The 122,662-nt window shown below is 36.6% G+C and overlaps 11 protein-coding genes, 1 long non-coding RNA gene and 1 other non-coding gene across 20 annotated transcripts; 6 read left to right on the top strand and 7 right to left on the bottom strand.

Moving 5' to 3' along the window:
- The first annotated feature begins 1,715 nt into the window (after positions 1–1,715).
- On the top strand, positions 1,716–3,174 carry LOC133866549 (aspartyl protease family protein 2). Its single transcript, XM_062303108.1, has one exon. It carries the CDS (start codon positions 1,726–1,728, stop codon positions 3,079–3,081), a length of 1,356 nt encoding a protein of 451 aa, XP_062159092.1. The 5' UTR covers positions 1,716–1,725; the 3' UTR covers positions 3,082–3,174.
- Positions 3,175–19,162: 15,988 nt separating this feature from the next.
- LOC133865598 (uncharacterized) lies at positions 19,163–21,249 on the bottom strand. Its single transcript, XM_062302017.1, has 2 exons — positions 20,366–21,249; positions 19,163–20,129 (listed from the first exon to the last, which is right to left on the bottom strand). The coding sequence occupies exons 1-2, from the start codon at positions 21,247–21,249 to the stop codon at positions 19,163–19,165; spliced, it is 1,851 nt and encodes a 616-aa protein (XP_062158001.1).
- A 12,284-nt stretch (positions 21,250–33,533) lies between these two features.
- Positions 33,534–36,839, top strand: LOC133865844 (transcription factor bHLH30). Of its 2 annotated transcripts, XR_009899822.1 has the most exons (4): positions 33,534–33,780; positions 33,889–34,551; positions 35,312–36,287; positions 36,426–36,839. XR_009899822.1 is itself a non-coding variant. In XM_062302338.1 (3 exons), the coding sequence occupies exons 2-3, from the start codon at positions 33,982–33,984 to the stop codon at positions 35,774–35,776; spliced, it is 1,035 nt and encodes a 344-aa protein (XP_062158322.1). In that variant the 5' UTR covers positions 33,534–33,780; positions 33,889–33,981; the 3' UTR covers positions 35,777–36,839. The 2 variants fall into 2 exon arrangements, 1 of the variants encoding a protein (XP_062158322.1); XM_062302338.1 differs by having other exon boundaries at positions 35,312–36,839.
- Positions 36,840–37,987: 1,148 nt separating this feature from the next.
- TRNAI-AAU (transfer RNA isoleucine (anticodon AAU)) lies at positions 37,988–38,065 on the bottom strand. Its single transcript has one exon. It is a non-coding gene; the product is annotated as a tRNA-Ile (tRNA).
- A 3,371-nt stretch (positions 38,066–41,436) lies between these two features.
- On the top strand, positions 41,437–47,870 carry LOC133865843 (sulfite exporter TauE/SafE family protein 3-like). The gene is made up of 12 exons (XM_062302336.1): positions 41,437–41,955; positions 42,060–42,219; positions 43,116–43,316; positions 43,794–43,858; positions 43,949–43,988; positions 45,572–45,633; positions 45,733–45,819; positions 46,062–46,112; positions 46,567–46,788; positions 46,967–47,060; positions 47,182–47,322; positions 47,434–47,870. Exons 1-12 carry the CDS (start codon positions 41,728–41,730, stop codon positions 47,514–47,516), a joined length of 1,434 nt encoding a protein of 477 aa, XP_062158320.1. The 5' UTR covers positions 41,437–41,727; the 3' UTR covers positions 47,517–47,870.
- A 4,994-nt stretch (positions 47,871–52,864) lies between these two features.
- On the top strand, positions 52,865–64,515 carry LOC133866634 (uncharacterized). 3 transcript variants are annotated; one of them, XM_062303223.1, is made up of 15 exons: positions 52,873–53,245; positions 54,225–54,315; positions 54,465–54,549; positions 54,831–54,900; positions 55,369–55,438; positions 56,430–56,499; positions 58,678–58,723; positions 58,811–58,988; positions 59,076–59,281; positions 59,425–59,499; positions 60,418–60,478; positions 60,659–60,739; positions 61,751–61,830; positions 62,033–62,137; positions 63,338–64,515. In XM_062303223.1, the coding sequence occupies exons 1-14, from the start codon at positions 53,109–53,111 to the stop codon at positions 62,109–62,111; spliced, it is 1,329 nt and encodes a 442-aa protein (XP_062159207.1). In that variant the 5' UTR covers positions 52,873–53,108; the 3' UTR covers positions 62,112–62,137; positions 63,338–64,515. The 3 variants fall into 3 exon arrangements, 2 of the variants coding, with proteins under 2 accessions (XP_062159207.1, XP_062159206.1); XR_009899901.1 differs by lacking the exon at positions 63,338–64,515 and having other exon boundaries at positions 52,865–53,245; positions 60,659–60,811; positions 62,033–62,193; XM_062303222.1 differs by lacking the exon at positions 63,338–64,515 and having other exon boundaries at positions 52,876–53,245; positions 62,033–62,453.
- Positions 64,516–64,635: 120 nt separating this feature from the next.
- LOC133866636 (leucoanthocyanidin reductase-like) lies at positions 64,636–68,407 on the bottom strand. The gene is made up of 6 exons (XM_062303224.1): positions 68,059–68,407; positions 67,806–67,946; positions 67,268–67,505; positions 65,529–65,732; positions 65,049–65,338; positions 64,636–64,962 (listed from the first exon to the last, which is right to left on the bottom strand). The coding sequence occupies exons 1-5, from the start codon at positions 68,263–68,265 to the stop codon at positions 65,082–65,084; spliced, it is 1,047 nt and encodes a 348-aa protein (XP_062159208.1). The 5' UTR covers positions 68,266–68,407; the 3' UTR covers positions 64,636–64,962; positions 65,049–65,081.
- An 11,461-nt stretch (positions 68,408–79,868) lies between these two features.
- LOC133865811 (transcriptional repressor ILP1) lies at positions 79,869–90,155 on the bottom strand. 3 transcript variants are annotated; one of them, XM_062302293.1, is made up of 6 exons: positions 88,836–90,154; positions 87,259–87,426; positions 83,010–83,680; positions 82,458–82,740; positions 81,919–82,208; positions 79,869–80,513 (listed from the first exon to the last, which is right to left on the bottom strand). In XM_062302293.1, the coding sequence occupies exons 1-6, from the start codon at positions 89,994–89,996 to the stop codon at positions 80,327–80,329; spliced, it is 2,760 nt and encodes a 919-aa protein (XP_062158277.1). In that variant the 5' UTR covers positions 89,997–90,154; the 3' UTR covers positions 79,869–80,326. The 3 variants fall into 3 exon arrangements, with proteins under 3 accessions (XP_062158277.1, XP_062158276.1, XP_062158278.1); XM_062302292.1 differs by having other exon boundaries at positions 79,869–80,519; positions 88,836–90,153; XM_062302294.1 differs by lacking the exon at positions 87,259–87,426 and having other exon boundaries at positions 79,869–80,519; positions 88,836–90,155.
- A 1,790-nt stretch (positions 90,156–91,945) lies between these two features.
- LOC133866659 (uncharacterized) lies at positions 91,946–92,978 on the top strand. The gene is made up of 2 exons (XR_009899905.1): positions 91,946–92,206; positions 92,416–92,978. It is a non-coding gene; the product is annotated as an uncharacterized LOC133866659 (long non-coding RNA).
- Positions 92,979–95,683: 2,705 nt separating this feature from the next.
- On the top strand, positions 95,684–101,150 carry LOC133866976 (SUPPRESSOR OF GAMMA RESPONSE 1). The gene is made up of 6 exons (XM_062303649.1): positions 95,684–95,932; positions 97,098–97,239; positions 99,181–99,367; positions 99,447–99,952; positions 100,279–100,689; positions 100,849–101,150. Exons 1-6 carry the CDS (start codon positions 95,925–95,927, stop codon positions 100,903–100,905), a joined length of 1,311 nt encoding a protein of 436 aa, XP_062159633.1. The 5' UTR covers positions 95,684–95,924; the 3' UTR covers positions 100,906–101,150.
- A 4,347-nt stretch (positions 101,151–105,497) lies between these two features.
- LOC133866967 (small polypeptide DEVIL 4) lies at positions 105,498–105,996 on the bottom strand. The gene has a single exon (XM_062303634.1). It carries the CDS (start codon positions 105,861–105,863, stop codon positions 105,717–105,719), a length of 147 nt encoding a protein of 48 aa, XP_062159618.1. The 5' UTR covers positions 105,864–105,996; the 3' UTR covers positions 105,498–105,716.
- Positions 105,997–109,995: 3,999 nt separating this feature from the next.
- LOC133866706 (serine/threonine-protein kinase STN7, chloroplastic) lies at positions 109,996–115,607 on the bottom strand. 3 transcript variants are annotated; one of them, XM_062303326.1, is made up of 10 exons: positions 115,014–115,607; positions 114,837–114,923; positions 114,548–114,667; positions 114,295–114,393; positions 113,275–113,443; positions 113,078–113,171; positions 111,351–111,444; positions 111,188–111,244; positions 110,378–110,791; positions 109,996–110,283 (listed from the first exon to the last, which is right to left on the bottom strand). In XM_062303326.1, the coding sequence occupies exons 1-10, from the start codon at positions 115,461–115,463 to the stop codon at positions 110,122–110,124; spliced, it is 1,746 nt and encodes a 581-aa protein (XP_062159310.1). In that variant the 5' UTR covers positions 115,464–115,607; the 3' UTR covers positions 109,996–110,121. The 3 variants fall into 3 exon arrangements, with proteins under 3 accessions (XP_062159310.1, XP_062159309.1, XP_062159308.1); XM_062303325.1 differs by having other exon boundaries at positions 113,275–113,439; positions 114,291–114,393; positions 114,548–114,670; XM_062303324.1 differs by having other exon boundaries at positions 114,548–114,670; positions 115,014–115,606.
- A 350-nt stretch (positions 115,608–115,957) lies between these two features.
- On the bottom strand, positions 115,958–119,190 carry LOC133866479 (probable galacturonosyltransferase-like 3). The gene is made up of 2 exons (XM_062303019.1): positions 117,976–119,190; positions 115,958–116,567 (listed from the first exon to the last, which is right to left on the bottom strand). Exon 1 carries the CDS (start codon positions 119,152–119,154, stop codon positions 118,126–118,128), a length of 1,029 nt encoding a protein of 342 aa, XP_062159003.1. The 5' UTR covers positions 119,155–119,190; the 3' UTR covers positions 115,958–116,567; positions 117,976–118,125.
- Between the last annotated feature and the right edge of the window lie 3,472 nt (positions 119,191–122,662).

The raw sequence follows: 122,662 nt of genomic DNA on the forward strand, positions 1-122,662 counted from the left end.
GTCCAGTCGCAGTCGCCGGAGCCTAATGTCAATAATTCCGGTCAAGGCGATGAAACCCAGGTGGAAAATTCACAGTGTAGCGGCGGATCCGGTTTCCACTGGTCTACAAATTCCACGGTTTCCTCTTGAGAATTTATTTATCCTTCGCAAAAATAAATGCCCTGTTTCGCCTCACCCATTAATCCGGTCGGCGATGATCTCAAGCCAATCTCATCGCTTTCTACCCTATGGACGAAGTCAATCCATCCATTCCCGAATCGCCGGCAATTGTTCCTCACCCCAAACAACACAACAGCGTTCCCAAATTTTTCGAAACACCAGACTTTTCCCGAGAAAATCAAACAAGAAAGCCCAGATGAAAACGCAATTTCATGAAGGAGCAATAGATGATGACGATGAGCTGCGAAGATCCGACGACCACTTCTCCACGACGATGAGCAATAGATGACGAAGGACCCGGCGATCCAGCTCTTTAACTTCGCCCAAGCAATAAGCATAAGCCAGCGATCCCCCGAGAAGCTGTTCAAGATCCTCGGCCTCTACGACGAGTTGATGGATTTGATTCCGGACATCGACGTGGGGAGGTGATTCTGGGGCTTGGGGCTTTGCCGGGGTTGAAGAAATTTCAGATTTTGATTGAGTTTGAGCTGTGGAGACGTGGTCGGAAAATAGGTTTGTGGGGATTGAGAAGGGGTGAGCCGGTGAGGAAGGTGGAAGGTGAAATTGAGGTGAAGACGATGGAGGACGGGAGAAGGAGGAAGGAGAGAGGAGTAGGAGAGAGAGATGGTTTTTTTTTTGGATTATAAATTTATAATATCCTGTTGGGAAGCTATAATGGGTAAGGGTGACTATCCATTTTAGGGTAACTGTTGTGGTATGGTTTTTGATAACTTTTTTCACATTTTTTCTATTTTAGGGAAAAAAAATCATTTATAGGACATTTGCTACTAGTGCTCTAATAACTCTTCTCATTTTCATTTGGGGACTAATGCAAGTTCGTACCTAAAGCCTTTTGAATATCTAATTATCCATCATATGCGTTTGCACTTCGCAGAAAATGAAAGGGCACGTGAATTTTTGCATGGGAACATATGCATATTGCATAGATCCCTTTTTTTTTTTTTTTTCTGTCTTTTTTTTTTTTTTTTTTTTTTTTTTTTTGGCTAAAAAGGCTTTTTAGATTTATGAAAGAGTAATGCTAATAATGTTAGAGCATCTCCATGTGTTATAGCATTTTACTTTAAAAAAAATTAAAAAGAAAAAAAGAAAAGTTTTGAATGGGGGCACTACCACCTCATAAATGTAGCAAAACAGCTGGGCAAGATATGTGGCAAGGCATCATTGGGTACGAAGAGGGCGTCGGACATCATTGGATGCTTAAACCTAAAGGCCAGCTTTGAATTCATAAAAAGCCTCAATCTAATAACAACAAACAACACGCGAAACTATGCAAAAGGCATCTTTTATTAGCTTCTACAGTACACTACCCTCTACTCTATACTCTACTCCTGCTACCGCAACGCAAGAACAGGCTGAACAGCTAGTGAACAACAATTCCAAGCATGCGAATATAGTCATATACAATACAAATACAAATATACGTACACAAATACTCCCACGCCCGGCCCACAACATACGTCTTTTATAGTACGGCCATTCTAACTCAACTCTATAACCTTCACGCCCCTTCCTTTCTCTCTTCCCCCCCCCCCCCCCCCCACAACAATGGCGTCGCTGTCCCCACTCTCCCTCCTCCTCCTCCTCATTTTCGCCTTCGCAGATCAATGCACCTCGCAAAACACCACAACCACGGAATGCCTGAAGCTACCTTTGCTTCACAGGAGCCCTTTCCTATCCCCAGCCGAGGCTCTCTCACGGGACTACCACCGCCTCTCGGCCTTCCACAACCGCGCGGTCCCCAAATACCCCGTGGTCTCCGGCGCTTCCTCCGGCTCCGGCCAGTACTTCGTGTCCCTGCGCCTGGGCACCCCGCCCCAGAACCTCCTCCTCATCGCCGACACCGGCAGCGACCTCATCTGGGTCAAGTGCTCCGCCTGTAACACCAAATGCTCCGCCGCAACCCACGTCCCCGGATCCGCCTTCCTCGCCCGCCACTCCTCCACCTTCTCCCCCCACCACTGCTTCGACTCCCCGTGCCGGCTCGTCCCCCACCCGCCACGCTCCCGCTGCAACCACACCAGCCGGCTCCACACCCCTTGCCGCTACCAGTACTCCTACTCCGACGGCTCCGTTACCAGTGGCTTCTTCTCCAAGGAAACGACGACGTTGAACACCAGCGCCGGGAGAGAGGCCAGGTTGAAAAGTCTGGCATTCGGGTGCGGGTTTCGGGTATCGGGTCCGAGTGTTTCCGGCGCCAGCTTCAATGGGGCCCATGGAGTCATGGGTCTGGGCAGAGGGCCCATTTCGTTCTCGTCCCAGCTGGGTCGTCGATTCGGTAACAAGTTCTCCTACTGTCTCATGGACTACACAATATCTCCGCCCCCGACGAGCTTTCTGACGATCGGGCACAACGTATTTCCAAGAGTCTCTAGAATACGCTTCACACCCTTGCAGACCAATCCTCTGTCTCCCTCATTCTACTACATTGGCATCCAGAGCGTCTCTGTGAACGGTGCGAAATTACCGATCAACCCTTCCGTCTGGTCCGTCGACGAGCGTGGTAACGGCGGAACGGTCATAGACTCCGGCACCACGCTGACCTTCTTAGCCGAGCCGGCTTACCGTCAAGTTTTAGCGGCTTTTAAACGGCAAGTAAGAAGGCTGCCGAGTCTGCCTGAACCCACGCCAGGATTCGACCTCTGCGTGAACGTCTCGGGCGTGTCGAGACCGAGTCTTCCCAGGCTGAGTTTCAGACTCGTCGGAAATTCGGTGTTCTCGCCGCCTCCGAGGAATCATTTCATCGAAACGGCGGACCAAGTCATGTGCCTGGCGATTCAACCCGTCAACTCGGAGATCGGGTTCTCGGTGATAGGGAATCTGATGCAGCAAGGTTTTCTGTTGGAGTTTGACAGGGAAAGGTCGCGGCTCGGTTTTTCACGTCATGGCTGCGCTCTACCGTGAGTGAGTCGATGACTCGCTGAACTCGTTTTGATTTTTTTTTTTTTTTTTTTACAATTTTATTGCTGCAATATTATAAGCGTAATTATTTTGGGAGATTGTGTGAATTTTGTCTCTTAGGTTTGGATGCCGTTTTTGTACTGGCAAATGCAGAGGAAAGTGAAAGTTGTGTTGTTCTTTTGTTTCCTCTGTCCTCGATCTATCTGTTCTTGTCTTCGATCTCTCTTTTTTTTTCCTTTTTTTTTTTTTTTTTTTTTTTTTAAATATAAATTAAAGGAATAATTACACTTAACCCCCTTATTTATCCACGGTGTGGTGATTTACTCCCCCAAGTACATGACTCCCTCGAACTTGTCAACGTGTGGCAAAATCAACCTTTCGTCCAATCGAACGTTCGTTTGGACGGAAAGTCGGTCATGTGCAAGTCACGTGACTTGGGGAAGATCTCTGTCTTAAACGGTCACGTGACTTGCACGTGATCGATTTTCCGTCCAAACGAACGGTCGATTGGACGGAAGGTTGATTTTGCCACACGTTGGCAAGTTCGGGAAGGTCATGTACCAATTTTGGTACATTGGAGAGTAAATCGCCACACTGTGGATAAATCAAGGGAGTTAAGTGTAATTATTCCTAAATTAAAATTATTTCATTGGCCATTGCCATTCTTTGGTAAAAGTTGAGTGACCATAAAACTACTACTTTGTTGTATTCTTATATATCTTTAAATAATGGATTTAGCTTTGATTGAGATGCCCTGATTAATAACCCTCTCACTTCTTTTATTTTCACATCTCTCAAAATAATTAACTCAAAACATTCTTAATTTTTTTACTTTTTATATCACATCAATAATTTTTTATTAATATTTAAATAAAAAAATTCACTACAATATAAATTTTTTTTTTTTTTTTTTTTCCACTTTTTCATATAAATTATTTCTACTTTATATCACATCAATTACTTTTTACTTTTACTCAAACAAAAATTCTTCCCATAAGAGAAGGGGAGGGGGATTACTAAACGAGGCCATAGTTATAATTGGGCAAAAAAAGACAATGTTCCAATCTTAACAAAGTCTAATTTTAACTTAGAATTGGATTCAATCGAAATCCTTAAAACAAATAGTGTATCCATTTCGTTTCATGGTCATGGTCATGATGTCAAAATTTGTATATAACGATATACATGATTTTATATTATTTATTTATTTTTTTTTTAAAAAAAAGAAAACATGTTAACGTTGACGTCATGTACATTCTCATGGATCTGGCTTCAGTGCTGTAGTAAAAACTACAGCACATCTCCTATAAAAAAATTTGAAGGGTCCAGATTATTTTAGATTAAACACATTGTTTTACTACACTTGAAATGGTTGAACCATAAACAGACTTTAACGCCGTTTAAGTCTCTTTCAACCCCTATCCCCTTCACAGTTCACACACAGATGATGACTCATCTCGTTGGAAGAGCCATCTTTTACGCTCTTATCACAGTGTTCCTTATTTCAAGTATCAACTTCTTCTTTTCCCCAACCTTTCTCTCAGCCACTTCCTCTACTTCCCCTTTATTGTTCTTTCTCAGACTTGCTGGCCTTGAGCCTGTGCGTGTTGGGTGAGATTTTGCTGCCCAAGTAAATCTCCGAGGCAGAAGCTTTGGATGCTTGCTAGAGAACATATAGTCTTGGATTTAAAATTAGCACTTAAACCACGACATTTTGGGTTTTTAAGACTTGTGATCTGTATTGAGATTCGTCGGCCCCACTTTTGTCCGAGTGTTGAACTAGCTGGTTGGTATGTAAGGCAACCATCTAAACTGAATGTTGATGAAGAGTTGAACTAATTACAACTTTTCAACTTGATAACTAGTCTTGTCACTTATCAGACACAATTAATTTTTGCGGTTTGATAAGCTTCTCTAGCAAGATGACATCGTGAATAGAGCTTGAAGTGTGGAATTTTCTTCCACCGGTTTGCACGCATTAGATCCGGTTCAATCATCAACTCATCTTCTTCATCGTTCCTTCTGGAATGTGCATGAATAAAGGAATCGATTTGTAACTTGCTGCTACTATGAAGTATGAACATTTTCATTCTGTAACTTGCTGCTAATATCCCCGATCGACTGCTTCTCCGTGCTCCTATTGTCCACCTCAGACAAAGATTCCCCCAGGTGGTTTCCATGGACGGAAACCACGAGCAAGAGCTCGAGGACCTGGGGCTCCTCCAGAAGCATGTCGCCGACCGTTTTTCCGAGCTCCTCGTCCACCTCCAACGACGATTCCCTCCTCTCCATCGCCTGGCTTCGCAAGCTCCTCGACGTGTTTCTCTGCTGCGAGGCTGAGTTCAAGGCCGTTCTGCTGATCCTTCCCAGATTTCCAAGCCCCCACTGGACCGTCTCATCCTTATATTCCCCGATCGCATCGTGAAGGCGCTAAAAGTCTACAATGCAGTCTCGCAGGCGGTCGAGTCCCACTTCCACAAATGACGTCAAGTAGAAAACGTCTAATTTATTTTTCAGTTTTGTTTACATAATTAAAACGACTGTGTTTTGATAAACTAAATCTGGACCCTCAATTTTTCTACAGCAGATGTGCTGTAGTTTAAAATTACAGCACTCTCATACCAACAAACTTTAAATTCTAACATTAGTAAAGATAGGAGAGGGTCCTATTCTAGGGAAAGAAAAGAAAAAAACAAGATGACAGTAAATTTTTTAAGGGGTGATAGTAAATGAGTAATACTACTACTCTTGAAACACTCATTTTATACTGGCCGACATGTCCGTGTTTGAAGTGATTTTTCTTTTGTTCTTTTTTAAGCGTCTTGCATAAAAAAAAAAAATGATAGAAATTTCTTACAACCCACATATAAAATTGACATGTGTCCTTTAAATATGTGAAAAGTACATGTTTTTTTTATTAATGCTATTAAAAAAGCATGTGCTATTTAAATAACATGTGCTTCTCACATGCCAAAGAATACATGTCAATTTTACATAGAGATTGTATGAAGTTTCCTACAAATCGATTTGTAAGAAATTTATGTCCATAAAAAAACTAGTTAAAATATGTCATATCAAACCGTGTGAAGTAAATGCAATAATTGGACTTTTAGATTAACATTACTCAGGGTAAAATAATTACGAGGAAACAAGGACATGCGTGGGCGAACACATTCAAAGAATTTGCATGTTCGAAGTTATTCAAAGAGGCGCATTAACTTCAATGGTGAGACAAGTGAGGGTATGGATTCTTTAATGCCTATACATCCTGGAAATCATCCAGAACTTATGTTGGATTCTCCATAAATGGACTAAGCAAGATCTTTAATCGTAGGAAATGTATATGGAATAGGATCCATATATATAAACTATCTTTTAATGGTCAGCAGACAAAGGGTCAAAGCTTCCAGCCTTCCACCTCTAATCTCTATGGCTCTATCAATAGCTAAAATGTAGAGAGAGAGAGAGAGAGAGAGAGAGAGAGAGAGAGAAATTAGGGCCCCAAACCCATTTCTTGTATTTATTTGCATTTATACTTTTCTTCCTCCCGACCATAAATGCAGGAAATTTTCCTTGAGTGTTATATATCCTTGATTCCAGTAAAATAGAAAAAATTACTGGAGATCTCCAAGTCTACTATTTGATTCACATGAATCACATGATTTACAGTGGCCAGTGGATTAATTGGGTCTTCTAGAGCATGATTACGTGCAAATAAATTCCTTCTTTGTTTGGAACAGCAATGTGATCATTTTAATATATATATATATATATATATATATATTTGTGTTCATGAAATATGCATAACAAGAAGCTCTCATAGAAACAGTGCAAACGGAGAAAGGAACTATTGGAAACGGGCCAGGGGTGAGGGGCCTTGTCCAAAACACTGCCTCATAAATCAAGAAAAGCTGCTATTTTTTTCAAACTGTTCTAATACTTTTCAAAATATTAGGAGAAAAAAAAAAATTATTTAAAAATATTTTTATTTTTGTGTCACATTTCAACACCTTTCCCACCAAAAACTAAAAATTAAAAATGATCAAATAAACTCAATATATTTTATATGGAAACTTAGACCGTGTTTGGGGGCAATATACAAAAATTTCATATTGGGCTCATATGTCAAAATAGAACTAGACATGCAATTGTGATAGATTTCTAATAAAACCCATCTGGTCAGAATTGGTGTTTAAACGGTGGACTCCATAAGAACCTCTCATAATTATAAGACATTTCCTGTAATCTGATAGGGAGACTGTAGGAGATCTAGTTGGAGGGGGTGATAAAGGTAAGTAATTGGCCGGTGGTGGCAATAAAGATAAATTAGAAGAAGAAAGAAGAAAAAAACACTTAATGTGGGTTTGCTTGTCGTCACCGGAAAGCTTAAGTGGACGGTAGCTAGCCATATATTGACGGTGAACTCATGCCGTGGATGGTTGGCCCCGACACTAGATTGAGTGATCAATCTAGGGTATCCAACGTAGAAGCTACTTGCAGTTAACTTCAAGTATTTCCGACCAATAAAAATTGGCTTGTCTTTGTGGTCCGTGGTAACATGGCATCTCAAGTAGTCAAATCAAGAGCCTTTTACGTGACGGCCAACGACCTAATGTGACGGGCACCATGCCTTTCTTTCTCAGTCAATTATGAACTTTGTTTTGTCGGGTTAATTCCTTGATGTTTTGGGTCACCACCATATTCCTTCTTTTTCCCTGCTTGTCTTTTCCCGCATAATTCTCACCTTAATTATTTGAAGATTATACTTGTATACCTAATGTTAATATATATATATATATATATATATACTTCCTCTAATTCTCACATTATTTTGGTTATTTGTAATTTTTTTTACATAGCGGAAGACTAAAATAACTAATCAAAGAGCAGCGTCTTTGATTTTACAAGGAGAAGTATCTTTATCTTTTACAAAAAAAAAAAATAAAACAAGCATGCAGGCTAAAAGAAAGATAAGACTCTTCAGAGTATTTGAGAGAGAATTCTCTGATTTTATAATAATTCAATTGAGTTATGTTACATAGCAAGCAAGCCTATTTATAGACGAAAAATACTTGTAGAAAAAGTAATCATAATTCTAAAAGCAATAGTAAATCTTATTCTCGTAATAATAGTAAAACATTATTCTAGCAGTAAAAGTAAATCTAATCCTAATAAATAAAATAAATAAATAAAGAAAATCTAGTCCTAGTAAGTAAAGAAAATAAAGTTTTAATTCTAAATAAGGAAATAAAATAAAATGAAATCCTAACTTGACGATTAAGTCTTTCTTTTTATACTTCCATTGTCTGTGAACATGTAAACTTCTAATCAAACGGTGTTGCTTCAATATTATTTTTGACATCTTTTCTATTTTTCGTTTTCACTGAAAATATTAGTAAATTCTATCATACATCAGACAGCCCCACTTGAAAAAAACTCGTCATCAAGTTTTGTTTGTGATATGTCACACAAGGCTCTTCCGAATAAAGATACTTTGAGAAATCTATATAGATAGCGTGCGGCTCTTCCAAAGAAAAATACTTGGAGAAATCTATGTAGATAACACTAAGACACAACTTTTCCTTTTTGTCTCATTCCATAAAAATTTCTCCAAATATTTTTTTCTTGATGTTACCTTCAACTTTATTGTCTTCTTCAAAGAAATCATCATTGTTATTTATGTCTGTAGTGATTGTGATGAGCTGCGCTTGTGGTCATAGACCGATGGTCAGTTTATGGGTGCAAGTCTTTGGTGATGAGTAGGCCTCACTCGGATCCCATGGTCAACATGGGTATCATTGTACTTGTGATTACAATTATGACCTATGTGCATGCGCTCTATCATCTCCAGCATCTGGAACATCTCTTGTCTCATCGTCTATCAGAACTCTTGGAAATCGGCTCTCCAAAGAGCCTCCTTGTCACGAACAACGTCGTTATAAGAGTTGTTATTGTAGTATAAGTTGGCCATTGAATGTGGATAACGCTGGCTCGGATACCCCAAGGATTCGACTCTCAAAAGAGCCCCTCCCCTACAAGCAGTGTTGTTGGAGAAGTTCATCACCATTGTGCTGGTTGGTCATGATCAGGATAAAGCATGCTCTGATACCAACTGATGTAGTGGAAAACTAAGTTAACTAATCAAATAGCAATGTCTCTGATTCTGCAAGGAGAAGTGCCTTCTTCTTCTACCCAAAAAAAATAAAACAAGCTCGCATGCTAAAAGAAAGATAAAACTCCGCAGAGTACACTACAAAAAAACTCATTTATTGGTGGTTTTTTGAAAATATCCGTAAAATAATAAATTACGACGATTTCAATTAAACCGTCTGTAACTTTACAAACGGTTTGGAAAAACCGTCTCTAAATTTATAGACGGTTTTAAAAAACCGTCTGAAAATATAAATTTTCAGACGGTTTTGATTTTTTTCCCCTGTTTTTTTCGAGATTGTTTAAGGAAAACCGTCTGTAAATTTCCAGATGGTTTTCCTATAACCGTTTGTAAATTTAATGAAATCGCTTGAATTTCGTTTTTTCCTTTTTTTTCCCTGTTTTATTCTTTTTAAAAGAAAGACCTAGATCGATCTCTCTTCCTTCAAAAAAAAAAAATCTCTCTCAAGTCTAGACCTCATCTCTCCCTCTCCCTCTCGTTCTTCTTCTTCTCTCTCCGGCCAGGCGACTGAGACAGGTGACGGGATCTAGACACGAAGTTAGTGACGTCGCCGAGGGGCGAGGGGTTGGATCTGAAGCGGAAGGTCGGATCTCCGGCCGGATCTAGTTGAAACCCACCCCCGGTCGGATCTCTGGCGGGAAACAGAGACAGATCCGGCTGTAATACGTGGATTTCCGGCCTGTTCTCTCTTCCTCTCTCTTTCCCTCCCCCTCTGCTGCCTCCTCGACACCACTTTCTTCCAAACCACCGAACGAATCTTTGATTTTTTTTTTTTTTTTGGTACGTGAAATTCTTAGGTTTGATTTATATTTTCTGTTTGTTTTGGGTTTGGATGGTGATGATTATTGGGTTTGATTTGTAAAAATCATTGGGTTTGAAAGACGGGGTTTTGAAAATTTTTGGGTTTGATATGCGAATGATTTTTTGAATCCCGGTGACTGGATCTACCGTTGCTTTTCAGTGGAACCCGAAGGAGACTGGCAGTGACCTGTCGAACCCAAGAAGAATCGAAGAAGCCAGATTCTCCGATGGATTTCTAGTAGAACTGGAGCTGATTTACGGTGGAGCTTTGACCACACAAGACAAAAAAAAAATAAGAATAATAATTATATTAAAAAAAAATTATAATTTTTTTAAAAAAATAATAATAATAAATTCTGGACGGTTTGAGCCAAACCATCTGGAATTGTGGACAGTTTGAGCCAAACCGTCCATAACCCGAATTAGCGACCCATTATCCTAGACGGTTTGAAATCGTTCAGAAAAAAACCGTATGGACCGTTTTGCAGACGGATTTTCCCAATTTCTGGACGATTTGAAACCGTCGAGAATTCCTGATTTTTTTGTAGTGGTATTTGAGAGAGAATTCTCTGATTTTATAACAATTCAATTGAGTTATGTTACATAGCAATCAAGCCTATTTATAGAAGATAAATATTTGTAAAGAAAATAATTATAATCTTAAAAGCAATAGTAAATCTTTTTCTAGCAGTAAAAATAAATTTAATCCTAATAAAGAAAATAAATAAATAAAGCAAATATAGTCCTAGTAAGTAAAGAAAATAAAATCTTAATTATAAATAAAGAAATAAAATAAAATCTTAACTTGACGATCAAGTCTTTCATTTTGTATTTTTATTTTAACTACATCACATTTGCTTTAAAAAAAAAATGAAGGGTTCAGATTTACCCAAATCTTTTTTAATCCAAACGTTGTCGTTTTCTGGGCTACGTTGTGTAAGTTTTTGACGTCGTTTAAGCAGTCTTGGCAAAGAAAGTGATATGCCAATTTGTATAATCTGCTCTGCTTGGCTGAGACCTTGCTTGGACTGATAGAACGTGGATGAACTCGGACCTCCCACGTCCCAAGAGCAAGCAGCTTTACAGCCTTCCGTCCAGCTCCAATCCCGTTGCTTAGAGCATTCTTAAGCCTCATCAAATTTTATTAGTTAATTTTAGTCATTCACTTTTTTAAAATAGTTCTAGCATTCTCACTATTTTAGTTATTCACTATTACTATTCCATTTAAATAATATTTTTTAAAAGAAATGTTGTATGTGATGCATAAGAGAGAGAAGAAAAATAAAAAATAAAAAAGAGAGAAAATTGTAATAGTATTTTACTGACTTGGTGAGTGAACGATGCTCATTATTGTTGGTGATGACTGTTTACTCACTATTTTAATTTTTCACCAATTTGGTAAGGATGTTGAGAAGTCATTTTGAATAAATTCATGAAATTGAAAAGACAACTAAGAATGTTCTTAAACAGCGTTAAAAAAAAAAAAAAAAAAAAAAAACTCTTAAGAAAACGTCTGCTTGTAACCCAGAAAAACGACAATGTTTGGTTTAAAAGACTCGAGTAAATCTAGACCATTCATATTTTTTACAGCAAATGTGTTGTAGTTTGCACATTAGCCGGATCCCAATTTTTGTTAGGTTCCCTTCAATCTATTATTAGGGCTCTAATGTCTTCCTCCCTCCCTTCAATTTGTTGCTTCTGATTTTTTTTTTTTTTTCGCTTTTTTTTTTTAAATTTTTTTATTTTATTTTATACGGACAATATTTGTCATTTTTTGAATTATATAAGAGAGGCATTGCGACCCTAATTATAAATTGAGAAGAGATGTTGCAAAAATAGAAATATTGAGAGGACATTAAATAGGGTGGGAGGCAGTAGTATAATTGGGTTTGACTTGGGTCTAGGTCCGTTAGGATTGGGACAGACGGGATCCAATCAGAATCCGATATAATAATCATGGGACCCGTTTTAGGTTTCTGCTTCTTATGGTCCTCATGTATAAAGTCACAGAGTGATCAGCAGACATTAAAGAATCACAAAATTAAATATCACATCATCCAGTTTTGCTCACAAATTACTCCCAAATGATTATATTCAATCAATTTGTGAGTGTCGTGCACAACAATAGTAAGTAATATGAAATCAAAATAAGAGAGAGAAAAAAATTAAAACACAAATTTACTTGGTTCGATAATGTACTTGTGTTTATAAGAATGCGACTATATTTCAATATATAATTTAAGGTTATAGTATAATATATTTATATGAAAATCCTACAATACATATAGATGTGAAAAACCCTAAAATACTTGAACCGTATCATGGGGGCATTGTTCCTGCACCCTCGCAACTTAGTCATTCCTAATCGATGTTATGTCGATCGATCATTATATTGATATTTTAGTATTATTTTTTATACATAGGGAGAATATGAGCCATTCCAATACAATTGGATTTAATGGATTGGTTTTACTTTTTCATGAATTATTGAGAATCTCAACAAATTGGGTGAGTCACCCACTCGGGACAGCCCCACCCGCCGCACTGCCTAACATAGAGACGGCCTTAAATTGGCAGCCTAACATGCATGCCACAGTTATTGCATTTCAAGAGAAATGGGGGACTAATCAAGAGAAGGGACATAAAGGAGAGACTGAGAGAGAGAGAGAGAGAGAGAGCAGACAATAGACATGGCATGCAGCTACAATGCCTGTAGAGCCAGCTGTAGGGATGGGAGCAAAGCTTGGGCTTCACTAATTCCTCGCACATGATCTCTCTAGATCTCTTTGAAAATCCTTCTTTACAAGTACTTTTTTGTTTGTGGGGGTGTGTGTGTGAACTGAGGAGGAGGGTGGACGGACATAAAGGCTTTTCTTCTTTAGCCTACGAAGAAGGTCTCTTTTTACGGTCGCCATAGATACTAGTCATGTGGTGCACGTCAGGTCTAGCGTTCTCAATGGCCACTTCCCGGGGCCCCTCCAAGGCCTGCCTCTCGATCGTAAATGGAAATTCAAAACCCTCAAACATTCTCTTACTGGATTCCTTCAAAAGGTGCATACTTATCAGTAGATTTCATCGTAAAGCTACTCTTTTATGCTTATTTATAATACTTATTTTACATAAGCTAACGTGACATATTTTAGGAGATAGGCTTTTTACGTTGACCAGAGACTTTAAAAAAATATAAAATAAGAAATTTAAAACACACTACGTTAACAAGTGTGAAATATGTGTAAATAGTAACATTAATTACTCTAAAAGTTATTGCCCTGAGCAATTTATTTATTTATTTTGTGAAGTGTAATGCTATATATTATATTTTTAACTATCTTATAATACTGAAGTAGTAGTTTCAACTAAGTTTTAAATTATTATTATTATTATTTTTTTAATAATGGTTAATTCAAAAATAGATTTTAGGGTCAACATTATGAAATAATCGTCCAAAATAGAAATGTAGGATATAACATTACTTTTGTAAAATGTTATTCGGTCTCATTACCTTTTAAGGTGGAAGCAGCTTGGTCTTAATTAATTCAAAATTTCTCCATTGTCGATCGGTATAGGTGAGTTACATTACTACTGGGCCTTTTTGTGGCTTGGGCATAAAAAGGTGGGTTTTGTTTTCGTTGAAAGGCCCAAATGGGTTCTGAGATGGTTTTGGGATTCAATTTCGTCGAAAACTAGGCATTGAGCATAGGCCTCATGTATTTAGAGATAAGACTTGTCCAGCAATGGTATAGGCATGAGACTCCCTATACATGTGGCTGTGGCTGTGGCCCAAGATTTAATGAAGGGTCTGGTTTATAATTTGTTTCTCTTGCATGCTAGCAGGGGATGTATATGGGTCGCTCCAATTTGCCTGTTAGAGACAAAGTGAATCACTGAATCGTGTAAAATGTAAATCTACAATCAACATACTATTTTTGGGGATAAAACAACGTTGTTTTGGTGTTAAATGTTATGTTTTTATATTAAATATATATTTATATTATATATATATATATATATATATATATATATATATATATATATATATATATATATATATATATATATATATATATATATATATATATATATGGGTAGACATTTAACAGTTATATATTGACGACAGCCTACTCCTTAAACCACTATTCTGTTTTAGGCGGTTAGCAGTTACAAGGCAATTCCTATTTTTACAGGCATACCTGTTAGGTTGACTATCATGGTATCAAAGAATGACAATTTGCTCTCAACGTACGGAGAGGGAGATTTTGTGGATTGCGTCCTCCTACTCATGTTGGATTGACCCATTTTATCTCTAAAACAGTTGGTGGTCAAAAAAAGAGGTGGCAAATAGGGATGATTATGAAATGATGTCTCATTTGATGACAAAAATTCTGAATTGAAAGCTTTCATAATAAAAAGTCTCTCTTTCTTCCAAGTAACGTTAAACCCAACAAGAATCAATGTAATGCTCCTTTTTGTCTGGTGTATGATGTCTCATACATAGTTTCTTCTATTACGTGCCATGAAACACTGTGGTTTCTCACACTTACGCCAATACTGTAGCAGTAAAATCGTGGCTTAGAAGCTAATAATTGATTTTGATTATGTCCAGTTGAAGGCTATGTGGAGCACTAGTGCCGCAGCCTATTGTGATCACAATTGAAGAATTTGGATAACTTTCCAAGTAATTGGTGACTCAAAATGATGCGAACATGCGAATAGCAAGGCCTTCTGCTGATGCATCATTCTGCACCCAACAACCCACTACAAGAACCCCTTTTGGGCACTTGCATGCACTTGCTTAACTATCTTAAATTAATTGCAATAAAATTTATGTCCTGCATATTTATATATATGCATGTTTATGAACAACTAGGGTTATTCTTATACGCTAACATGCATACATTGAATCAGAATTCAGATCACATTATATTTGACCACATCTACAAGGAAATTAAGAACAATTCAATCATAATTGGGAACCAATTACACAAGGCAATTCCCATTAGTCAAATATTTGTAATCATTTTAATCCTATAATTTATGGGATCTCTATTCTTTTGTGTGTGTATATGTATTTGCCCGATTAAGTATGTCATATATGTCTAATTACCTTATTTGTATTATTTTCATCTACCATCTTTCCTTTATAAATACAGTTCATTTGTATTGTAAAGCATATATCAAGCAATAAACGCAAATGTACCCCTTATAACAATTACCTAGTGGTAGACATAAGTAATATAACGCTAAACCACCCGAAAATCATTTCTCTCAATTTTCTCTGTTAGAACAAGTGGTTCATATTCTGTTAGACATAGAAAGTACCAGTAAAGTGGCCAGTTGACGGAGCGGAACGGAGATCATATATGTTACCTGCGCATAAATCTTAAAAACAACGGTCACTCGGGTACCAACCACTGCCGGCATTGCATTGCTGCTAGGGAGCTACTCGTTTATAAACAGACATTAGAACAATATGAGGAAGGGAGGTGACGCAGGATGAGAAAAGAATAAATATGTCATTTAGTTTTAATTAAATTATTAGTTTTGTTTGTAATTTAATAATGAACTTGGCCCACAGTTAATCATGTTAGTTTAAGTTATTTATCATTTTAAAAGTGGGTTTGGCCCTTGGCCCAAAGTCAGTCACAGGGTTAGAGTGTCTATTTAAGCGTAATGTTCTCTTGTAATAAGATTATGATGGAATAAAACATATGTTGATTCTTCGAGGTGTGAGGCCTATGTTATCTTTTGGTGGTGAGACGCTGTCAAAGCCAGTGAGATGCTGGTTTCTTCTTCCCTATTGCTAGTTTGGTGAGACTCCAGGTTAGCAAATGTTTATCTCTTTAATTTTTTGTTTATTTTAATTTCTGCTGTGTCAGGAGGTCTTTTAGTTTGCATGTAGTGCATTCAATAAGCAATAGCGTGTTTTGCTATGAATGGTTAGTTTGTAATTTTCATATATTACGTATATGTTCACAGGGACAGAGCTGCGGGGTGGCAGGTAGGGGCCATGCCCTCCTAGTTCATTTAAAAAATAAAAAGAAAATTGGTCTGAAGGAAAAGTTGTATTTATACTTTGACCACATATTTTAATATATTTTTTTATTTGGCCCCCTCCCACCAAATGTCTGGCACCATTTGGTCTTAAAGAAAATTTCTATTTATACTTTGATCACATATTTTAATATATTTTTTGTTTGACCCCTCCCCTCCAAATGTCTGGCTCTGTCTTTGGGTGTTCATATTATAAATGTGGTGGTTCAAAGTCCATTGAAGACTTTACAAAGGAGTGTGTTTTACTTTCTTTATTTTTTCTTTCATATTTTGGAAAATAAAGATTTGATTCTAAGATATTGTTGATGATCCCTAACTAGTGGACAAACTTACATGTAGACCCTAACATACAATTTGGGAGTCAAACAAATTGCATGAGTAAATATCTCGTGTCACACCTACAAAAAATAAATTTTATATATATATATTTCGTTTTACATACAAGTCACTTAAGTGAAGTTCTAATTAATTCGTTTAACATGCAGGAAAATATTGAAGTTCAAACTTGAGTTTACTGTTCACTGCAGGTCATTAATGCAACAAGTGAAGAAATGCTTGTGAGCTCGAGACAAGGCGGTTCGATACATTTTGTAGCCTATGGTAAATTGGTTGCTACGAGTGAATTGAAATGTTACTTGAGAAATCCACGCTTATGAGAATGCAACGGACATATTGACGAAGCTTGTTACCGTAGACAAGTTCAGGGGCGGAGCTAGGATTTAGGAGTTGGGGGGCCAAATTGAAACAAAAAATTTGGAGGGGCCAAATTGAAACAAAAAATTTGGAGGGGCCAAAACTATAAAAATAATAAAATTTAGGTGTAAAATTAATTAATTATTTTTTTTTTTAGGAATTTTTTTTTTTTTGGGGGGGGAAACCCCTGGCAGGCCCCCCCAAGGCCAGGGGTAGCTCCGCCCCTGGACAAGTTCAAGCGTTGCTTGGACTTCACAAATGTCTCGAGGTGTTAGAGAGGAGAGGAGACAACATCCCCAACCTACTAGTTCTAGGTGGAGGTCTAATACTTGTTTATCTTTAAATAGGCGAATATTCGCGTAAAGTGGAGATTGTTGATTTGTTGGAACAAGTAGTTCATATTCTCTTGGTACAGTACACAGTATTTTGGGATTTTTTCATATTTGTCCGTATAATAGGGTTTTGTTATATATATATATATATATATTGAGAAAAGATGAATATCATTAAAAAGCTAGTCTTCTTGCTCAGCAAGTACACAACTCTGAATATAGGAAGGGCATTCCTCTATTCAGGAATTATTTAGCATTTGGGAAACAGTAGCTTTGGCCAATAAATGGGCCACCTTATTCGCTTCTCTCGGCACATGTTGCACCCTGACAGAGGGAATGTCCTGAAGCTTGGCTCTTATATCTTCAATAATATGACCAAAAGAGGACCAGCAAGGCTCTTCTTTGTTGAGTGCAGACACAACATTTAAAGAGTCCCCCTCCAAAACTACTAATGGAAATCTCATATCACAGCACATCACCACCGCCTACCAGGCCCCCATTGATTCAGCCACAGTTGGGTTGACGATACCTGAAACAAAACTAGCCTTGGCTGCTACAACTCTTCCCCTATCATCCTTTATCACCACTCCCACCCCCATGCATCTCTTCTTTGAATTTATGGCTTCATCCTAGTTACATTTCATTTCACCTTGAGTTGGCTTGATCCACTTTGGCATGCTTCGGACAGGTTCTTGACCCGCTTGTGTCCTTTGAGTAAGAGTGGTTGCAAAGGAGTCCCGTGCTTCACAAGCTTGCTTCAGCACCTGTTCCGGGGAGGTAAATTGGGCATAAAAAACCCACTTATTTCTTCTCATCCACAGCAACCGGGCAATCGTCATGGCTTCTACAAAGTCGTCCTCCTCCAATTTGCCCCATAAATCCTCCACAAGTTCCCAGCCATCTTTAGCTTCTGTTGAGAGTTTCTGTATCTTACGGTTTGCATCTTGCCAGACCGCCACAGCAGAGGGGCAACTCCATATACTATGACAGCTCGTTTCCACCTCTGTTGAACAAAAGGGACAAGAGGGTCAATGACAATTTTCTTGTGAAAGAGGTTTGCTTTTGTTGGAAGGATATTGTGGTACAGCCTCCAAATAAAATGCTTAAGCACCGGAGCTCTAGGGATGGACCAGATATTCTTCCACATCATACTCTCTGTAACTTTCCTTGAAGGCTCCCCCGCAGATGCTGTTCTTCTCAATATCTCCGCCTTATAAGCACTTTTCACAGAGAAACAACCATGACTAGTGCCTTGCCAGATCAGTTTGTCCGGATTGCCCAAAGGGCTTAGAGGGATGCTTCTAATAAGTTCCACCTCCAAAGGGGAAAAAATGGACCTGAGTAGGGGCAAATTCCACCCTCCTGACTCAGGAACAATTAGAGAACTCACCTTGGCCTCCACATCCAGACCACTCACCGGGGATAAGATCTGAGGTGTTGAGGAAGACGGAAGCCACTTATCTTTCCAAATTTTAATGCTCTCCCCATTTCCGACTCTCCACAAAAGACCTCCTTCCAGATTCTCCCTAGCGGAACAAAAACTTCTCCAAATATAGGAAGGTCGGTTTCCCACGCTGGCAGTACAGAAAGAGTCCGAGGGGAAGTATTTCTCTCTCAATATTGTAGCCACCAAAGAATCCGGATATTGGAGAATTCTCCAACCTTGCTTTGAGAGTAATGCAAGGTTGAAGGCTTCTATATCACGGAATCCCATTCCCCCTTGTTGCTTCGCTACCCCCATCCGTTTCCAGCTTATCCACTTCACCCCTTTGGACTCCCTATTATGATTCCACCAGAAATTGCTCATAAGGGAATTAAGTTGCTTACACAAGGTTTTTGGCAGTTTAAATACACTCATAGCAAAAGTGGGAATAGCTTGCACCACTGCTTTGAGCAGAATCTCCCTCCCAGCCTGAGACAAGAATCTCTCCTTCCATCCCTCCAACTTCTTTCTAACTCGGCTCACAAGGGAGGCAAAAGTTTTGGTTTTTGATCTTCCCACCATTGCAGGGAGCCCTAAATATTTCTCAAAACCCTAGACAACTGACAGACCAGCAGTAGATCTCACCCATTCTCTCAAATCATTCCTTGTGTTTTTGCTAAAAAACACCGAAGTCTTGGCGGCATTCAACTGTTGGCCCGATGCCCTTTCGTATACATTCAGTATCTCCATTATCGTGGACCATTCCATGGAATTTGCCCGACAAAAGAGGAGGTTGTCATTTGCAAAGAAGAGGTGGCTCAGCCTAGTCCCGCCCACTGCAATAGGCACACCCGAAATCCTACCTTCCCTCTCTGTTGTCCTTATAAGAGCACTAAGACCCTCTGCACAAAGCAAAAATAGATATGGAGAAAGTGGGTCGCCCTGCCGAAGTCCACGTGATGGAGAAAATTGTTCCATAGGTTGGCCATTAATCAGCATTGAATAAGAGACTGTAGAGACACAGTTCATTATCAGCTTAATCCATTGTTCCGCAAATCCCATCTTCCTCATCATCTTCTCCAGAAAAACCCACTCCACCCTATCATAAGCTTTACTCATATCCAACTTCACTGCCATGTATCCTTTCTTTTCCCTCATCCTTGTGTTCATGGTATGAAGAGCTTCATAGGCCACAATGATGTTGTCAGTGATCAATCTACCGGGAACAAAGGCACTTTGGTTTGGGGAAATGAGAGCCGGCAACACCTTCTTTAGCCGGTTGGCCAACACCTTTGTCACTATTTTGTACAGCACGTTGCACAGACTTATGGGACGATAATCGCCCACAGAAACAGGAACATGCAGCTTAGGGATTAGGACAATAAAAGTTGAATTGAATGAAGAGTCAAAAAAACCTTTGTTCAAAAAATCTAGAGCTACCTTTATAACTTCTTCACCAACTATGTCTGAGTGCTGCTGATAAAAGCATACCCCAAAACCATCTGGTCCAGGGGCTTTCAAGGGATGCATTTGTGCCAAGGCTTCATTAATCTCCTCCAGTGTGAAGCACTTGTGAGCCCTGCATTCATCTGAGGTGTAACCCGAGCTTGGACTCCTATGAGCACTTCCTCAATTCCGACCGGATTTGCTGTGGCAAACAGGGACTGAAAATGCTGATTGAAGGCTCTCCCCAAGTCCTCTGGATTCAACCACGAGAGTCCATTCTGGTCTGTAACCGATCGAATAAAATTAGTTCTCCTTCTTTGTGTGGCCCAAGCATGAAAATACTGGGTGTTACGGTCTCCATGTTTGTACCAATTCCTCTTAGCTCTTTGCCTCCATCTAATATCTTCCATCTCCATCAACTGGTGAATCTCTTGCTGTAGGAGTTTTATCTCCTCCAAATTACTCGGATTCTCCTTGTCTTGTAACCCCTCAAGTCTTCTAGTCAAGCCTTTAAGGGATCTTGTGAACGAGCCAAATTCGAAAGAGCTCCAGCAAGAAAGAGCCTGCTGACATTGTCGGAGCTTCTGGAGAATGTCTTGCATAGGTGACCCCGTACCTCCAACTTCGGACCAAGCCTTCTTTATGACCTCCGCACAATCTTCACTAACATTCCAGCTTGCTTCAAATCTGAAGATTCTGGGGATCCGGATTGGGGGAGAGGTGAAGGAAACCCAGAGAGGTCTATGATTAGAGCTACAAGAAGCCATCACCTGCACTTCAACTTCTGGGAATTTAGCACACCAACCAACCGTAGCTAGAACCCTATCCAGTCTTTCCTTTACAAACTCCCTTGAGTATCTATTGTTACTCCAACTGAATTTAGAGCCCCTGAACCCCAAATCATTAAGCAAACAATCTGATAGAGTAGCCCGGAAAGCTCTCATTTGTGCTTCATTTCGAACCCTTCCCCCCACCTTTTCAGTTTGGTCAGCAATTTCGTTAAAATCACCCAGACATAGCCAATCATCAGGGATTAACTGACTGAGTTGGGCTAATAAACTCCATGACTCACCCCGAAGCGCACAATCCGGATTCCCATAGAACCCCGTAAACTTCCACTGATGAACCGACCCCCTAAGGGTAACCATAGCATTGATATGTCTGAAGGAGAAGTTTTGGATAGTGACCTCCTCTGTGTCCATCCAAAATAAAGCTAACCCTCCACTGCGCCCCACAGGATCCACTGTGAACATTCCCGGAAAACCGAGCTTAAGCTTCACTTTCTACATGCTTTTATTCTTGAGCTTTGTTTCCATAAGAAACAATAGCTGGGGCTTCTTTTCCTTTCCCATTTGGTGAAGATCGTTAACTGTCTGAGGGAGCCCCAACCCTCGACAGTTCCAGCTTAGACAACTCATTGTTATCGGCGGGGCTGTTCAACAGCCTCCACCGATGTAGAAACGGAACTTGGAAAGTCATTGTCAAATCTCCTTTCCTTGTAACGTTGAAACTATGCATTTCCTTCCGCAAACTCTTCAGGAGCCCTTTTGAGAGGGAGGAGAAAAGCTTCTTTCTCCTTTCCCACTCTCGTATCATCCCCCCGCTCGGTTCTTATACCCAGGTTGGTTCCTTCCTGTTTCCCCTGTATGCTTCCTTGGTCTACCATTGGCTTAGACTCAAAGGCTTTCCCATGTCGTTGCTGGAGAGAGTTGGGATCTTGACGTGGGCCGTTATATTCTGAGGGACAAGTTGACAGATTGCCACATGGGCTTGTGCTCTTTTTGCCCCTTGTTCCCCTAGCTAACTTGTCCTCCTTCTTGGGCTTATAGGCCATGCTAGCCTGACTCTTATCGCCTTGGGCCTTAAAAGAAAACAAAGCCTTAGTCTTCCCCCCTTTAAGACAGCTGGACTGTGGTCCTAGCATATCTTTCTCCCTGAAATCCTCCATATTTTTCCTTTTCCCTCCTTTCCTTTCCCTCTCTTTATTTCCATAACAGTCATCCATCGTAACGGTCTCTTTCCTTCCCTGATTCTGCCTGGAATGGAAAGAATAATGGGATTTTGAATTCGCATCTGACACATCCGGACTGGGTGGCGCAGAATTCGCCCTCCTTCCTTTTGAGTTGGAATCCGCATTTATGGTGCCTTCCCTCGCCGTTTCCCATGCTTCCTCCTCCGAGTTAGTGGACGGCCGTCCACTCCGGTGGTCCTCAGATAACTTGGAGCCTTTGTACAGATCATCTGCTCTCAGCCAAGCGCTCCAGTCAATGGAGTCACTCTGGTGATTCTTCTGTTTTTGAACACGGGCAGGGCATCCTTTTGGCTCATGAAGAATCCGGCCACATTGAAAACAGAAAATAGGGAGCTTCTCATATTTGAACTTCACCCAGCATGTCTGTCCTCTCTGAATCAATGCTCTGCCTCTTTCCAATGGTTGGAATAATTCCACCTTCACCCGGACCCTCAGGTATCTCCCCCACCCCACGTCATCCTCTGCCACCGCAACTTCTTCCACCTCCCCCAAAGAACTTCCAATCTTACATCCCACTCTTTTGTTCATACAAGCCAGAGGCATGTCATGAATCTGAACCCAGATAGGAGTTTGGTTGAAACTCATCTGGGAGGGTGGAACACTTCCGTCAACTTCATTCAGGATCAGGAGTGTGCGATCATAAGTCCATGGCCTACCATCCAGAACTCGTCTTCTATCTGTGTCCTTTTCAAACTCAAATATCCACAGATTATCCAGGATCTCCTTGAAAAAAATCCCCCCTGTTGTCCTCCATATTCGCGTAAGGACTGATTTGAATGCTTCTTTGTTGATCTTTTTAGGTGTTCCGAAACGTCCGACTAAGCACTTCAACCCTTTTTCTCGTAGTTCCTCTGTATCTTCCTCATCAATCTCGATTCCCTTAGTTTCACCCCTGATAAGAGGAATTTTCCTGTTGAAAACACCCTGCTCCTCTTCCATGATCAATTCCCTCACTCCGGAGAAGAACAAAACAAGCAAGAGATGGGACTAAAACCTCCTACACCGGCCAGCCGGAAGGAGACAAGAAATTCTTAAACCATCCAGAATAAACTGTCTAGAATTGATTCCTCTAACCTCTCTGAGAGCGGTGATCGGCGTTTCGATTCGAGAGTGAAGCCCTCACCTCCCTGAGCGTTCTCTGTTTCACGGCGACTTTAGTATTTTAATTGAGTTTTGTTATAAATATGTTATGTCATAACCGTAAACCATATTATTGAATATAGCCGCATTCCTGTGGACATAGACAAATTATCGAACCACGTAAATTTGTGTCTTGATTTTATCTTACCCTTTATTTTCATTCCATATTATTCATCATTATTGTGTAAGATAACAAGATTTTTTTTTCTTCTACTTTTTTTTTTTAATCTTCTATTTCATTATGAAATTCTTCACAAACTCTTTCAATAAATTCAGACAGAAAAAGAGAGATTTGGGGCTGAGGTACTCTAATAGGTGGGTCCCACATCCCAGGTTACTCGGAACCAGCCTGGGCATTTCAGGCTAGCTCTGGAATATCCTCTCTCATTCTCTGCTAGAATTTCGTAAATTTAAGCTGAGAATAAATAGAGATCACGATCCACTAAACCTTGTCATTGTGTACCAACTAGAAGAAAAGCTGGAATTGAATTTGTGCCCTGGTGGGTGCACAATGCACTTTGCCACTTTCTTATCTGCTTGGCTTCCACCCCCCACTCCTCAAAGAAGAAATAATAATTATATCTGCCACTGTACTAATATATATATAAAAAAGTCTCATTAGTACCTTTAAGTTGAGATGAAAATGTCCAATTTCAGTTTATTTGATTTAGAGACAAAATTAGGATGTCTTAACTTTCAGGTGGGACAAATGAATATTCAGAGCATTTTAGTACTTACTGAAAGAGACGTCTAAGGTGGAGGATGTTATTATAAGCCAAAACGCACTGTCCCACTTTGGGGACACATTTCTTGGAAACTTGGGTGGGTTTGTTTTTGACTTTACAAATCAAAGCAGCCTACCTTTTTTTCTTCTTTCTTCTTCTTCTTCTTCTTCTTTATTTATTTCTTTCTTTTAAGACTAATCTTACTCTTCACACAGATTTTATACTAGCTGACATATCGTGTTTTAAATATCTTTCATGTCAATTTTTTTTTAAAAAAAAAAAAAAAAAAAATTACTTAAAGCATATCACATTAAATTATCTTAAATTTGTACGATAAGAAGCGTAAAAAGTATTCCTTTAATGCTTGGAACAAATGAAAGGCAGCAGGCCAGCACCACTACTGCTTTATTGGGAAGCTAATCTTGTGGAATTTGGGTGGAAGCTGAGATTAAATTAGGCCCCACTAGGAACCGACCAAATTTGTTGACATTATTGTAGTAAGGATTCTATTTTACTTTCTGAAGGATATACAGATAGGGTTGTCGATGTGCCATAAAATGATAAAATTGAGATGCTGATTCCTAGTCCTAGTCCACCCTTTCAACTGTTATATTTTACTTTAATTCTGGGCTGGTCAAAATTGGCTTTCTCAGAAACTGCCAAAGATTTAAGGCTTGGACGCCTAATAGGATCCTACAATCCTTCTACTTTTTTAGCAAAGGGACATTCCTTTAATTTGTTCAGCTTACTACACACAAACATAAATATGCATGCTATTACTTAATTATTGGCAATATATATATATATATATATATATATATATATATATATATATATATATATATATATATATATTGCGCTTCCCCTGCACTCGTGCTATATATGGCCGTTGCTTTACACTCTGGTTACTAGAAAACTTGGGTACATTTGAATTTAAATTGGGAAAAGGCAAATACTAGGAGTCTTTTAATAAGAGAAAAAGTATTTTCTTGCGGAAATAAAGTCGATATATATGGGCGAGCGACGGTATTGGAGAGATCGACGCCAGCTACACACACTTGCATATATCCCCAAACTTAGATTCGTTTGGTTAGTAAGATGATGACTCAAAAGGACTGCAGAAGGTAAGCCCAACAAATATAATTGATGGGACTCCAATGTTAAGGAAAGCAATCACAATTAAGGATACACCGCACCAAGCATATCGAAGAAGGAAATTGCAGAATCATCAAGCAACCAAGGAAGGAAACCCGCTGCGTCAATTCACCGAACACTTACCGTGTGTGTTGTGCAAGAATGATATCTTCCATATTTCTTGACATTTTTCCGTACTTACCTTCGATCGGTGTCCATACTTTAGGCCTCGTTTGGTTTGCGGAATGACTATTCTATTAGGAAAAGGAATAGCTATTCCTAGAAATAGAAGGTGGTAGAATGGAATGGTTATTCTTAATCTTTAGTTTGGTAACAACTCATATACATTAATTGGAATACAATCAAAATTATTAAAAAAAACCCCCACATTATATATATTTTAAAAATTAAAAATAAAATTAAAAATTAAAAACTTAAATTATAAAATTAAGAAAAAAATTAATTTTTTTTTTTGAAAACTGTAGGGTGGCCGACCACTACAATGGGTGGTCGGCCACCCACGAAATATCCAGGGGGTGGCCAATGAGAATCGGAGGTGGCCTGGCCACCCCCGAGTGAATCTGGGGGTGGTCACGGCCACCCCCGTGTGACTCTGGGTGTGACGTCCCACATCGCCTACGAATGAGGATGTGCTTATATGTATAAATGCATCATTTATGACACAACGCGTTTTAAAGCCATGATAACCATGAACCTATCAGAATTTCGCAGTTTTGCGTGCTTCTGCGAGAGCAATCCCATGATGGGTGACCTCCTGGGAAGTCTGGTTTGGGGAGTCAAAAGCGGACAATATTGTGTCATTGGAGGTGTGTCGTTACAAATGGTATCAGAGTCATTGCCCAGCCTGAGATGGTGGGAGCGTGCACAAGCCAATGAGGGACGCTGGGTCCAAAGAGAGTGTGATTGTGACGTCCCACATCGCCTAGGAATGAGGATGTGCTTATATAAATGCACAATTTATGACACAACGCGTTTTAAAGCCGTAATGGCCATGAATCTATCAGAACTCCGCAGTTAAGTGTGCTTCTGCAAGAGCAATTCCAGGATAGGTGACCTCCTGGGAAGTCTAGTTTGGGGAGTCAAAAGCGGACAATATTGTGTCATTGGGGGTGGGTCATTACACTAGGGGTGGTCGCCGCCACCCTCAAAGCCCATTCGGGGGTGGCCTGTGCCACCCCCAAATCGCCCCGAGAGTCCACCATGATGCGTTCTGGGGGTGGTGCGACCACCCCCAGAGCCATATGTGGCTAGCCGACCACCCCAATGGGTGGTCGACCAGCCATTGTTAAGAGGGGTGGGGTTTCAATTTTTTCCTTTTTTTTTTTAAAAAAAAAAAAAAAAATTGAAAGAAAAAAAAAATAGTAATTTTTCTGGAAAATCTAATCTATTCCCGTTAGAATAGCTATTCCTCTCATTTTTTTAGAGGAATAGATATTCATCTTCGTAAGGGAATAGCTATTCCATAGAATAGACCTTTACCAAATAAAAGAATGTTTATTCCGTAGGAATATTCATTCTATTTTAGGAGTTTATTCTGCAAACCAAACAAGGCCTTAGTGGTTATGGTGAAGTGTCAAGTGCTATCAAAACTAGCATGTTAGTTTGTAAGATATTGTTTTACAAATGAATTACCTTTCGCCAGCGCTTTTACTTACTAAGTAGTGAGTTTACCCCATTTTCCTTTTATATGTAAAACAATCTATTTTACAAATTAATTAGGTGCAGATAAAGTTCAGAGAGAAAGTCCGATGATGTCATGTAAATGTGAAAATAATAATTTTGTACTTTCGAATGAGAAAGGGAAATATGTAAATGATTATTATATTTAGAAGTTCTAGTAATGCACTAATGATAGTGTAACAACCCACCCCCAATGACACAATATTGTCCGCTTTTGGCTTCCCATACCAGACTTCCCAGGAGGTCACCCATCCTGGGATTGCTCTCGCAGAAGCACGCTTAACTGCGGAGTTCTGATAGGTTCATGACCATCACGGCTTTAAAACGCGTTGTGTCATAAAGGGTGCATTTATACATATAAGCACATCCTCATTCTCAGGCGATGTGGGACGTCACAGATAGTATCTCAAAAAGAGGGAAAAAAAAATCACATTTCCGCTGCTTGTATTTTGTTGTCCTAAATCTCTAGGTTATTTTTATGGTTAAATAATTTGGGAGCGTTATAGTTGGAGTGAAGTCGGCGGGAGACACTCTGATTCTCAAGTCAGTAGAAAATTTTGAGTAGAAAACTGAATAACGACAGAGTGGGAGTTCCAGATGTCATACCTCTTACTTAATGGGTTTTGGCCATATAGTGGGCCTCTTGTGGGGTGGGCCCTTTTACCAACTGGGCCATAGGTTAATATTTATATCTATATCATCTTCAAGTCCCAAATATTTTTTACTTCGAACTGAATAATAAGTTTGGGGAATCTTTTATATATCAACAAGGGCTTTATCATATGCAGAGAGAGTAACTTATATATTACTTGTATCTGGTTGAAGAAGAGGTCTAATTAAATAAGTTTATCTCTAAATTTGCTTTAAGTTTTCATAGTTAATTTATTATTAGAAACGTACTACTAGAGGATAGATAGAGCATGAATGCATAGTTTAAAGCTGGAAAGAATTTTCAAATCATTAAGGAAAGCCTTGTGAGAACCACTTCCATATAAGAGAATCAAATTTAGTAGGATCTTAGCTATCCCATGTAGATTATATAGTATTTGTGTCCATCACTGGATGGGACACATCTTGGATTAACAAATAGATTCTCGCATCATAGGCTCTGGATATGAACCAGATGATCAGCGTCCAATTTTTCTTGAGATTCTTTGACAGTACTCTCACACACACACACACACACACACACACACACACATATATATATATATATATACATGATTATAATTATGAGCAAAATTGGTCCACAGTTGATGTCATAGGTCACATAAGTGGTAGTATATAGATATATATGGGTAGATAGGGGATATTCATCCTTTTATTAATTACAGGGAAAGATCAGCAATGGAGACGCGCGTTGTGGTAATTATCTGCAGAAAGGTAGTGCGTGAAAGGCTGAAAGCTAGCTGAACAAAAGGAAACATGTAGGTCAAGGACTATATATGAAAGTGAAATATATATATATATATGCCTAGCTATTTAACTTGGATTTCTTTTCCCATGCAATGTGAGTGAAAATAAAAATATGTACCAAGGCAATCTGGAAATTAATCATAGAATTAATTAAATAAATTGCCCTATTGTTGTGGGTGAAAAGTGAAATACGTACGTACTCATCAACTATATATATATATCGATCACCCACAATATTAATTATATATACTTGCTTTTGACCTGCTCTGAACTTGGCTCGACCTTGCCAATGGACTTTGATTAGAAATCTATATATGACTTAGTTGGTATTTCAACCAAATTACTAAATTCTTACTTTTATGATCACATTAGGGATGCCATGCCAATTAGATTTGGTTGAACTGTAAAGTTGATGAGTAATCCAAAAGGCAAGAAATCTTAGCTAGTCTCTATAAAGGAAGTGTTAATGGATGATCTGCTTGAAATTATAGCTTATTGATAATGGCTTGGCATGCGATCGAAGCTTAATTACCACTTTTCAAAATAATAGATTTCTGACATTTGCTTAAGGCCAGGCTGCTTGTGTACGTTCTTCTTCTTGTTGTAGTGTTGTTATTTTCAATTAATAATGAGAATTTATTCTTAATTTTTTTTTTCTTCTTCTTTTATTATTATTATTATTATTATTATTATATAAAAATACTAAAAAATGATAATGGTACGTAATGTTTTATTATATATATATATATATAAATAATATTTTAATTGGGGAGGAGGAATGAAAGTTTAATACGTACCCAATGTGGAAAGAGTTCAAAGACTACTCATTAAAAGCCAAAAGCTCAGAAATTGCTTCAGAATGCTGGGGCAAGACGCAGGAGGAGCCGTAGGCACTAAATTTTGCTTAAGGGGGGAACAATCGTCATGACAGGGTGGGACTGATGTCATCATAAGCCCCACCCAATGGCTTCTTGTTGGCAATATTGCTAGTGGCATGCAGCTATCATCAAACGTTTGAATAGGATACTTAAAAAAAAGGACAAAAAAATGGAATTAAAAAAGATGAATATATATATATATATATATATATATATATATATATATATATATAGATAGATAGATAGATATCGATAAAAGAACGGGGGACCAAAGCGATCAGCTGCCATATTGCTCTCGTGACCACAAAGCTAAGCCTGGCCTCCATGCCCTAGATCGAGCAGAAGACGAAAAAATACATAAAGAGATGGCACGCCAAAAGAAATAGTATCAAAGCAAGCAGAGAGAAAAAAAAAACACAGTGCCTACCTACTGACTCACCCAATGAGAGAAAACAGAACTTCTCCGTACCAAAGATATAACGAAGCTAAGTGCCCCGGAGGAGACATCAGAATTGAGCTTCTTTCTACTTGTCATCTCAATGTACGTATTTACATATATTTATAGATTCAACATGCTTTTATATATATATATATCAAAACATTTAGCCAAAAGTGAATTCATCGAGACTGGGGGACCATTCAATGGCATGGGTGGCGTCAAACAATAAAAGAAAGGCTTTTCCAAGTCTCATTGTTAATTAAGCTTATGTTTGCTGCAATTGCTAATTATTGATCATGATACGAGAATTTTCAGAAGCAATATAATCTTAGGAGTATTGCAAATGTAGGCGCGTAATTATCTTTAACATTCATCTTCAAAAAAATTATCTTTAACATTTTGTTTGGGGTTAGTTTATGAATTGATAACCAATTACGTACGACAAACAATACAATGTCACATATACAATTGGGAGCCTTCTTTATCTAAACTAATTTATCCATGATTTGGTTAAAGCTTTTGCTAGTGATCCATGTGCCGTAAAATTTGCTTTCTCTTTTAGTATGACAAATCTACCAACTATGCATTATATTCAAATTAATTAAAGCTTCTTTAATATCGATCCTTCACTAGTTATTTATATGTTCTTCAATTTCGTTCGATAGCGGCCTTCACAACATTTACTATTTGAGTCGCATTAGGATGATTCTATGTAACCCTAAATCACGGTTGAATTCCGCTATATGCGAACATAATAATTAGATGGCTGGTTAAGACTTTGGGTTATGTTTTTATGATAATATGAGGTAGAGGTAGCTTAATTTAATTAATTAGTTGTTTGGGTTGGTTGTTAATATGCAGTCGTGGAGTTTTAATTTGTATCAGCTTCATCTTAATGAATTTCTTATTCACAAAAAATCAAAAGCTCTCAAATTTAGAATTTTCAAACCAAGAGAAAAATGAATTTAAGATCTAGGAATATCTTAGCTAGCTTTAGGCCGGTTAATTAATATTTTTTTGTTTAACATTTAAAAATACTAAAAAAAATAAATTGAATTAAATAAAATTATGAAATAGAATATTTCTTGTATTATACATCAACTTGTTGGTTAACCGCATATACGATGGTATATGCCGCGTACATTTAATACATGACCAAAACATGGTGGTTAATAGAAATAATAAAGGTTCTGAAAACTTTATTAATAATAGAGGGGATCCCAATCTAAACCCTTTAATCAAAAGGCTTGAGACCCAAAAAAAGAAAAAAAAAAAAAAGAAAAAAAAAAAAAAAAGAAGAAGACAAAACAATAAAGAAAGATTTCTCGGTCTCTCTTTCTCTCTATCTAGACAATTATTATGTTGAAAAGGGTAATAAAAGAAAGAAAGAGAAAAATAAAAAGAAAAAAGGATTTCTCGATCTGTCTTTTCTTTTTTTTTTTTTGAATGAATAAGATTTCTGTCTCTCTTTTCTGAGTTTTCTCTCAGTTTTTTTTTTTTTTTTTTCCTGGGTTTTTCTCTTTCTCTATAGACAATTATTATGTTGAAAAGGGTAATAAAAAGTAAGTAGGGTTAATGATTTTTGTTAACCATGCTGCTTATATAACTGTGTGATTGCCCAGACCTTGCCGGTGGAGGGGATCGGAGGGCTTTTGAGGATTTTATTTAATTATTTTTACCATAAAAACAGGACAAACTAAAAAGAAGATTAAACCTCTTTAGGCCCAAGCAGGCAGTAGATAAAAGTGGATAAAAGGCAGGAATAGAGATTCTGCTATATATATATATATATATATATATATATATATATATATATATATATGAAACTAGGAAGACAGTACTGATCGGAGGAGCTTTGAGTTCCGCGCCACATATTAAAAGTAATGGGATACATCTTTTATTCCGTTGGCTTTTTTCAGTTTCGATCGACCAATTTTGCCAACGACTATTTCATTTAGTTTTACACTACTACTCTTTAATTTCTTTCTCGATCAATGCTTCTTAACTGAGGCCTGCGGCCGGGGATATAAATTTAATGAAGAATCGAAACATATATATAGATTGTGGTTATTTGACTCTGCGTGATGATAAAGCAATAGCATATATCTCCATGGAGAAGAAGATAATTATTTTCTTTTATTTTTAAAAAGGTAGAGAAAACAGAAAAGTAGAAAAAGAAAGAAAGAGAGACGAGAAAAGAGTTGTGAATAATGTTATTTTTTTACGTTCATTTCACATTAATTGACGTAACATATTTTAAATGACTTCTTATGTTAACTATTTAAAAAATAAGCTTATTAAAAGCAATACTACTTAAAAAATACAAAAGTAAATTCATTTAAAACACATCATGTCAACAAGTATGAATAATAATATTACTCGTCTGTTGTTAATGTATTTTTTTAGTGTTTTAAGAGTTTTTTATTTGAGTAATGCTATATTTTTTACGACAATTATATTAGGCTGTCCTGTATGAGCTAGTAGTTCTTATTTTTTTAAACAAAATTTATCAATAGTTTATCCAAGAGCTATTAATCCATGTCACATCGGTATATAAAAATAGAATTTTTCTTTTTTATTTTTAATTTGAAAAAGTGTTTTGTCAAAAGAAAATTTCGATGTACGGAGAGCAATATAGCTTTATGTTGCCGTTGGGGTATATATATAGCCCAAAATGATATTTGTACCTGTGTAGTGTAGGAGTCAACTCTCATATATAGTGTGTTGGCCTGGTAGAAATTTGGTGAGGATTGGTGGAGATTGATACTTGTATTGTGTCGGTGTTAATTAAACTAAAGAGAGTTTTGTAGTGCATGCATGTTTTGGTTGCTTCTTTTTTTTTTTTTTTTTGTAAGGGGCATGTTTTGGTTGCTGATATAAAATTCACTCATTCATAAAAGAAAAAATAAAAATAAAATAAAAAATGTTTTTAAGAATATTTTGAGTTATTAAATTGTTAATCTATATATATTGATAGGAACATAAAACATAAAACAAAAACATTAACAAAAACGACGGCGCGCAATTCTCTTGTTTTTACCCTAATTAAGGATTGCAAGTATCAAATGAATAACAATTTTTTTCTACCTAGCTTGTAAAACATTAGTAGATTATGAACTTCGTTCATATATATGAAATAGCCTTCTGCAAATACTGCCACGTACGTGGTAATAACTATACAGATTCTATCGAGTACCTGGTTTCTTGACTAATTTAATTATTTTAGTGCTCTAATTTTCTTCTGAATTCGATACACGGCCATCCTTCTTATGAAAAGGCAAAAAGTTGCGCATGTAAAAAGAAGAAAAATAAAAAATGACAATGCTCTACCCTTCTTATTTCACTAAGAAATACAAAGGTACACAAATCTTTCATAGTTCCAAAAGACATAAATTCTAAAAGTACTGGTAAGAGCTATGAATACATATGTAACTGAAACCAAGAAACTTATGAGGAGAACCTAGAGAGAGAGAGAGAGAGAGAGAGAGAGAGAGAGAGAGAGAGTAGGAGGGGGTGGAGTGTGTTCCAAGACACAATGATTACATGGTCTTGGGGAAGCAGAAAGGGTGGCGTGGAGAGAGCGAGGAGTATGGAAGAACGTGGGGGCTTGACCGAGGTAGGAGAGGAAAGGCCTAAAAGATGATTTTATAAATAAATTAAAAATAGAAAGAAAGAAAAGGGTTAGCGAAGCCTTTTATCATGATGATACTCTCAGCCTTTTTGGTCTTTGGTCGGTCGACAATCTGTGTGTTGTGTGTTCACTCTGTTTGTGCTTGTGTTTCCCATCCCCCTCTCCCCACACTCTCTCTCTCTCTCTCCAACTGCGCTGAGAGAGAGAGAGACACAGAGAGAGAGAGAGAGAGAGAGAGAGAGAGAGAGAGAGAGTGTAATTATACACTTTGAACCAATTGCAAAGCAACAAACAGATGTTATTTTAATTTATAATATTGGGTATATTACTTTCTGCTAATGCCCCACCCTGAAAGCTACAGGGATGGATAGAGAATGCCGTATGAAGAAAGGAAAGGAGACTAGCAGTACTCAACAGCCTCTATATATTTAGAGTGGTGGAGGGTGGAGAAGAGCAAAAACAAAAACAAAGGAACCAAAAAGATACCAACAAAGCACAAAGGAAAAGGAAAGCTTGGTTGAGGCGCAAAGGATAAAAAGGCTCATCACCCCCACAAACCCAGTGGCAGGAAAAACCTACCCAAGTGATCAAAGAGATATAAGAGAGAGATTCAGAAACTCTATGCCCTTCTTCCCCTTTTCTTCTACAAAGACCAACATCATCCATCAAATATCAAATATCAACGAAGGTCTGTCCTATATTTTCTATTCTAAAATTTATTCCTTCATACCCTTTACCAATTTCCTCACCCTATTTTTTTTTTTCCTTTTGAATTCTCCTTTTCATATTCAATCAGAAAGCAAGTGATGAAATATACGTAACCAGCCAGAACGTACCCAGAAGCTCTAGATTTGTAACTTTTCCTATATTCTTAGTTACACATACAAAGATGTGCGGGAAGAAGGAAGAAGATGAAGGAGAATGTTCTCAAAGTCTCAATAATATTAACATACACGGCTTCCAAGAACAATTACTTCTTCATCAACAACAACAACAGATGCAACAAAACAGTGACATGTATGGAGGCGGTAGAGGATTGATTTTCCCTCATGAAGTTTCACCAATCTTACAGCCATGGTCTCTCCCTCCGATCCACGCCTTCAACCCGGCCCACTTCTCGGCAAACCCGGTCCAAGACCACGACCCATTTCTTGTCCCTCCCCCGCCATCATCATATGCCGGTTTGTTTAACAGGAGAGCTCCTTCTCTACAGTTTGCCTATGATGGATCGTCATCGGACCATCTCCGAATCATATCCGACACTCTCGGACCGGTGGTTCAACCCGGTTCCGCTCCGTTTGGGCTTCAAGCCGAGTTGGGTAAAATGACTGCCCAAGAAATCATGGATGCCAAGGCTCTTGCAGCTTCTAAGAGTCACAGTGAGGCTGAGAGGAGGAGAAGAGAGAGAATCAACAACCATCTTGCTAAGCTGCGTAGCTTATTACCCAGCACCACCAAAGTAAGTAAAGATAATCATCATATATTCGAAGGGAAAAAAAATATATATATACATATGTATCAACACGCGTACAACATGTTGTATTTTCTATGGGTGTCATACTTTTATACTTTTTCTTGTGTACACTTTTTGTCTTGTTTCATAACTACTTAATGAGCTTTTTCAATCAAAGATCTCTGTAGATCTTCCTAAGATTCTAGTTGCCTTCAAAACCTACCATTAGATATGAGGTGTAATCGCGTTTTTGCACCTAGCTAGCTTTTCTTTCTTTTTCTTTTTCTTTTTTTTTTTCGGTTATGATCCCTCTTTATTGCTGTTTTTCTTTTGGCTTCTTCTTTCTGAGTCTTGTGGTAGTTCCGAGGAGAGAAAAATCGAAAAGAGGGAATATGCGTTAATGTCGCTCGGTTGATATGATAAAGAGGAACCAAGGAGCAGTTGAAAAGCTTCCTATGGAAATTTCTTGCCGGATATCAGTCAAACCAAGTTAGAGAATGAAAAAGAATAAAGCAGACAAACTAGCATCCCTGTCAGTCACACTATACACCATGCCTTCCCTTCAAAAACCCCACCATTAAAATCCCACTTTCAATTCTGAATGATCAAAGTAGAAAAAACTTCAAACCGCACCTTGCGCTTTCCACACACTCAAACCACATCCATTTGTACGCGTACGTGTATATCGATCTTTTCTCTTTTGAGTTTGACGTTTAATGCAGAAATCACTAAAACTTTGATTATATGCGTTTTGTGTTATATGTAGACGGACAAAGCTTCATTGTTAGCAGAAGTAATACAACACGTTAAAGAGCTTAAGCGCCAGACTTCTTTGATAGCGGAAACCAGTCCAGTACCCACTGAAGTTGATGAGCTAACCGTTGATGCATCGGATGAGGACGGTAAGTTTGTGATCAAAGCCTCGCTTTGCTGTGAAGACAGGTCTGATCTCTTGCCTGACCTCATCAAGACCTTGAAAGCTTTACGTTTAAGAACCTTAAAAGCTGAGATTACAACACTGGGAGGACGTGTGAAGAACGTGCTTTTCATTACTGGGGAAGAGGATTCGAGTAGTAGCGGCGGCGAGCAAAACCAGCAACAACAACAGCAGCAGCAATATTGTATAAGTTCAATTCAAGAAGCGCTTAAGGCGGTGATGGAGAAGACTACTGGGGACGAGTCTTCTTCAGGGAATGTTAAGAGACAAAGGACTAATATCAATATCCTTTAATACAGGCCGCTTTAACTAAATTACTAAGGCCTTCACTTCTTGTGATCTTTTTTTTCTAATTCTTCGATCTTTTGCTTCTTCTTTTTTTTTTTCTTTCTTGTGGGAGTGGTTTTTTGGTGTGTTTTTTTATGTATTTGCACCAATGAAGAAATCGGTAATGATGGTATGTTTTGTGTGCCTGCATCAGTTCAAAAAATAGCAAGTGTGTGTGTAAGAGAGAGAGAGACAAAGAGAAAGACTGAAAGAGAGGATGCTTGTAGCTGATGCCTTCGAGGGATTTCCATTTTGCTGTATTTTTGTTTGGTTGTTCAGAAGATTGCACACGCAGACACTCACACAGAGAGAGGGAGAGAGAGAGAGAGAGAGAGAGATGTGCTTGGGTTGTTAGGAAGGGAAATAACAGTGAAGGATCTTTTTCGTAGGGAGAGAAACCTTATATTAAATCCTAACATAGAAAATGTGGACTTCATGGGCTCTCTGATCCGATTTGAACTCAAACATGCAGTCTGAGGTAATGTTTGTTTCTTACTCTCTCTCTCTCTCTCTCTCTCTCTCTCTCTCTCTCTCTTCAAGGCACTGGTGGAAGTATAATCATTCATGAGAATAGTGACGATTTAGTTCTCGTCATGTGCTCCGTCTCTCTCTTCAGGCCACTGGTGGAAGTATATATAATGATTCATGAGAATAGTGACGATCCAGTTCTCGTCATGTGCTCCGTCCCCACATGGCCACCACCACCACCACCACTGAACTCCTCCATCCATCCGTACAACAATCTTTCAGGCCGCCCAGCTCTTGTTTCAGTAAAGGAAAAAAAAAAAAAAAAAAACCCTAATGAGGCATGCACGTCTAGTGTCACGAGGGAGCTAGTGATGGCCTGATTTAGAGAATGTGCATAAGACAATATTGTATTCGACCTTTTGGCTTTCATGTCCTCTTTCTTGGGTTTTCTTTTTTGAAGCTTTTTTTGGTCTGTATTTAATATATTAATTTGCATTATGGAACCTGCATTTCATCTATATATTTTCTTCTCAAATATCAAATCTGTTTCTTTGTATGAGCCTCCAAATATGAGTTAGGCTCCCTGTGTCCTGCATGCATATTTCATTATTTTGACTGCTTTCATGCAACGTTGTGATTATAATACGAGCCAAAAAAACTAAAATCTTCATTAGTGAAAATGCATGGTCGCGAAACATGAAATTATTCTATGTGCACAAAGGCATGCATTCATGTCTTTTTCTTTCTTTTCTTTTTTTGAGATATATATATATGTATAGACTCCAGTCCTATACTCCTATAATATATATATATATGTGTGTGTGTGTGTATCTCTTTGGAATGCATATACAATGCACGATTACACCTCATATGGGAAAATAGAATGTGCATTAATTGTGTGCTTTCTTAGTTACACCATAAGAGAGTTGCATGCAATTCTTTATCATTAAAATTTTGACACAATTATATGAGAAAGGCTTCACAAGAGAGTAGTATTTGAAGCACTGTTATACCATATATATATATATGCCTTTTCCTTTTTCGATTTGGAAGCTTAATAATTAGGTAAACAGCCAGTAAAAAAATGAGTAATAAGATACTAAATCTTTTACTAGAAGACGGGTACTAAAATGATACAGGTATCAATAAATAAGTTTCGCATCATCTTAGTATCGATCAATCTTTTAGTAAAGGATTTCGTACTTCTAGCATTTCTAAAAAAAAAGGGATGAATTGTGTTGGATATGAAAAGATGAGTACTTTTAGGGAAGTGGAATACATATAACATTACATTTGATAAATCTAATTTGGACCGTGAAAAGATTTTATATTTATTTGATTTCATTTGAAATTGAAAATCCTTATAGTTGGTGTTCAAAAGAGTTTTTAGCCTTCTTTCCTACAGGTACAATTATTATCTAAACCACGCATTTGGGCCTCCAATAATAAGTTATAGAATAAATATTAAATGCAGAGCTAAATAGCCCAATCTCTTGAGCTAAATCCAATCGAATTCTTTATGTGCCTTGTCAGTTAATACATGGAAAAGTAAAAGCTTAGACAAGTTTTCGTCTCTAGGCCTCATATTTGCTATCTGGTCTTTGGGCCTTTTATTTGTAGTAAAAGTTAGGGGGTCATTGAATTTGGGCTTCGGCTAGTTAAAGCTAGGGCCGAAGAATTTTTATGTGGGCTGGGAAAAATTTATGTAAATGGCCCATGCAGGTCTCGAACCTGCGACCTTCGCGTTATTAGCACGACGCTCTAACCAACTGAGCTAATATATAGGCCACATGTTCGGAATTGTTACGAATAAGGCTTCCAACAAAAGAGCCTGTCTTCTGAAATTTCCCATGTTTCTACAACATGACAAGATAAACTTTATACCTTAAAATTTTCTGTTGTTTCCTGGTTCTTCTCTTCTCTTTTTTTTTCTTTTTTTTTCTTTTTTTTTTTTTTTTTTTTTTTTTTTTTTAAGTTATTGTTTCCTTGTTCTTATATCTTAATTCGGCAATCTTAGCCCCATTAGCTGGAAATATTTTTTTTGCGTTTGACTCTTTTGAAAAATCACCAAAATTTCTTATATTTTTTTATAATTTGAGGAGTTGCAAAAAAGAGAGATAGACAGTTAATAGAGTGTGTACGTGAGAATATAAAACTTTCGGAGTGAGATTGAGATGCAGTGAAATTGCCTGCCCATATTGCTTGTAATTTGGGCAGGCAATTGTGAGATGGCCGACCCTTCTGGAGCTCACTTGCCGGCGTAAAATATTGATTAATCTGAAAATATTTTCAATTGACAAAAGAAAATAATCTTTATGAAACGTAAAAATTTTTACGCTTATCATCTTTCACCACCCTTTTACACTTTTGGGTTGGTTATTGTGATTTGTGAGAGGATCATTATGATTTTTTTTATTTTATTTTTTTCCATTTTTTTTAGTTACTTACTGGTCAGTATTTTAAAGGATCATGCTAATTATAAAAAGTGATAAACTTAATAATGAATTTGAATAATTGAAATATGAAAGAATGGTAAAGGCGAGGAGTCATTCTAATTAAAAAGCAATAAATTTAGTTGTTTATAAGTGGTTGACGTGACAATTCACAAGTGTCCATCAGACTATCATATCAATTTATAAGAAGCTTATAATAAAATCTGTAATACCTTTAACAATATTTTTATGTCAATTATACTCTTTTTTTTTTTTTTTTACCTTGCCCTACCTGGCCATGGTGTATTTTCTTAAAGACATTAATTAAATTACTTGTCATTAATTAACTTGTCCAAGAGTTGGCCCTAAATTAAACTTCACCTTCATATATAGAAGAGATGCAAGGAATTAATTGACAGTATACTTCATTAATTATGAGGATGTTGATATTCTGACATTACATCATCAGATCGTGATTCGTGACAAACATTCTGTATATGATAAAATGTACTTTGCATTAATTCGCTTTGCCCTATTCTCGGTTTGTCATCGCTGAATCCGACATGACCTCTTCTAGCGGTAAGGAAGCTTCCTGCTGGGGTCATATATATTCATAATGGGCAACGGTAACTAGCCTCAGACGTGAATATATAATATTTTCTAGTGGTTAGGAAGCTTCCTGCTAGGTTCAGGTCATATTCATAATAGGCAAAGGTAACTAGCTTCGATCAGACGTGAATATATATGAATGGTGTAACTGTGGGAGTCTTTGACTCTTTATTGTTGTGAAGAAGAGGCCAAAAACCAAATGAAGCACCCATGAAGCTTCATGGCTTTGCTATAACGGGCGTTGCAGCAGTAGTATCTCGATCTCCTCACTCCTGACTCGTGTAATATACATTCATATCTGGGTGACCTTCTCTCACAGATAGCTATATAGGTTCGTACGTACTGCATTGTCCCAGAAATATTCATTGCCTTGCGTTTTAAGATTGGTCGAAACAACAAGAAAAAGAGTTTCTTGCTTTTGACATGAAATCACTAGCCAGTTATTGTAAATTAAAGTTATATAGAAGTTGACAGAGTTGAATAAAATATATGACAATCAAATGTAGAATTCATTGGTCATTTTTGTAAGGTCGACAAAGTTTATTTTCAATCATGGGTTGGAGAAAATTTCTTTAACCAATTTATTAATATACCATAAAAAAATGCATGTGATAATTATCGCATGCTCTAAAGACATATGTCAGTTTAATATATTAGTTTAGAAGAATTTCATTCAACTAGGCCAGTTTAAAGGAAAATTCTGTCCTTAATTAGTTTTTAAACAGCAAATTAATACTAGCCGGACAATTTTGATAACCTTGAATTGATTTGTTCAAAACTATGATTGGCATTCGTGAGAAATCACATTATTTTGACAAAAATGATGATGAAGATCGATCATAAGCATGGTTGGGAAAACTGTTAAAATTAAAGCAAAGGAGCATAGACAAAAATTGATTCTAAGCAACCAGTCGTTTTTGTAACGTTTTCAAAGTTAGCTGTAATTTTTGTAAAGCAGCTGGTTCATAAAGTGCCGTGCCTCCATGATTTCGTAGACTAATTGGAGAACAAATACATTAATCCTTGTCAATCATACCAGGAAAATTAGTCGTGCCAAAAATGGGGAAGCACCTATGAAGCTTCCATTCTAGCGGAAATTCATGCTAGATGCTCTAGTGCGACTATGATATTAACAAGTATCATTTATTTCTTTCAATACTTTTTTTAAAAAAAAAAGATAAATGAATAGATGAAATTCACAAGCTTATTATTATTTGAGTGGGATTTTACTCACATGTGCATATTCAATAAAAATATCATATAACTTATTATTAATTATACACAAAATTTTCAAAAAAAAAAAAAAAAAAATACGTTAAGTTTTGAAAATGTGAAAATTGAAAAGTGTTTTTGTGAGGGGTACATTTGAAAAAGTGTTGTGAGGCCCGCAAAAAAAAAAATTGTTTGGTAAACTGAAAGGTATTTTTGAAAATAAAAAATTAAGAAGTATTATTTAAAAAAAAAAATAGAAAAAGCCAAAAAAAAAAAAGAAAAATTAAAAGAAAAACCATAACAAAAGTATTTTGTCTATCGAAGGCAGGGGGCGGTCACCACCCATTGTCTGTGATTCTGTGAAGAATTGAGGCTGCCATGCAGAATCAGTGACCATCGTGAATGCCCTCTCAAATGAGACTGCTCATTGCATAACCTTATTGCATTTGATTTGAATTTGTAAATATGCAATCAGTGCATTGCCCAAGCCGTCGCTTAGAAATAAGTTGTGCTCCCTTAATAATCTTCTTGGCAAATCACCTAGAAATTTGACAACTATTTAGGAGGGTGCAGCTAAACCAATCCCCAATTAAACCCCAAATTGTTTATCTAAAACATGGTTAAAAAAGACTTGAAATGCATTCGAAATATTTTGAAAATTATTTACACTAGAGGAATTAAATATGCAAAGCTTAAGACAACTTAAAACACATCAAGAAAAGACGACATAGACTCATGACAAACAAAAGGGCCATTTGTCATTTCATGATGATGAAACTAAATATGAGTTTCCTTCATTTTCCCTTTCATCAATAAAAGTGATTTTCTTTTATCACTTTGTCTACCCCAAGGAAAACTATAAAGACCGAGGTACACAAGATCCGAAGCACCCAAAAGTTTTTCACAATTTTCTTACATTTTGGAAAAAAGAAAAGAAAAGAAAGAAAACAGAAGTCCAAATCACTGGGCCACAGAGAAAGAGAAAGAAGAGTGCGAGAGAAATATATATGTAGACAATAGGCTGGTACCGAAAGAGTGCACTCCTCGTTTATTGATTTCTTCATGCTTTCCCCAACCTAGTGTGACTATGCTCGTAGAAATACAAGAGGAATAGTCAGGCAAGGAAAAACATATAGCAATCTTCTCAAGTCGCAAAACTAGCTTGCCAAGCTTTTAGCTTTGCATATACTGTCTACAATGGCTCAGACTCATGTGAACCACAGAGCTTTAGCAATATCAACAGCAGCAGCTGCATGGTTTTTGTTTTGGAGCCTAGTCATGATGAGCAGTGTTGGTTCTGCAGAAAGAGTCTTGAAAGATAAAGCGACAGAAAATTTTGAGAAAGAAGTAAGCCACGGATTTCTACCTAGAATGGTTCATTTCCTCTGGCAGAGTGGGAAATCTTCTTATGAGCATGTTTGGCCGGTGAGTTTTCAACTCTCTTCAACTCAGTCTTAACTTTCTTCCTTCACTTACCATTTGAATATCTACATGCATTTTGATATATGATATATTAATGGGTTGAACAGGATATGGAATTCAGTTGGAAAATCGTAGTAGGATCAATAGTAGGATTCTTTGGCGCAGCATTGGGTAGCGTTGGAGGGGTCGGAGGTGGTGGAATTTTCGTTCCAATGCTCACCTTGATCATCGGTTTCGACCCCAAGTCTTCTACTGCCATCTCCAAGTGTCAGTGTTGCTCTACTTGATTTACATCCAAACATATAGCAGTCTCTTAGCAAAAACCACAGGACGACATTGACATCAATGGGTTTATGCAGACATGAATGCTTTCTTGCATGCATTTTTCTTACATATATATTAAGTAACAAAGAAAAGAAAAAGAGTATACATGCGTGTTTTACCTTTAAGGTACTATCTAGTTTATTAGGGCGTCTCTGAAATGTATATACCAAATTATAATTTATCTCCCTACGGTTAGGACTCATTATATTCTACCTCCCTAACTTTTGAAAAGTTACAATAAACCTCTGTAAAATTTGGATGAAATTGATTTATTTTGGTGAACCAATCAAATGATGCCACGTTATCATTTAGTTGAATCCCTAGTTAGAGATTTGAGAAACTTAACAAGAGTAGCAAAATATGCATGGAGAGTTGTAGTCTTGCAGATATGTATACTCCCTCCACAAGGACGTTACCAACTGTACTCTACCTTCCTAACTTTTGAAAAGTTACAATAAATTGTTGTATAATTTGGTTGAACAACTTGAACTGATACATTTTGGTGAACCAACCAAATAATGCAACATCATCATCATCATTTATTTGAATTCTTAATTAGAGATTTGGGAGATTTAAGAGTGGCAATTAAGTGTGCATGTATTCTTGCTGATATGTAACCATGGAACCATGCAAAATTTATGATAGTGTGATATAATCCATTAGTTCACAAAAGTGCTTAAATCTCCCAAACTGCAAGGAGATCTAATGTAATTTTTGAAATTCAAGAAGGTATAGTGTAATTGGACATAATTATAGAAAGATCAATTGTTATTTACCCAAAACATATACTGGATTTGATTTTACCGTCTATATTAACAGTTGTGATTTCCTGGCTGCAGGTATGATCATGGGTGCAGCAGGATCAACAGTATACTACAACATGAGACTTAGACACCCAACATTGGACATGCCCTTAATAGATTATGACCTGGCGTTGCTCTTTCAGCCCATGCTCATGCTAGGAATTAGCATTGGAGTTGCCTTCAATGTCATGTTTGCTGATTGGATGGTCACAGTTTTGCTTATCATCCTATTCGTTGGTAGTATTGATACTCTAATCAGCACCAACCTATTTCCATAATAGTTTAGGAATACATGCAGGAACACAACTCCATAATTGGATTTTTTTTTACTTTCATCTTTTCTTTCACTCGATTTTAGAATAATGTTTCTTTGGAGTTTAACAATCATATTTTAATTTCACATATCTTGATCATAGTGAAGATTTTTTTTTCCTGAGCATAGTGAAGAGTATTTACTTGAAACCATTTTAGCACAAAATGATCTCGAGATCAAAATTATTACATCCATATCTTTTGTCTTTCACAAGGCTCTCCCAGCCTACGCAACAAATGAATAATATTTCTTTTTACTTTTTATGTTTTGGGTAGTGCAACAGAGGAAAAATCATTTCAAGTTAAAAACAGAGTCTCCGCATGACTTCCATATCACTTGAATTAGAATTTCTTCTTATTTCAGAAACTAATGCAATTACCGTTGAAAATGATCGGTGCCAGGTACATCAACAAAAGCTTTATTTAAAGGCATAGACACATGGAAGAAAGAGACAATGATGAAAAAGGTAAATTTTTCCACTGGCTATTTCTTAAGCTTGAAATGTACGTATAGTTGTCGACTTACTAATGAAGAGACACATGCTACTTGAGTTCAGGAAGCAGCCAAGCTGTTGGAATCAGAGTCAAAACCCGGTGGTGAGTGCCTGTGGTCCTCTCCAAGCACAATTTTCAACTTTAAAATTTTATGAGTTTTTATAATAATAAATAATAATAATAAAAAAAAAAAATTATGACTCATACAGAAGAGTGAAAAATTAGTTCTATAACCTTCTTCTTCTTCTTTTTTTATTTTTTTTATTTTTTTATTTTGTGAATAAGTGAATGTTATTAATACCAACAAAACAACACCTTACAGATGAAAGGTTTCCAACAAAACCAGAACAAACAAACCAGAGCAATCAAAGCTCACAACCAACAAAAACAGAACAACAAGAACACCTAAACCAGAACAGAAAAAGTAATGTTAAAGTTTAAACAAAGAGCAATATTTTCCCTAGTCTTCGTGAATTTGCCCTTTCCAGAAATACGGGATCGAATTTCCCAGTAAATCAATCGAAGCAATTGCTCCTCAGTTTTTGGTCTACCATGATGCCTAATCTCATTTCTAGCTCTCCACATATGGTACACAGCAGAACTCAAAGCTAGCCTGCATAAAACACCCCACAATCTCTTATTTTTCCACTGCCCACACCCTGCAGCCAGCACACTAGACTAATCAAGATCAGGATTAGCAATATTAGATCTCTGCATGCAATTCTGCCAAATCCGGGAGCTAAAACTGCATCGGAAGAACAGATGATCTCGACTTTCTATCCCATGTCTGCAAAAAACACACCGAGTATCACCTGTATAACCCCAAGCCGTAAGTCTATCGATCTCCTGTAGTGAGCCTATTCCTCACAGCCAACCACATCAAGAAAGCTTGTTTAGGGATGGCATAAGGGAACCAAATGATAGGCCACCAAGCAACCTCTGATTTCTTCTTTCTCAAAGAATTCCAAGTATCGGAACTAACATAAATGCCGTAAGTCTGATTTCTATAACCTTTTTTATTACTTGCGTACTAACTAATAAGAGGAATTACGTCATAGGATATGATCATAAAAGGGATAAACATTAATTAGCATAATAGCAATAAACTGTAATGCCGACAGAGCTTTACTTTTGACAAGCATATGCTCCAGTACCAATTTGTTTGCTTCCAAGTCATAACATTCATCATTCAACTATGACACCCCTCATCATTTATCAAAATGAAAGATGAACTGGATTTAATTGTAACTATTTATTATTGAGCTAAGAATGAAACATTCCCTAGGGCCTGGTGAGAATCAAACTGACTCATATCACCAATCAGACACAGAATGTGATCAAATGTTCCCTAATGGGTGACTCAGTTTTTTCACATGCATACTCATGATATAAGAATTAATCAGCCCTGACACACAAATTGGCTTGTTTGCCCACTGTCTTGAATAAGTCCCACAATTGTCGTTCACATCAAAAGCTACCAAATCCACACAGAAATTTCAGCTGTCTACGTGTTTGCAAATGCGTGACAATCTCAACCAAACCAAGAGTGTGCCATTCTTTCATATCACTGAAATTAAGGAAACAAATATTTGTGACAGGAAATCTAAACATTAACTGAGAGAGATTTCCTTTACCTTTAAATATGATAAATTAAGAAAGGATTGTGCTAAACTCCTCAACTGCAGACGGTTCCGGAGAAGAATACAAAGCATTACCAAGTAGTCCTGCTGATACACAGGATGAGGAGGTGAGTCCAAGAATGTCTAATTTTTTTTATGGCAATCCTCTTTCAAGAATATTCTTCTTGTTGTTGCTGTTGTGCTATAACTATCACCATCTCATCCAGGTTCCTCTTATACGCAACATATACTGGAAAGAATTATCACTGCTTGTGTATGTTTGGGTGGCTTTCCTTATTATTCAGATTATTAAGGTAAGTTTGAGGACTGAAATTTCATGCAAGAAAGTATTCTTTCCAAGTCTTTCATCTCTTTGCATTGCTAGTCAATGAAGTTAACTGTGTCAAATGAATTCACCACTGTCCTAATTAAATGTATCTACTGGTAGTAGACCTGTCTTTCTAGTTCATCTGCCAGTTCATTTGTTTGACAGTCACCACTCACCACGAAGTTGCCTCGTGGTACTGAATTTGTATCTATATAAATCTGTATGCAGACATATACTGCGACCTGCTCCATCAAGTACTGGATTCTGAACTCCTTGCAGGTAAATTTTTCAACCAAAAATAGTCAAATTTCTTTCATAATACTCTCACAGCACTATTTATATGCTTCACAATTCGAAATCTATATCAATGGAAAGATTAGACAGATTTGTAGGAAAAGATTTGCTTGTAGAGTTACAATCCCTATTTACATGGATAGAAGAAGAATTGCCAAGTACTAATAGCAAGGATAGACAGGAGCCTATTGCTCCACTACAGTAGTGAGCAGAAGCCCTTCTAATTCTGGTGATAGAAAAGAGATGCAGCAAGATCCCTTAGAAACATCAACAATCTGATGGAAATAAATCTTTCTTTTTTTTTGAGGTTCATCCTGCACTTGAATCACGTAAGTTTGAGAACCAAGTACCTAAGACAAAGAACAAGTAAGCTCTAATTGCATAACATCGCATCTTCCCAGGATAAATGAGCTCGACATAATAGTTTCCCATTGCATAGGTACCAATTGCCGCCTCAGTCACAATTTTTGAAGCCATATGCTTATACAAAGGGACCAGGGTGATTGCATCTAAGGGAAAGGAAATCACAAACTGGAAGTTGCATCAGATTTTTCTTTACTGCAGCTGTGGTATAGTAGCTGGCATGGTAGGTGGACTGCTTGGGCTAGGAGGTGGCTTTATCTTGGGACCCCTTTTTCTTGAATTGGGAATTCCTCCTCAGGTATATTTAACATTTTTCATGCATCTACTACTCTTAATACTCTTAAAGAAACAATGTTAGTGTGATCCTTGAGCCTGGTCAGGTGGTCAAGAATATATATTATACAGCATATATACAAAACTCATACCTAAACACACAGGAACTTTGAAACCAGCTTATGAATTCACACCTTTTGCAGGTAGCAAGCGCTACATCAACCTTTGCAATGGTATTTTCATCCTCCATGTCAGTTGTACAATATTACCTTCTCAACCGTTTCCCAGTTCCATATGGTAAGTAACAATAGTAGTGTAATATAAAATTAAATTAATTCTAACTACTAGAAGAGGTTCTTAGCATCAAAATTCATTCTTCTCTGACTCAACCTAAGATTCAATTTACTCTTTTCCCCAGCTGCTTATTTTGTTTTAGTTGCAACTATTGCTGCCTTTACTGGTCAGCATGTAGTGAGAAAGATAATTGCACTCCTCGGCAGGGCATCAATAATCATTTTCATACTAGCTATGACAATCTTTGTGAGCGCTATCAGCTTAGGTATATGGCTCTCTAGCTTTCCATTATTTCACTACATATCAAGATATTACAGCTTCTTTTTCTTTTTTATTTTCACACAAAGGTGCTGGTTTTTTCTACTGTATGTTACAGGTGGGGTGGGCATAACAAACATGGTTGAGAAGTTGGCAAATCAAGAGTACATGGGTTTTGAAAATCTCTGTCACGAGTCTTAAGTATGTTGCGGAATTCTCAACAGAGGGCACCTATATCCACATTCCACACTACATTCAGCCTTACATGCATAGTCACCTTTTTTCCCATTTGGCTTCAAGCAAATATCATGGATTATCTATGTTACCAGATGTTCAATTCATTAAATCAGTCTCACGTGAAACGTCACCGTCATGTCTTGCTACTCTAGATTATTAAAAAAAAAAAATCCCACCAAAAAGCACGCCCATGATCCAAGAATTCTGTAGGCTCACCATTGAGCACAATAATATGAAATGGCAATGTTTTACATTATTGTACGTTATCCTCCTTCCCATTAGATCCAGCTCTTCATCAAATATATATCAAATTAATAAGCAATATTGCATTAAGCCATTAATAAAAGGGAAGATAATACAAAATTAAGGTTGGGCACCCAATAAAGGTTGAACAGGATCGTCCTGAAATTGAAGAAATCATTTTATTATTTAGGGTTACAATAATCTACTATAAACCATAAAATTGTTCTTATTCCATTAAGGTTCCGGCCAAAAAGAAACAACGATAAAACTAGTTAGATGTCGTCAATGGCTTGATAAACTAGTTATGGGTATCTACAAATGATTTTTTTTTTTTTTTTTTTTTTTTTCAAAAATTTGATCAGTCGACATATGAGCTTGCACGCAAGGGCGGACAAAAACCAGTTCACCAAACTTCCGATCTGATATCAATTACTTTCGATTTGAACGGGTTAGCTTCCGACACTTTAATTTACACGCGTACCTGTAAAGAACTTTGTATTCTTTAATTGTATTTCTAAGGAACTTAACTGTATGGATATATTGATAGAATGGATAGAGAGATATGGATATGAACAGGGGTGGGTATCGGTTTGGTAGGCGGTTATTTCGGTGGATTAACCAGCTTTTGTTGAAATGCAGTTGGTGAATTTATGAAGCCGGACAGAATAATGATTATTCTGCAGGCTATTCAATATGCAGTTTGCAAGGAAGAAAACATAATAGTTATCCCCAAAACACAGAGACTCTGAGAAAATATCAATAATCAATCGAGCGTTAGAAAACGCCCACAAGCCGAGCTAATATAGCTGAAAATTGCCAAAAATAGCAAAACCCTAATAACCTTAATAAAACGAAATATAGAATAAAATAAGTCGGCTGTAAAAAATTTGGCCCAAATCAGGCTCACCTCCTACACAATAAACAAAAATTTACCTTAAATGAAAAAAAAATATATTTAAAATTAGGTTTTTGGAAAGTAAAATAGCAAATTTTGGAACTCGAAACGAGGCGCACCTAGCGTAGCTGGTGGCCACGACATGCGTGCCAAAGAGAGCTTTCCGAATTGGGATCATATGCGCGAATCAGATACTCATAGCCAAAGTTATGGCCAAAATACTACAGCGCAATCGGATATTGTTCCAATTAGGTCAAATCACGATTTTTTGCCAATCTTGCGCTGATCCGCCTGTTCCAGGTAGTTCAGCACCATCAATGTGCAATCTGACAGCTCAGCATTGTCTAACTCGGATCCCCCTACATCAATTTATTTCGGTTAAGTCGATTAAACGATTAATAGGCGGTCGGTTAAATCGGTTAACACGAATGATAAAACGACGTCGTTTTGATTTTTTTAAAGAGGGAAAAAAAAAAAAAAAAAAAAAAAATCAAACGTTTCGTTCTTATTAAAATGAAGTCGTTTCGTTTTATGTCAGTTCGGTTAATCGGTCGAAATAAAAAGTAGTTCAATTCAATTCAGTTCAGTAAGCAATTTATCGTAGGCGGATAATTTGCCCACCTCTAAATATGGAGATGGATAGGAAAGTATATCGGTAGCGATATTGAATTAACATAGATGAACAAAATACAGGGAACTTCGAGAATCCCATTTTCTCCCAACAAATCAAAACAAGCCTGAATCATTTCATAGCTATTTAAAGCCCAAACTAAGAATAACAACCAACTAATCAGCCCATAATTCCAGGCGGAAACCAAGCCCACACGCATGTTCGCTGATGCAACAGCAATGTGCGTGATACCTCTAAACTAAATGCAGCTTTCTCCAAGCTAAACCGCCTAAACGCACCGTTTGGAATGTCTTAGTTAATAACAGTTGTAAACAGCTATAAGCCATTCTCTGCCTATCTTATCTACTACTGCCACGTAGTCTTCAAGATACCCCCCAAATGCCTTGCTTACGCCACATGCATTTCCAGATGCTTCCAACCGCACCCGGACAATCTTCTCAATTTATGTTTTTTGATAATAAGGGTATCTATAAGGGTGCACACACATAGGCTTAGAATTATCATTTAACAGAATCCTTATGGTCTCCTGATCTCACAGGAGGCAGCCCCTGTGGCTCCTCAAAAATGCCCTTAAATTCATCAAGTAATTCCTCAAACAGTGAATTAGTGGTCACTATAGGAATAGTGCTATCCTCACCAATCAATTGTAACATGACAACCTTATTAGAGGACCTTAAAAACTTAAGACCCTCCTCCACAGTGGTTTCAGTGGGCCTTAACCCTTGTAATAAAATATGCTCACCCATCCAGCTAAAAGCCACAGTTAACTTTCGAAAATGCCATATAATGGGACCCAAAATTCTCAACTATTGAATCTCAAAAACTAAAGGACACCGTCCCATAGTAAGGACATAAAATTATGTGAAAAATGTGTTACCTTGCACCTTCATAGACACTGCAGGACACTTCCCTTCACTAGTGATAATCTTGTCATTAGCAATCTTGATAGCAATCGCCTCGGTAGGCAACTTTGGCAACTTTGCTTTCAGGACAATTGCTTGAACCAAAAAGTTGTGCGTACCTTTTGAATCAACCAAAATCACCACCAATTGCTGCTAAATAGTTCCCACAATCCTCGGCGTTAGGGCTAGGAGACCCCAAAATTGCATGAATAGAGATCTCTGGATTGTCTAAGTATTGTGTAGGCTGTTGGTCTTCAAGTAACTAGGTAATAAGCCCAACAGTTATACATGTTTCGTTGCCAATAGAAAATAGTGAATATAAATAATATATATTAGATATTAAAGGGAGGAAATAAATCCCTTGTCATCATTGTTATCATAAAAGTAATCTTATAATTATGATTTTAGGGTGCCCGTGATCAAGTACTGCTAGCCATTTTTAAGGTCAGAAATTCTAGCGGATCAACGTCCGTTGACATGTTCTTCTTTCTGCAATATATATATATATATAAAATGTGGGGATCTAATTGGTGGCAGTTATCTTTAAAAAAAGAAAAAAAAAATGGTGGCAGTTGGAATCATTGAGGGGTCTCACAATTATTCAATGACCTCTTCGTCGTCTTCAATCAAACAAAGGATAATCTAATAGGTAGCAATTGGGATTCGTCAAGTTTGGATCCATAATGTTGTAGTTGTATTAGGTCATTTAATTGACATTATTTAATGTAATATGAAAGCCAAGCCAACGAAATCTGTAATAAGAAGAAACTGATATATGTGATCTCATTGGGTGAGTTGATCGACAAAAGAATGTTCCAATGCTTAAGTCAGTAATCTCTCAAGTGCATGGTGCGTATATCAAAGTGTTATGTTGATTGATACTCTGTCGAAAATATTAAAAGTGATTGAGGTGAGGTTGTTAGAAGATTATGCTATGATTCTGTATTAAGAAAGTTAATTAATCCTCACAAAATTAACGAGTATCCAACTGTTGAACTCTCCAAGTCCCTGATCGGGCTTGGCTTCGTCGCAGTGTGGCCCGCCAGATGGGTCTCGTCAACTTTATCTATTTCTCCTATGTTTTTTTTTTAAAAACAAATAGCATGTGCTATTATAAATTTTGCAAAGCCCTAAGGGATACTTCTTGAGAAATAGAGGGACATGACCCCCTACACTGTAAGCCAGAAGGATCTGACTTAAAAACAGCTGTCTGAGCAGAAACATCAAACTTTATCAGAATTACATTTGAGTCTCTCTTACATTAACGCCCACTCTCAAATAAAATGGGGCCGATCTAGCATTTAACCAACAAAAATTTCAATAAAATCTGAAGCAATACACATGTAGACTGTACAGAAGAAACAAAGGAGAATACAGAACAAAAAGCTAAAAGTTATGTAAGCACAGGATGCAAGTTAAAGTACTGTCATATCAATAATTGAGAACTCGTGGGGCATCCCCGGTATGCAACTTGGGTGATCCAACACAAAACACAAACCAAAAGTTGTTTTATAAAGCAATCAATGGATTCATACATTAAATGTTAGAGTGGATATTGAACATCACTACATATATAACAAGTTTATTTTAGTTGATCAAATATATATAAAAAGATGAATATTATATACTATATTTATATCTCACAATTATTTCATAATGCTGACGTTACTATCCCAACAAACCATTTGATTGGTCATTACAAAAAAAAAAAAAAAAAGATTAGTTGCAACAGTAATGTTAATATTGTGAAATAATAAAAATATAATTTATAGTATTACTCATATATAAATGATAGTTCTAACATGCATTGAGTTTATTAGATTATATGAAGAGTTCAAAACTGAATTAAAAATATCCAAACGAAAATGAAAGTTTATATCAAATGTTAAATCTAAAAAAAAATAAATAAATAAATAAAATGAAGACTGCATTAGACAAGTTCACTCGATAAGATTTGTAAAGACTTTCAAACCTTTAATAAAAGATTTTCAAAATGGTTAGTAAAACAATATGCAGAATGATGGGAAAGTAGGATACCAAGATCCAAGTATCGCTTTAATCAATCACGTAGAGAGCTAATTTATCAGAACTGGTCATATAAAATAATGGAGTATTTGTCATTACTTATCGGCCATTAATAAATAAAAAATAAAATAATTAATGAATATTGTCTCATTAATCTTATAAGATAAGACTGCAATAATGATGCTCATTAGGACTATGGACGATATTAGAAGAAATATATTTGTTGGATCAATATAAGAAATATGTTTGTGATTGGATCACTATTATATAATATGGTCATATTTGTTGACAACTTGTGCCTGGGTCACTATTATTTTATGTTTCTTTTTTGTCTTTTATTCTCAAAAGTTAAAAGTCTTTTAACTAATTAGGTATGAATGAAATGAATCTTGATATATTAATCAAAAAAAAAAAAATTGAAGAAAAAAAAAAAATCTCAAAGTGCCTGATGACGTGTACATCCACATCAACTAAAAGTTGAGAGTTATCCATATCCATTTTTTTATATGAGCAACCCAAAAACAGAAAATATCTCATCGAATCAAGTCTAGTATACTACGCGGGCAAGTGGGGCACTATTTCTTTATTCCTATAACGACTTAAATTACCCAATGCTCCTCACCAAATTACCCTTTTCGGTGGTCATTACATCCAAGCACTGTGGACATTTTCGTCCAAAGGGAGACGGACATTTCTTTTGCGTGAAAGCAAAGTCAGAAAGACAAACGTTGGTGCACCTCGAACTGATCTATCTCCCTGTTGTTCTGATCGAATGTCATTCTCTTGAAAGTCGCGAAAGGGATTCTTCGTCCTCTGGAGTTGGTGTGGGTACAGTTCCTGCAATTTTTGCTTTTCGGTGAATGTTGGTCCGGAGGAGGGTGATGAGCTGGAGGAGAGTGGCCCTGGCTCTTCAAGCTCTTGTGGCCCATGGCTTGCTCTTCTCCTTCACGCTCTTGCTTGCACTCAAGCTTCAACATGCTGTGCCTTACTCTTGGTGGTCCGTGATTTTCTTCTTCGTTCTTTTGAATACTAGTTTTTTTTTTTTTTTTTTTTTTTTTTTTTTTTTTCCTTTTAGATGAATATTGGTATTTGCTTTCAGTTTGCTTGCTATGGAAGTGGAAGAAAAAGCAAGAAATTTGGGTTCCTGGGACAACTTTTAGAAGTTTAGGATTCATTTCAGTTCTCAATATGATGCCTTTGTTTTTCTGTTATTCTGTTTAATCTTTTTACATTGTTTGTGGGAGACCAAAGGTACCCATTTTTGTAAACTTGTGATTAATTATTGGCTTCATTGCTGGGGTTCAATATCTGTGTATAAGATGTTTTGAAGAGCAGATCGCACAGAAATGCCCACATATGATCATACAACACATTGACTATTTTAATAGAAACATGGATAAACTGTAGAGTCAAAGCGTGAAAGCCATTGCGCTAACGTAACAAACAATATTAAATCACCCCTTATTCCAAAAGTTGAAGCGGATAGAAATGTGTAAATTTAATCATTTAATTAGTACTTTAATATCTTATCCTTGTAGGTTTTAAGTTCTTCTAGGCGCTGTTTCAAGTTAAGTGGAACCAAAATCTTTAAACTTACTTCTGTCAAAATATTGTGGGAAATGTGTTCAAACATGGCGGCCAAATCCAGTCAATATACTGGCAGGTTAGGCTATTGTAGAAACTTACAGAAGGGGGAAAAATTGAATTTAAACCTGAAATTATGAGTCTGGGATTCCCAGCTGAACCCCTCCAAGATGGTGTGTTGTGTGTTCTGAATACTGACCAAGGAGAAGTTACTGATATTTGTAGTGAGGGATTTTTCTGATGGTGATTCCCTCACTGTTCTTTGGCCAAATTATCTATCAATTTCACTAGGTGACTACAAACTAAGAAACGCGCTACTAAATATAAATATAATTTTTTATTTATATGTTATTAACTATTAAGTGGTGTTTGCTTTTGGTTTTATTGTGCAGGATCATATTTGCTCCTCTGTGGCTCTTTCATCTAGTTGTAGCACGAGGCAGGTTTTCCTTACCTGCTCCTTCACTACCTCATGATCGCCACGTATGAGATACTCTCTCTTTACTTTTTCTTGAATATATCATCTTTATTGGTATAGAATTTACCATATTAATCTTGTGGGAAAAATCTGAAGTTTGGTTGTATATCTAATTATAGTGACAGAAAATTAAACGCTTTCTTTTCATGGACAGTGGGCACCCTGTCACGCTCTTATGGCAATGCCATTGCTTGTTGCTTTTGAACTACTCCTTTGCATACATCTTGAGGGCAGCTATGGTACGTAATCTGCCATGACATAACCATCTATAGATACTACAGGGGCCAACAATTTTTTGTTCTAATTATTAATTGCTGTTTGCGAGTTACATGTGATAGATAAAAATAACTGGAATTGATTATGACACTCATATATTTGTCTGTTCAATATTAATTAACATGTTTATGGATCTCATTGAATATCTACATGAACACAAGTAGGTTGGGATTCTTGTTATCATTATTTTTCAGTTGTTTAGACCTTATTTGTTGATGTTCTCGCAAATTCGAATACATTGCAGTCGTAAACTTGAAGACTGTCTTTCTGCCCTTGTTGACATTTGAAATAGCAATTCTGATCGATAATATCAGGTCATAATCTTTTTTCTTCCATCAATAAATTCATCATTTTTTATATAGTTATTTATTCTTTAGTGAGCATTCATTTAAATCATTAAGCCAATACATTGATTTTCAAATTCTGCCACAGTGGAGCAATCCACTCTACAAGAAATTCTGGAACAGAATCCTGATTAACTCTACAGACACAACCACAATACAATGATTAATTTATAGGAAGGAGTGAGTGATTACTCACCACTTCCATTGAGGGATTCATGCTTTTGGTCAGCTCCTGCCCTTCCTCATACTCCAATTACTCACCAAAGTGCATTTTCCATGACCCTTTCTATTGTCAAGTCTTAACATCTAGTCTAGGAATTTTATTGCTTAATTTAATTAAAACATTATGCTACTTTGGATCATTCAATTTTTAATTCGTTTGGGAAATTGGTGATAAGTAGAATAGCCCTAAGTAATTGATGTTTGTCTTTTATATAGGATGTGTAGAGCTTTAATGCCTGGAGATGAAGAAAGCATGAGTGATGAGGCGATATGGGAGACTCTTCCTGTATGTTCTGTAATTCTATTGTCAATTAAAGAATTGTTTTGATGATACATTTCTCCGTAATTTACATAGATGATTGCTTATCTAGGTAATAGTTCTGAGGTCTATGTGATTGGTGACACTGAATTAGGTGTCTGTTGGCACTCTGCACCTAGTATTTATATAAGTTAGAGGATTACCAGTTTTTATTAGGTTTTATGAGGAACTCCTGGTTATATGGTTATGCTGGATAAAACCTAAAAATAAATTATGAGGACGTTTATTTCTGAGCATTATTTAGTTTTTTTAAAATGTGCACTGCTGTGATTTGTGACATAGTGATGGGCCTCACTGCTACTTGATACTGGTTGCAGTGCATTTATGAAAATAAAAGCACAAATTGGAACAATTTTGCAAGAATGTTCAAGGGCTGGAATGATAAGATCACCTAGATCTAGTTAGAGGTGTGCAAACCTTTCCTGATGGTACCTTATAGAAATCTAACTTGCCTCTATCTGTAGGTTTTCCATTTTTTTTCCAACACCACCCCTCCAAAAGAGGACTAGATATTCCCACCATGGTGGGATTATAATCTACTTGAGACTTTCTGTCCAGCCAATTGGCACCAGAAAACCAATTGGGATATTACATCCTGTCCATTGTTTTATCCCACACGCTAAAAGAACCCGAGGAACAAATATACTTTCACTTTTGTCAATATCTTAATTGTTATGATCTGGAGAAAAAGGGGGGAAAATATATTTTTTCTGATAAAGTAAAAATGTTTTACTGTGAAAGAGAAAAAACAAGGGTGTTTATGTTTAAAACCATTTATTTCCATAATAACATTCGTTATTGTGTGATATTTGTACAAGACACTGACATTAACTTGCTCGAGTAAAGCAACAATAATGATGGAATTGTTCCAGTGATGCTTATTGTAATGTTTAATATTGCAAATATGGTGTTCTTATTCCTAAAGTTTCAATACTAAAATAAAATATTTGGTTTCTAGCACTTCTGGGTCGCAATTTCTATGGTCTTCTTTCTTGCTGCAACAACTTTCACTCTTCTAAAGATATGTGGTAAGTCTGTCTGTTTTTTAACTGCAATGGTACTTCGTTGTATATTAGCTGAATCTCATATTGAAATAACCTCTGGACTTGTATCTTTTTGTTCTTTCATATCAATAATTTACCTGTATAGGCATTCAGTTTGGTGCTATGACAAACTGACCCTGTTTAGAAGTTCTAAAAGAAACTAATCTTCTTTGCAAATTCTAGTCTACTGTTTATTCCTATGTTATACAAGTTCTAGTTATATGGCCAGCTATTTTTCTTGTTGATTAAACCTAGATGGTGATTACCGGTAGTTCACTTCTTTCTTCTCTGCTACAGTGAATGATTGTTTCCAAACACCATTTGAAGATCAAGTAAACATATTCAAGAAATTAGCTCTGGAGAAAGTTATTTCCCACTTATTATTTAATTATCCAAAGAGACTTTCACTTTGATTGAAGTCATTTCAATTAGTCATATTTGTGGCATGAGCTTATTTGGATAATCAAGAAAAATGTTATTTGATTGAGGACTAGAAAAACATGAGCTACATAACACTATAACAGACAATCATGAAAGCATTTAAAGAATTACAATCATGGGTGCCAGTCTTGGACACCAATGTAAGGTGTTTGACACCATTGGCCGTTAAGAATTGGTAAATCATAGAGAATATAAATGATTGTTTATTCAACATATGCATACATGTAAGATATTGAAATACGTTAAATGCCCTTGTTATGTATATAAAGATGAGAGCAATATTGAGGTGTTGAAAGGAACTGGGTAGATCCTGCGTACTGTTGGTCGGAGAACTAGTATTTAAAGGTTAACTGTGTAATGAAGCAATCAGAAAATGCTGTAATCAATCATAAATAGTAGTGATATATTAATTCTGAATTCTATTACATATAAGTGCAACATTTGGACGTGTCTTATGGATGAATATTATCCTTATTAATTCATGAGAAGTGGAGAGAGGTTTAGGCAGGAGGCCAGAACAATCTTTAAATAACACTCTTAACGAGGATGAAAGTTATTTTCTGTTTCAAGCCCAGTCTCATCCTGTTACCATTCACATCCCAAACAATCTCTGCGTGACGGTTGAGTTCCAGCCCCATGGTCTATTAGTCATACTGTGCTTGCACATAAACATTTGTGTATGCTTTAAAAACATTCTTTGGAAAACATCATGTTAACAATTTGTAAGTGTATAGCAATTATGTGGCATACATATTCTTTTTTTTTTGGATGAATAAGTCATTCCGTTAAGCAAAAGAAAAAAGCAATTAAGTTCAGTACACAGCAAACAGCTTCACACTCAACACTTATAACTCACTCCTAACCACTCATTCAACACCTTTACGATTCAAAAAAATTACATCACGCTACTCACTTATTCAAAACAGAGGGGAATTCCCACACAAAACATAGAACCCTATTCAACACATAATTCTTAAAACCCTTCTAGAAAACACTATTTTTACATCCCATAAAATGGCCTTCATTATGCTTTCTTCAGACTTGCCCGCCAAAAATTCTTTTTTTCTTTGGCGACCAAATATGTTATACACTTGTCCCCATTACCAGCTTGCACATTACTGCCCTTAACCCTTCTCCCTTTAGCTTCTTCAATCCCCAGCCAGTCCATAATTCTTTCCCAATCCATTTCAGGAGCACCCCACATACATTTCCTCATTATTTCCTCTACAGTCTTTTAGTCTTTTAGCATATCTACACTCAAAATAGAGGTGATCTCTACTCTCAATACAATTTCTGCAGAACACACATTTAGGGTTCCTTGCATATACCCATTGCAGCATCCTATCTCAAGTTGCAAGTCTATTTTTGATTATCAACCAAAGTATAAAGGCATGCTTTGCAATTGCACATGAGAACCAAACAATTTTCTACCATGCAACTACTGGTAATTTGAATTTAATTGCTTCACAAGTTTCAGAAGCATTAAAACTTACCTGATTTAGAGGGCATCCAGGAAGGTTTATCAAAATCACCAATCTGGATAGAAGGAAGAAAACTTTGTATTGACACTAAATCTTATGATCTTGCATGCCTCCAAACCCATTGGTTTATCAACCAAAACACTAGAGAGTTTTATGCATATTCTTAGGATGCACATAACAAATTTTATGCTAATATTCATGATGCATTTAGTTTCCTGACCTTATTTACAACTACATTCAGGTGACATAGCTGCTCTAGGCTGGTGGGACTTATTTATAAACTTTGGGTATGATTTATTTGTGTTTAAGCAATGTTTGATGATTGTATATTCTGTTTCTGCTTCTTGAAATAATTCTTGTTCATCCATTTACAGCATTGCAGAGTGCTTTGCCTTTCTTGTTTGCACAAAGTGGTATAATCCAACTATTCATAGGCACTCAAACATTAGAGAATCCTCTTCATCTTCAATGTGCAACCTGCAGGACATTGGTGGACATGTTATGAAAGTTCCTTTTGTCACTTTCCAGATCCTTCTTTTTATGCGCTTAGAGGTGTAATAGATGTTGAGAACTTCCTATTTGCGGATATTTTGGAAGTTCTTTAAGTTGTCCTCATTCCTGTTCCCATTTCATTTTCAGGGAACACCATCTGGTGCTAGGCATATCTCATTTCCAGTTCTTTTTGCTCCTCTTTTTTTGTTGCAAGGAGCTGGGGTCTTATTTGCTGCATATAGATTGGTGGAGAAAATTGTTCTTTTAGCGCAAAACGAAGTTGGCTCTGGAACATACTCTGCTCTATCGTCAAAAGCTCGTGAATTTTTTGGATTTTTGCACCATGGATCAAAGTAATTGTTTAACATTCAGAGGACTTTAATATTTGAATGGGCTGTATTGGATTTTTGTCTGCACAAACGCAAAGTATAAACAAAATGTAACATCTGCCACTTTCTAGCAATTTTTGTTGCTTATGGTTCATTTCTGTGAATAGGTTGCTTGGTTGGTGGTCGATTGATGAAGGAAGTCGAGAGGAACAGGCTAGACTTTATAATGCTGAGGTTTCTGGGTCAGTGTATTTCTATACTATAAATTAGTACCTTTTTATGTAATATCTCCAATTAGGCAATCTTATTTCTGTGCTCAGCTGCTCGCTTCTCGGAGCAACTTCAAGAGCCCTTATTATTTCTATTATTATTTCTATGTTGAGGTTCAAAGGACCTAAATTGGTTATACTGGTATTTTATCTTAGTGCATACTTGTATGTGGTATTTATTAGTGCTTAACATCCATGCCATGCGTAATACGGCTTGCACTAAGATGAAATATCAACGTGTAATCTTTAATCAATAAACTATATGGTCCACTATGCTGGTATTTTATTAAAATCCTTATTTTATTTTATTTTTATTATCAGGAAGAAAATCCTTACCTTCTTTGTCACAGGAAGAAATTATTAAGAATTTTCTAAAATAACAAATATCAAAGTTCTGACATCTTGGAACTAGTGAAGAATGTGGAAGTATTTTTCGTTTCACGTTGTCTTCACATATTTATGGGTACGACCACAAGGACAGGTGATCACTTTATTATTTTATGTCACTAGCTAGCCAAGTGTCACTTTGTATAAAATATTACTAAATAGGGTGGTTGTGGTGTTTTCTATTTCTTGTAAAAGCTATCTCCTGTCCACTCTTCTCCTCCAATGGATCTGCAGAACTCTCCTTTATGCGTCTTCAAAATTCCTTTGGAGTCAGGAAAGATGATACAAATGTAGTAACATATTGATTTTTCCTATAAATTAAACTATATATCCTACTAGAATGTCTTTTGTATTTCTTTTCCTCTTCATGTATTCCGGTAACTCTTGTTACATATGTTATTACACTTTTTACATTGCATAGTTTGTGTAGTCTGATAGACTAGTTCTGAGGAATTGAAAATAAAAATTATTGTTACTGATCTCTGCTTGATCCATATCATTCAGGTATAACACTTTTGCACCTGATATTGTGAAGAAAATGCCTAAACCAGATCTTGTTGAGGAGGTAACCACAATATTATTGCAGTCCCTGTTATGCAGCCTCAACTTCTACCTCTAGTTTGCATTATCCTGTCCAGATTGCAGCATATTTGTTATTTGGTCTGATTAAAATTATACTAGAATTTAAATCTATTTTATACCAATTGATTTTTAAGTATAGTATTTTCAATCCTTTTCATCTCAGATCTGGAGATTACAAGCTGCACTTAGTCAGCAAACAGAGATTACAAAGTATAGCGAGCAGGAGTATGAAAGGCTTCAAAATGTAATATTTGGAACCTTGATTGATATTTTCAATTTCGGGAATATTTCAGCAACGAAAATTTGTTGAGCACTGGTTCGAAAATCTTCAACTCCAACTTCAACAATAACTTGCTATTTTTTTTTTCAAGCTGCTGATTGTTGACCAAGAATCACCATGCTCAATCTTTTTCTATTCAAATGCATTTTTAGGTTCAGTTCAGATTTAAAACCCTTCAAAATATAACTATATCCAAAATTGTTAATGAAGGAAATATAAGATAGGGCATGTATGTAGGTGTACGATTATGTATGTCTCTGCTTGGGTGTGTGTGTTGAGAGAGAGAGAGAGAGAGAGAGGGGGGGGGGGGGGGGGGGACCTCTTATAAACAAATAAAAAGTCACAATAACAGTAGGATGAATAAGTGATACCAGCTTACAATGCAAAATGTATTCTAGTTAAACAATATTGATTTTTAGCTCCAAAATGAAGTGGTTGCTCTACAATCTAAAACTTTTTAAAAATTGCTGAGTTATAGGACTGCGTTTTTAAATATCAGACGTGAGAAAGTAATCATAACAAGCTCTTCAACATTGCAACCTTGTGGAAAATATCAGTTTAATTATAGTTGTTTTTTAATTTTTCTCTTTAGTTATTATTTGACAATTATAATATACTGCATTCTGTCAAATGAGGAAGTTGAGATGGGCTTTGATATTGCAATGTTCCAGGTGTTGACTGCGCAGTGTGGTAACCAATTTTCTCTTGGTTTATGGATAATTAGTACGCGATGATACCAATTGTTGGCACAGTGACCACAGAATACAAAGGGAAATGAGTTGGTTTTGCTAGAATAAATTGACTCATATTATGGATGCAATCAATTGATATGCGTGTTTTAATACTGTTTTATTCTGTCTTGTCATAACATGGTTTTACTCTTTCATGTTTTTGTCAACTCTTGTGGTAGTAGTCTTCTTTCCAATATTATAGGATCCACTTTGGTGTTGGATACTAATTTAATGATTCTAACAGGAGAAGATCCTATGTAGAGTATGCTTTGAGGAACAGATTAATGTGGTCCTTCTTCCATGCCGGCACCACATCCTTTGCAGGTATTTCCATTGACCTTTACACTGCCAACATCCATTTTTGTCCATTTAATATTATTCTGTTAATACAAGTCTTATGGCTTTCTTTAAGCTGCATATGAAGCATTGGTGGGCATTGTTTCTGTATGTTGTCACCATTTATACAATCCTATCATATAACTCCTATTACAGCAATGGTTCTCACCATTTCCTGATTGCATTTCAGCACATGCTGTGAGAAGTGTAAAAAGTGCCCCATCTGCCGTGTCTCTATAGAAGAGCGATTGCCTGTATATGATGTGTAGTTTCAAGTCAGACAGGAAAGAGAAGGGTAGGGCTTCCACCATTTTCATACATCGTTGCTTGTGCTTTTTTTTTTTTTTTTTGGATCCGGATATCCTGGGTCACCTATAGCCGAACATACCTCGTTCGCTGCTGTCCCACACAGTGGTAGCCTTCCGAGCGAAGAGGCCCAGCCAGAATCACTAGACTCGTTGCTTGTGCTTTTAATCAAGCAAGCACTGAGAATTGAGAAACTGGCAGATTTGGTTATGTTAGCCACTTCATGCGAGTGAAATATATCATGTCAATAGCTGTATATATACTAGTGTGCCGTGCATAATCAATGAAACCACTGCTGTTTTGCATGTCCTATTTCTATTGTAGTGTTACTATCACTGTTAACTTTAACTTGTCAATGATTATAGAGGAATTGCAAAATGATGGCTTTGTTTGTTAACGCTTTTTCATTTTTCCTTTTGCTTTCTTTGTTAGAAAAAGAAAACATTATCAAATAACTTAAAACACAAATTATTTACAAAACAATCAAAGCTACTCTAACATCTATGTTACATTAGAAGACTTTTTCAGAAAAAAAAAAAAAAAAAAAAAAAAAAAAAAAAAAAAAAAAAAAAAACCTCTTAAAAGCGCCGAGGTTTTTCCTTTGGACTGAAAAACGTGATCCATAATACAGAAATGAGATACAAACAGCATGGAGTCTGATTTTTATTTGGTCTTGAGCCTGTTGGTAAATTGTGTTCCAAGAGTCAAATATAAGGTGTATAACAAATTTGTTAAATCATTACTTATTTCAAAAGTTTAAGCAGATAGAAAATGAGAAATTTAGTTATTTAATTAATATTTTGACACTTTTTTCACGTGCGGATTCAAAATCTCCCTCAACAAGTAAATGTTAACGCGTGTAATATTTAATTGAAATTAGGGATAAATTGTGTTTATACTTATGACTTTGTATTGTTATTACGTTAAATTACTATTTATTTCAAAAGTTTAATCCGATAAGAAATGGTAAATTTTAATTATTTAATTAATATTTTAAAAAAAAATTAGTACAAATTTTTTTTTAAAAAAAAAAAAATAGTAACTATCGTCAATCTATTTCTAATGCTACATAAAAGCAGTATATTCATCTACTTTCTTAGGAAAAAATAAAAAGAAATCAGGCTAAAAGCACTTGTTTCTATGCTGGGATTGCTGAGAAAGTCAGGATGATATCTTGAACCTCTTGCAGATGCAAGAAGGTGTGTTCCCGGTTCATTACCTAGGGGTTCCCCTTATTACCAAAAGGTTGGCAGCAGCTGATTGTGAAAGTCTTGTTGCTGAGATCTCAGCTCAGATGGACTCTTGGTCGGTCAAGAATCTCACTTTTGTAGGAAGGTTTCAGTTGATTAATTCTGTCCTTAGCAGCTTCTAGGTTTACTGGTCTAGAATTTTCATTTTACCTAAGAAAGTTATTCTTTAAAAAAGCAAACGTTGCTTGGAATAAGGTGTGTGCTCCTAAGAAGGAATGGGGTTTGGGCATCAAGAAGTTGGAGGTTTGGAATAAAGCCTCTTTGTTGATTTACATTTGGAATCTGTTTGCTAAGGCAGGTTCCCTTTGGATAGCATGGGTGAAAGATGTGTGGTTGAAAGGGAAGAAGAGCTTTTGGCAAATCCCTCTTCCTCAAAACATGCTCCTGGGGGTGGAAGAAAATTCTAAAGCTACATCCCATTGCTAGATCTTTTCTCAGTTAAAAGTTGGTGATGGTTCTAGTATTTTTTTTGTGGTATGATACTTGGCACCCTGCAGGATGCCTTATTGAGAGATATGGTTTCAAACCTATCTATGATGCTGGACATAGTATTGGTCCTATGCTGTCCTCCATTATTAGAAATGGAGAGTGGTTTTGGAAGAGTGTCCGATCGGATAGTTCGGTTGAAATACAAAGTCGGCTGCCTCCGCAAGTTATGCTTAGGAGCGACTGTTTACCACCTCTGGAAACAGAGGAATGACCTTTTGCGTTTGGACACTCCAAGTTCTGAAGAGGCCATTGTTTCCAAGATTAAATGGCAAGTTCGAGTTAGGATGCTGGCCAAAGGGTCTGTGAAGATGGTTAGAAACAATTTAGGCCTGGTTCATGATTGGAATTTACGCAATCTGGTCTAGACTGCTTGCGTTGTTTGGTTCTGTCGAGCTACTGCACTTTTTCCTTTTGCATAACAGTGTTTGTTTCTGATGTTTCTGTTAGTAGCTGCTCTGTTCTTGCAGTTTGATGTTTAGGTGGGATTGGTTGATGCTATCGATCTGTGTATAGCTTCTCTTAGTTTTGTTCCTGACTAGGGGGTTTGTCCCTATGCAGGAGACTTTGTCCAGTTTTTCTGGAGTGTATGTTTTCTTGAGTTTGTGCTTATAATAAGAGATTTAATTCATCCAACAAAAAAATAAATAAAATAAAATAAAAAAGGAAAAGAATAATATGATGTGGACATAGCATGATAAATTATCTTTAGGTAACTAGAGCAGGATAATTTAATTGAAGTCTGAAGGCATAAGTTGAACAATAAATCATCTTACATCAATATTGATCACATGGGATGCATGCACGTGTACAAACAATCATAAATTCATAATAACATGGCAATTTTCCTTCAACCCAGACTAAACGGAAATTCTGTCCATATTTAATCCACTGGCCTACCCCCGATACCAAGACCAGTTTTGTCCACCAGAACAAGCACAAGTGATTATATATGTTCCTCTAAGAAATCACTAGGAACTCGAAGATAAATCACAGTTAAAAAATTGACTCCCAAATTTTTGAAGCACTTTTTCCGCCTAAAAAATAATTTTAATAATAACACTTCCGCCCTTGTAACATATATATATATATATATATATATATATATATATATATATATATATATATATATATATATATATATATATATATATATATATATATATATATATATATATATATATATGTATAATACGATCAAGCGTATGCTGCAGTGACTGCCATAGGTTCAGCCACGGGACTTGCAGTAGTAATTTCATCGGTGCTCTTAGATTTGCTGTCTATGTTGACAAGAAAGTCATTGAAGCACTCATCCAAGGTTCGAAAAGTTTCATCAGGGTAGAGAGTTCCCACTTCAACATCTTGAGGGCCATCGATGGTGAAGTTAACTTGACAACCCTTTATGAATATATCATGCGTGAATGATGCAACAATGCTTTGAGGTATGCGATTCTCTGCAAAAAAAATAAAAAAAAAAAAAAAATAATACAAGAATGAAAATCATTGACAAAGTTGGCTAACAAATGGACCCGTTACGATCAGGACACGTGTTCCTTGTGTCTTGTTATGGGACGTACGTACGTACGTGTGACCAATTAATAAAAGCGTAAAACAAAAATGATGAAATTGTGAAAGAAATCAGACCTGCAGCTGCAGCAAGTAGGTCATTTTCAGAGACGGTAACTCGAGGGAGTGTTCTTCCAATCTTTTTCTCCCACAGAGATGCAAGCTCATTGATAGTATAAACATTGCCGGCAGGTCGAAAATGAACACACTTGTTAAGGGCCCGAATGTCATCAATGGTTTTAATTGTTAATTTTCCAATATCAGCGCCGGCAACAAAATAAGCTGTGCGCAATAGCAAACTCGTTATTTATAACACAAGGAACAAAAATTTGGATAAACAAAAAAGAACCATGCATCTTTTGTTGTCGTCGTGTTGTCAGTGTCATGGACATTCGGTGTGAGTCCCATTAATTGCTGAACTAACAGTAAACCGTCAAACTAACAGTCAAAATATATAGGAGATTTATTCTCTAAGAAATTGTTGGAGAAATTCACATTTTATTTTGAAGTCCTACGAGGATATATATATATATATACATCCACAGCGACGCAGATTTAAAACAAAATAACAAATGATTTTTTATTTAAAATACTCAAATAATGAACAAGTTTGTTGAAAAGCTATTTAAAATAACTCGCGAGTCATTTTCTCCGCACGTGCTAGTCCAATGATCTTAAGAGGGTCCAATATGGGGGAGGCCCAATAACGCCCCTCCCCATCATTTAGCTAGGAGGAAGCCTAATTAACAATAGTGACTAACCAAGCTAGCTCTTGGCAATCAAGAAATCCCACATCGGTCCAATACCTGAAAGAAAATGACCCATCGAAGAGAAAGATGCTGAGAAGTGACGAGTCAAGAGCGAACCGCCCGGTCAGGTGGCCACCTTCTTCAATAAGCCAAAGATGCCTCAATTAAAGGGCAAGACGACAGGACCACAACCTTTCTTTTCTTTTCTTTTCAAACAAAAAAACAAATTCTTTTTTATTTTAAAAAAGATAAAAGACGTTTTCAAATAGTTATCTTTGGTATCTCAATTATTTTCATTCGAAATAATCCAAACAGAAAGAAATTAAATTCCCTTTTAAAACCTTATCAGAAAGCCGGCCTCATAGAGAGCGGTCTCGATCTTGCCATCTATATTCACGGTTTTCTTCAGTTGAATAGTTTTAATAATTGCACTAAAATAACAAGCATACGACATTCAAATCAATTTCTTAGTAGAAGCTAGCAACGACTACATTGGATTTTAGTGTTCAATTCGATCGACAAAGAGACAACCTTTCCTACTTTCAACTTGTCTAGTGGCTAGTGAGAGCAATTGAAAGAAAAGAACGCACAGTCGTCTGGTGCCTCAAAGCTGGCTTCTACTAGTTGGAATTTATGCTATTCTACAGTCTTACTTTTGCACTTCATTTTCTAGGCCGGCTTTTGTAAAAAGAGAAAGGTAATGGTGGCCGGACTCAATGGAGATCATTGTGGATCCCGTGTAACGAGACTGTTTATAGGAATTGCTCGGTCCTTACTGATTCGAGCAGGTAGAATTTAAACTGTTCATATAGGCAATTTCAATGCACTTAATACCTAAATATAAAGGAATCATTTTATGATCGAGATTTTATTTTATTTTATCAAAACATTATATGTTGTTATGTCATTTAAATATTTTAAATGATGTGACATTTACCGTTAATTAAAATAAAATAAGATTTTAACTGGGAAATGGCTTCTCTTTACCTCAATTATAATGGGGAGGATCCTTGTCTATTCATAGTGGACTAATAATGAGAGATATGTGCAGGCAAATGTATCTCTCACCTTTGACGTTACCATCGCCGTAGATTTGGAACTGATCCAAAGGAGGGACAACCTCTGACGGGTGTGTGTTGTCGTAGTAAGGCCAAGAAGCAATAGAATTGCAGCAAATGTAAGTGTGTGGGACACCGTAATCCTCGATCAAGCGCCTGACTTTGCGCTTGGCTTTGTACATATCAAGCCCCGGCTCCACCGGATCAGCTCTGTCCACTTCGTGCCCAAACTCCGATGGAAGAAACCTCTGCAAAACATATTTGGCTTTATTTACCCAAATTGAGAAGAAGAAGAAAAATCTAATATTGATCTACTATAATATTAACAGGGAACCCCAAGATTTTCTCCGAGAAGGGCCTCTTCCCGCCGGTGAAAATCAAAAGAAAAGTGTAGAAAAAGGAGGACAAATTAAAGAGAACATACAGCAGAAAATTAATTCCGCTGTCTTGACAAAAGAATTTCTTTTTTCCATATTTAAAACTGTATTCAGCAATATTGGATCATGGGTATTATTTTTGGCACATATTATACGTAGTGGTATATATACCTTAATGGTACCAACAGATTTTATGGCCTCGATTAAGGTGAGTTGGTCCAGTATGTTTCCACCTCCCACGGCTGATATTACTATATCGATCTCATGCTCTTTTAGTATTTTCTCCATGAATTCTTTATCATTAATCAGTCCCTGAAAACATGTAAAAAAATTACAGATTATGATCTGTACATGTATGAGTATATATACGTGCATTAGCGGGTATATATGTATACATATGTTAAGGAGAAATTGGGATTTTTACATGCAAGATTGTGGCGCCTTTGTCTTGGAAAGCCCTGATGGTGCTCGCCTTAGAAGGGCTACCGCCAACGGGGCCTGGCCGGACGAGAATATAGGTGGGTCGGCCGGCGTCTAGGCTGGCTTCTGCGACGAACTGACCAATGAAACCTGTTGCTCCGGCTATAAGGACTCGGCCCTTGGCCGTTGAAACCGAGGTTGTGACAGTCATGCTTGCAATTAATGGCTTTTACGAAAGTCAAGCCTAGTATTTCTCGGTTGGCACCAAGAGACACAGAACAAAAGAGGGAGAGCCAGAGGGTGGCAACTGGGAAGGTATCTGTGCAATTGATCGATGTATAGAAGTATGTGTATGAATATTATATATAATGGTGGGGGGTGGGCCCATTGGGAATTTAATATGAAAGAAAAAACAATAATCAGATAATAATAATAATACGCTACAGGAATTCAATTAATGGGGTCTATGCTTTCACTTCAGCTACCCTTCCACAAAATCATCAGTTCAATCTTGATGTTTATGCTGTGGAAAACACCCGCGTGTTGACATTTAGCTCACACCCTCTTTATTTGCCTTTGAGTAGTAGCTAAGAAGGAAGAAACTCGTGCAACGGTGCAAGGAACTCTTCCAGACAGTCGGGTAAAAGTGTGAAAGGGATAATCCGAGCCCTACAGACAAGCACAGGCGATTACCCTCATTTATGTTACAAGGGCATCTTCACTAATAATAGTCAAATAATTATTAAAAAAGTACAATTTTTTATTTTAGTTATTTTTTTTTTATATTCTATCCAAAATCATAGCCACATGCTATGAGATTAAAAAGTCATAGATACAAATAAAATTCTTATAATAAAATATCATCTATGACTTTCATCTTCCAGTAGCTCATGTACAAAAATAGTTAAAAAGTAAATCTGCTTCGAGCAGACTAGATCTACGACAATGATAACCAAATATTCTAAAAAAAATTATTTAAACCGGCCGTGAGAAATACTATTCCATCTAAATATTATTTTGAAAAATAAACGCAGGGGTATCTTGAAAATTTTAATGGGATTTAACTGAAAATTCTAATGGAGAGTTGAAATTGAAAAAAATTGAAATGGATACCTTAAATTGACACTTTTTAAAGTTTATGTACCTTCTTTCAAAAGTGATGAAAGATCAAGGGTTATAAATGAAGTTTTCCCTATTATTTTTCAAAAATTTCTTTATTATTTTTCTAACATTTATATTTTTGAATGTTTATCTTTTCCTAACAGTCATATTTCTAAATATGTGTCTTATCCTAACGTTTATATTTTTGAATTTTTTTTCTAGTGGTCATATTTTTCAAAAAGTATCATATACTTTCAATATCAATAAACGTTAGGATAAGAAAGAGAAATAAAAGTTTGCTTTGAATATGAAAAATAATTTATATATATTAATTTTATTTTGTGAGTAAACATTACCAACAAAAATCACCATTTTGCCGAGGTTATTGGAGTGAGTTTTTTTTTTTTTAAAAAAAAAAAAAAAAAAAAAACTATTTTAATAAGCCTACTAAAAATGGTCGGCTGCCGTGATTGAGGCTCTACTTGCTATATGTCACCCAGGCAACAAGATTGTATTTGTGTGTATGGTCATGATCATTACTTGTGTTTTAGTTTTTGTTTTTATTTTTTAATTATTAATTTTTCGTTCTGAAAATTAATATATTAACAAACAATTTAATACACACAGATAGTTTTCAATGTTACCTTGAGACTTAAGTTCAAATAAAAAACAGGGCCGAATAAGCTCATCTGCACATGAATGATGAAAGTTTTCAATGTTACCTTAAGTTCAAATAAAAAACAGGGCCGAATAAGCTCATCTGCACATGAATGATGAAAGCCAAGTAATGACAGTGTCGGAGCAGTGAATACGGCGATGATTATGGGATAAAGCCTGTATTATATTGACAACTGCGTTAGTATAAATAGTTTTTATGTGCATGGGTAGTTTAATTGGCTGGAGACCACACATTAGAAAGCGAAGGTCATTAGTTCGAATCTCCTCTCCCTTTTTGTGCGGACATGTCAAACAAAAAAAAAAAAAAAAACTTCTATGTAGCAATTTATATTGATAACAATTAACTTCATTTGAAGGAAAAAAAAAAAAAATCCTAAATAATAGGCTACATTTCTTTTTGTGATTGCCCCCAAAATGTTTGCCATGGTCAAAAAAGGTAAGAATAAATTTTTTTAAAATGAAGAGAAGAAATGCAGAAATGAGACCTATTGCTCCATATCTGCCATGATCGAGTTTACGGTTTACCATAAAGAGAAGAATCAAAGCAGAGAAAGAGAGAGCCAAACCTCAAATGGTGTTGACGGCGTCGGTTGAGGCACAGATGCTGAGATAGTGAGATGTAGCAGCAGATCAAAAGTGAGCCAAACCTCTACTTTTGGGGGGATTTTATCGCCATGTCGCGCCTGCTGCCAACACTTCGCACGGAGCGCCGTAGAACTGCCCTAGAGTGGGTTGACAACCTAAATTATTTGGTTGCTGGTTATAGGATGCAGCATTGCAGTGCAGAAGTGAGGCGTCGACTAAGGCACAATGATTGAGAGTTTGAGACTTGAGGGTCGAGTGATCAGTGAAGTGTAGAAGAGAGGCAGAAACTTGAAAGGGTAAGTCTCGAAGAATCAGAGTAAAACCCTAAAAGGCTAACCGAGTATATTATAAATTTTTAAAAAACCCTAAAAGGCTAACCGAGTATATTATAAATTTTTAAAAAACCCTAAAAGGCTAACCGAGTATATTATAAATTTTTAATATATATATATATATATATATATATATGTGTGTGTGTGTGTACATACCCTGTTACCGATTATAATCGAGTATATATAAATGCTAAAGTCGGTAACCGATTTTGGGGTAGTCGGTTATTGGCCGAATTTACGCCCCTAAAAACTTGTGTGCAATCAAGTGAATCAATTATTTAATGATAAATGGAGTAGAGGATTGAAACTATAAATTAATTAATCAGATGAGTAAAAAGTTACATGTATTGATAGAGACTGATTAAACCAAAGTGGAATAAATACTATTAACCATCTTTATGAAGGATTACCGGACAATTATTAGTTTCATAATCAAGATAGTTAACGAGATATTTCACTGTCATTACCATAATAATTTAATTGAGTAATATTTCTAGCAGTAGGCGGGCTTAAGAATCATTGAAAATATTGGCTAGGAATACTATAATTTTTATTACAACTTAATGTGGTAGTTTATAATTAGTAAAATAATTATGAGTGTATGTATAACAAGTCAAACACTAACTACTAATTAAATTGACAAATAAAATTTTTATTTAATTATAAATCATAACGTCAGTTTGTAAAAAATAATATTAAAAAAAAAAAAAAAAAGTGTAGTATTTGGTACCTTAATAAAGAATTCATGTGATAAAGATGGATGAGCTTTGCCTGCGGGCAGTAAATGCTTGACCAATAGATGTAGCGACTCACATTTTGTTGGAAGGTTTATGCGTATGGTTAACACACGTAATTAATTAAGTAGGATCATCGTGACGACAGCTGGGGCCCCATCCCCTTATGGTCACAGCAAGGCATCATTATTCATGGGTCCCACCGTCCCATGAAATGACGAAACTATATATATATATATATATATAGTCCTTGATGATCAGGAAGCGAATATGAAACATTTAGGAAAATTACCTTTCCCTCTTTACTGAAACTAGCATATATAACCCGTGTCATGCGCGGATTTTTACGAATTAAAATTATGTTATGTGCTTATGTTTAAAAAGTAATAAATAATATACATAGTAATTTAAAAAAAGTTTTTAGCTATATTTAATTTCAGAAACAAAATAAAAATTTATGAATAAAAATAAAATTAGAAAGTAATAAATGATATACAAAGTAGTTTAAAAGCAAAAAACAAAATAGTACACTCGCATCATTGGAATAACTTGTATTCAATATGTACAAACTGGATAATCTGTATTAAAATGCTACATAAAATTTATCAAGTCTATAAACATGAAATTTGAAAACTTATAATAGAGAAATTGAAATATGTCAAGCATGAGCGTCTTCATTGTCGGAGGACTCAGACGATGGTACATTTATCTCGTCCTGACACTCCAAATCAATCATGTGGTGAAAATTAATAACTTCAGGCGTTTGATGCAAGTGTTGGTAGCGACTTAGTGATGTTGCGCTCTTAGGATCAGAAGCGAACGCATGAGCGAATCCCCTATTTGATATCCCATCTCGATGTACTTGAACACGTCGTCCCCTCCCACAACTGATGCTAGGAGTCCTCACCATGAAAAGACGCAAACGGAGGACTCCATATCTCTCGCGACACGCCCAGCGTACCAAGCTGAGTAAGCGTTTATTGGGATCTCGTTCATCTTTCTTAAGATGTTTGCCTATCATGCTGCAGTCCAAAATATAGATTAAAGGAACCCAAAAGAAAATATTGTTAACAATTAACATATTTCAACTAAAGAAAATCGCACACTCAGTGTAATCAAATAATGAATAATTAACAATTTATAAATCACCAAACATGAAGCAAAATATTATAAATATTATTTTCTTATTATTGAAATCACATGTATTGAATATTTACATGTACTAAATTTAATTCAAGAGAACAATTACATAATATTGTAATGTACAAAATAGTGTAAAACAAAAATAACTGGATAAAGATTAAAAAAACAAATAATTATCCATTTTATAAACTGATTTTTTTATTTATTATTTTATTTTATATTTTAAAAATAGCCATCGTCAAGCACACCCAATCCTCCTTTTATATATATATATATATATATATATATATATAGAGTAAGACTTTCATAATATTGGTTGTATATGCAATCTTTTAAATTTACAGATTTAATGTGCCAAATGTGAGTCATTTTCAATCTATCTAACAACACTTAATCCATATAAATTTAAACATGTAATAGTAGTTTAAATTGAAAAGAAATATAAAGAAAAAATGGCAAGAAGAAGACTTAGCTAGACACTGATTATTAAAATATTGATGGACAATAAACAGGAATCTATGATATTATTGTTGGTGTTATATCTATTATATTCCGGCCAATATGATTAAAACCCATATATATATATAAACATTCGAAAAAAAAAAAAGAAAAATACATTATAAAAAAACCAAATTTGCAGAAGAAGATACATACTTTATTTTGTCTCCCTCTCAAACTCACAAAATCCAAAAAGTCCTTCAACCTATATAGTACATAAAACTCAAGTTAAACATATACTATTATTTATTACTTAAGAAAATAATCAAAAGAATGCAATGGTGAAGAGTATAAGTATATAACAATTCAATTTATGAATTCAATATTGATGTAGCAAGATATATATATCAAGAACATACCTGTGTGTGTATTGCAATTTATTTGCAAAAGTAAGTCAAAGTATGCTATAAAACAAATTGAGGGAACTTTTTTTATTTTGAAGAAGGAGAATAGGATCAACTTCACGTGTCTTGCAAACTATTTTGAGAGAAGAATTAGATAGATCGCTTGTATTCAATACTTTTAAACATTAATTAAGAAGTCATTGTACATAATATGGTGATTTGACCAAAAAAAAAGATCAGGAGAAGAGAAAAATAGCACTTAAGCGTAAATTTGGAAATGCATGCTACAAATCAAAATAATTGAACTTAAGAATATAGTAACATTTTTTGCTATTTATTTCCATAAATATATATTTTTCCAGCATATTAAAGATGCCGTTTATTGTAATCCCAAAGAACAAAAGATTAAAAAAAGTTAATATCACTTTAGATGAAGATTTAATACAAATATCAAATAATGCAATATAGTACCACGCTATTTTACCCACTCCCCCAAATAGATGTTCCAGTAGAATAGGTACTCATCTAAAAAAAGAAAGAAAAAGAATAGGTACTCACTTCTTTTGAAGGCCTTATCTTTTCTTCTAACCTTCTACCTACGACAATGTTTAAAGAATATTTTAATGCCATATGATTGTAGTTCAAAACTTTACAATCTAGAGAGAGAGAGTACCTTTTGGTGACAAAGTCTGTCGTTGTTAGCTTGTAGCATAAAGGGACAAAAGTAATTTTGTATGGAGAGGAATTTTGTAAATGTAAAGCGTTGTGTTTATATGGACTCTGTTATATATGACAGTTATTTTAAAACCGAATTCGAATTCAAAGAATTTAAAATTTGAAGTTATTTAGTGGCCATGTGTCATAATATGAGATATGACAGTTATTTATAAACCGAATTCAGAAGATTTAAAACTTAACAGTTATTTAGTGGCCACTTGTGACAATATTATGCAATCTTCTTATATACATACATTATTATTATTATGAAACACTACGTTTTAGTTTTAGTTAGTTTGTAAGAAAAAATAACTAATGCATAAATGAGTTGGTTACCCATGTTTAACACAAAAATAGGGTTCAGTTTTTTTTTTTTTTTTTTTGAGAGAACAAATAGGGATTTAGTTTTTATTTAGCTTGCAAATAGAGATTGAGTTTACTATTACATTTTAACACGAACCTAAACTCACCGTTTAACTTAAAATGAATACTTGGCTGCATTTTAAGACGCCACTTGTCGCAATATTATGCATTCCTCTGAATGATTTGGTACCTTAAAAACCAAAGAAAAGCCCCAACTCATTAGTCCGATTTCACCGGACAGCTAAAACACAATATTCTCTGTCACACCACCTTCACCCTATTCAATCACTTTTTTTTTTTTTTGAACAGGAATAATCTTCTCATTAAGAAAGATGACTATTACAGTCTAGAGACAAAGAAGTCTCTAAAACAAGCAGAAGAAATGAACAAAGGCAAATTTTTAGTCCAGACATTACAAATACCATAAAATGAAGCCCTTCTAGCAAGGAGGTGTGCCACTTCATTGGCATCTCTAACACAGTGGCTCCATTTACAGACAGAAAAAGCACCGGCTCTTTGTTTGATTGCTTCCAGAAAATGCCCAATTTTATGGAGGGGATAATCTGAATCAGTAACTGCTTTAATGATTTGCAAAGAGTCACCCTCACTCACTACATTCACATAACCCAAATCACAACAGAACTCCAGGGCAAAAAGAGCAGCCATAGCTTCCGCACAGACCGATTCTGCCACAGTCCTAGTAACGCCACATTTAGCTGCAAGGACAAAACCATCAGCATCTCTAATGACACATCCCATACCAACTACAGCAGAACTAATATTCAGAGAAGCATCCCAATTAATCTTCACAAACCCAGCCACAGGGGGCTCCCAAAATGTACAAGACAGAGAACTAACATCACTGGAAGCTGAGGACAAAGGCTTCCTTAGATTATATTTTTTTTTAAATCTTCAAGCAGATGGGATGCTTCAAGACATACCTTCAGAGGAGGAAGAAACTGACCTTCAAAAATTAGCTTATTTCGTCTTAACCAAATCCTATGCAAGACAACCACAGCAAGACTCAAAAGATCAGCATTTAAAATTTTTATAATTAACCACTTCGTGAGACCCGAATCTCAAGCATAAGGCACAACATTTTCTTAAAATACTCACTTTGACCATTGAAAAATAAGATTTGCCCTTTATAATTATCAATTAAATAAAAAAAAATACTAATAAATTTAATTATTTAATTAATATTTTAATAAAGACAAATACCTCGAGCCTACATTTAGCTTTTTTGCACGTTGAGTTTGGTGTCGTCAGCTCAACGAACTAATGTCTTAAAGAGGTATATATATATATATACACATATAGCATTGGGATTTCTTCTTAATGCGATCTGGATCTCTAATTAGTATATGTTTTTGCTTTGCTTCTTGTGTCTATAGAATATATAAAATGCAACTTGCAATTATATATTAAGCTTCTTTTTTTTCTTTTTTCTTTTTTCCTATTGGATAATGAGAAAATCTGTTCCCGACTGCAGTCAAGGTCTTTTCTAGTTTTGTACATGTACTTATGTCGGACGTCAGTAATAATCAGCATGTGCAGTAATAATTTACGCCCATACATTATATTAATGCCACGTGTTTTTTTGTTTTTGTTTTTTTTATTTATAATTCTGCATGCCCATTGCCCCATGCCCCATGCCCCATGCCCCATGCCCCATGCATCATATTATTCTGAATAATTTTAGGCCTCCACCGAACCCGTGGTTCCTCTCATTTCAATTTTTTTTTTGGAAGCAATGATTTCTTATAAATTAATTTTATAGAGAATTGCTTGTCATATGACTCATATTGCATAAAAAAACATTATAAAGTACGTAATTGTTGACTGAATATGATATAGAGGTAATAACCAACGATAAATATATTAAATCAGATCCAACAACACTACATCGATCACTTACTTTTTATAGAGGTGTGATTCACCGGTGAAGGAAAATTGTCCTCCACTCACCCTTTTTCATGAAAAAATAATTTTTTATTATCAAAAAAATAACTTCTGATGGTCACATCAAAAGCTACTTTTTGATAATAAAAAAATAATTTTTTAATTAAAAATGTTGGTCGGGGGATGGAAAATCATTTTCGCTTTTTATCATACTCAATCATTTAACAAGTTGCTCGAGTTAATTCCGTATAATTATGCGGTTAATTGTACAGTCTAATTCAATCAACGGACACCTGCAAAACAAGTAGAAACAATCATCGACTTGCCGAAACTTATCAACATAAAGACTCTCTAATACTTAAGTTAGCAAAGAAAATAGCATGACGCTCAAAGGAGAGTTAAGGTCTAGGTCGTTTCCCCTCTATATATTCTATAATCATTAATGACAAGAGCTAAAATAAACAAAAAGAAAAATTGGATGTATCATTTTAGGTAAGACAAAGACTAAAGACTAAAGACTAAAGAGCCACGAGTTGCACCTAACCATGCATGCATGATGATTGAGTATTCAACTTGTCCAGATTTCAGCAGGGAGGTTTGGAACAAATTATTAGAGGGTCACGAGGATCTTTGGACGCCGAAGCGTCGAAAATTTACAAAAAAGGTAGAAGTCTTTTTCATCAACAACAAAAGGCCAATCATAACCCCAAAAATGCATGCGTGGAGATTTATGAGCATTGCCGTGAACTATTAGAAATGTGTTCTGGACCAAACATGTTCAATCTGGTCAGCAATACATGGATGATTGCTGTTCTAACTGGGTTTTGGATATACTTACAAGTTATAATCAATTTCTAAGTGGGTTTTGGATATACTTAATTACGTACAAGTTATAATCAAGTATTTTAGGATTCCATCTCTTTTATGGGATATGAGAACTCGTTTGGGTGTGTGATTTTTTGAAAAATTGTGAATACCGAGAGAATTTGTTTTTTGAAATTATGTTTTGATGGTTTAGAAATCCTGAGATAAAATTAAAAAAAAAATTATAAAATATGAGCAAAATTTGATATTTGAAAAAAATTTATCACCCAAACATACCCGAATTCGAAAGCATCCTAGGAGAAGGACCTTCAGAGATTCGGCAGCCATACAAGTGTCCCACTTTCTTGTAGAGTTCATTTATTTAATACATTTTTATTCTATACGTGATGGGGATTCAACCTGTGGAGGCTGCTGCGTGCTACATGGCTTACATGTCTCAGAATGTCTGCTTGTGTTAGGTGAATGTTGACATTTGAGTAATACTGAAAAGGAAGGTTTACGATTTCTTTGAGTCTTCTTAAAATTGATGTGGTTTTTAAGAATTATTAGATGTATGATAGATCATTATTAGATTTTAATTCATTGGTAATTTTAAAAGTCACTTCAATTTTATGAGGACTCATGTCCTTATAACATTACTCGTAAGATTTTGTTATCCCTCACACACAACACATGAATGTCTTTTATTATTATGATGTCTGAATAACAATGAAATTTTGGGCAACTTAAGAGATGGGAGTTCTGGGACTCACATGCCTCGAGGAGGTTGGCCCCTCAACTCTCTGTCTTAAATTGTTCAAATTTTTGTATTATTCAGGTAGTTTAATAACAAGGGATATCAATCCACAACACATATAATATAGTATAGGGATTTAATTCTTGCACTACACCATCACAACAACTGCACAATAACCCCTCACATGAGGGTGGATCCTAATATGTGGGACTCACCCTCATGTGAGGAGTTATTGTATTGGTATTGTAAATCTAATATTTTCCTATAGTATTATGCATGGATTTGTTTTTTTATTTTTTTGTTTGGGTGGTTATGACAGTCAAACCAAACCAAATATGGTTGTTGTGTCATTGTAATTGCTTCATCTACCATGATATCCACGATTTATGAGCAATTAACTTAGTGACTATCACCCAGAGAAGAAGAAGAAGAAGAAAAAAAAAGAAAAAAAAAAAAAGCGACTTCCTCACATGGGGTGGGGCCAGTGTGTAGAGCCTACCCCCATGTGATAGAGTGTTATGGTGTTATTGCATAGGAATCAAATTGTGTAGGAATCAACGCCCTTGTTTTTATTGCATGTGTACTTGATCTTGCAAGTTATGACTGGTAACATGGTACTATAAATACTACACGTTTTTGGCACAAATTTCTTTACAAATTGATGTGACAAACAGTTTATAATTTAACAAAAAAAAAATTAATTTTTCAATTTTATCAGTTAGTAACCGACTTGTTAACCATATCATCTTAATCATTTCACTAATTTTAGACACTAACTATAGACGGTCATATCAATACAAGAAAATTATATCAAAAGTTGTAGTAACTTCAACATTTTTGAAAAGTTAATTATGCCGTGGCAAACGTCACACTCATACGTGACCTATCAGAACTTGTCTTTAATTACGTGTGTAAATTATTTTAAAATAAACTTAGCATGTGTTTGGCTTAGGAAAATCAAGCATTCACATAACATATATGCTTGATTTTCCGTTAAAAAGTACTCCTAGTTTACTGAAACAGGTCAAGTTCAACCTCAAAATCTTTCCAAATTACAATTATTCTAACTCCAAAAATTTTCCACAGATTCCAGCGAAGCTTCGGTTTTTTATTTTAATTTAATAGATTAAAATGAGGTCTGATTGAATTTATTAGGGGTTCATTGGACGGATAAGGATAGTCTCCATTTCAAGTAAAATGAAAATAAAACCATTTTACGATCTAAATTAGATTTTACAAATTTAATGGTCAATACGTTGTCGCACTGTATTTTTTTAATTTTTTTTTAATGAAATAACACAAAGCATACAGTTAAATATAACAAAAAATTTGAAGATGCTTCAGCGTGACTCATGAAATAAAATAAAGATGGTTCCGCACAGATTTCTAAAAAATAACACGGAAAAAGAAGAAGGAAGACCAGTTTTCAATTTGATTAAGATCCAAATGTAAGAACTCCGATTGAATCATGTATGAATCAAAAGTAGACAAGATTGTCCATTGCTAATTGATCCTCTTGAGAGGCACATAATAAAAGATAACCAATCATGATGCCAAATGCATTTCCTAAAAATTTTCTCTGCATTATCCTTAACGCATCTGGTATGGCTGAGTCAGGCTGACTACCAATAATTCCACAAGCTTGGGCTAAGGAAGACAATAGTTACCTAGCTCATGAGTCATGAATCATGATACTAGTGGTAAAGCAGCAGACAATGCTTTAAAAACTGTGACTATAGGCACCATTAGAATGAAAAAAGATGCAGCATTAGAGGAAAAAGAAAGATTAAGAAAATAGGTAAAGGAAAGGCAATCATTGATGGTCCACAGCTTTTGTAATAATTTTTTTAAAAAAAAAAAAAAAAAAGAGAACATATTATTGCCTCTCGAAAATTTGGCAACACTCACCCCCCTTCCCAAAAGAAGAAAGACGAAAAGAGACAATAATGTAGCATAGAAACCTTTATGGAAGCCTCAAGCTACAAAGCCCAGAAACTATTTGGCTGCTGAGTTCAAAAAAGCATCATGGGACAAAGAGGGAGAGAGCGAAAGCTCAAATGCCTCTTTGGGCTTCAAGGTCAAGACATGAACAGGCCTTTGTTCAAAGTTACCTGGAAGAATGAGATAGCACAGAGTGCCTCCTTGATATTTACGGACCTGATGCTTGCTTGAGGACTGAGGTGCCTCCTCCAGATATTAAGTCTGATATATGGCTCTAGCCTTCAATGCATTTCTTGAGATGACCCTGCAATTCTTTAACCCATGGGTAAGCCTAGTATTCTCACTGTCACGCGAGACAAGCTTCTCAAAAATATTACAAAGCCTCCTTGAGATGGAATGTCTTAGCTAGCTCCCTAGCATTGTCATATTCATTGAGCTCAACCAGCAGCTTTTTCAATCGCCGGGCAAGTCCACTTGTCTCACTCTCGGTAATACCCATCACTCGCTTTTTCTCCAATGTCTTTCCAAGCAACAGCACGTAATCCACCAGTGGTTGCAACCTGTGGCTGGACGTTAATTTATTCAAAAGGGGAAAAAGATAGGAATCTTAGCATTCAACATGCATTGGAGACAATATGATATTAAACAGTAATAAACTCTATTTCACAAAAAGTCACTGGGTCAGGCTACCTCAAGATAGGAAATGAAAAGGCACTAAATAGGTACAGTTGGACATTATATGCGTACGTAAGAGCCTTCCAAAAGAGGGCTACAAAGTTTGAGACTCGGACCTAAATTTCCTACATCCCATCTTTGGGTTTATTTTCTCCGTTTCCTTTTAATTTTTCACACCAAACCTAATCGGAACTTGATCCACTGAAGTTTAATAATCATGAAAAAAAGGCAAGAAACAAGTTCCTTAATCTGGGACTATGGTGACCTGAACAAGTGCATGACATACTTGACAATACTCATAACAAACTACTGGGGTGCAATAACCAGCCTGCCCCCGAGTAGCCCCATGCTGTGACCGTAGTGTTGCAGTAATATATGAAAGTATGCACGCACTAACGTATCTTACTCATGCAAAAACAATTGTTTCATCCACCCTTCTCTTTTTTATGGACACACCTTATAAAACAATCCAAAAACCTGCAATACAGCATACTGTTGCAGTTTACGACATTAAGATCAGGTTATTGGGGAATCCTCAAAACTGCTCTGAGGTATTATGGTAACAGCAAAGCAACTAACACCGAGGGACCCAAAATAAAAAACTAGGAATAATGTTCAAAATTCAGATAAATAATAGAAGAATGATATGAGAGAAACAACTCGCAGATAGTCTAATTAGGAACAAATAAATGCCTACACAAAGCAGAAAGTCACAGAGATGACCCAAATCCATCACCATCATTGAAAACACTGATTAAAAACACAAAAGCACCAATATAAGAATTAGGCCACGTTTGGTACGCGAAATGGGTATTCCATTAAGAAAAAGAATAACTATTTCCGGGAATGGAGAGTGGAATGGAATAGTTATTCATATTCTTCAATTTGGTGACAAAACATATGGTCTCAATGGAATTGAACCAAGATTACTAAAATAACCAAAAAATAAAAAATAAATAAAGGAATTACTGTGGGTGGCTAATAGAATCGGGGGTGGTGCGACCACCCCCAGTGCCATGAGGGGTGGAGAGGACCACCTATTCCTCTCAAAAAGGAGAGGAATAGCTATTTCCATCCTAGGAATGATGTGCAACCAAACAAAAGAATAATTATTCCATGGAAATAGTCATTCCATTCTAAGGACCTATTCCGCCAACCAAAAGGCCCTTAGTTAACTTAGGCCATACAAAACTTCCACTCAAGCAAAAGTTAAATGAGGAAGCCAATCTCAAGGAGGGAGTAGTTGAACCAGGGCTAATTTAAAGGGAAGAAGAGGACTATTATATGTACCTGCGTCCACCAGTGACATTTGGACCTGCCCAAGCCCCAAATAGAGCAGCAATGATCCTTTCAGTTCTTGTGATCGCATCATGAACATTTGCTGTAATGCTTCGAACATGAGGTAGCACTTTTCCACACAAAAGCTCATCTAGAGCAAGTTTCTCTATAACTGGCAAAGCAAGAATGTCTTTCCACAAGCAGATATTTCTCATCAAACGAACAGACATTCCAAATCGATATGCTGCGACTCGTGCAGCACCTGGCACAGCCTTCAATACAAGTGGGCTCCACGTTGGGACCTATGAATTGGAAATGATGGGAGAAACAATATAAAGAGCAATTAAAGTTAAAAATGTCATTGTTTCTTGCACTTATAATTAAAATAACAGAAAAGAAAAAACAATATCAAATAATTAAATACACGTATACATAAAATCGTATACCTATGTATGTCTTATATGCTTGCGTGCGCGCGTGTGTGCATGCATTTGCGTCCATGTTTATGTAAACACCTTTAAAATGACAGTTTGATAGTTCAAAAGCTATACCGTAAGATTAGCAACAGCCTCAGCTAGACAAGTGCGAATAGCAGCTAATAAATCTGAAAGAGCCTCACTGGAAGCTGGAACATAATTCGTAACCAGGCTTGTGGCAGTAACTGCATTCTTCGTCTCTCGTGTGCTGAGTGTGTCCCAACAGTGGACAATTTCATGATGCAAAATGGGAAGTGCTACCTTTTCCACCAGTTCAGGGACAAGATTAGCATCAGTATCATCAGATGCAAAATCACTTCCATCGGTCGGCAAACCATAATCAAATAACAGCGTATGCCTGAAGAAGGGACGGCAATCTTAATATAAACAAACTAAGGAAGTAAGCAAGTAATTATAAAACACATACCTTTGTGTGCTTTTCTGTTATTTTAACTAGTTATAAAAAACATATCTTTGTGTGCTTTTTGTGTTATTTAAACTATGAAAGTCAATGTGGCTAATGCCTCAACCAAGCAAGTTTAACCAACCCAGAGAAGCAAGTCTTTGGAAAAGTTTAAAAAAAAAATTGGAACTCTTAAATTAGTACTTAAGTTGTTGGTCAAATACCATTTCATATCAAAAAAGTCTACATCCTCGTGGAGTGGGTCCCACTTCAACAGCTCCAGTCTCACGTATGGAGAGAAGATAGCAGGAACACTTAATGACATGTAAGCATCACGATAACTTGATGAATAATCTCTCTTCCATTTTTCAAATCTTTCTTTAACTGCTGAAAGTTGGGAATATTCCTCAGCTGCATCACTGAAAATTTGATCAGCAGTCTGGAGCAACAATTTACGGTGATGTTGGTATGCTGTACTCTCACTATCACTCTCATCCGAGCTTGACTCGCCTTCTATTCTTTGATTGGAACTATCCAATTCCATGGATGATATTCTCTTAGAATCGAACCTAGCTTTCCTGCGTTCAGCCCTCCGCGTCATATCCATACGTTTCTGCAAATTTATGTCTCTACCAAACTCATCTAACTTCGCTGGTAGATTTGTTTGCTCTCTTACAGTAGCAGATGCAGCCTGTGCTGCGCTTCTGGCTGCCGCAATCATTTCAGCACTGCTACCTCTTTGACTGAAAACAGACATTGCTGCACTCACAGCTGCTTCTACCTCCATCAGTTCGTCATCATTATCTGCAGCCCTTCTTTCCAAAATAGCCGAAGCACGCTCTTCATGAAGTTTCTGCACCTGCTCTTCAAGCTCCTCTATGTAGGGAGCTTTATCCTGAAAGGAAAAACAGCACAACAATAAATACAGATAAAAAAGCAGGGCCCCGCCTATAGGTACTTGAAGATATATATATATATATATATATAGAGAGAGAGAGAGAGAGAGAGAGAGAGAGAGAGAGAGAGATGATGATGAAAACAAGAGAACCAAAGAAAAAAGTTCATATAGCACAGTTCTCATACCTCTGAAGCATGCTGGTTAGAAAGAATAAAAAGCAAAGACAGTGAGCATGCATGATGCAAATGGTAACCGAAGTCTTCATTTTCTCTTATACTGAATCAAAGAGGTCTCCAGTTTATATGGGTTTAATCATCTACCTGGTTCTCAACAAGGTGGAAGATGGAACCCAGACCCTTTTACCCCACCACGGTAAGTGATTCAGAATTATAAGTCTTTTGACCTTCTCTGGAAGAAGCTAAATGTGGCTCCGCTTGCAAGTGAAATTTTCCGCAGTGTTGTGTGTTTATTGGTAGGGGCAGGCGGAAAGGTCCTCAATTCAGTCTAACAAGTAGGGACAGGTGGTATGATGAGGGGTGTAAGGTAATTCATGACAAATTCGGAGAACCTAGCCTCCAGATTTTCCTCTTAGTAAGGCCAAAACAATGTAGTCAAACAAAAAAAATCAATCCATTAAGAAGTTTGAGGTATCTTCTTCTAGTTAGGTGCTTCCTTTAGAATATTTCATGTGTACTTAGGAGAGCCTTATGCTTTTAATGATGTGTTGATTATTTATTTTTTTTTTAAGAAAAAAAGTTTGAGGTATCATCAATCAAAAACATGACGGACAATATTGTTTAAGATGGTTCGGTCATGTTATAAAAGCAAATGACAACAAAAGTGAGGTTGAATGATATATGACAAAAAGGAGGAGATACTGCACGAGGAAGGATTAAGACAATGTGGATTGAGGCAGTGGTGAAAGATAAGGTACATATGACCTAGGATAGATAAATGGGAAAACAGGATCCTGTTGATGACCACAAGTACTTGGGATGTAAGGCTTGGTTGCTGTTGTTGTTTAGTATCCCAGTAATTTGATAAGTGATATGAGCCGAGGTCTCAATTATTTTTTGATAAAATTTTTTTTTTTTGATAAGTAAGAGAGGTTTTTTTAAAAAACGCAAAGCGCAATCAAGTACACAGGAGGTATACAAGAAAGGCAATTAAGAAGAAGAAGAAAACAATACAAGGAAACCGTTATAGCTAATCACTAAAGGTGCGAGATACGCAGCCGTCCAAGAGTACAAAGAATGAAGAAAAAAGGAAATGAGCTCCTCTATGGTTCTTTCTTTGTCCTCAAACTGTTTATCGTTGCGTTCCCTCCACAAGCACCACATAAGGCAACAAGGAACCATTTTCCACACGACCGCACTCCGAGAGCGTCCACCCGTCCACCAGCAGGCGAATAAGTCTATCACCCGAAGAGGCATCACCCAAGACAGACTGAAGCGACTAAGGATGGCATACCAAAGAGCGCGTGCAACCTCGCAATGAAGAAGAAGGTGATCCACAGTCTCCCCGTTCATTTTGCACATGCAACATCTATCAATCACAATGACACGCTTCTTTCTGAGATTGTCCAAGGTAAGGATTTTCCCTAGCGCTGCCGTCCAAGCGAAGAAGGCCACTTTCAAAGGAGCCTTGGTCCGCCAAATGCTTCTCCAGGGAAAAAAGATAGCATCTTTGCAAGCAAGAGCCTTATAGAAAGAACTAACATCAAAAGACCCTTTATGAGAAAGAGACCACCAGAGCCGGTCTCCCCCATCATGAACAACTCTGGAGGAGTACAGTAAAGAGAAGAAGGAAGCCATGACGTCCACCTCCCAGTCGTGGACCGCTCGAAAAAATCTGACATCCCACTGATAGGACCCGCTAACCACTACCAAGTGGTCTGCCACTAGAGCATCCTTGACACAAGCTATGTCATACAAAACTGAAAAAGCTTCCTTGAGGGACATCTCCCCACACCACACATCATCCCAAAAACGAATCCTGGACCCATTTCCCAAGATAAGTCTGGTATAGCTACAAAACAAGCTCCACCCCTTCCTAATGTTCTTCCAAATCCCCACTCCGTGAGACCCAGGGGGGTCTAAGGAACACCAACCAGCCCCAGTAGAACCATACTTTGCATCCAAAACAGATTTCCATAAAGCCTCTCTCTCATAAGCATAACGCCACAACCACTTCCCTAAGAGCGCCTTATTGAAAATCCTCAAGTTCCGGATGCCCAAACCACCTTCAGAGATAGGAGAACAAACCTTGGACCAACTAACCAAGTGATATTTGAATTCTTCGCCTATGCCACCCCACAAGAAATCTCGATGCAACTTCTCTATACGACTAGCGACACTGGAGGGAATAGGGAAAAGGGAGAGGAAGTACGTAGGAAGATTGGAGAGAGTACTCTTTATAAGAGTAACCCTACCACCCTTCGACAGATACAACCGCTTCCAGCTAGCCAACCGCCTCTCAATCTTACCTACTACCTCATCCCAACAGGACTTAGCCTTAAAAGGGGCCCCCAACGGAAGACCAAGGTACTTTATAGGAAGAGAGGAAACTCCACAGCCCAAGATGCAAGCCAAATCGCCCATATTATCCACATAACCATAATAATTAATAATAATCCTCAATACTTTTCCCTTTTTCTTTGGGCATTTATACCTAAAGTTCTACAACCTACTAAAATTTGAAAATTTGTCAAATCAGTGTGTCGTATATATTTATATAATATAACCAAATACGCAATATGTTTTGAAATCATTCCTGAATAGGTTTAGTTTTACCTTAGACCTTCTAGATCTAACATATGACTTGTAGGCAAAGTCATGAATAACATTCCCGAAGGCATCCCAGTCATACAAGTACAATTCTGATCCAGAAACCTTTTCAAGATCTGTCACTATGCATTGATTTTTATTTTTGAATATTAAAAAAAAAAATGTAACTTTAGTAACATGGGAGGCATACAAAAGATGCGCAAAATCAAACTCTACAATTACAAAGATCTAAGAAATTCAAGAAAGACAAAGAATGTAATCCCCCAAGTGTCTCATGAAAATAGACTTCAATCTAATTATTTATGAATCCAAACATAGAAAGTCATAGCATTCCTCTCCCTCAAAATAGTCCACATGGGACAAAATGAAATGGCATTCCAAATTGTACTACTGCGGGGTTGCGCCTTTTCGCTTTTTAATAAAATTTTGATTACTTATATAATATATATATTGTACTACTCCGGTGTTTACTAAAAAAACCTCTTCAGCACCCCATTAACTCCATCACCAACTTAGACATAACCCAAAAAATCCCGAATAAAGAAAAAACTAACAACCATAGATCTCTTGGTACCTCAGAATGAAGTGACATACCAGCAAAGATATTTATGGAATATGAAAAGGATGAGAACTTTAAAACCAGTATATATCTATCATGTTGTAAGAATTCTATTTAAAAGGCCCAAACACACTTATACATGCGCATTTAACATTTGTTATCTTGTAGAAGACAAATAAATGAAGTTGCAGCATAAAAACATGCAGGACACAAATAAGATAAATTCATACCTTCAAGAAGTCACATATAACAGAAACAAAATGACGAAGCTTTTGCATAAAGATGAACTTTTCATTGGCAGCAGATAGAGACTTTTCAAGAGCAGTAATATTCGAAAGTGAGGCAGACAAATCATCGTCAGTCTTTGTCAGTGACATGATGGTCCTACCATGAGATTCCTGATTTTAAAAAAAAAAAAAAGGTTTAAAAGGATGGAGTTATATGAATACGTTAGAGGCATACAACATTGTTAATATATGTCGTGCCAAAACTGAGTTTCATGCTCATGAACAATTTTACAAGATATAGGCATATATATTCGTGCGCGCGCGCGTGAACGAAACAAGTTAATTTAAGTTGAAAATGAAGGCGCAATATTTGAACTCAATACTCCAATAAACTGAAGGAGGTGTCTACCAGCTTGGTCCCTCCATACATTGGGTTTTCAATTTTTTTTTTTCAATTTCTCAGTACATTATTCTATAAAACAATTCACAGGGTGCTATTACCATGCATCTTTAAAACCCCATCCATTGTACCAGTTACCTAATATTGAAGGCCTCGCTCTAGCAGTTTTTGAACTCATTACTCAATGTACCTAGACGAGGCATCCACTAGTCTGTTCCCTCCATATATTGGGTTATCTTTTTCTTTCACTTGAAATTATAATTACTCCATAAAACTATTCACTGTGCGCTATTAGCAAGCATCAATAAAACCTAATCCATGCCGCCAGCTGCCAACACAAACGCTGCAGACACCTCTGACCATAATAGAGATCACTCCAGCAGCAATTGCTGTATTGCCATTTATGACCGAATGAGTCTTCAACAGCTACAAACGAATGCCTATGATTTGGTTTTGTAGCGCACATGCACCTATTGGGTTTGAACACACAACCACACACTTCATCCCATTCTCAGTTACCCCGAAGCTCAATAGTTTTTATCTACTGAGATGAAGTAACAAATCACTTCCATGCTCTTAAGTAACAAATTTCTTGCTTCCTGAAAATCCAGCTAAAACCTTCAAACGTACTAGAAGTTGTTTATTTCCAGCAGTGTTTCCATCTTCCATTCCCAGCGCCTATCTTCAACCTATAATAGGCTTCAAAAACTGTCGCAGCTCCTCTTCACTGCTCATAACTGCTGATAATGCCCATAATTAGGTGTTACTTGTAAAGAATTAAATATCAGGATTTATTGTTGTGATTCTGATGTTATCACTCATCTACAGGCCAAGATCCTAAGAATCGAACTCCTTAAACGTTTAAGAAAATCTACTTGTTTTCCAACCAAAAAATAAAAGTGTAAAGCATTCTATTTTTAACAGTTATTCATTCTTTCTAAGGATTCTACTCTTAAACTTATATTTGTGTGATTCTTTCTTCTCATATGCATGAAACTCGCAAGAAAGAAATCAATTTTATCCTAATCAGAGCAGCCACTAAAATAAGTAATGAAATCAAAATGAAAATTATACCAAACTAAACGCCCAAGGGGACAAAGAAGAAGTCACAAAAACACCAGACTAAATATCTAAACAAATTCCCAGGTTCTATTTGGGCAATGAGATAAGCATTCCATACCTTGAGCCTCCTCACATTCTCCTGCAGAGCTTTCCTTGCCACCTCGGATTGTTGCGGTATTGACATCGGAGCATCCAAACCTTGCGAGGCTCCAATTGCACCGCCTATACTCGCCACTACCACCGCACTCGGCACAGTAGCTGGATAAACAGACTTATGCTGCTGCAAACTGTGAACCACTGGAACAGTAGCAGTGACAACCACTCTGCTAGTCCCATCGTCCATTCTCTTCCCCAACCCCTTCCGAAACTGCTCCTCCTCCCATATCTTCTCCTCCTCGTCCTCATCCTCTTCACCGTTCTCGCTGTCCTTCGCGAAGTGCACACTCACTTCCCTACCGTCGCCATCGTCGTCCTCGAACACGCCCTTCTTCGTCTTCTTCGTCTCCGCGGGCTCGGTCTTCTTCTTCTCCCCAAACATGGCGATCCGGCCTCGAAACTCGGGCTCCTCGTCGCTCAATCCCTCGGCCTCGCCGTGATTGCTGCCTCCGTCCAACGAGATGTAATCCGGTGCGGCCGCGCGCGATTGCCGAAGCCGCTCCCGTTTCGCACGTATCGCTTCGATGGTGGCCTGGTCGGGAATCAACGAATCCTTGGATTTTCCGATGCCCAAGGAAGCGAATTGGGTCTGCGCGTCGCGCCTCTCTCTGTTGTTTTCCTCGTTGTGGTCGTCGTTTTCCGATTCGTCGCCGTTTCGCTTGAGGGTTTGGGAGATAGCGGGGTGGTCGTCATCGTCGTCGGGGGGTTTGAGGAGGCCTTTGAGGACGATGGCGGGCTCGGTGGAGGAGGGGCGAGAGGGGGCGAGGGTTCGGGTGTTCTTCTGGAGCTGGAGGAGCGCCTCTTTGGTATAGGTACCGGCCTGCGGCTGGACATTGGAGGCGACGGAGGCGGAGGAGTGCGCCCGGCGATCGGTGCGTGAGGTCACCTTGTGAGAGGAGGCGGAGAGCTTGGTCGGACGCTTGGAGGAGGAGGAAGTGGAGCGCGAGGGGATTAGGGCGTCCTCGTCGTCCGCGAAGCTCAGGAGTTTCTTGGGCTTAGGTTTGGGAGCGGGGGTGGTGGTCTTTGTGGTGACCTTGACGTCGTCGTTTTGGTTGTTATTGTTGTTGTCGTCGTCGTCGTCCCCGGCACGACGGCGGAAGTTCCTGGCTCTGCTGCTGCTCATGGCGGGTTGTGGGGGGGCATTCACTCACTATTCAGGCATTCAGCAGTCGAACAGACTGGGGAAGAGGAGCGGATTGAAGAGGAAGAACTAGATGGTTTGGGAATTAATTGGATACCGGGTTCAAGTCGGTTCAGCAGGAGCGCGTGCGGTTCGAAAAAAGAGCACTAGCCACTAGTTAACCTTCTACTTTTTTTGACCGATTGGTAGTGACATATATAGTAACATTGGATAAGGGTGGGTTACGGACTGCGGTTTCGTAGAAAAAAAATACAATTTTAAACTAAATCGCAGAAAATAAATCGTTTAAAAATTGCGTTTAAAAAAAATTGTGATTTAAAAACGTAGAAAAGTGCTTATTCAAATCGCAGGTAATGTAGTATTTTTTTGAAAACGCAGTATTTTAAAAGGCTAACCTGATTATAAAGCTAAACTGCGATTTTGCCAAACGTTTAACTGCGTTTTTAAAAATCACTTTTTTCAAATCGCACATTTTAAAATCGCAATTTTGAAATCGCACTTTTTGAAATCGCAAATCCAAACGAACCCTAAAAGTATAATATATAACATTTTTTTTTTAAATCATATTTTTTCCCCTACTTTACTGATAAGGTAATGTCAATTCTTTGAATTAGCTATTTAAAAAAAAAAAATTAAAAAAAAAAAAAGAGTAATGATATATATCACGTGAGTAATGATATTCTATATGGACTGGGATCCTCTCCAGTTGAAATAAGATAATCAGTTATAGTCAGGAGTATCATGTGAAATTACAAAAATATCCTTAGTTATAACTGACTGGCTCATCTCCAATTGAAAATCAACTTGAGATGATCATGTTGCATTCTATACACTCATTTCATACTGACTGATGTAACGTGTTTTAATTGACTTCTCATGTCAATCACTAAAAAAACCAAAAGAAAAGCGAGTTAAAACATGCAAGTGTAAATAGTAGCATTGCTTAGGGGTGTAAATGAGCAAATCTTGAGCGAGTATTAGTTGTTCGAGATCGGCTCATATGATTTTTTCTCAATCTCGAGATCAAGCTCGAGCTTAGCACGAGTCTCATTTTTCTGTTCAAGCTTGGCTCACAAAGGGGGGATCTCTGTGCGAACTCGAGCTCGAGCTCAATTATACCGGCCGATCTTGAGTTCGAGTACCTAGCTCGGCTCCAACATGATTTTAATTTTCTGATTTAGGTAAAAAATTTATAAAAAATAAAATAAAAAAAATGCAGAAAGACGAGAAGAGTGAAGGAGAAGATGTAACTTCAAATCTCTCTCTCGACCACTTTAGCTCGTTGTCATGCGCTTTCTCTTCTAGTTTTCTCTAATTTTCGAAGTCCTTGTTAGTCTTTGCCTATGCAGCTATGCTCTTTGTTTCTTCTTCACAGTTCGATGAGTGAATGTCGGTTTCTAACGCTATAGCCGAGAGAGAGATTCGAAACTTATAAAGGTTGTGTCTTAGAAGGCTGTGTGGATTACATGATTTACATGATTTGGGTTACATTGAGAATTAGCAAGCAAAGAAACAGTGAAAGGAGAAGATTGGGAACTGGGAAGAGTGGTGGAAGGCTCGAGAGAAATCAGTAAATTGAGATGGCCAGTTGTCTTCCAAAAGTCCCAAGGTATATCAAGGTAAATCGGTGGGCAGCACCACAAATGCACGTGTCCAGCCAAATCAAAGATCCTGGCCTTTGATATTAGTTGGGCATTTGATGATTTAATGCAACTCGTTGGATCTGGGTGACACGCGGAATACGAAATAATTTTTATGCAAGAACATGCATTACAGGTGCAACCCAAAATCACGCATCGGACGGTTGGGATTTATTCTTCTTAAATCACACGGCCGGGATTTAGCAAGGAATTGAATGCAGGTGTTTCATGAAGATTAGTTAATTTAGTTGTATTGTATAGGAAAAATCATAAAAGTACTGAAAAGAAAGAACAGATGCACTAGGCTCAAGGAATAGCTTAAATAATGATGGTGGAGTGAGCTAACGTGCATCAAGAACTGAAGGGGTAACTTATTTTCTTAAGAAAGACCCGTTCCCAAACGGCCAAACTTTTTTTTTGTTGTCATTAGGGAGAGAGAGAGTCTCCATAGCTTTTTAGAGAGAGAGAGAGAGAGAGTTCGGGGAGCTGGTTTCGTTGAGGGAGGCTTCACGCCTCCCCCTCCCGGTTCTGGTTTACCCATTGCCTTATAGGGTAAGGGTGTTTTGTTTCCTCCATGGTCTTGCTCCAGTGGAGGCTAGGTTTTCCCTTGAGCATTAAGGTTATTTGTGGGTTTTGTTTCTATCGGCTTGTTCCAGTAGAGGCTGGCTTTTCTCATAGCTTTGGCTATAGAGTTGTTTTTCTGTTTTCCTTTCTTTGTTGTTTATCTTTTGGCAGAAGACTTATCTGTTTCTGGTTTGTAGGGATGGTTGTTTGTGGGCGTGTATCCAGCAAAGTTTATCTAGCTGTGCTTGCTTTGGGTGTTTTTTCTTGGTGCTAGATTTGTGAGCTTTAACTGGGTTTTTATCGACACACACCTCTCTGTAGTGGTCGTTGGTGTGCTTCAGTCCGATAGGCTCAAGATGCAACTGTGCTTCTCTGTCCTAATAGGCGTGTGGCCTATACGCGCGGGGGAGTTTTCCTCCCTGGACCAGCGAGTGTGGGCCACGGCTTGTACATTTCGGTCTTGGCTGGTGAAGATCATGGTTATGTAGGCTGTCTGCTGCTTGGAGGTTTCCTGGGCGCGTGTTTCACATGCGCCTGCTCCGACAACAATCTTCCTTACACCGCTTACTCGGTGGTTTTCATGTTTTTTTGTATATTCTTACTCTCTTTTCACAGTCTACCATTGTAATGATTATATTTTACTTGAGCATTTAGATGGTTTGGGAGCTAGATCAGCCCTCCTTTTTTTAGATAGGATGTGTTTTATTGTAAGGAGATGCTCAAATGGTTGTTCTTATAATATTTGTTTATTATTTTGGTAGCTGTTTTAAGTCAAGATTTTTCTTGGCTTTGTATATGGGGATTCTGTATCTCTATTCACTGTAATCTTTATTTCAGTAATGAAATTTGCTGGCCTTGCCAGTTTGTTCAAAAAAAAAAAAAAAAACTTATTTTCTTGAATAAAAATAAAACTAATACCAACGTTAATGAATCATTTATGGTGGTAGGTTTAAGCTATATATTTAATCTCATCATTGGTTCATACCCATTCAAATGGATTGAATCTGATCCTTTGTCATAGCTAGCTACGCACCATCCTTTGTGTATGGCATGCGTATAGCATTCTCATGAATGCTTAATTAACATATAACTTAAGTCTTAAATACTATAAATGAAAATATGATTATCTAATTATACTTTTACAAATTAAGCTATACAGTATGAATTAAGTTATAAATATTATTTAAACTTATGTGACTATGTGAATTATAAATATAAAGATCAAAGATGATTAAGAAATTATATTTATATTTATAGATACTTAGCTCATATTTAATCATTATATCTAAGTATCTATATATTTCGTCATTGTATAAGTATAAATTTGTATACTTATATGATATTATGTGATTATAATTTATACTTACAGCTTAATTTGTAGTTATATGTACTTACGAATTATGAATCATATATATCATAAATATCTAATGATAATATGTAAATCATATGGTATAAGTTTTATCATATGATCATATAATTCTAATCATTATGTCTTAAGCATGACTACAAATTGTTAAATACTTATAATATTGAATCACACTTAATCATTGTATTTAAGTATCTAGACACTTAATTAATTACTGTATTAATATGAATTTGTATACATATATGACATTATGTGGCTATAATTTATACTTATAATTATATATATATATATATATGAATTATTAATCATATCATATCACTTGCCTTATGAGATTATAATTTATTTATGATAGCATTGATAAGTATAATCATTATAAGTCATAATTATCATAATTCTTAACTATCTACTAATAATATTAATATCATATGATCTTAGATCTTGAATCACGTGATGACAGTGATGTAATGATTAATAAGTATCTAATAATAATACTTATAACATTGGATATAGACAAATATTATTGTGATTAAATGCCATATGCCACAATGTTATATTATTATATGATCATATGGTCATATTATATTATATAAATAATATAATATGAATTATATGATTAAGTATCTGATTTGTCATTATATCATATTATTAAAAATTAAGTATTGATATTATTCACTTATTATAATCAATTACTATATACCTACCATTTTATTTGTTATTTAATTTATGCTTACATATAATATATTGTTTATATATATATATATATATATTATACGAGTTGAACCATAATAAATGAGTCGATCCTTATACGAGTTGATTCATGAACATTAGTCAAGTCGAGCCGAGTTTATACGAGTTTGTATCGTTTAATAATTGAGTTTGATTTCGTATTCACGAACAACTCATTTAATAATCGACATGAGTCAAGTTTATTCAAATTGATCTGGAGTAAGCTCAATTTGTTTACATTTTATCATACAATTATCTTATAGTGCTGACATCACAATTTCAACTAACCGTTGATTTTTTTAAAAATAAAAATAAATTATTGATCTAAAGGTTAATTAGGATTCAGAAATGCCACGTTGGCATTGTGAGATAGTTATAAGATAAAAATGTGATTTATAATATCACTTAATAAATAATTCAAGGATTGATAATGTCATGCCAGCAAAGTGAAACAAAAGTATTGTGTAAAACATTATTTTGTAAACATAAAAAAAAAAAAAAAAAAAAAAAAAAAAGAAGGAAAAAATGCAAAATTAATTTGGTGGTTTCATCGATTTGCAATGAGCTATTGGGGTATAAAATTATGTTAAAATTATAAAAGTACTTATTTTAACGTATTTTCCTTTAAAAAGGGTCAAAATGCACTTTTTTTTTTTTTTTTGAAAAAAACTTTAAAATATATATATTTTTTAAAAAGCTATTTTTGCTTTTAAGAATTTTATTACCAATACAATCCCAGACATAAGAGTTTTGTCAAACGAATATATTTTTGCTTATTAAAATTTTTAACGTACTAAGTACACTTTTTAAGCCCCTTTAACACATTTTTAAAACATTGTTCAAAAAAAAAAAAAAAAACACAATTTTAAAACTGGTTAAAAGCCATAACACTCATATAGACTCGATTTGATCAATTATGCATTAAAAAAAAAAAAAAAAACCTATGAAAACTCATCCACGTCGAGCTTGTTTTGCAAACAACTCTCATTTTTCTTCCATTTTTTTTCTTCACTTTTTCTCAAAAAAGTCAAATAAAAAAATTATTATTATTATTATTATTTTACTTTTTATATCACATTAATAATTTCTTATTATTATCTAAATAACAAAAACTTTTTTTTATTTTTTATAAAATAATTTTAAATTTTTTTTATACTTCATATCACATTAATAATCTTTTAGTGCTTTTACTACTATTAAAATAAATATTTCTCAATTACAATCCTTTGCCGAACAAACTCTGTCGTTAGCCTCTAAATATTCCATGAAACTGAAACCCCGGCGTCCGTCTTTTATTTATTTTTCAATAAAAATCAGGAACTCCAGGAACCGCTGATGAGTAGGAAATAGGAATGCAGGATCGAAGGATGACCAGCCACTGGCGCCTTTATTTATTTCTGAGAGAGAGAAGAATAACAGTAACGCCCTTTCAAATTTCAAATTAAGGATAAAAATAATATTAAAAATTAGGAACAAAAAATTAAAAGGAAAATGGTTATCTCTCTATTTATTTGCACAAGCGGAAGATTCCCAGCAGTGAGCAGACGAATCGTCGAAGCCGACGAAAATTGACGGTCTCTGAATCTCTCTGACCTCGTCACCGCCGCTCCTCCCATGGCTGGGTACTCTCTCTCTTTCTCTCTCTCTCTGAACTTCATCTCAAAATTCTTCTTTTGACCCATTATGTTTGCCCAGACTGTACGCTAAGACCAAATGTTTAATGGGTGTTATTTTACTTGTTTATTACTGGGATTTTCGTGAAATTCATTGGTGTTTAACAGTATGCCATGGAAGACCGTCTGGGCTGTTATTGGCTCAAAATATAGACTATATAGCGGGTCAATGCGCTAGAAAAAGTGTTTGTAGTTCTCGAATCTCTACGCCAGATAACGTTTACACATGGAGGAAACACTTTTTCAACTAAAGCTGTCAATGATTGTTTTGCGTTTCTAAGCTCTATCTACTTGTAGGCAGTTGTAGCCATTGATCTTTTCCATCATGGGTAAATATTGGTTTAAGCACTCTGTCCTAAATCAAAGGGTAATCGGGCATTTAATTGATCTACTAAAAAAGTCATTTTGAGTAACTAGGAAATGATTATAGCGTAGATGGCCCTCATCTAACTTTGTTCCTGGTTGCTCGTATAATTGTACTGATTCTACTGAAGAAGTTGTAGGCTTTTTGTCATCCAGTCTGATTCTGTGTATGGGTTAAGCTCAAGGAATTGATTTTTGGAGAAAACTAAATAAAACATAAAAAGATAAGAGTCAACCTACAACCATCAAAAAATGTCTGGGTGATGTCAACGTATCAAGGGTTAATGGTGGGCCAAAAAAGTGTTTTCACAAGCTCCACTACTGCATAGCTGAAAAAGTTTTGATGGTTCTATCACACCTGCATTACTTTTTTTCTTAGAAAGCCAAATACGATCTGCATAGATTGTGCTAAAGCACCATGGTCATCACATTCCTCTAGTCATGTCTGGTTTATGCAGGATGCAACAGGCTGTAGAATATTTTAATGAGATTGTCGGTAACTTAAACATTTTGCTATATTAGATAATTGTCTAGTCTTTTAATACTTGTTTCAGATTTTTTATCTTCCTTTTTTGCCATCAATAGTTTCTTTTTAAATTTATCTTCATTGTACTTGCAACTTAGACTTAAAAGGATTCCTGATTTCATTTTGATCTTTTTGAAGACACCGTTGTATTTACTTTATTTGCTGGTGTTGTGATAAGAAACAAGTCGTGATTTTTCCTATAACTAATGTTTGTAATTTATGCAGACCATCATGGTTAGTGGACAGTAAGAGAATTGCAACAAAAATCAAGAGTGCATCTGGAACATGTCATCATGAAAGAGTTGTATGGAAAAGTAACCCCACCAGAGCTTGTCCCAATTGCCAGTTTATGATTGACAACAGTAATGTATAATCCCTTACTTTTCTTATGCTAAAATATGATCATCAGTCTAATTCTCAATAATTAAAAGACATTAGTAAGTAGTTCATGATATGAAATTCAGTCTTGTATGTGTTGAAAAATTGGTACAAGCTGAAAGTGATATACTTTTTATTTAATGTTGTTTACAATTTTTGTTGAGATGATAAAAATTTGATTGCATGTTTCACTTACTGCTGTTTTCAGGCTTATTACATTATATAGGGTGGCGAGGATGTAATTTTGTGGCATAAAATTGTATTATGCTTTGCATAATTCCTTTGTAGTAGAATTTGTAAAGAAAAGATTGCGTGATTTCACAAAAATTTTAAGGTAGGGGGAAAAGTTACATAGCAATTGAAATAAAACTATGCTACATTTGGTTAACTCAAATGCTTATTTAGAAAATGACTCATTTTATTTTCTTTTCCTAGTCTGTTATAAAAAATTTCGGCATCCTAAGTGACACTTTTGATCCACAATGACATGAAATTCAAACAAAAGAGACTTCCTTTTTCTCAATATGAAAATGTGGTGGTCGTGTTAATAAGGCTGCATTCATCACTTGTGAATTTGAAAATGCCTTTGCAAAAGTTTAGATTCTGGCAGTCATGTGTAAAAGCTGCTCTGAACAAGGCAAAGCATTCTATAACTTATGTTTCTTTATCCAAGTACCTTTTTCTTACAACTTAAAAGAATATCAACCTGGAAACTTCTAGAACATATGACTTGTCAACATTATATGTCATCAGGATATTTGCTAGAGATCTGAAGACGATTCTGACTGAAAATATTTTTCATACCATGACCTGATTGCAAAACTTATATTTGTCTAAATCTCTAATGAGATACTCTCTACTGACTGCATTGAGGCAATTAACCACCTTTTTGTAAAAAAAGGTGACCACTAGAGCTACACCAGCTCCACAAGTGCGGTACTATGTGAATCAACATTTGGTCCTCCACTATCTCAGTGCTTGGTACTTCACATGCTCACTCAAGTTATCGTGCTTGTGCTCAGCCTGAAAGAAAAAAGCTATCTGCTTGCTTTCAGATTTCACATAATGCACTTGCAGGAGAAAAAAAAGACTTCTGTTTTCATGGTTGTGTGCGCCCTATACCACATGTTGTAGTGTAGAACCTGGTTTTAAATTCATATCAGACAATCACCGTTAGCGATGACAGATTATTTTTCAGGTTTCTTACCTGGAAGGGATTCTAGACAGATGTTTATACCGTAAATTTAATAATGTATTCTGGTAGAACAGAGCTCAAGTGGGTTTTTGTCAGTGCATACTTCTAGTCGTATGCTCATAGCTTAACTAATTTGGGTATATGAGAAATTTCTGGTTTTATGGACAAATAGAACTGGCAGTTTTTCACCATTTTTATTTCGTTGACTGGTGATAGTGTATCAGAAGGGGAGATGCAACGGTGCATCTCACTTTATGATACACACTCTATCAACGAGTCATAATGGGTTATTATAAATGCAACTTAATGACTCCAACCTGAACTTCACTGAGTTAGGGTTGTGTTATCCTCGACAATTGTTTCTGAACTGGCACAGGGTATTGACCTCAGGTTGGTTCATTAGGTCTTTGAATTTTTACATATTATGTTTTGAATATGATGGGCTCACATCTCTCTGCATCTTATCACTGGTTTTGTTAGGATATACGAAGTACATTTTGTAAATTGGGATTGCAAAAGGTTCTTCATTTTGAGTTGTAGACCATCTCAGCCCAAATCTCAAGGTTTTTGTGAGCTCCAACTAACCCCCCCCCCCCCCCCACAAAAAAAAAAATGTTGCAACTTGTCCAGCACTTATTGTCAAAGGAATTGTTTAATATTGCTTAATTTTTCTTATCATAAGAAAACTATAGCACCTGAAAATATTCAGTGTATTTGAATCCTGTCCGTTTTTAGGTTGCTCAAGAGTGGCCAGGACTACCTAGAGGTGTAAAGTTTGATCCATCTGATCAGGAGATTATCTGGCACTTACTTGCAAAAGTTGGAGTAGGGGATTTTAAACCTCATCCTTTTATTGATGAGTTTGTCCCAACTATTGAAGAGGATGACGGAATCTGTTATACGCATCCGCAGAATCTACCAGGTTGGTGGGAGGAGTTTTTCTTTGTTTTCTGCTTAATTGTCATTAATTTATTTTAATTCTGAAGTGTAAATAATTTAAGGTGTCAAGCAAGATGGAAGTGCATGTCACTTTTTTCACAGAGCTATCAAGGCTTACAATACAGGAACTCGTAAGCGTAGAAAGATACATGGTGATGACTTTGGTGATGTCCGCTGGCACAAGACCGGTCGGACGAAACCGGTTATCTTGGATGCGGTTCAAAAAGGGTGTAAGAAAATAATGGTTTTGTACATGACCATGGTCAGAGGAGGAAAACCTGAGAAAACTAACTGGGTTATGCATCAATATCACCTAGGAACTGGGGAGGATGAAAAGGATGGGGAGTATGTTTTCTCTAAAATATTTTACCAGCAGCAGCAGCAGCAAGTCAAGCAGGATGATACAGCTGATCAAGATATCCCTGAAAATATTGATCCAATGATTGGAAAAGTAGATCCTGTCACTCCCAAGTCTGTGACTCCTGACCCTCCTCGTACTGAAAGGCGTCATTCAGAATTTGACCTTGGACGGGATAATACTAATACTTGTGCAGTTCCTGTTTCTCAGGTAGAACCTCTCTCCCTCCAAACCCCCCCCTCCCAAAAAAGAAGAAGAAGAAAAGAAGCATGAATTATTATAACATGATGTGCCATATTTTCTGTAAGTGTTTCACAATTCATTTAATTGCCAATGAGAGGATACCATTTTTAGATGTACTTTTGGACTCCTTTTGATAGAAAGTAATTGACATGAACCATGCTCCGACTGCAGCAAATTTAAATTTTCAAGAAATAAGTTATTTGCTAATATATTCCTTTGATACTAGTGCTTATGTTATGTAAGACAAGATACTGATATTTACTTTGTTTTGCACCTTTGTTTTTTCACTGAAGCATCCTGAGATTGAAGGTATAGAAAATGAGGTTCTACCTGAATACGAAAGGCCTGATTATGATGATCAATCCAAGGCAGAAAACCATGCAAATGCTGATGAAGTGACGGATAATAACGATGTTCATGCTGAGGAAGATCCAAAATGGTGGGACAGTGAGTCACAGAATCTTTTGGATTCTCAACAACTTGTGGAAGGGCTGTCTCTGTGCGATGATCTTCTTCAGAGCCAGTCTCCAAATAGAAATGGAAATGGGAATGATGGAGCAGGGATGGGCAGACCTTCTCTTTCTGATTATGCACAATTAGGAGCTGAGCATTTAAAGAGGGATCTAGAGGAGTGCCAAAATCTTGTCCTTGATCCAGCAAACATAGAACTTGATACACCTCCAGAATTCCGACTGAGCCAGCTCGTATGCTGCCTTCTCTGCCATTTTGTCTGCTTTATTTTAAAATAATCAAATTTTGATGTTGCCTGTGAACATCCTTTGGTTGTTTTCTTTATTTTTGTTTTTTCCCTTTCTTTTTGTGCTTGGAATTGATTACAATGTTTTTCTCAAATGGTTTTGTAGGATTTTGGATCGCAGGAAAGTTTTACAGCATGGGGTGGGAGCAAGATGATTGACTAAATATGGTTTGACATTTTCGATCTTGTATTTTTTGTGGCCACTTTTTGTGTAGACTTTGCCTATGTTTGAAGTATAATTTTTTGCTGGAGAAGTTGAATTGTATCAATTATATAGGCAAAGTATAATCTTTTGCCTGGCAACTTGAATTGTAATTAATGGCAGCAAAGTTACTGTTTATATAACTCATGCTGTAATTGTACCTACGTTTGAAATAGATCAATGATATGGTCTACTTGTTCTCTTTAGATGTTCTAGTAAAGTTACAATGGCTCTATGTTTTTATTCTCAGAATTTGCTCCCAGGCTTGAAGGTAGCAGTTTTCAAACATATGTTTGTCTGCCATTATTGGCTGCAAAGACTTGTTTATTCTGGGACTGTGTTTCAGTATACTCTGGGACTGTGTTATAGTATACTTGCACAAGACTTGATTTTTTTTTTCTTCGAGGGGTTAAGAGTTGAAGGGTTTGATCCGTTTAATTAAGTTGGTCGGGTTAGAATTGACTTATATAGTCTTATATTCATGTCTCGACATGACCCGAACTCGACATTAGGCTTAATAATTTTTTACACAACTTGTGAGGTTGATGCGAATCTAATACAAAATTAGCGAGTTATGATTTACATATATAATCTTATATTCATGTTTCGACATGACTCGAACTCGACACATAAATATGAATTGTCACTCTTATATTTTAATGTACTTGCACAAGACCACTAGATATTTTTCGTAGAGAGTTTAATTTGGCGCATTCAGGTTGATTGATTATTTTGGTCCAAGTTTGTCCAACCATTTCCTCGTCTGTGCTTGAATACATGCTATGTTGTGTTCTAGGATAGAACTGAATAAAGTTGAATACTGTGTGGACCTTGTTGTTATTGGACGAATTCATGCTGCCGACAGTGAAGACGACATTTGCATATTGATTGCATGGGTCAATGAGAGCAGTACAGCTTGGCTTGAAAATGGCTCAAAGAGGACACACTGTAACGAGACATAGGAATTAGTCAAAAAGAGATCCTTGAGTGCATGGTTTCTTGTTCGTGTGCGGTATGATTGCTTGTGGGGGAACCAAGATGAAGACCTGTCCTGGAAACCAGCATATCGGGCCTTGGTTGGCAGCCTGGCAGCATGTTGTATTGTATAGGAGAGTACTTGGTACATATAAGTGTAGGGCATACTCTTCCTGTATAAGCAATTGCAACGGCTCCGTTGCCGGGCCACAGTGTGTTCTAAAAGCGTGGGGTGCTGAGGCTATGGTCTCTTTTCTTCGATGCCATGATATATAACTAAAGAACAGACAGATAGGATCTCAACACCCTGGCCACTTTGGCTCTAACTAAACTTTGGAAGTTGGCAACGATGATAGTCTGATACCATGTTTCGGTTTGAAGATAAAGGCCCAAGCTATTGCTAGCCACTACGTTTGCTACAATGTTTTTACAATTTGTTGACATGTGTCAGAATCTAATTGGAGCAATGTCGGTTACTACAAAAAATTTGAACACCATCTATTCACATGCCGACATATGTTAACATGTTATATAAAAATGCTAAACGTATTAGATAATAGATTGCTATATAACTGGAATGACGTAACATTAAAAATTAACCATTACTATTATTATTTTTTAATAAAGCATTATTCAAGAATTAAAAAAGAAAGAGAAAAAAAGAAAAAAAAGTAGATACTTTTATGTTGGGCCTTCCCAACCCAAATGTGATGGGGAGGGAGGGAGGAAGATAAGCATCCATGGCTGTACATTATGGTTGTACATTATTGGAGGGTAATGACATGATGAAGAGGATGTGCCATGTTGGGGCCAGAGTGGGACCCGTGTTTTCTGATTCAAAAAAGAATCAGTCGTATGTGGTGGGGTTGAGGATTAGGAGGCGCACGTGGGCGCGATAAGGCTGCCATTTTGACCATTCACGTCCTGTCTCTCCTTTTCACTCTCGTCCTCCCATATGGGCCGACCACAGAATATCTTTAAAATCATGAGTCCTGACCAATTTTCTTCCAAATTAGTTGGAATATTTTTTTTTTTAATTTTAATATTTATCTTTAAAAATAAATGTGAGAATTATATATTTTATTAATCCTATTAAAAATTCATAGTTTAAGAATAAATCTCAATTTAAAAAGGATATTTTTTTTAATCAATTTATTAAAAAACAAACTTCTCCTTTAATTTTTCATATAAAAAAAAGAAATGAAACGCTGTCGTCTGGAGTTCTAATAATTAGATTCCATATTCAGCCTCTATATGCTCAGGAAAAAAATATTCAGTCTCTATACACTTGACAACTGACAATCTGACCCGTCCGATTTGAATTGTGGTTGTTCTTGGAAGAGTACTTAAAACAATCGGAAAGGACCCCCTCAAGAGCTTGTAACAATTTTTGAAACGTGTCAGCCACACACACATACTGCAACTCTATGTGTCAACTTTTGTACTGTAATTGAGCAGGTTTTTAAGCTTCTGCTACTATTTTAGGCTGTTGTCTAATTTAATCTATTAAATATTGATACTTGTTTAATTTTTTTTAAAAAATATATATATATATTAATTTAATAAATAATATTTAAAAAACCAAATGGTACATGCCACTCTCATCTTTTTCCTTGATTTCTCTTCTGTGCAGGCCAAAAGGGCTGGAACAAACATAAGGGTTTACAGTAGACTATTGGATGTAGGCCCACAACCAAAAGGCTTAAACGTACACGTGGCACACGTGAATGTGGGTCGAGAGGCAATAATTCAACCGGCCCACAAACAGAGTTTTGACCACTAAACGTTCACAAGTTGTCCCACGCACATCCATCCAAAGACAATGCCTAGCGTTAACTATGATTTTAAAACTGGCTTAATGTTGTTTGTTTGAAGACAAGAAGATCGAAGATAAGGTTGTGATAGTGATTGGCCAACGGTCTTTGTTTTTATTTGGACAAGGTCCGAGTTTATCACTTCTATTTTAGAGCAACGTACTTATAACTTTGAGATATGTTATTTATACAATTTTTTTATAACAATTATATAATAATATTGATGTGGTCATCATTTTTTTAAAAATAAAAATAAAAATAAAAATGCTTGACACATTAGTATTGTTGTGTAAAATTCTTGTGCACTTAACATATCTCAATTAGAGATATCTCACTCCCTTTCCTATTCGATAATAAAAAATTTGTCCCTCCATCCCTTGGGTGGGACCATCTCCAACCATCATGTGAGTTGGGACCAAAAAATTTCATGTCGTCGGGTTGTCGTGACTTCTTTCGAAGCTCCAATAACTCATCGGAGGTGGTCGTGACCACTTTCAGAAGTTCGGTTGGGGGACCACCCTCCCTTCATTTTCTGATTGACGTCACTCCCAACCATCATGTGAGGTAGTTAGGATCATCAGATCCCACACCGAGTAGTCACAACAACTCCTAAATGCTCGTTAAGGGTGGACGTGACCACCCATAGAGGTTGGAGAATTTTCTTTTTCCTTTTTGTTGAGGTGGTAATGCCATGTTGCACTACCATATTAGTAAATTTTCATATTGCACTGTCACGTTAGAAAATATAAATAAAAAAAATTAAAAATTAAAAATGAGAGATCTCTAACATTTTTCTTAAACAAATGAAAAAGATTTTAAATAAAGTTATATGATGCATTAATTTTAGAGGGGATTTTGTCATTAAGTGGACTTATAGAAGACAACGTCAAACTGCAGTAAAGATAATGGATTAATCTTCCTGTCTAAATCACTTTTTGGACATGTCCTCTCCAAACAGTAGCTAGATTGAGCAGTATGAATTGTACAATTAGCACATCCTATCTTCACTCGAATTGATTAATCATTAATGGACAAGCAAATAGTTTGATGGTAGATTGAGCAGTATAATTTGTACAATTAGCACATCCTATCTTCACTTCAAATGATTAATGGGCCTACATCACTTTTCCTAATTTTCCAAATTATAAACGGTTATGGCCCATCCGCCCATTAACAGAAACCTTTTCTTCTAACTTGTAATTATTTATTTATTTATTTTTAAATATTAGCAGGTTATGGAGCCTGATTTCTCTATGGAGCTCGCGAGAAGAGGTCTGTGGGTAAAGCCCCTGTATTTTTGAACAGACAGTTGAACAGACTACAGAGCGGCTTATATATTCATCTCTTCTGTATTATCATGGTAAACCACGTAAATATGGTGGTGTTCCTAGATATTTGTTTTGTTTCCTTAACATAATGTTTGAGAGAAAACCGGTCATATATATTATATATAACCTCTTTGTTTTAAACAGAAAACTGTTTTATCTATTGGCATTAGACAAGCTAATCAATTCTTAAACTTTTGCAAACTCAAGCAGTTTGGGTCCGTTTGAATTTGCCTTTTTTCAAAAGGTTTGACTTATGATTAATAAGATCATTCTATAAATGATTGTGGGTTATGCATGTTGATATTACTCTTAATCGAGCCCCATTTTTGTGAATCTGAACACTTCTGATCTGAGTTCTGGGCAGATTGATTAACAATGATGATGGCTTAAGGAAAAGAACACAGACCAAGAAGAGTGATCAAAAGAATAAAGAACATCACAAAATTTGAGTTTCAATTCATCATGCTATATATCCGATGTACATCTAGCAATTAAGGCCAAACTGATACAAAATTTGCTACCGCCGCTGCTATTTACACTCCACCATGAAAGGAAAAAGAAAAAAAGAAAAAAGAAGAAGCTTTCATCCTTGTTGCCGTGCAGGCTAGGCTAGGCTAGGCTAGGCTAGGCTAGGCTGGCTGGGGGGTTTCTTCAATCAATCATGCCAACAGAGGAGCATGACGACACATCTCCTTATTATGTAGAGGCGAGCCCTCTGCTCTCTGAGGGCCCCTCCAAGTCCTCTGGTCGACAGCCTTCTCTTGGAGCCTCCCATGGCGGCAGTAGTACTGCTCATCTTCATCGATCTCTTAGAATTCTGTTTTGTGAAATTGTGAAACTGTGAGTGAGAGAGAGCAGCTAGATAGCAGGCGTTGTTGTGGGTTGGTCTGAAAGTTGGAGGTGGGGAGGGGGTTTATATATAGAGTGGAGGAGGTTGCATAGGCTCACGTTGGTCGAGTAAAGAGGCAACGATGGGGCATGAAAGGGTGTGCAGTGCTCCCAAACCCACCAGACAGTGCCAAAAGGGGGCCCCAACCCCACTTGGCCATGGAAAATGACAAAACAATCCCAACATCAACATGCTATGTCACACTCCATATCCTAACTTGGTGTAGCCATTACCCACCAGCATAATGGGTCGGCCATTAATTCATTAACGTTGCCAATTTCTTTTGTTTATGACTCACCTGCATCCTTCATTTTCTATACGATGAGGTGACTATTCTTCTTTTTTGAGAAAAAAAATCATTCCTTTTTTTTTTTTAAGTGCTTTTCTTTGTAGATTCTCTTTAAAATTTTGTTGGATAGAGAGGGTCACGTACGTTATTTGAAAAAGTTGGGAATTAAAATAGAAAAATGTGATTCTTTATATCTAAAATTTGTCAAGCAGACGTCAATGCTCTTAAAAGGGAAATAGAGGGTTTAGTTGGATCCAACTTAAGAATGATGTTAACCATTTTCAGTGAGCCATAAGTCTAAAATGAAATAGAGAGGATTCATTTTATTTTTAAGATTATGTTTCGTTGCATCTAACGTTGTACATGGTGTCACGCTATTTTAAAATATTAACTGACATGATTATACATTTAACATGTGTCGGCGTGCGGTAGGAATCGGGTCAGGCGGCGGATCGAGACAGAGTTATGCTGAGTTTACTAGTTTGATAGCGATGGCGAGAAGTCCGGGCGAGAATCAAAGGGACGTGATCATGTTTGGAACTGTTTCACCCGAGTTGTGGGTCGTAGGTGATTGATTGTAAACCTACAACATGTAGTTTGTTTTGAAAGAAATATAGGTGTATGGCTAGTTTGTTTCTCGGAGTATCTGGGAAACTATATCCTCAGGGTCTAAGACTCTGTTTTTTGTATAGCAATTTGTTCTCTTGGCTTCATGAATGAAATTTGATTTTTGTTTCAAAAAAAAAAAAAAAACATATATACCATTAAATTTGTAAAATTTAATCTGGACGACCATGAAATGAAGAGGATATTAATCCGGGCTGTGATTGAAACCATTAATGTAGGACACAATTTTCAAATACAAAATGTCATTATACTGATGAAATTTGATTAGACTATATATCCAAAATCCATATTCAGGATATTATAGCATATATATTCTAGGTGATTACATAAGAAATATATTGTGGCGATGTTAATTAATTAACCACTTACTAATGACAGTTTGATTTAGATGTTTTTGCTGCATTTGTACGTCGATGAAAAAGATAGAAAGAAACAAACATCAGTACTTTAGAGCTTTTTTATTAGATACCAGTTGGTCTAGAACAAAGTTTTTATCTAAATTAAATTAGAAGAAATTTATTCAACCTACTCTATTATATAAAATGATATATGTCTATAAAAATTACGTACTTTGAAGACATATGTCAATTAATTTAATAGATTTGGTTTGAGTAATTTCCTCCGATCCAATTTAGACGAAAACTTTGTTTTTTTTTTGTTCAAAACACACGTTTAAACTAACACTATATGTGAAAATCACGTACTTTAAAGACATATGTCAATTTAATAAATTAGATATGAGTAATTTATTCCAATCCAATTCAGAAGAAAATTTTGTTCTTGTTTGTTCAAACTACATGTTTAATTGGTGGATAAGTAATGCAACATGTTACATACCACACAAACATCTTACAAACATCACAGAAAGTTGATGTGGCAAGCTCTAGTAGCCATAAGATTAATTTTTTTTTTTAATAAGGACTAATCCAAGGGCTACTAAACATTGTCATGGCAACTTTGCATGATGTTTATGTTTAGTATTTCTCTTTTGGATAAAAATAATGAGGAGCTAATTAAGCAAGTGAAAGTTCATGGTTATGACCAAGATTCCACAATTATACAAGAATATGTATATTATAATATGAGTAAATAAAATAATTGTCTTAAAATAACAAGCCTAACAAATATAAAATAAGAGCTCAAAACCCATCTAAGTGATTGATTAAATTAAATGCGGTCAAATTATACTTAACCAAAATCAAAGCAAACACCCACTTGCTTCGTCTCGTGTTCCACCCGTTTCACTGATCAGGGCACCATCTTCCATGAATCCTCATTCTAATAAACAATTAATCTGTTTTCTATGCTCTCTTTGAGCAATTTTAGCTGTCAAACAGCATTGCTCTTCTATCTTTGTTTTTTCCCCGAACAGTAGACAGGATTTGAAGATGCTATATGTAGTGTTTGTTAACTTACATGCACATATGATCTTAGTTGTCTTATAGATTTGGATTGTATATAGGATTGCTTTCTTAAAATGATCTTTCATCAAATCCCTGATAGAGCTTATTAGATGATGCTCTAGTCTGTCAGAATTGAGTCTTTAACATGTATGATTAAGTTGACTAAACCATCTAATGGCACAACTTTTAGGGATTGACGTTGCAATTTTTTATAAGATTTACGAATTTGATACGAAATTAACGGTCGAATTAGGGTTAAGGGGTCTAACACGTACCATTTAATTAAATGAGTCTGATTATGATTAACCTATATGGTTTTATACCCATGTCTCGATACAAATTGTCACTCCTACTGTTAGGTCAGTTTGTAAGGAAGTTATAATGAAAATTAGAACTGTTTGCTGAAAGGGAGCTTAGGCATGCCTGACTATGGCATGCATTAAAGCATTTTTTAAGGAATGCATAGAATAATATATATATATATATATATATATATATATGTGTGTGTGTGTGTAAGAGAGTGTGAGACACCTTCGGGAACCAAACTAGATTAGAGACAATGGTGATAAAACTAATCTACGAAATGCACTTTAATCAAAGTGTCTCCAGGTTTAGTTTGGAGTGCCCCGTGCAGGGCTTATTGTACTGTTTATGCTTATAAAAAAAAAATGGCTTGGTTGTACAGAACAAGGAGGTCAGAGTTGCACGTGAAGGTCTCGTGATTTACAATGCCATTACCTGTGAATGTGATAGACTCAATAAATATTGCTATTTTAATCTCATCTCTAAGCTTTGAAACACATAGTTTATCAGCAGTTCCACCATACTTTTGTTGGCTCCTGTTTACCAAGGAACTTCGTTCCCACGTGTAATGCTTCCGGCCACCGCTTTCCCTTAACGTATTTTTCTTTGCCTTTCTAGCATGCATGACTTTGAATTGAAGAGATTCTCCATGTGAAAACACCAAAGGATTGTACGATTTTGATTTGAAATTACAGTTGTCTTGTTAAATGTGTTGTACGTATCATACTTTGACAGCCTTTGATTAATTAAAACAGATATCTTGTATAATCCACATTCGAGGGATTATTAGTCAATTACAGCTTAACCACTGTACGAACAAATATAAGCACATATCCATCTCCATGATGCTCGTTGACTATATATAACTAGCAATGTTATCCTAAAATCGTGCATTGTAGAGTCATGATTTAAACCAACTCATAACCTCTGCAATAATACCGTGTTAAATCATCAGTTATTTCGAAAGATTAATATACTATAAAACATGAAACTGAAGTTGCCTTTCAAATATCCAAATTTTGATGATTAATTTGATGACATGCATTATAATCCGTGTCGGCAGGCAATCAAAATTCAAGTTATCTTTATTATTATCCTCTTTAGCAGCAGCTTGTAGGAAAAGATCCATCAGTGTAGGAAAAGATCATCCCATAAAGAGCAAAAACTTTGATGCACTTAATTACTTGTCCCAACAAAAGGAAAAATAGAAGAATAAAGAAAAGCTTCAGAAGCGCACTTTCTTGTTTTTGAATGCAAAAGGGTTATTCTATGTATAGCCGACAGTGGGAACATCAAGGAATGTGGGACAGGTTTGATTTGAATTTTTTTCTCGAGTAATGTAAGAGACATAGCATGCTTCATAGCAGCTTCAGTTCAATAAATTACGTTCAGCAGAATTGCAATCCATGCAGGTGCTCAGACGTGTGTTAAAGGATTCCAGCTAATTTCTTTCATTTTAAAACATAATTCTATTCCACCAAGATGGTTGGTAATCACGGATGTACAAAAAGAAAAAGAAAAGAAAAAGTGTATTATGTATTCACAAACTTCAGTCCTCTCTGGGGATCCATCTGCTCCACCATAGGCTCTTCCTACGTTGGTTAAGCTCATCCACGCTCTCATTCAATGTTCTTACAATCTTCCTCTGGAGCCGAAGAGCTGAAGCAAGAGCATTCCTTTGTGGACTTGCCTTCTTCTTGGGCTCAATGTCCTGCACAATAGAATAAAGTTAGTGTTGTAGTGTTGTACCATGTATCTTCAAGTTAATAGTTCCTAGCTAGTTGGAATATAATTTAGGTACAGACTCTGAGCTCCTGAAGCTGAGCTTCTGTGAAGCCACCATCCTTCTTGGTCCCTGATTTTGCCATTAGCCGGATTACCCACTTGGCAGCTTCCCCATAGTCTTGCTGTGTTGCACGAAAATATTGCAGCCTCAGCTTCTGCATGAAGGACAAAGCCAATAGCCCTTCCCTATCAAAGTAGGGATGAGCTAAAGCCGCTTTTGCACTGGTTCTTTGTCGTGCTTTATATCGAACCATTGAAGTCACAAGTTCCCATCCAATCCCACCATCTAAATCCAACAACTGAAATCCCCTCCGCAGTTCAGTGCTAGCACGAGGCTCTACACTTTTCCTCCATGCAACCAAGTCATAGTCACATCTCTTTAACTGACGATTGAATTGTATGAGGCCACTGTCGGTGCGTAATGCTGGGAATGCCTATAAGAAGAAAACTGTTAAGAGTTGACAATGCTAAATCTTGCATAATGAGTATAGTAGATGAAATTAGCCACATGTTCTTGTTGATAGATACTACATCTGGATATATAACTTTTCCAAAAATGCTAAACGTGTTCTGCTATTTCAAAAGTATAGGGTGAAGGAAAACTTAAATTCCTGTGTTTAGGAGATGGTATTCACTAGTGTCACAAACCCCAATTGGCCTAGGCTCTGCTAATCCTTTTACAAAGCATTGATACCCCTCAAAACCACAGACTCGGTCTGGTTGTGACTGGTATAGCCAATACACCAACCCTCTTTGAAGTGTTCATGAAATCTATTATGTAATGAAGTCAATAAATAAGTCCAGGAATATCAGCAGCATTTGTCACTCACCATTTGCAGGAATATGAGACCAGTACTGTAGATATCAAATCTATCAGGCAAATTCATCTGTTCAAGGATGTATAATCAGAACAAAAAAAATCAGCTCAATTCTATAAGAAAGGAAGTTTGAAATACGGCAATTACTCTGGAATGGTTCAGAATTAGTATGCACCTGCCATAGGACTGGGGAAAGTGCAGTTGCCACTGGAGCTGAAGGTGCAGATGGAGTTTGTGTGCTCATGATGTATTGCTCTGGTGCAGCATATCTGAAAAGGAAAGAAACCAAAAACTTTGTCACTACCTTTAGATAAAAAAAAAGACAGCAGGACAAACATCAGTAAGTAATTCTGGATTACGGGTTTTGAAGTTTTTCAAGCATTATACAAGGTTTTAGGTTTTTCATGTTGGCAATACATGATTTGTTGTAAGCATTAGGTTTAGGGTTAAGTCGGGATCGAAATGCGGTTGAAGAGGCATCAAAAGTTGAAGTTGAGAAGGGATCGGTCGATCCCTCGGCCTATGCTCGATGGACCGAGCAGATGCAGCATGTTCCATATTAAAACCCGAGATGCAGTAGATGGCTTGGTTGATGCTCGATTGACCGAGGTGATGCAGAGATGATGCACAACTCTCCAACAGTAAAACCCGAGAGGGTCAATTGATCCCTCAGTTGACCGAGGTAGTGCAATGTGCTATTAAACCGTGAAACCCTAAGTGTTTGATTGACTGAGCTAATGCCTCAGTCAACCGAGACCTGCCGCTGGTTGTTTTTAAACTCAACCGAATTTGACCTAAAACCTTGATTTTTCCCCTCTCCATATAAGCCTTACATACCACGATTTCCATAGACCTAGAGAGACAATATTTCAGTTGTTTTTGAGAGGTTTAATATTGTTCTTGAGCCTAAACAGATCGAAACCTTCTCCTAGTTAATTCTTCTCATTCAAACCACATAAAAGCCTACAGCTACCATAGATCCGGGTTTAAATGGACAAGATTTGTTTGCGAAGGAGATCCAGATAGAAGAAGGCCAGAGGTTTTGGAGCCACTACGGTGGGAGGTGAACGTGTCATTTACTGGAATTGCAAGATTAGACCTTCGAAGTTGCAAAGCTTTTGTAAGCAAAAACAATATGTAACGTAAGTCTTCTATAGCAGATGTCTTTAGGATTGGCTAGGCCCTAGAGTGGTGTTACTTTTGAAGAATTCTTCACAAGGTTTCCACTTCGTCAGCAAATCTATGTGTTGCTTTATTTCCTGCTTCTCTTGATTGTGGTGACAATATCTGTGGTAATTAAATTGATAACTGTTTATTTGGTAAATTGGACTACAAATAACTTGGGGGTCTAAATCTGGAAAATGTTCAATTTTTGGTTCCTCATAAACATTAAAAGATCAGAAAATTAACCCGTATCCTTCATTTGTTTCTCAAGCTGCTCACCTCTACTAACATCTAATAATTCTCAGAGCTGATGTGCACCTAAGCAGCAAATCGACTGTTGAGAATATTCTAACTCCATATCATTAGTGAATTTGGACATTCCATTTGTATAGAATAAGCCCATTGTTGGTAATTTATCTTTTCATGTAGGACTTGAAATGACTAGTAAGGTTTTTGGACAGAAATTAGCAGAGTCAATCTGTTCTCCTTCATGCCTCTTTAATTATATAAGGAAAACTTACATTACACTAAATGACATCTTTTATGTATTTCTTTTGAAGATATCCACAGACTTTGCAAATAATAGTACAAACTTGAAATTGAAAGTTCTACGCACAACAATAAATGACTTCCTTTTCATGGCAAGTTCCAGCAATGACCAAATTATGCATCAAAAAAGAGAATGGAAAATTGGTGATTCAACTATTCAGCTCATAAGCCATACTTCTACGAGGATACCTTGGATCCAAAAGAAACTCCTTTGGAATATAGTTGATGCCCACTCGCAAATCAGCTGCAGCTCCTAGATCAATTATCTTGAATGTACGAGAACCTGTTCAAGTTTTAATGGTAATATGATATTATTGAACCTGATATTTCTCAGACATTTTCAACCTTTTATTGGCTAATTGCAAACTAAAAATTCCAACAATTACCTTCAGAAAAAATAATATTCTGTGGCTTAATATCCCTATGCACAATCCCTGTCGAGTGAAGCCCATCCAACGCAAATAAGAGCTGTCTCATGATTGTTTGAATGATTATATCCTCCCTTTCCAAACCCTTAGGCAAGGCCTGGACCTCTCCAAGAATCATTGTTTCTACCTGACATTTTTACCATCATTAAACTAGAGATTTGGAAAGCTAAACTGAACTAAGAATTACCTTAAAGGCATTAAACTCACAAACCACTGAATATTAGCCCAATTAATCATAAAAGCATTTTGGAATGGATATCTATATCGGGAGTTAATCCACGTATTGCTTGACGTAAAACAGATAGCGGATTCGTCTCAACAATATATGGACCATAAAACTATCCAATTGTAATACTGCATGCAAAACAAGAATTGTAAACTTGTTGCTCACTGAGTGGATACTGAAAATGATGTGTTAGTATATTCCTGATGCCAGACAAATATGGGCGTATATTTTAATGGTCAGCTAATTCGTGATATTTCTGTATTTTTCAGATCTTAAGAGTCAAATTAGGACATTTCTTGGTAATATATTAAATAGGATAAATTTAGGAATTTTTTACTCAGATAATAAATTTTTCTGAGCCTTTATATTGGTCACTAGTGTGTAAAACGAAAATCATTAGTCTTCTATCAATAAAAAATTGTTCCATGAGGCATTTTCCTCCTTATCTTACATGTGGATTTAAGGAGTCCCTATGGATTCAAGGGTGTAGGTCTAACTAGAACAAGATCTAACCCGCTCGAGCTTTTTGTTCGGCATCAATTCTTTTTACAGATGACATTGTCTGCATAGACCCCACCTTCTTACATCACAAGAGAGGGTGAGGGTGGGGGAAGGGGGGGATTTAAAGATCAAAACAAGATTAATATTTCGTAATATGTTGGAAACCACAAAAATATTCAAACTTAGTATGATAGGTTTCATATAAAGCCTTTATATACAATATGAAAAGACTGATGAGAGAAAGTACCAACATTGTAGGGAAACTCTTTACTCTGCATCAAATCCGTAAGTGTGTTCTCCCCTTCAAACCGCCATATAAGCCAATACTCAGGTCCTTTTTTTGAAGAAGTCTGGAACCAATTTCATGATAACAGTATTAATCACCAGATGGGGAAAAAACTTTTTGCGCAATTGTATGAGCTTCCAAAGTATATCTTTTAATTTCTAAAGCTAATGATACCCTTAATTCATATGGTGATAGTAGCAGTCATAATAGAGGAACACCTCAAGAAAGCCGTACACAAAATCAGCACAGCTATTTGCACAAGCTCTTCGAACACGCTCATTCATCCAAATTTCCACGGCACCATATTCAGTAGCTTTTTTCAAGACCAAGTCACCTTCCTTCTATTGAATTCCACAGCAAATTTTAAAGAATTAGAAGGTAAGTTGTCATCACCACTCATAAGATTTACCGATGCAATTAAAATTAATTCATGAGGGCAAGTTCAACAAAAATAGAAGCTAAATAAAAAAAATTCACAGAGGATAACATCAAACACATAATACGTACCTTGGATAAAGGCTTTTTTTTCAATGAAACTCTATAAACCACACCAAAAGCCCCCTCCCCCAACTTCTTCCCCAGCACAAAATCATCCTGCCACACAAACTCAATACAATTCAGCACATATACAACAATTAGCTCAAAATATAGTCCAAGATGAAAAATCAGCTACAATTCACTGACCTTCCTGTAAGTGGGTCTGAATAGCCTCTCAGCAAAAGCAAGAACAAACATGTCAAAGAACCCAGGGGCCACACCAGGTGTGGCCCAGAGGTAAGACAGAGTGCCCAGAGCCAAAAGCGCACCAGGGGCCGTAAGCGTCAAGCCACTCGACTTAGGAAGAGTGCTTCTGTATATTATGTCACCGCACTCCATGACAGTGCATGGCAGCCCGACTCCCACTCCTACAAAGAGGTCACGAACCGCATCGATGATCAGTTCGCCATGTGACGCGAAAACTAGGAAGTACTGTTTTGGGTTTGAGATGGTGATTCTTGTACTGGGTTGTGATTTAAAAGCACTGGGTTTGATTCTGAGTTTCTTGCCGAGAAATGGGGTCATGGGCTTCGGAGAATTGTGAGGGTGGAGCTTGGTCACTCCTATTCCAACTCCTCCTGCTGCAACAGTGGCCATGTTCGTACCGACTGAAGCTTAGATTTTGTGGGAAAGAGCTAGCAATTGGCACAGACAAGCTCTCATTTTAAGTCTGCTTCAAATTTCGACCACTAGTCCGCTACACAGCGACAGTTATTTTCAGGTATTTTTGTGGAAGGAAATGGTTCGATTGGATTGATGATGATCCACACTGACCACAAATGACACGTAGATGTACGCATGTTGGGTTGGGCCTAGTATTGGATGTTTAGGAATTACGTTCCTTTGCCATTTGGGCATCGTGCAACCTTGTTGGGCCACTTTGTTTTGTTTTTTATTGCTTAGAGCCCAATATGTCTCGGTGAGTATACGAATGCTCCAAAGCCCAGTAACGAGGATCGGATCCTCTACAATTTAGGTAGACAATTAAGAGAAGGTCTCAATAAAGCTCACATGTCCAAAAAGATCTCGAGTAAGTTAGCCCATTAAGATATCTCATACAAGGTTAGGCAGGCTGAAGTCGAGTCAATCAATTGTAGACAATCTTGATCCGAATAAAAATTGATAACAATATTTACATCATTACTGTTAAAGTGTCTCACATCACTAAGATTTCCTTCACCTAGACACTTTATAAATCATTGTGTCACTTCTTCTCTCAATGTGTCTTTTAAAAGTGAATAAGACCCATTAGACTAATACATGGTATCAGATCCACAGGTTTCTTGCGATGATAGGCATTTTCCTTCTGTTGTTGTCCACGTGTTTGGCCATTAGTTACCACACTTGAGAGGGCATGTTAAAGTGTCTTCCATCGCTAAGATAAGTCATGTTGTCCCCTCCTCTCTCAAAACGTCTTTTGAGAGTGTCAATGGCTCCATGAACTTTTCACAATTATGGTATGGGTGTGGAGTAATCCAGTTTGTGAAGTGTCTTTGTGATGGTATTTAGGGCCTTGAGATGGAATCCAGTTCATATCAAGATGGGGCAAGAGAGAGGGAACGGAGGACTATATAGCCCTCCTAGTCTGTAAAGTTTTTTTTTTTTTTTTGTCACCGCATTAGGGCCTTGAGATCGAAACAAGTTCGTATGGAGATGGGCCGGAGAAAGGAAGGATTATCCAGTCCATCCTGTTATATAGCTCTGCAAATTGAACCCAAAAATAATAAAAAAATGAATTTGACTGTGGGCCTGTGGCCTCTTAGAAAAATGCTTAAAAGTAATATACCTTTGAATATTATTTTTTATTTTTTATTTTTCAGTAAGGAGATATCAAAAAGCCACTCGGTAGTGTCACATCAACAAAATAAAATAAAAGTGAGATGTATAACATAAATTTTTCTTACAAATTAATATGACAATGCATGTGGCATTTATCACGTTTGCCACTAAAAAATAAATTCCTATCAAATTTTGTTATTTCATTTGTTTTTCACCTATACAATACCACGATGCATTCCACTAAATTTACCTATCACATTTTGTTATTTCATTTTTTTTTCACCTATATAATACCGCGAGCCATTCTTGTGGAATGCTACGGAGATTGTAATAAAAGTTATAGAGTAATCGTAAATACTATATTCTCATCCTATTATATTGATATGACAGTACACACTGCTCCAATTTTTTTGTTTTTTAGCAAAAGCGAATCTAAGATCATATTTGAGATAGCGTTAGGAAATAAAGTTTTTATAGTCAAAAAGAGCTTTTGAAAAAAAATCTTTATTTACAAACTTTTTTCAAAAGTACGTTTTGGCCTCTTTTTTTAGAGGGAAAAAAAAATAAAAAATTTTGAAATTTTTACCAAACAGTCTAATTTTTGTTTTGTACATCTTTTTATATACTAAATTAAAATTTTTAACTTTTTAACACAATTTCAAACAAACTCTAAAGATTGGAAAACACCGGCACGAGAGTACAGTAAAATAGAGGTGGGATTAGGTGAAATATTTAGCATTGCTAATAAATAAAAGTGATAATACCCCCTGCCTCCCCTTATCCCCCACAACCTCCTCCTAAGATCTAGTGAAAGCAAGTTTTGTGTAAGAAAAGTCTACACATTTTTTACCAAGCAAGCTTAACTAAAAAGACTGTAGGCCATCCATCCAATGAAAAAGGCGAAAAAAAATCTGACAAACTTCTTTTTTCCTTCATTAATTGACAAAAATAAGGTCTTGATTCCAATTGGAGACGTACGCATTATCCGATTTTGTCCTAAAAAGTTGACTGGTTTCAAATTTGCATGCTAGGATAAGGTTCGCTGGCCTAAAATAGAAAACATAATCCAATATTGCAAATTGCATGTGATTTTTTTTTTTTTTTTATAATTATTTTCTTTTTTTACGATTTTCAAGTCCCAGAATCTACAAAACCCATTACATGGAAATGGAAGTGGAAACTGGAAACTGGAAACTGGAAACACCCATGATACCTTCCACTATATATATATCTATATAAATAGAGCAAACCTCGATGGTGACCACGGGTCTCCTTCCTCACGTAGACAAGAGAATTCTACACAGTCAGAAGAATAAGAAAGAATATTTACCATGCGCTCATCATCATCATCTTTATCAAAAATCCCTTTTTGACACCATCGATGTCTGTCCTCATTTACAAAGCGAATCACAGCCGTCAATATATAACGCCCGAGTGGGCGCGCGGCTCTTTCCCATGAAACACAGTCACCAAGTGGTGGCTAGCTGTCGGAGAGCAACGATGAGTGACGAAAGAGATCGTAAGGGGCCCAGAGGCTGTCCAAGGGACACGGGTGCTTAGAGTCGAGCCGGAGCCAGGGCTTGCCCTTGCCACTCCAATGCAGGAGGCTCACCGGCCCAGGGTGGAGATCCCTACACAGTCCCTCCAGATTGTCGCCTCCAAGCCCATGCTGGTTCCACCTGTGCTCCACCCCCTCCACGTCCCCTGCGAACACCAGCAGAAACGGAGGCAGCGACCCCAGCTCGTATATCCTGTACCGCTTCTGCACCCTCATCCAGCTCTCCAGCCTCTCCGTGTACCTCCCTTCCCTCCACTTCCTCAGATCGATCACCATCACCCCCGTGTTGAAATAGCACGCCCTCTTCCCCTTCAATGACGCCGCATACGCCCGGTTCGCCCAGAAACTGCCCGTGAAGTAGCTCGTGAAGTTCGCGTGGCAGTACTCGGGCGCGCCCAGCACGTGATTGCCCAGATCGATGCTCCACAGCTTCGCCACGTCGTCCACCACGATCAGGTCGGAGTCGAAGTAGATGATGCGACCGACAGCGGAGGGCAGGAGGTCGGCTAGGTAGATGCGCGCGTAGTTGAGAGGCTGGTCGAGGGCTTGCCGTATAGAGTAGGAGATCATTCCCTTCACGAGGTTGGAATCGAAGTGGTAGAGGCGAAAGCTCAGGTACGGGAAGGTCGTGGTGACAACGCGGCGGAGGCCGTCGTGGCCGCGCTTGGCGGCGATGAAGTGGAACACGATGTTCTCCGGGCACGACGCGTGCTGGAGCACCGAGAACACCCCCGCCACCGAGCCCCGCAGGTAGGTAGCGTCCAGCGTCATCGCGATGTGGATGAGCCACCGGTCGTCCAGCGAGGAGAACCTCGCCGCTCGGGGGCAACCCCGTCCATTCCGAAATGCCGTTGCTTCTCTGAAAGCCGGGAGCTCTCCGGCTGTACCTCCATACGGGAAGTTAACGGTGACGAGAAAAAGGAGGAGGAGCAAGTGGCGTGCCGTTGGCATGGTTTGATGGGTGAAGCGTTTGTAAAGGAATGAGAGAGGAGTAAAAGAGAAGAAGCGTAGTGGGGGGGCCAGCTGGAAAGGGTAGGGATACTTTTGGTATTTTCTGATGTTTTGTGTAGGACCGGAGGTAGAGTTAAAAGGGGTACAAAATTAAAAAGGAAAATGATATAAATCCGTGATGCTGTGATGCTGCCAGGCTGGAATAACGCGTCTTTTTTTGTTTGCCCTCATTGATTTAGATCTGCGTGGAAATTTATATATGACGACACGCTGCTGCTTTAATCATGCTCATCCTTACTTCCGTACTATACTAGTACGGGTACAGTATTTATTATTTAGTAATTGGGTGGGGTGAATAAAAAGGTATTTTGTAATCAATTTATTTGTTATGACCGGTGAATTTCATTAAAAGAAATTAAAAATTTAATCAGTAGATTGTTGAAAATCTTTGTTTTCTGTTTCATTATTTATATATATATATATATATATAATTTTTAAAAAATAAATGTGTAATTTTATATTGATACCACCAAAAAAAAATGGCTGAAGGAATTACATGCAGGATATAATATTCTGTAAAGCGTTTCACCCAACAATAGATGGGTCAAAAACTCGAATCCGAGATGGAATATGGAAAAAAGCAAACTGAAACAAGAAAAGAGACAGATGTTCTATTACGCACAAATCCGGCAAGTGAAGCTTAAGTCACGCCTCAAACTATCTATACATTTTGCCAATTTAAATTGAAACATGTTATTTAATGCATTTGAATTATTTTTTTTTTTTTAATTTTAAAAATTAATTATTGAATCCGTAGAACTTACACTTATATATGAATCTTACATATGAAATAATTAATTTTTAAAATGAAAAGAATAAGAGAATAGAAAAAAAAGCTTTTTTTTTTTTTTTTTTTGGTTTAAATTTGAGCTAATTTGTCGGATAAAAATTAAAAAGTAAATTGTTCCGTTCGTTGATGCTCTTTAAACGTAGGCAGTGAAGTGGGGGGAAACTGTTGGTCAACCGGATCTGACAAGATATGGATGGGTAAAAAGTAAAAACTGGAGCTCAAGGACAAGTAGTGTAATGGCGACGAAGTTGAGAGGATAAAGCCATAAAGCCATAAAGGTGAGAGAGCACATATACATATATATATATATATATATATATATAGCTGGCAATGAGCGCGTGAGTAGATAATGCATGGAAATAAAGTTTAGCACTTTTTGGGACACATTCAGGTTTGGTTGGGGAATGCCATTACTCTCCATAAATTACCACCCACTACCCCTTCCCCTTCCCCTTCCCACCTGTCTCTGAACATCCATTCCTGTATTGCTGTAATAAAAAGATTTTGAACATCATCTGTTTGGCTCAGGGGTGTACAATTTTTTTTTTTTTAAATCAACTATTAAATACATATGATCTATATGTATATTATTGTGGGTCTTACAAATTTAATAATTGATTTAGAAAAAAAAAAAATATACAAAAAAAGGTAAAAAAATTCATTTCTCCATAAGGCAGGGTGGTGCCGTCAAAGGATAAAATGGCTCTCTGAATTTTCATTTTTATCATAAGAGGTACCTGTGCTATAAAAAAAGACGGAAATGGTACCTCCATTCATTTTTCCGTCCAAAATTAATGTCCCGCTAGTCATCCTACACATGTCGGCTTACATGCGCGACACCTGTCTCCATAGCCATGTCAGCACTGACGTGGCTACTATATATATATATATATATATATATATATATATATATATATAAGGACTTTAAAAAATATATATATATAGAAAAAAAATATATATATCTAAGGGTTGTTGAGGGCCACATGCCACCCCGATTTGGTTTCGGGGTGGCCCATTTGACCTGGGGGTGATTGCCAAAGGCCAAAACCTATTTTTTTTTTTTTTTTCTACTTTTGCCCATGGGGTGGCTGGCCACGAGAGTGGTTCGGCCACCCCCATGGGCTAAAGTGAGGGAAAAAAAATAAAAAACAAAGTTTTGGCCATTGGAGGTGGCCGAACCACCCTTAGGCCAAATGGAGGTGGTTTCAGCCACTCCCATTTTGGCCCTTGGGGGTGGCCATTGGGGTGGTTCGGTCACCCCCAAAAATGGCCTTGAGCCACCCTTTGGCCAAAATGGGGGTGGCCAACCACCTAGCTGAGCTACTCCTAGATTTTAACGGAGGTACCATTTTCGTCTTTTCCCATAGTACATGTACCTCCTATAACAAAAATGAAAACTCAAGAGGTAAAAAAGAAAGTTTGTAAACCACATGGGACAATTAGGTATTTAACCTTAATAATAATAATAATAATAATAATAATAATAAGACTAAAATGTGATATAGTGACATTTCATATAGCAAAATAGATGGAAATACTCTATTTTAAAATATCAGTTAAAGAAATAAAATGGCTCATAATAAGGGTAAGATATATCTGCTAGATATGCTCTTATTTATTTTGCTTTTTATTTTAAAAAAAGTTACTTGACTAGTTCAACCATTCATTTTGAATGAATAGTCTAGTTCTTAAGAATTGCAAGTCCCTATAATTGATAAGCTTGCGAAGGACCTCAGTTCCTAGTTCAAATTCAGATTTCTAGAGCAAAGTCTTCTTTCTTTGGAAGAACAAAGCTGCCACCAGATTAGAATGCTCTTAATTTTCTACCCACAAACTCTGTCTTAAATTTTTTTCAACAAATTTACAGATTTAAGCATTCAATCCCCTCCTACAGGCGGCAGGCCAATGCCATTTCAATAATTTTTTTCTTGTCTTTTAGGTGACCCATCATCCGATCCGAACGCCCAAAAACCCGATTTTGCATACCCGCAACTCCCATTCTCAAAAGTGGTATCTAATGCTCCGTTTGTTTCACTGTAAAATGATTTCGACATTTTACGGTATTTGGTAGGGGCAAAAATAATGGTTAACGAAAATCATTTTCGATTTGACCGTAACACCTTCTTTAATTTTTGGAAAACGATTTACGGTTTTTAAAACCGTAAATCGTTTTCCAAAATTAAACTCTTCGTCCTTACAAGCACGTTTGATATTCGATTGCCAAAATCCGACAATGGTCGGACGTCGGAATCCAGGCGGCACCGGAATCCGGCAACATCCTGCCGCCGGAGTACTACCGGTGCCGGATGCCGGCAGACCAAATTCCGGCCGAATCTGATCGGATCCTGCCATTGATCCGACCGGATCTGGATGGATCCGGCGACAAATCCGGCCGAAATCCGGCAATTTTGACTGGATCCGACCAAACGTGCTCGCCGGAATCTGGCAACGACGATCGGACGTTGCCGGATTCCGGCGACAGTTGCATTTTATCCTTTCATAATTTTTTCATGCGAACCAAACGCCGGAAAATGATTTCGAGAAAATGATTTCGTCGAAAATATTTTATGACAAAAATCGTTTTACGTCGAAACAAACAGAGCATAATTCTTATAAATCAATTCCCACTTTCTCAAATTCGCTTGAAAATGACCTACT

Source organism: Alnus glutinosa, chromosome 4 (genome assembly GCF_958979055.1).
Source record: "Alnus glutinosa chromosome 4, dhAlnGlut1.1, whole genome shotgun sequence".
NCBI lineage: Eukaryota > Viridiplantae > Streptophyta > Magnoliopsida > Fagales > Betulaceae > Alnus > Alnus glutinosa.

Coding starts and splice junctions, on each gene's coding strand:
- LOC133866549 (XM_062303108.1), top strand. CDS start 1,726: ATGGCGTCGCTGTCCCCACTCTCCCTCCTCCTCCTCCTCATTTTCGCC.
- LOC133865598 (XM_062302017.1), bottom strand. CDS start 21,249: ATGTTCACAGTGGATCCTGTGGGGCGCAGTGGAGGGTTAGCTTTATTT. Junction 20,130..20,365: donor CAAAGAGCTAAGAGGAATTG/GTACAAACATGG, acceptor AGATGAATGCAG/GGCTCACAAGTGCTTCACAC.
- LOC133865844 (XM_062302338.1), top strand. CDS start 33,982: ATGTGCGGGAAGAAGGAAGAAGATGAAGGAGAATGTTCTCAAAGTCTC. Junction 34,552..35,311: donor TATTACCCAGCACCACCAAA/GTAAGTAAAGAT, acceptor TGTTATATGTAG/ACGGACAAAGCTTCATTGTT.
- LOC133865843 (XM_062302336.1), top strand. CDS start 41,728: ATGGCTCAGACTCATGTGAACCACAGAGCTTTAGCAATATCAACAGCA. Junction 41,956..42,059: donor CTTATGAGCATGTTTGGCCG/GTGAGTTTTCAA, acceptor TGGGTTGAACAG/GATATGGAATTCAGTTGGAA. Junction 45,634..45,732: donor CTGATACACAGGATGAGGAG/GTGAGTCCAAGA, acceptor CATCTCATCCAG/GTTCCTCTTATACGCAACAT.
- LOC133866634 (XM_062303223.1), top strand. CDS start 53,109: ATGTTGGTCCGGAGGAGGGTGATGAGCTGGAGGAGAGTGGCCCTGGCT. Junction 55,439..56,429: donor CGATATGGGAGACTCTTCCT/GTATGTTCTGTA, acceptor TTTGGTTTCTAG/CACTTCTGGGTCGCAATTTC. Junction 58,989..59,075: donor TTCTTTTTATGCGCTTAGAG/GTGTAATAGATG, acceptor TTTCATTTTCAG/GGAACACCATCTGGTGCTAG.
- LOC133866636 (XM_062303224.1), bottom strand. CDS start 68,265: ATGACTGTCACAACCTCGGTTTCAACGGCCAAGGGCCGAGTCCTTATA. Junction 67,947..68,058: donor AAGGCGCCACAATCTTGCAT/GTAAAAATCCCA, acceptor ACATGTTTTCAG/GGACTGATTAATGATAAAGA. Junction 65,339..65,528: donor CCTACTTGCTGCAGCTGCAG/GTCTGATTTCTT, acceptor TTTTTTTTGCAG/AGAATCGCATACCTCAAAGC.
- LOC133865811 (XM_062302292.1), bottom strand. CDS start 89,996: ATGAGCAGCAGCAGAGCCAGGAACTTCCGCCGTCGTGCCGGGGACGAC. Junction 82,741..83,009: donor GACTTTTTTGATATGAAATG/GTATTTGACCAA, acceptor TCCCTTCTTCAG/GCATACGCTGTTATTTGATT. Junction 82,209..82,457: donor AGGCTGTTGCTAATCTTACG/GTATAGCTTTTG, acceptor TCCAATTCATAG/GTCCCAACGTGGAGCCCACT.
- LOC133866976 (XM_062303649.1), top strand. Junction 97,240..99,180: donor TTATGATTGACAACAGTAAT/GTATAATCCCTT, acceptor GTCCGTTTTTAG/GTTGCTCAAGAGTGGCCAGG. Junction 100,690..100,848: donor AATTCCGACTGAGCCAGCTC/GTATGCTGCCTT, acceptor ATGGTTTTGTAG/GATTTTGGATCGCAGGAAAG.
- LOC133866967 (XM_062303634.1), bottom strand. CDS start 105,863: ATGAAGATGAGCAGTACTACTGCCGCCATGGGAGGCTCCAAGAGAAGG.
- LOC133866706 (XM_062303325.1), bottom strand. CDS start 115,463: ATGGCCACTGTTGCAGCAGGAGGAGTTGGAATAGGAGTGACCAAGCTC. Junction 114,924..115,013: donor TCAGACCCACTTACAGGAAG/GTCAGTGAATTG, acceptor TTTGTGTGGCAG/GATGATTTTGTGCTGGGGAA. Junction 113,172..113,274: donor GAATATTATTTTTTCTGAAG/GTAATTGTTGGA, acceptor AAACTTGAACAG/GTTCTCGTACATTCAAGATA.
- LOC133866479 (XM_062303019.1), bottom strand. CDS start 119,154: ATGCCAACGGCACGCCACTTGCTCCTCCTCCTTTTTCTCGTCACCGTT.